This window comes from Pleurodeles waltl, chromosome 12, assembly GCF_031143425.1.
Source record: "Pleurodeles waltl isolate 20211129_DDA chromosome 12, aPleWal1.hap1.20221129, whole genome shotgun sequence".
Taxonomy (NCBI): Eukaryota; Metazoa; Chordata; class Amphibia; order Caudata; family Salamandridae; genus Pleurodeles; species Pleurodeles waltl.
In genome coordinates, this window is record NC_090451.1 from 63,551,370 (window position 1) to 63,695,548 (window position 144,179).

Below are 144,179 nucleotides of genomic sequence, written 5' to 3' on the forward strand. Positions count from 1 at the left end.
TGCAAGTACTTATCCCACCGCTGCACAACCAATGTAGGAGGCTGGCCTGGCTTGTAGTGGGCCCAAGGGGTACTTACACTCTGTACCAGGTCCAGTTATCCCTTATTAGTGTAGAAGAGGTGTTTCTAACAGCTTAGGCTGATTGAAGGTAGCTATAGCAGAGCAGCTTAGGCTGAACTAGGAGACATGCAAAGCTCCTACTATACCACTGGTGTCATATGCACAATATCATAAGAAAACACAATACACAGATATACTAAAAATAAAGGTACTTTATTTTTATGACAATATCCCAAAAGTATCTCAGTGAGTACCCTCAGTATGAGGATGCCAAATATACACAAGATATATGTACACAATACCAAAAATATGCAGTAATAGCAAAAGGAAGTAATGCAAGCAATGTAAAGTTACAGTAGATTGCAATAGGAGCACATAGGTATAGGGGCAACACAAACCATATACTCCAAAAGTGGAATGCGAACCACGAATGGACCCCAAACCTATGTGAGCTTGTAGAGGGTCACTGGGACTGTAAGAAAACAGTGAGGGTTAGAAAAATAGCCCACCCCAAGACCCTGAAAAGTAGGTGCAAAGTGCACCTATATTCCCCAGAGAGCACAGAAGTCGTGATAGGGGAATTCTGCAAGGAAGACCAACACCAGCAATGCAACCAAAGTGGATTTCTGGACGAGAGTACCTGTGGAACAAGGGGACCAAGTCCAAGAGTCGCGACAAAGTCGAGATTGGGCAGATGCCCAGGAAATGCCAGCTGAGGGTGCAAAGAAGCTGCCACCAGATGGTAGAAGCTGTGGATTCTGCAAGGACGAAGAGGGCTAGAAACTTCCCCTTTGGAGGATGGATGTCCCACGTCGTGAAGAAGCTTGCAGAGGTGTTCCCACGCAGAAAGACCGCAAACAAGCCTTGCTAGCTGCAAGGGTCGCGGTTAGGGTTTTTGGATGCTGCTGTGGCCCAGGAGGGACCAGGATGTCGCCACTTGGATGAGGAAATAGAGGGGGCGCCCATCAAGTCAGGGAGCCCTCACAGACGCAGGCAGCACCCGCAGAAGTACCGGAACAGGCACTTGGAAGAGGAGTGAACCGGAGCTCACCCGAAGACACAAAAGGGAGTCCCACGACGCCAGAGGACAACTCAGGAGGTTGTGCACTGCAGGTTAGAGTGTCGGGACCCAGGCTTGGCTGTGCACAAAGGAAATCCTGGAAGAGTACACAGGAGCCGGAGCAGCTACAAATCACACGGTACCCAGCAATGCAGTCTAGCGTGGGGAGGCAAGGACTTACCTCCACCAAACTTGGACTGAAGAGTCACTGGACTGTGGGAGTCACTTGAACAGAGTTGCTGTGTTCCAGGGACCACGCTCGTCGTGCTGAGAGGTGACCCAGAGGACCGGTGATGCAGTCTTTTGTTGCCTGCGGTTGCAGGGGGAAGATTCCATCGTCCCACGGGAGATTTCTTCAGAGCTCCTGGTGCAAGAAGGAGGCAGGCTACCCCCAGAGCATGAACCACCAGGAAACAGGCGAGAAAGCGGCAGGATCAGCGATACAAGGTTGCAGTAGTCGTCTTTGCTACTTTGTTGCGGTTTTGCAGGCGTCCTGAGCAGTCAGCGGTCGATCCTTTGGCAGAAGATGAAGAGAGAGATGCAGAGGAACTCTGATGAGCTCTTGCATTCGTTATCTAAAGAATTCCCCAAAGCAGAGACCCTAAATAGCTAGAAAAGGAGGTTTGGCTACCTAGGAAGGAGGATAGGCTAGCAACACAGGTAAGAGCCTATCAGAAGGAGTCTCTGACGTCACCTGCTGGCACTGGCCACTCAGAGCAGTCCAGTGTGCCAGCAGCACCTCTGTTTTCAAGATGGTAGAGGTCTGGAGCACACTGGAGGAGCTCTGGGCACCTCCGCTGAGAGGTGCAGGTCAGGGGAGTGGTCACTCCCCTTTCCTTTGTCCAGTTTCGCGCCAGAGCAGGGCTGGGGGATCCCTGAACCGGTGTAGACTGGCTTATGCAGAGATGGGCACCATCTGTGCCCATCAAAGCATTTCCAGAGGCTGGGGGAGGCTACTCCTCCCCAGCCCTGACACCTTTTTCCAAAGGGAGAGGGTGTAACACCCTCTCTCTGAGGAAGTCCTTTGTTCTGCCTTCCTGGGCCAAGCCTGGCTGGACCCCAGGAGGGCAGAAACCTGTCTGAGGGGTTGGCAGCAGCAGCAGCTGCAGTGAAACCCCAGGAAAGGTAGTTTGGCAGTACCTGGGTCTGTGCTAGAGACTCGGGGATCATGGAATTGTCTCCCCAATGCCATAATGGCATTGGGGTGACAATTCCATGATCTTAGACATGTTACATGGCCATGTTCGGAGTTACCATTGTGACGCTATACATAGGTAGTGACCTATGTATAGTGCATGCGTGTAATTGTGTCCCCGCACTCACAAAGTCCGGGGAATTTGCCCTGAACAATGTGGGGGCACCTTGGCTAGTGCCAGGGTGCCCACACACTAAGTAACTTAGCACCCAACCTTCACCAGGTGAAGGTTAGACATATAGGTAACTTATAAGTTACTTAAGTGCAGTGGTAAATGGCTGTGAAATAACGTGGACGTTATTTCACTCAGGCTGCAGTGGCAGGCCTGTGTAAGAATTGTCAGAGCTCCCTATGGGTGGCAAAAGAAATGCTGCAGCCCATAGGGATCTCCTGGAGCCTCTGTACCATATACTAGTGAATTATAAGGGTGTTCCAGTATGCCAATGTGAATTGGTGAAATTGGTCACTAGCCTGTTAGTGACAATTTGAAAAGCAGAGAGAGCATAACCACTGAGGTTCTGGTTAGCAGAGCCTCAGTGAGACAGTTAGTCATCACACAGGGAACACATACAGGGCACACTTATGAGCACTGGGGCCAGTGACACATACACTAAAACAACATATATACAGTGAAATATGGGGGTAACATGCCAGGCAAGATGGTACTTTCCTACATCCCCTTTTTAGTTTTTTTTTCCCTCTGGCACTCCATCTGAAGGACACAGACTGCCCTTGGCGTTCCCATCGCCTGCAGCACTGTGGCTACCAGAAAGAGTCGCCCCTATCTGGGCCAAGGCAGAACCAACAAGAACAAGAACCTCGTCACTCATTCAGCGGACTCCAGGCTCAAGCAAATGGATTAATCTGGACAAAAGCGTCTGAAGCAGCTTTTCAAAGTCTAAAAAAGGCCTTCACTCAAGCACCGATACTGAGACATCTGGACACCAACAAACAATTTGTTGTTGTTACTGACGCATCCGAAAGAGCCATCGGAGCAGTATTACTCCAACAACAAGATGACGATGGTTTAGAACATCCAGTTTTTTTATCTGTCCCACGTACTCTCTGGCCCTCATTCCAACCCAGGGCAGCGGAAGCACCGCCAACAGGCTGGCGGTGCTTCCTGGGCTATTCTGACCGCGGCGGTAAAGCCGCGGTCAGAAAAGGGGAACCGGCGGTTTCCCGCCGGTTTTCCCCTGGCCCAGGGAATCCTCCATGGCGGCGCTGCTTGCAGCGCCGGCATGGGGATTCCGACCCCCTTCCCGCCAGCCTGTTTCTGGCGGTTTTCACCGCCAGAACCAGGATGGCGGGAACGGGTGTCGTGGGGCCCCTGGGGGTCCCTGCACTGCCCATGCCACTGGCATGGGACGTGCAGGGGCCCCCTAACAGGGCCCCATACAGATTTTCATTGTCTGCTTTGCAGATAGTGAAAATCGCGACGGGTGCCACTGCACCCGTCGCACCCCTGCAACTCCGCCGGCTCCATTCGGAGCTGGCTTCCTCGTTGCAGGGGCTTTCCCGCTGGGCTGGCGGGCGGCCTTTTGGCGGTCGCCCGCCGGCCCAGCGGGAAAGTTGGAATGGCCGCCGCGGTCTTTTGACCGCGGGGCGGTCATTCGGCGATAACCGCATGGCGGGCGGCAACCGCCGCCCGCCGCGGTCAGAATGACCGCCTCTGTGTCTGAACAACATTATTCAGTATTGGAAAGGGAATTATTAGCCCTTAAAACTGCCTGCCAGGAGTAGAGACAACTCCTTATGGGTTCCAAAGAACCATTTGAAGTGAGAACAGACCATCGGAATCTGCAGTGTTTACGTAACTTTTAATGCCAGAACACTCGTCAGGCTCGTTGGGCCTTTTTCTTTAGTCAGTACGACTTCTATGTCACCTAAATTCCCAGATCTCAAAATATTCTGCCCGATGCCCTGTCTCACCGTTATCCTGATTGTACTCCTACCACATCACAGTATCTACTTGAGCCTAGCAAGATCATTGGTGTAGCTCAATCATTCCTGGATGAGGTACAGCTGGAATATGCAAACCTTTCTGAACAAGAACCTGAGGACCTATACCCCCAGATACACAAACAGAAGGGATATTATTATTATAGGGACCTTTTGTTCCTCCCCACAAAAAGAGCGCAAGAAAGGGCGCTGCAGATGTGCCATGATTCTCCGATTGCTGTTCATAGAGGTATCAAGGCCACGCAGGAATTACTCTTGCGATCCTTTTGGTGGCCTACTTTGAAACCGGATGTCGAAAGTTATGTACAGGCCTGTCCCATATGTGCCCACGTAAAGATACCCCATACCAGGCCAGCAGGATTACTGCAACCGTTACCTGTTCCACCAGCTCCCTGGCACACAATTTCGACCGATTTCATGTGTTCACTACCTCCATCAGCAGGAAATCGGGTTATCATGGTAACAGTAGATTCCTTTACAAAGATGGCTCACTTTACTGCCCTGAAGAAATGACTTACCTTACAAGAACTAAGTCAGATATTCATCCACCATATTTTTCGTCTCCATGGACTCCCACACAGCATTGTGTCAGACAGGGGACCTCAATACATCTCTCGGTTTTGGAAACATTTCTGTAGAACCTTGAACATCAATGTAGCATTGTCATCTGGATTCCATCCCCAAACCAATGGGCAGATTGAACGTATCAACCAAGGACTAGAGCAGTACCTTTGTTGCTTCTGTAATTCTACTCAGAGTAACTGGAACACTTACCTTCCTATCGCAGAATTCTCTTACAACAACACTGTCCATAGTGCCTTCAAGGTCACCCCCTTTTTCTGTTCCTACGGCTATCATCCTACCTCTTTTCCTACTACTCCTAAGTCTACCTCTTCTCTTCCTGCTATCACCTCTTTTTCTAAACGACTTCAGAAAATCCATAGACTGATTCGATCTAATCTGCTGGACACAAAGAGATACATGAAAAGAGTGGCAGATAAGAAATGCAGTGAGACTCCAGTGTATAACATCCAGGATAAAGTCTGGCTTTCTTCTAAATTTCTGCCCCTGCGGCTCTCTCAGAATAAGTTTACACCTCGTTATTATGGTCCTTTCCGTATTCTTTAGTTAATTAATCCTGTCACTGTCCGTCTCCACTTACCTCGAACCTGGAAGATCCATCCGGTCTTTCATGTTTCTCAATTGAAACCCTATACGCCTGATCCTTTCTTCCGGCAGTTCCCTTGTCCTCCTCCCTTGTTGGTGGATGATGAACCAGAATATGAGGTACAGGAAATTTGTGACTCTCGTGTCTTTCGAAACCGTCTTCAGTATCTGATTCATTGGAAGGGTTACCCTCTTAGCGAATGTTCTTGGGAAGATGCTTCTTCTGTGCACGCCCCTCTTCTGATTCGCCAATTTTACCGCTGGTTTCCACACAAACCTTGGGCTCGGGGGGACCTACTGTCGCACTGTGGCGCATGGCACGGCACGCACTGAACACTCGACTCGGGCCGAGGCACGTGCCGCGCCCCCAGCCTCTCCTGCATTACTCGAGGCCATGGGGCCTCGTTTCTTTTCTGGCACGCCGCGCCTCCATTAAAAGATAGCGTTTCCCCCCACTTACCTGCTATTGTGTCCATCTCTTGCTGTAGCCCTCATTTTTTCTCCCCTTTTATGTTTTCCCTTTTTCCCATCATTCCCCTCTCTTCCCAGCATACCTTGGTTTCCTACTCACTATGGTGCCTTGTCCATTGCCTTCTATGTATTGTTTCCTATCCAATATGGTGTCCTTTTTCTTCCTGCCGGTCGTTTCCTGTTCTATGGGTATTTAAGGGCTGTGATTATTTTCCTTCTTGCGCTGCAACACTTCCTGTTGGATGGTTTCTTTGCTCCTTCTCCCTTGCATCAGATACTGGTTCCGCTTTTTCTTCCAGTGTTTTCCTGTTCATTTTTGGTCTCGTGTTCTAAAAGTATTGCTCTTTTTGCTCTTATTCCAGGATATTCCTTTTTGAGTTTTTTTCCCCTTTTTAGGTTTTTTTTTCCCTCTGGCACTCCTTCTGAAGGACACAGACTGTCCTTGGCGTTCCCATTGCCTGCAGCACTGTGGCTACCAGAAAGAGTCGCCCCTATCTGGGCCAAGGCAGAACCTACAAGAATAAGAACCTCGTCACTCGTTCAGCAGACTCCAGGCTCAAGCAACGAGTACGTCGTGACATGTTTATTGTGTGTTGTTTTGCTAAAGTGATCATGTGATATAAAAGAAACAAAATATGGCAATTATCAGGTTGACAAAGGCAGAAATTAATTTTCTTTTATATTTTCCTCGCCTGTGGAGTGCCGTGCTTCCGATCGAAGGAAGAGAGTGTGGATCTTAAGACGCGGTGGTGCGTGTCATTTGTTCGGTGATTAGGTGCGGGAAGGTTACACCCAAATCAAGTGTCTGTATATATATATATATATATATATATACATATATATATATATATATATATATATTTTTTTTTTTTTCTTCCAAAAACAAAAACGCAGCATTCCAAAAGACTTCGTCTACTTCTTTAATGTGTTCCAAAACAACCCATCATCACCACCAACGCGTTTCGACTATCGCAGTCTTGATCTCGGTAAGTTGGTGGTAATGATGGGTTGTTTTGGAACACATTAAAGAAGTAGACAAAGGGGGTCATTCCGACCCCGGCGGGCGGCGGGCGGTGCCCGCCGGGCGGAAACCGCCAAAAGACCGCACCGCGGTCAAATGACCGCGGCGGTCATTCTAACTTTCCCGCTGGGCCGGCGGGCGATCTCCAAAAGATCGCCCGCCGGCCCAGCGGGAAAGCCCCTGCAAAGAGGAAGCCGGCTCCGAATGGAGCCGGCGGATTTGCAGGGGTGCGACGGGTGCAGTGGCACCCGTCGCGATTTTCAGTGTCTGCAAAGCAGACACTGAAAATCTTTGTGGGGCCCTGTTAGGGGGCCCCTGCACTGCCCTTGCCAGTGGCATGGGCAGTGCAGGGGCCCCACGACACCTGTTCCCGCCATCCTGTTCCTGGCGGTAAAAACCGCCAGGAACAGGATGGCGGGAAGGGGGTCGGAATCCCCATGGCGGCGCTGCAAGCAGCGCCGCCATGAAGGATTCCCTGGGCCAGGGGTAAACTGGTGGGAAACCGCTGGTTCCCCTTTTCTGACCGCGGCTTTACCGCTGCGGTCAGAATGGCCCAGGAAGCACCGCCAGCCTGTTGGCGGTGCTTCCGTGGTCGTTGGCCAGAATGACCCCCAAAGTCTTTTGGAGTGCTGTGTTTTTGTTTTTGGGAGAAAATTAAATGTGGAGAAATGGTCCATCCCTAACGCAAACACCAGCTGTGGAGCGCGCCGTGAGAGGACTGTTTTGTTTGAATATACACACACACACACACACACACACATATATATATATATATATATATGTATATATATATATATATATATATATATATATATACTGTATGTGTGACAGATCATTGAAACTCGCCAGGTATGGTTACCTAACACACAAAAACTGCATAAATCTTGCCGCCAGCAATATTCTACTTTCTATTTATGAGTTTTCCTTTGTTGCTGGTCTGTTTGCTAATTGGTGTTTTGAGCATGGTGGTCGGTGCAAGTTATGGCATGTATTGTGTGCTTTGAGAACCACCGTTTTTTTATGATGTAGTTAATTTCCAACTCTTTTGCTCACAGCCTTCGACGTGTGCAGCAAGGGTTGGCTGAAGGGTCTGCTGCAAACCCAAATGTGCAAAGCCCTCAATCGTGCACTGCAGGAACTGGCCACAATGCCTTCTGAGGGCTGTGCACGGTGGTGACAGTGCCTATGGGGGGGTTGAGGGTGCCCTAAGGTAACTATAACTTGCGCCCCTGCAATGCACAGTTTTTTCGTCAAACATTTTACTGCAAATATTACATTGATATTATCAATGATGTTATCAAAGAGGTCATCAGTGCTGTAATTTGTGGGGTAATTAGCAGTACATGGCAAGGGGGCGAGTTATAGTTACCTGAGGACACACGTTATAGTTACTTGAGATAAGTCTAACTATAAAAGGTGAATTTGTATGGTTTGCTACTTTTAAAATGTGTGCCTAACTATGACGTCCCTGTAACCTTTGTTTTTTTAAGTGAATTTCTATGTTTTTTTTTATTCTATCTCCTAACTATAAGATCCCTGTAACCTTTGTTTTTTTTCAGTGAATTTCTATGTTTTTTTAACGTAAAGTAATTTTCATTACTATATGTTAATCCAACCACCACCGCGCAACAGCGTTTGGCCGTGTGCGCTGGTGGTTGGCCGCAGGGCCTGGCTTCAGGCCAGGCCCTTTGGCCAACCCCCTCTAAACACCCAAACTTGTGCCACACAAGGTTTTGTGGTTAGCCAACCCCGAGAGAGAAAGAGAGTGAGAGATTGAGAGCGAGAGAGCAATTTAGGCTTTGATGAATTTTATACTTAAAATGAGATATTTCTGCACAGATTGAAAATAAAAATGTTTTTGTCATATAAAAAGGGTGAAATAACCTTTCAGTGTGAACTTTAAACTTTTGAAATTTAAAAGAAAGAAAATGACCACGGGCATACCTGTAATAGAACTGTCAACATTCAGTGCAAAGATCTGTGACCGTAACCTTTGGGCCATAGGTGACTCCTTACTGTGATGCTTTGAAACATACATGTGACAGTCAACCCTTACATGTGATTGGAAGAAAATGTGAATGTTCCATTACTAGGAAAGTTTTCCAGTCAAAACATCAGTAAATAAACAAACACACTGACAAGCAATAATAGGATTTGAACCCTCAGCCTACAAATGATAGCACAAGACTTAGACCATTAGCCCAGAAGTGACTCTGTTCCCTACTTCATACAAACATAACTATAACATTCGTACCAAATATGTTGCTAGTCTTACTCTTTGAAGTCATTGCATGGAGAGACCATTGCAATGACAATCTCTCTTGCTCTCTCTTCTATCCCACTATGGGATGGGAGAGAGAGTGACAGGACCGTGGGGGGAGCTTAAAGCCCCCCTCAGTCCTAGCTAGCTCCCCACGTTCTGTGGGAGCTGGCATTGCTCTCAGAAGCAGGGAGCTGCTTTAAATAGCAGCTCCCAGCTTGTGGGGGCAATGTTTTCATCTGTTTCCTTAGATGCATATTTGCGTGAAGGGAAACAAATTAAAGCTTTGCTTTCTGACAGCGGGAGCTGTTTGACAGCTCTCGCTGTCAGAAAGCGGAGTTTGTTTGCTTTTGCTTGGTGGGAGCTGTCTGCTTTTCATAACGGTAATGCCCTCCGGACTTGGCCCACCCAGGTCCTGCAGTTAAGCAAGCGCAGGAACCCACGCCCGTTTTTTTTTTTTTTTTTCACCTGCTCTAATGATCTGGCACGGCACGACTCGTTGGTAAAAAGTTGAAGAAAACACATTCTTTTTTGCTCTGAGGGGGTCCATCTGGGACCCCAGCACCAGAGCTAACGGGTCAGGGTGTCCCTACCTTGGCCCCTTTTATTTTTTTACACCTTTTTTTCTGGGACTCGGCTGAAGCTGAGTCCCCAAGATGGCGACCAACACTTCCTTGTTGAAGTGTTGGCAGCCAATCAGATCTCAGCACGAGAGGGTTAATGGAGCCTTTGAGTCCCTACATATTCAAATTTGAATTTTCTTTAATTTTTCTAAAACTACAAAACAGATTTACACCAAATAACATAAATGGTGCTTTCTGGACCAAGAGCTACCTCTCTGCCAAATTTGGTGTAATTCTGTCCAGTGGTTCAGGCGCTATTGCTGTTCAAAATCCCTATGGAAAAACGCATGAGGGAAAAAGCGTTTTCAGACTGCACCTTTTTTCCGGCCCCTGTTTAATGGATAACCCTGAAACTTTCCAGACAGTCGCTGAAGTGTGGGTCGTATTGTCTTGGAAAGCTTCGTAAAGATTTATCAAACAGCGCCAAAGTTAATAGCAAAACAAAAATGCTTTTTCTATAGAAACTAGGTCTAAACTATAACAACCTAGTGGCGATCGCCACTAGGATATATATATTATTTGCAGAAAGCTATCTCTTGGTCCAGAAAGGGTGCTTTTTGTGAGCTGATGTAAATCCCTTCAGGAGTTTGGTAGATATTAAAGGCAAAAAAATATAAATATCTAGGGACGCAGATCCTCCATGGCTCCAACCCCAACGGCCTCCCCCAAAGACCCAGGGACTGCCACCTTCCTGGGGCTAAATAAAAAGTTTGTGTGGGGGAACCTGCATGTCCAGTCTGTGCGGTCCCCCGCCCCAGGAACTGCTACCTCCCCAGGGATATTTATTTAAATTCAAGGGGGGTGCTGCGTAGCCTTGTGCAGCCCCGGGGACCGCCACCTCCCCAGGACTATTTACTTAAATTAGGGGGACACAAGGCACGACTGCAGCCCTGGGGACTACCACCTCCCCGGGGTTGCAATAAAAGAATGAAGGGGGTTGGTTGCTGACCCCCGGCCCTGGGGACCACCACCTCCCGGGACAAATTCAACATTGGAGGGGGGCCGCAGGGCCCCTTAGTGGAGCCAATGATGGCCTTGGGGACCGCCACCCCCTAGGGCCGGCTCCTACTATGCCCCAGGGTGCCAACCCCCAGACATAGCTGTTTGCTCTGACTTGGCAGGTCCTTTGACAGCTCCCACCAAGTCAGAGCAAACACTCCAGTTCCAGTAAGCTAGAGTTGTCAAACAGCTCTCACTTGCTGGAAGGGGATGTTTCCTCTGTTTCTGGCCCACAGAGATGCGGGCGGGAAACAGAGGAAACAATTGCTTTGCACACAGGGAGCGGCATCTTTAGGAGCTCCCTGTGTGCAAAAGCAATGCCCGCTCCTGTAGGAAGCTGGCTGTCTATATAGAGTACAAAAATATTGTGCACCGTACAGAGAGTCCAAGTAATCCCACCTTGGTTTACAGAGGTAAAAACTAGCCCACATATTTCTCTAGTTTTTGAGGTAGCTTGGTTGAGCAGTTAGGCCAATCTTGAACAAGTGCTAAGCATTTGCTGTACTCAGAGAATCAATAAATGTGGATACACACTCAAAAGAATAACTCAAGACCAATTTACAAAAAAAATTCAGATTTTTATAAAATGTTTAAGATCAAGATCTTCAAAATCAGGTAAGTTCTTTTTAAGTTATGATGTTTCAAAGTTTAGCAAAAATAGTCTCTGTGCATAATTATGCACCACAGGCATCGATGGGAGAAAACTTTAAAACTGCATATAAAATCAGGCAATGTGTTTACCAATGTCTACTTCTGTTTTAAGGTCCCGGTGTTCGAATGGTCCTGTGGGCCAGCCAGAGAAGTTTGGGTGGTTCCCGGTTCAAGCCAGCACAGCTGCTAAACGTCTTGGAGCTGGTGCAGGACAGGCGAGGGGGACCACTTGGAATTGCACTGCACAGGCGGATTTCAAGATGAGACTGGTGGGTCCAGTTGGACTGTAGAAGTCGCAAGGGGTGGGAACCCTTAGAGCACAGCAGGATCTCTGGCGCAGGGGCCAGTAAGGCCAGGTGCAGAGCAGAAAGGTCAGCCAAGAGCTGTGTGCAAAGGTGCCCTTGGAATGAGGAGGCAGGTCACTTGGAGGGTGGATTGCAGGTCAGCAGGGCCACTCTGGGGTGGGGGCTGTGGTTCTTGGGTGTCCTGAAGTCCCTCAAATGGTGCTTGCTTCTGGTCCTTGGAGAGTCCGGAGTGGACTTTTCTTCTAGGTCTGATGTTGGGGGTCCAGTTCCCCTGGCTATAGCACGGTTCAGCCGCTGGAGGTCGCAGTGCCACCAAACCTGGCACACTTGCAGGGTTTGTCCTCTGGGTCTGTTGGATGGTATTTGGTCCGGCTGCTGTGTCCAGTTCCTTGGTCAGCGGCTGGTCAATGAACTAGACTTCACTGGTTTCTGCTTCTTTCTTGCAGGGAGAGATGCCTTCACTCTGGAAGAAGGTCCTTGGCAATTTTTAGAAGGTTGGAGGTCCTCTGGGGTTTCTTAGAGTCCATCTGATGTCCATTCATTCCCTCAGCGGCGATTGTCGAGTCCTCGATGCAGCAAGAAGGGTTTGCCACCTGTTTCTCGGTGCAGCAGGACTTAAGTTCTTGAGCCTTGGGTCTTCTTTGTTGCTGGCCTTCTTGTGTCCGTCAAATCTGATCTGCATGTTTAGAGATGCCCAATAAATATTGCATTTACGGGGCGTTACGGGGAGTACCTAGTAGTGGCCTATAGCCCACCTAACTTAGTGTGGCTAAACCCAATATGTGACCACTTCCTGTGGGCAGAGGCCACATCCCTATCCCTGATTGGCTATTTTCCTACCATGCAAGATGAAGGAAAATGAAATGGAGAGGTCACCTCGCCTGCAACACCTTGGGGTGGTGCAGGTTGGGGGTGGCCACTCCTCCTGGTCTTTGTGCATTTTGCCACCATTGCTCCTGCCAAAAGTGGGGGTTTGCAATGGGGCGGCCATCTGCTGTTAGCCGCAGGACTGGGGGGTTTAGCTTCGAAACCGGCAAGCCCTTTGAAGCTTGCAGGCATGGGAGTGCACATTTCTGGAACAGGAGGTGTAACCCCTCTGCCCAGGAAGGGCTTTGTTTTCTGGTCCCAGAGAGCAAAGACCATCACCCCCGGGATACAGAATCTTGTCTAGTGGTGGCAGGCTGGTTACAACTGGCCAGCAACCATGCCAGGGTTAGCCAGCAACCATGCCAGGGTTAGCTAGCTTTTGCACGATTCACCTCTAAGGTGGCCCTTGGGTACATTTTGCAATAAATCCAATACTGGTACCAGTTTGGATTTATTGTTCTGAGTTGTTTGATACCAAACAACCCACAGTTCAGAGTGGCCATCATGTAGCTGTGAAACTCATACCGACCAGTTTCCAGCACATGTATTTAATGTGACTGCTGTGTACACTTACTACTATGTCCCAGGTTTGGCTCATGCACCTATTCCCACACATGCATTATAGTGCACCCCGTCTTAGGGCTGTAAGGTCTGCCAGAGGGGTGGCTTACCTATATTGCATGCACTGTGTAGCGGACAGGACACACAGGCTGTGTGCCATGTCATGTTTGCATTTTACGTTTGCATCACAACACTCAGCCTGCAATGGCAGTGCTGGGTGCACTTGGATGCATCATCCCTGAGAGTGGCACAATCTGTGCTGCCGCCCTTAGGGGCCTACCATTAGTACCCCATGGCCTGGGTACCTAAGAACCATTTACTAGGGACTTAATGTGGCAGCTATAGGGTGTTGCCAATTGAGTCAATGCACCACAACAGTTTTGGGAAAGGGATCAGGCCCAGGGATCCTGTTTAGCAGGGGCCATGGGCACTACAACTTTGAAACCACATCAAATACCAGGCAAAAAGTGGGGGGCTAACCATGTCAAAAGAGGCCCTTTCTCACAGCTCCTGCAGGAGGCGGGGAGCCGGCTGGGGCCACAGTCCCATTGCACACTGGGTGCCCTACGTAGCATCTGGGACAGATGGCCAGGCCCCAGGGAATGGGCCAAGATCGGGGGCGGAGAATACTGTCCTTCCTCTCCCTCCAAAAAATAAATATATTAAGCCTAGGACCCAGGGGATGGAGTCCTCGGGCCAGAATCGGCTGGTGGGGAAGGTCCACATGGCTGCCCTCCAAAACAAAAATAAATATATTAAGGCTAGGCCCGGGGGATGGGGTCCCCGGAGCCGAGGTCAGCCCGGGGAGGGGGACTACACGCCCCCCCATGGGATTGTAGTGGGCCCCAGGGGATGGGTTCCTGGGGCCAAAATAGGCTGGGGGAGGGGGCCACGTGACCCCCAACCACCCCCACACATGCCATTTACCCAATGAGGTAGCACTTATTAACTAGCCATTAGAAAGTGATCCAGTTGGATAGACATTTTGTGTAAACTTTGGACTCTTGTTGGAAAAACGAGCAGGTGAGCTTCCGTTCTGGCTATGATGCTCATTTCACAGAAATTAAACCTCAACAGAAAACACTTACAAATATAAATGTAGCAGGTGCCCCACCGCCACTTTTGGAAAAGACAAATGATCTGAACTCCTGAGCTTGGCGAAGACAAAGCAAGTGTGTTTACTCCGTGATTCAATATTAAAGAACAATCTGAAATCCTTTATGGCTGTGAATGCATCTTTCATCTGCTGGAGCACAATCAGACACTCTCACACCCACATAGACCCTCTCACACCCATTTGCATACCCAGATATTCTCACAGCCACTCACACCCAGACACCCTCTCATACCTATTCTCACACCCAGAGTGACAGGCCCTGCGGCCAAAGACTGTGCGCAGCATGGGGTTGGGTGATTAAAGGGGGTTGGCGGGGTGTGCACTGCTGGGTTTAGTAGTTATAGGGGGTTGGCCCCCTTGGTGCACGGCCAGAGGCCGTGTGTGTTGGTGGTTGGATTAAAGTATAGCAATGAAAATTTATTTACATTAAAAAAAAAAGAAATTCACTGAAAAAACAAAGGGTACAGGATGTTATAGTTAAGAAAAAGAATTTAAAAAACCTTAGAAATTCACTTAAAAAAACCAAAGTTTACAAGGACGTTATAGTTAGGTTCTGAATTTCCTCGCACAAAACCAGAGAAATTCAGCAGTTATGGTTAGATTTATTTCAAGTAACTGTAACTCGCGGCTTAAGGTAACTATAACTCGCGTGCTCGCCATGCACTGCTAATTACCCCAGATATTACAGCACTCATTACAACTTTTATAATGTCAATAAAAATTTAAATTTAATGATAGAAGTTAACTTATTGAAGAAAAAACTGCATGGTGGGGGCGTGAATTATAGTTACCTTAGGCAGCTGTTGTTATCCTTCATGGACATTTATTGTGTAACTCAAGGCACAACTCATGACTTTTCTGAGAGCATTCTTGTGTTTTCAAATAATTCAAGGAAAAATCACTGAAATGCCCATGTAGAAATAGACCTCCATATTTGGTTATCTCTAAAACCTCCGGCATCACACCACATAGGAGCCCCTCTCTAGTCACTCATGCGTGACACCAACATGCTTCCCACATATGATCACTACCAATACAATACTCTGCAAACCATTCACTTCCCCGCCGTGATGCTTGCCACCTGTTCAGAAATGTGTATAAAGTGTGTGAAACACTACATAAATGCTACAATACACCCTAAGAAATGATAACGAAGTATGCAGCACTTCACACAGCGAAAGTTCCCTCTATTTACAATCAAAGTCGGGGAGAAAAATAAACACACAGGGGAGTGACGATGGGACTGGTCTTGAAGAAAGGTGCACAAACATTTTCAAAGGAAGAAGCTTGAAGCCAAGACCTTTGGTAAAACTGGATGACAAAATTCGGGAATTAAGTAATCAATCCCGGTAACCTCGCCATACTTGTGCAGGATTTACTAATGAAGAATTGTACTCAGTAGTGGCGTATAGTTAGTTGTAAAATTATTTATGCTGAACAAGTAGTATTTTCAGCAAATGGAGTTATTTTCAGTTGTAAACACAGGTTTACAGCCATAACTGACTTTATGATTCACGCCCTTTATTTTTTGAGTGATTTCGTCCTATCACTGGTGAATCAAACAGTGTCCCCATTTGGTTTTGGCTCTGTGACATCAAGTAGTCCTTTTTATTTGCAGTCTAGATGTGACATGTAGCTTGTTGTAATTGAGACCCAGTATTCGTGTTAATTGCTGACACAATGACATTTTAAATGCTGTGGTAGCTTTTTAACTTAGGAAATGGACGTAGTTTGAATGTCTTAGCCTCTTATAAAGACACCTTGCTATTTATTATTTGTCCTTGCTCTAGTGTTGAGGGCCCTAGGCCCTAAAGCTACTAGTAGTAACGACATGGACACATAATCACAGTTATGCAAACTGACCCAGGGCACATGCACCCGGCCTCTTTTATTTGCAGGGTCACCGGACTGGTGACTTGTGATGGATGTGTGCGGGATCGGCGTGGAAGCCAGCCCTGAGCAGAGTGGCTGGTGAAAACACTAGAATGAGTCCAGCATATTAGTTTAATTCACAGTAGCACTGCACAGCCATGTTTCCCGGGTCCATGTGAGACTATCTGCTTCAGACCAAGTTCTGTCTGTGAATTCTGGTACTCGGATTTGTCTTATAATCAAACTACTACTACAAGTCCCAGAATGCAAACAAAAAACCTGGACTGAACCTGTCTGTGTATGGACCTGGGAATCTTGGCAGCTACGGACTGCATGCTGGATTTACTGATTTTTGGTTAACAATGTAAAGGCGAAGGTGAGCATAAATATGCTTTCTTAACGATGAGAAGCAAATGCTGGCCCTTTGAAAGTATCCAGTAAGCAATATTTTTGCGGTACATTTATTAAAGTTCACCACCCAAACCACAGACGTCATCTTCTGACTCCTTTTTTTCTTAAAACTTTTTTTGAGTATTTAGTTTAACTCTGATAGTGTAGCTGCACAGTAAAAGACCGTACTCTCCATCTTATTTTATTGTTTTTAACGCCAAAGGTTGGTTCAATACGGGATTTTCATTCTGTGACCCGTAGGGCAGTGAAATGTGGCTACTCTTACTAGACGCTTCCCCACACACTTTCAAACCTAACTATACCGCAAAGAATCAAAGCCAAATAATGAATTCGGCCTCGTGCAATGTAGATAGCTTTTATTTGAAGCGACCCAATAACTGCGGGTCAAGTTCGCGCTACATAAAAGTGCAAAAGTATAGAAAACAGGAGTGACTAATAATTGTGATAAAGACATAACGCTTAGTATGCAAACAGGCGTCCACTCCTGTAAACATTAAAATAATCCAGTTTATTCTCAATAAATAAAAAAAATATCTATCGCTTTGGTTAATCATATTCGCCAGCGTAGCATAAGTTATTTTTATTGTGCCCGAGAACGTCCCGGTAGTTCCCCGCAGCTTTCCCGCTCTGACAGAGCAGACGTCATTTTCACTTTGAGTGACGCCTCATCCACCCATACGGCTTCCGCCCCCGCCCCCGTGTGTCAGCGCGGCCGAGTCCTCTCTCTATGTCCATGCCGTCAGCGGCGCGCCTGCTTCCTGTTTTGAATGACCTCACTTCCGGTTGTCAGACGCCAGGTGCTTTGGGAAGGATTTGGAGTGTGCAGGTGTTTGGTTCGGTGTAAACGGTGCTCCCCTCCCGCCCCCTCTTAGGAGAAGCGAAAGGGGGAGCTTCCCGGTTTGTTTAGACCCGGCGGTAGGCCAGGGATCACCACATTGTGAAGAGGAAGGGAGGGGCCGGTAAAATTCCATAGCGTGAGACACTTCTCCTAGCAGAACTTGGGGCAGGTTATCAAGGCCAGGTGTCCTGTCTCATGGAGGAGAGATAACCAGCTGTGTTCAGTGGAGACTGCCCCTCTTAGAAGACCCCCCCCCCACCCCTGCAAGGAGGACAGATGCCTTCATGGTAACCCCCAACAGCCACAGATAGGCTGGAGCTTGCCTGCCTCCCCCCCCACCCTTTCAACACCACGTGAGAGACTCGTGAACCACCACTAAGATAAGCATGAACCCGCGAAGATAGGTGTGCCTCCCAGAGAAGGCTGCCCATATTTCAGTAATTGTAACCAGCAAGAAAGGTGTTGTCCCTCATCCCCTATCCCTGGCATAGAAAGTAATCTACCAACCATGAAGAAATTCATCCAGGGGATCAAGAGCGACATCAAGTTTAAATCAGCCGGACCTGGGCACAAGCTGACAGAAGATTCGAGGTAATTGACCGAAATACAGAAACACAGAGGTAACCTGGGGAGGGGGCGGGGGAGACCTTAACCACCCGAATGCCAATATATAGTGATCAAAAGGGAGCACAGAAGTAATATCTGTCGTAGAAGTTACACATGAGCAGAGATAGTATTGACGTGGAAGAGTACAGACTACACAGGATAGAAAGTACACATGCAGTGTGTTTGAGGGAACGGACAAGAGTTGTTGCAGAAGTAGTGAACCACAGGTACAGGACTGGATAAGGTGGGTCAAGGCATACCGAATGGGAGACCGTAACGAGGGCCCTTACCTCCTTTTAGAAACCCTAGTCAGGTATTCTGTATTCTTCCTAACAGCCTCTACAAGAAGTCAGAGACACGAGGACCCGGGGGTTGCAGTTTGTGTGTAAATCCTGTGGTCTGGTATCACTAGAGTGACCTGGTGTTATGGATAGGCGCTCTGTAAATCCTCTGACCAACTACCACAGTAAGACACTACCACGGAGACCTGTACGTGCCAGGGGCCTGCCTGTATGACATCATAGAAAGTGCAACATCATAATGGAATGGCATCGTTTTTTTTCCACTCGGGAATGTACAATCCCTTGAGGCCAAGTCCATCCAGGAAGTTGACTTGTGAATGTAAGTGACGCTGACGATTGTATTGGTTCCACTCCTACTACTGATTTGCCGAAGATAATGAGCTGAGAAAAGCTACAGTCTTCCTGTTATTGGTCCCATCTTTATGAATATATTGCTGATGTGTAGAATAGATGTGTAAGCGTTGAACTTGCTGGATTGATTCCGAAATGAATTTAAATTACATTTTTATTGGTATATTGAGTTGAAGCAGATTGAAGCTTTATTTCATGCTCCCTTCTTCCTAGGGTATCACTTTAACTTTATGTGACTGGTGTGCCAGTCCAAAGGGTGCAAGAGGTAGCAAGATTATTTTGAAAAATTGTTATGTGTTCGTTTGTCAAGAGTTTTGGTGAACGTTCGAGGTTTATGGCGCTGCTTGAGAACTCGGGGTGGAATATTGGCGTTTGTGTGGCGAGAGGGATTCTAGAGAGGGTGGTTGGAGTGATCCTGGGATGCCGGTCGATGAGGGACATGTACGCTTGTACAGGTGAAATAAAGGAAGCAATAGAACCTACCTTTGTGTGCAATGTTTCTTCTTCGTGTTTCCACATAACTTGGCGATGAGTTGGGGAAAGGAGAACACTGTTTCTACAAGTGTCCCTCATCTTCGCGACAGCGTTATCTGTATTGCAACGCTCATAGTGTGACTGTGCTAACTATGACCATGACTGCGCTAACAACTTAGTGCATATTTACTGCCTCCTGCTGTGTCCTGTTTGGAGTTTGTTTACACGCTTCGTGTCATCTTCAGAAGTTCGGCGTGGGCGTTTCGAAGAGGCGTGTGTCCTAGTGTCGTCGGAGGAATGTACTTTCTGGTGTGATGAGTCTTAAAGGGGCAGGCTCTTCACGTTGTTCTAATGTTAAGTGCTGTCTAGTGTCATGGGAGGAGTGTACTTCTTGGTTTTATGTGCTGATTCTTAAAGGAGCAGACTCGACTCATTTGTTCGTCGTTGCAGTTTCAAAAGTATTCAATGAAGGATCATCTATTCCTTTAAGAGACTTGCCGCCACATTTGCAAGAGGCAAAGCTGCAATGGGAACCGGTATTTGACTTAAGTGGATGCTGTTTGAAGATGTTGCACAATGACAAACACACCTGTTATGGATTTGTGTGTGTGGCACACCACTTTAACTGCTTTGTAGCATTTATATTTTAAGTTATAGTGTGCAGGGGTAGTGTCTGTGTAATTTAACAATGTTTTTAAGCTTTATCAAGGAATGTTATGCATTTTAGGTTATTTGTAATCAACCAATTGATTGCCTTGCTTAAGTAGTCATGTTTTAAAAGTGAAATTCTCTAGTTTGTCATCTGCAGCATTTGTTAAAGACCAAGGTAATAGATAGCAACCATGCAGATAGCAAATTTGCCTAGCGTGTTTTTGAGTGAGCCAGGGATGCCAAAAGCTAGATGGAGTCAATGGGTTAGGTCATTTAACAGCTATTTAATTGCCATTGATAGGATGGATTTTCCTGTGGCTAGAAAGAAAGCTATGGTTGTAATTGCTAGGGAATGGAAGGACAGAGAATTTTTTGATCATCTGCCTGAGGTTAGTACACTATCAACTACAGAATTGGATGAGTACACAGAAGCCATTATTAGGTTGGAGAAGCATTTTGAAAAAGAACCCAGTATAATTGTTGAGAGACATAAATCTTTCATGCGTAAACAATATGAACATGAAACAATTGATGAATTCATAGCTGAATTAAGAATTTTAGCTTCTTCATGTGAGTTTGTAGGCCCTATCAAGCAGTATCTAAGGGATCAGCTGGTAGGGAATTGTTTTGATCACAAGGTTCAAGAGAGATTGTTGTGCAGTAGGAACCCCACATTAGCAGAAAAATTAGAAATTGCTAGAGGGATCGAGAGGTCTCAGTCACTTTTGAAGGTGTTAAACAAAAAAATAAGATCTCATGTGAAAGTGTCAATGCGATTGCATGTAAAACAAGACCCACTTTACAAAACAAGGTTGAAGGGGAAAAAAAATGATAAAATTAATGTATGTTTTAGGTGTGGGTCAAAGAGTCATTTAGCCAATTATGTCAATTGCCCTGCGGTAGGCAAGTCATGTTCCAAGTGTAAAAAAAAAAAAAAAAAGGGGACATTTTGCACGTGTGTGCAGAAATTCCTCTAGAATAATGCTTGTGGATAAAACTGACGCACAGGAGATTTCCCCGGGTTTGAGTGGCGAGGGTGTCAGTAAAAAGATGGTGCTTTCGATTAAAATGGTTGACACCTATGTAGATATCAGTAGGAGGGTTGGAGATCCAATTTATGAGGTAAAAATGGGTGATATGTGTATTAAGGTCACTGTTGACTCTGGGTCACCTATTACTCTTATTTCAGATAAACTATTTGTAGAGAGGTGGCAGGGACTGAAGTTATATCCTCCAGATATCCACACAATTGCTTTTGTTGGCCAAGAAATTGATTTATGTGGATAGTTCATGGAGAATTTACTTTACAAGAATAGATCCAGGTCTACCAAGATCTATGTAGCGAAGCGAGGATATAACATCTTGGGATGGAAAGACCAGGGTAAATTGGAATGCTTCTCAAACCTGGAACTGCACATCCGATCTTACGTTAAATCATTGGAAGATGTTTTGTTTAAACACTGGTGAGTGAAGACAAGTTGGGAATGGTTAAAGGTTTTGAACACAAAATCATTCTGAAACTAAAGGCAGTTCCGGTTATCCATCAAGTTCGTAATGTCCCGTCGTGTATTAGGCAGAAACTTAAGGATCATTTATCACAGTTGTGTGTAGATGGGGTGATTGAGCCAGTTGAATCCTCACAATGGATTTCTCCAATAGTCATGGCTGTTAAGAAATCAGGGGATTTGAGACTTTGCATTGACCTCAGATCATTAAATAAGAACATCCAAGTCGATTGTTTCCCTTTACCTAAGATTCAGGACATGTTGGCCCAACTTAGTGGTACAAAGATTTTTTTCTATTGTATCTGAGGGCTGTGTATCATCAGGTCGAACTCAGTCCTGAATCTAGAGATTTAACTGCGTTTAACATGCCGTTTGGGTCCTTCTGTTTTTTGAGGCTGCTGTTTGGCCTGGCATCGGCGGCTTCAATGTTTCAAAAGTTGATGTATCAACTATTTGGTGAAGAGAAAGGAGTGTTTATGTACCAAGATGATATGCTCAGAGTCCATCCAGTCTAATCTAAGCAAACTAGATAGGATGCTAAGTATTCTTGAGGACCATGGGATGACAGTTTCCAAACAAAAATGCTAATTTTATGTTAGAAGAGGTGGAATATTTAGGTCAAAGGATAAGTAAGCATGGCATTAAACCCCCAAATGATCTTTTGGTGGCAATAGAAAAATGTGCACCACCGAGGGATAAGGATCAATTAAGGTCTTTCTTGGGTTTGTGTGACTATTATTCTAGATTTGTGCAGAATTTTGCTTTGCAGTGTGAACCTTTACGGAAACTGTTGCGGAAAAATGTGAAGTTTGAATGGGAACAAGAACAGTTGGAGGCATTCAATGTTTCGAAGAAACTCATTGTTGAAGCACCAGCTATACAACCATTTAATGAGAAGGCTTTGTCATTGGTAACTGTAGATGATAGTAATTATGGAATCAGTGCTGTGCTTACTCAACTGCATGAAGGACAAGAGTCTACTGTAGCTTTTGCTTTACGTAGACTGACATAATCTGAGGACAACTACACTACAATTGAGGAACAAGATTTGGCTTTCGTATGGGGTGTTCATCATTTTGCCACTTATTTGTGGGGTAGAGAATTTGTGGTGGTCACTGAACACAAACTTTTGATGTATATGTGGAATGAAAAAGGGATGGGCAAAGCAAGTCCCCGGTTGATTCGATTGTTATAAAAAAATTTATGTTTTGATTCTGGAATTGTTGGTGATGAGCATAAAGAGGTTGTGATTTGTATGGTGGATGGTCTGGTGGCTTCAGAGAGTGTTATTTTGAAGGAGTGCTGGGAGAATAAGGTAAAAAGTGATAAAATGTTAAAGATTCTTAAGAGCTACATAAAGAATGGTTGACCTAGAGAAAGGCAGGTGATGGAAGAAGTGAAATCATTCATCAAGTTAAGGAGGAGTTGAGTATGGAAGGTAATTTGGTAATCAGGGAAACCAAACTAATCCCACCAGTTGAGCTGAGGAATAGTTTGGTCAAGTTAGCTCGCAGGGGTCATGTAGGTATTACAGGTACTAGGAAGAAATCATGCTTATATTACTGGTGGCCTGGAATGGATGCGAGTGTGGCGGTATTGGTGGACAGTTGTGGTGTGTGTTCGCAAGCTGAGAAGTCCATAAGTGTATGGAACACACCTTTGTGTCCTGTGAGTTTCTCTGAGTGGCCGTGGAAGAAAATTGGTATGGATTTCATTGGGCCTATTGGTGGATTGAATGAGGGGAGGAGATTTGTGTTGGTGGTTGTGGATTACCAGTCAAAATGGGTGTCATATACATTTTTGAGGAAACTTTCAATCTGAAGGGGTTCCAGCTTTTGTGGTCACCGATAATGGTGTACAATTTGTGTCACACAGTATGGAAGAATTTCTGGACAACTTGGGGATTAAGCATTTAAAAACCGCGTGATATAGTTCCCAGGGCAATGGTATGGTGGAAAGAGTTAATAGTAGTTGAAAGAGACTATATAGATGGCCATGGAAGTTGAAGAGTCGATTCAGGATGCAATTGGGGAAAGAATTTGGTGCTATCATAACACTCCATATTCCACTCCTTTTGCGTTGTTGAAAGGCAGACGCTCATTTAATGAGTTATCTCCTAAGTGGGTGATTGAGAAGTCTGATCCAGATAAGAGTATTCCTAGTGTTGCGTTGATCAAAGCTAAGGTGTTGGAGTCGCAGACCAAGGCTAAGAGCAGATATGATGATCTTACGAAGGTGACGGATGTTGATTTCAAAATTGGGGATGGGTAAGAGTAAGAAGACCTTTTAAAGTGAAAGGTTCTAAGTACTTCCGGGAAACAAAAATTGTTCAAGTAACCAGACATTCTGTAAAAGTTGAGAGAGGTAAGTGGTGGAGTAAAAGAAAAGTAGCTAAGCTTGATGAAGAAGTTGATACTCATGGAGTCCATTTGGGGGATAAGGATTCTGGTGAGTTCTCAGGAGGACTGACAAGTGAGGTGTGCATAGGGGATAGAAGATCGGGATGTTGGTGCATGTGAAGTGGGTGGGGGAGAGACCTGGGTAGGAGCATGAGGAGAGACTGGATTTTTCTCAGGTTCATGATGACGATTGGGGGGAGGAGGGGGACTGGAGAGATGAATGACATCATGGCTAGTGAGAACTCTTGACCACGATCAGAAGGAGATGGGAGAGAAGTTTCACGGCAAGCTATAAAAATCTAAAAGGGTGATTAACAAACCTAGATATCTAGAGGATTTTGTTTTGGATTAGTTTGGGGGAGATTTTATGTTTTTGTTGGTGTAATTTTTTGGTGTTATTTAAGGGGGAAGATGTGTTATGTGTTCTTTTGTCAAGAGTTCTTGTGAGCGCTCGAGGTTTATGGCGCTGCTCGAGAACTCAGGGTGGAATGTTGGGGTTTGTGTTGGGAGCGGGATTCCAGGGAGGTCGGTTGGTGGTTGGAGTCGTCCTGGGATGCCGGTCGCTGAGGGACACGTACGCTTGTACAAGTTAAATAAAGGAAGCAATAGAACCTACCTTCGTGTGCAACGTTTCTGCTTCTTGTTTTCACATAAAAAAAGTTTTGATTTTTTTTTTTAACAGATCTATTCACATTAATTAGGAGTGATAAATAGTTGTAATAGCTTGTGTGTGTGAGTGACCTCTATAGCACAAACATGCCTATACGCAATTTAGTTCAATACAAGAACAAGGGTTGTAGAAGCTGAAGGCAATTAACAATAGGGGAATTAAAATAAGTGGTTGGAGTGGCAGTGCAAGGTTATATCAGTTATGAAAAAAGGATGGTTTATATAACTTGAGAGGGGGAAGGGCATGTGAGGTTTCAGGCGATAGGGAACCAGGAGGGGCAGCACGAGGTGTTGCTTTAAGAGATGAGTCTTTACCTTCTTATTGAAACTGAGAAGGGCCTGCTGATTCTAGATCAGGACCGACTTGCAGCCTCTCAGTTCGTTGCATCTCGTCTTCTCTTTCTTACATACCTACTCAAGTTAGGAGATTCTACTACTTCGGGTGTTGTGACTCTCATGGGATCTTGATAGTGAAGTAAGATACTTGGGTTGACAGCTTTACATTTGACACTGCAGGCCATTATTGGGCAGTGGGCAGAGAGTGAGGACGAATGGAGTTCTGTGGAGGTAGGTGTGATTCTGTTTCACTTTCATAGACCTTTAAAATGGCGGCTTCTATATGAAGGATGCTTTTTTTTAGGGAGGAGGTATAGAGTAGGAAGACATTGCATTAATCTTGCATGAGCCTTGAAGCTGCTGTGACTGTAAAAAAGTAGGGATATACTGATGTGTGCGGTTTGAGAGAAACCTCCTAGATTCTTTGTTGAGAGCCAACTTTGTACATGTTTATGGTTGGTGTTAAACTGAGAATGATCGAAAATGTCACTTGTGTGCTTGAGTTTGATATATGTATGCAATGTGAGGAAGCAGTCCCTATGTCAACTAACGCTATGCCAGGAGGACAGATTCAGGTAGAGGGAGGTGTTGTCTTTATACTGATACATTTTAATGTTAATAGTTCAGTAAAACCGAGTCTCCATTTACAGGTTGCTGACTGGACAGTGGTTGGGAACACATGATTAATGATATGGATCTGAGGGAGCTCATTGGAATGGAATGGACTTTGTTCTTCCCATAGGATAAGATCCTTTGGAGAAAACTATTCTGGAGGCAAGAGTAGAGTTAGGTAGGCCTTAGTGACTGGAAGTTCGAAGGATGCAAAGCAGTCGAGCAGAACAAAGCCCTAGATTTGCTGCTGTTGTTATTCTGAAGTTGACCATTTAAATGACTGTCATCTGTTTACTGGATTGGGTCTTGAACACCATCTGGTAATTATTAAGGAGTGCATTGCTTTTTATCTTCTCAAATAGCAGCCCTGCAATGTGTTCTCAATGAAAGACATGGCAAGTGAATGATTAGACAGCGATTTACAATATCATCAGGATCCAGGAAGTCCTTCTTTTGGAGAAAGGGGAGGCAGGATCAGTCAAACCTTGAATTGATCTAGGGAGGTGCCTTGGATGAGTAATGTTTTGATGTATAAGGTAGTGTGGTTAAGCTTTGCCAGCAATATGTTTTTTATTACCAACAATTCGACGATGTCTTCTTCCAGAGATCTTCCTCTCAATAGATGGAGGAGGCTTGTTAGGCTGTAAGTGGACAGGGTGTCGGTTGGGGTGAGGTGCGGGGTGGGATCATTTTGGTTATGTCTGACTCTCGGGTGTGCTGTCAGATGTCACTCATACATTTCAGATGTTGTTGATTCACTATACATTTACTTGAGGTGTTTGTGTTGTGGATTCACTATGGAATTTATGTAGTGCTTGATGGCCCTAAAGAGTGCCACTCTCCTGTTGTATATCAAGTATTCTTGGCTTTGTGATAAGCTTCCTGAAGGCAGCGTGATCCAGAGCACACATTGGGCCTGATTCCAACTTTGGAGGACGGTGTTAAACCGGCCCAAAAGTGGCGGATATACCACCTACCGTATTACGAGTCCATTATATCCTATGGAACTCGTAATACGGTAGGTGGTATATCCGTCACTTTTGGGACGGTTTAACACCGTCCTCCAAAGTTGGAATCAGGCCCATTTTCTTTAGTGTAGCTTAGATGAGAACCGAGGTCTCCAAGTTGCAAGGACCCCGAACTTTACTGCTAAACCACATTTCCTTCTTCATCAATAGAACTACCAGATTACCAAAACAATATTAAAATAGTCTTTGTTAACAGCTTCCTTGCAAGAGGTTGCCTTCAGTTGCCCTACATTGCACAAGGAAAGGGCTATACAAAAAGGAACAGAAAGGCAAGTGACAAATAGCATTTCATTGTAGCCAACAAATTTGTCTCCTTTCCCTTCTGCTTTCTAGTTATTCAGCTTTACATTCATGGCTTTTACCAGTTTTGTTAACTTAGTTGTTATTTGCTTATGCTCCTAGATTGCTTTTTGTTTCCTTTTATTCTCTGTAAATATGTATTCTCATGTTTACTGTCATTTTTTAGAATATTTTCTTTCCTAGTATGAAACAGTTTCTCATATTCATGGTTAGCCTTCTTTACATTGGTGTCTTCCTCCCACATTGCATCTTTTGCTCACTGTTGTTTCTTTAAAACATAATTTTGCCATCCCTTCTGCCCTTATTAACCATTTTTGCAGTCCATTTCCTGCTGTTTTTATTTTTGCCTCTTTTAGTTTTCTCCAAGTCTTTTTTTTTCTCTCTCTCCCCCTTTCGTGGTGTTTCTTCCATTTGATTGTTTCTCCTCTTATTATGTTTTTTTCCCTCACTTTTTTTCTAACTGACTCATTTCTTGCATTTTGCCATTCTGGTAATTTATTCTAGCTGCCCAAATAGAGTCTATTACTGATCAGTGTGCATGTGTTCTGCTCAAGATACGTACCCCCATATCAAACATTCACTGGATCAAGAGGTTTGAAAACATTGTAAAACTTGCATTCTCAAAGGCAGTAGGTCTGGTTGTCTGTCTTTTTAGGAGTGACTTTTAGTAATATTTGGGTGATGCTGTGTGTGTATTGCCTTAAGATGTCCTTCAGAGAAAATCCTATATTAAAGCCTCATCGTGGACTACAATAATATGGAAGCTGGGAGCAGGGGCCTTTTCCTCAACAGACTACGTGAGCAGAGTTAAGCTGTTCCCTCAACAAAGACTGTTATGAGAACTAATCATAAAATGAAGTTTGCATTGTATGTCCTGGACTTAAAAGGAATACACAACATAATATTGTATAATAGATATGTTTGACGCAAAGGGCCAGTATTTTCTACACATCTTCAAGAAACCCTATGTGCGTGAATGTCTGTGAACACAAAATGTAAATCCCACAACATTTTATAATGAATGCAGCAAATTAATGCCACAGTTAGGTTAGTGAAAGACACTGTGGATTTCTGATAGATTTAAGGCATGCAAACAGCAATCACATCCTAAAGAAGAAAAACATAAACCAACAAATAAAATGTTATAAATATATAAAAGAGCAAACACTGCTCTAGTCTGAACAACTGCGTACCGAAGCCTCTGCACCAAAACGTAACAGGAACACAACATGCAACAAAGTAACCATTTATGAAGTGCTACGTGTTTTATGGATAGCCCATCCAAGGAATGACAAACTAGGAAAAAACTGAAAACCAAAGGTTAACTCAAAACGTCTTACTCTCCCCTTCAACTTTATTTTTGGGACAATTAATGACACAAGGCCCTCTAGACAGCAGCCATATCTGAAAACAAGCATGCTCGTTCGCGGCGTGGTGGGCGCCCCATGCACTGTTCTTTGACAAGAGAGAAATCAGCTGATGCCACCAGTACCCATTGATACACGTGTGCAGAGTAATAACCGTTTCTAATTGGGTGGGTTGAAAGGGGTTGAATTTTGCACATCGCTGACACCAGGGGCGTAATTAACCCCACCACTTAAGCAGCTTGAGCAGAAGGTAGTGATTCTGGGTAATTCAATGTAGCATGAAACACTTAAGTACTGATTTTTGGCTTTTTTAACTTAGATCCGAGACTGCAGTCGAAGCAGGAAGGGTGAATAGGCGTAGAGGAGGATTAAGAGAGGGTGGATGGATGCAGAGATGGGCGGCTGGCTCAAGGGGTGAATGATGGCATGGATTCAGGGGGGTGAAGAGATGGGTGAATGCAGAGGTAGATGGAGAGGGGTGGAGCGAAAGGTGGCGAAAAGGAAGGATGATGGATGAATGGATAGAAGGAAGATAGGAGAGACGGATGGAGCTAAAGAAAAGTGACAGATGCAAAGAATGAAGGAAGGGCACATGGATGTATATAGACCGAGAGATGGATAATGAAGGAAGGAACACAACAGAAGGATGGAAATAAGGAAGGATAGCCGGCTGGATAGAAGGTGGTAAGATGAGTAGTTGGATGATGGGAAAAGGAAAGAAAGGATGGAAAATGAAAGGAAAGGTGGAACAGGCCAAAAAGAAGGATGAGGAAGAAGGGAAGTAAAACATCTAAAAGAAGGGTGGATAACAGGAAAGAAGGACATTTAAGAATTTCAAAATTCCCTTTGGGGGAGAATACTCATAAATGGCTGCCATATTTACTTATTTCACCCTTCTCTCAGAGGTTGGAAAATGGTTGTAAGCCGTGTTTAATTTGAGCCGGTGGTTTCCAGTACAGGGCACATGCACTTATTTTTCTGCCTCAAGCATTTGCTGCGAGCAAAAGACACACATGGGAAAGACGGACAAGGAGGAAAACGAAAAAGCGTCACAAAGGGAGAAAGCTGAAGGGGCAGGGGGTGGCTGTAAATGGATTAAAGAGGCCCGAGCTGGCATCAGGATTACTCTGCTTCAGTTTTCAGTGCTCGCACATTTAATTGCAGCAGCCGCATGTTTAAGAGGAGAGCTTTGGGCACTGGCACGTGATTTTTTTATTATACAAATTAAGCACTAATCGTAAGTGGGTGTATTGTATTTTACTAGCTACTCCCTTGGCTGACACTTCCTGTACTCAGAGCCCTGTATGACTATGGACCGTGTAAAGATTTTTTTTAAATGCATATGTTCAATCACATAATGGTTTTGGACAAAAATGAATTCCATGGTTAGGGAACATAGCGGTCCGCTGGATGCACAGACCGCGGTCTCTGCCCCCCACTTTGCCGCCGGCTCCCCCACTGCGGAGATGATGTCCCGCCTGCACCTGCCCACTACTCACCTGCAGACGCCCGCTTCAGATGGGTGCCCCAAGGCAAGGGGTCCCCCCCCCGAGCGGGCTGAGACTCCGACGAGCTGTTCCTCGCAATTTGCTGCTTCGTTGATTCCCCCCCCTGCGCTGGCTCCAGGCTGCCTGGTCGATCCGCTGGCACAGAGGGGCGGCAGCCAGGCTGTGTTTCCAGGACAGCCAAGGCAGAGTCAGTACGGGCTTGTTTCTGGCTCTGCCTTGGCTGAAACAGGATTTCCGAGGGGAGCTAGTTCCAGAGCTCTCCCACGCCCGTGATTCCAGCAAGGACGCTCAGCAGCTTTTTTCCACGCTTCAGGCTACTCAGCATCAAGTCTCCTGCATGTCCCCCAGGCGCCCTTGTGTGCCGGGGCCAGGACATGGCTGCAGAGGCGAAGTTATCTTCATCTAAGCCCGGTTTGGACTACCCCGGTCCCCTGCTAGCCTCAACATTATTACCACTGGATACAGGGTAAGGAATAAGCATGCTGCTAAAGGTAAACCCCCAAAATTATCATTGCTACCACCTCCACTTTGCGAGGGAGGGGTTTCTCTCCAAAATAGTCAAGCCCCACTGACTAAAAACACCTCAAGCCTCACTACTAGGAGAGTCAAAATCACCCCCTCTCTCAGGTCTTTTTTTAAAGGTATTAGACCATTCCAGCCTTCAACAGTGTGTGCCTACCTCCCCAGTAAATATGGTTACCAATATGGCAGGAGTATCATCTACCCCGTTGGTCTTATCACATAGCCCTGTCATGCAGGAAATAGGACAAGCACAGTGGGGGGGGGGGGGGGGGGGGGGAATTCTCAATATTACCAAAAGAGGTGGAGTTTGAACGAAGCAGCATAACCTACAAGGATTCACTGCTTCAGTCATTATTGCAAGAGATGAGAGACAAATTCACTGTATCTGAATCTAGTCAAGCTAATATTCAGGGGCTTTGCAATGGTCTTGATGCGAAAATTACTAATTTGACGGAGAGATTAGGGGCTATGGAATCCTCTATTGGTGTATTATAGGCAGAAGTGGAGTCAAACAGTCATGAGGTCCAAGCTTTAAAACGAAGCGAGAAAGACCTGAGAGAGAAACTAGAATCCTTGGAGAATCACTGTAGGTGGAATAATCTCAGATTCTTGAATATTCCAGAAGGTGTGGAAGGGGACAAAATTATAGGGCCCATAATATCCTTGATTAAAGAACATATCCCAACTGTAGCCTCCCTGGACTCGGAAATTCAGAGAGTCCACCGGGACGCTTTTAAGAGAAACCCCAACAAGGATAAACCCAGGAAGGTGCTGGTTAATTTTGCTTCATATCGAGTGAAAGAGCTGATCCTTACAGAAGCTTTCAAAGTTCAGGGCTTCAGGCATGAGGTTTGGACTTTCCTAATAAGATCTGATATTTCCAGGGCAGCGCAAGATCGACGATGGGAGCTGGGGAAGTTCATGCAGAAGTTTAAGACTTTGGAGGCTACTTCACAACTGAGGTTTCCCACCACCCTGAAGGTAATGTGGAAAAATAAATTGTACAATATGCAAGACCCCAAAGGAGCTACGGTTCTGATCGAACAGAGAAAAGGGGAGAGCTAGCGGGCTGCGGAGGGCCGGGCCTAAGGGTAGTATGAACCACCCAATATGATCTAGAGGAGGGTTCCCTAGGGAAGGTTTGGGGTGTCACATTGTATAATGACCTGGCCAAGGTCACACTGGGTGGGGAGTGGACGGGGAAAAAAAGAAAAAAATTGAGTCCTCACATGGTTATATAATTTTTGGGGCTAGACAAGAGATAGTTATCCGGACAAGAACAGGATGACCGGGCCCGTCGTCACTTTTAAACTTAAAATTCTTACCCGGAATGTAAATGGACTTAGAGTAAGCCGCAGAAGAAGGAGAATTCTTGAGTTCCTAAGATTATCTGATAGTCAGATCATCCTCCTGCAAGAGACCCATCTAAGAGATCAGGAGTGGATGAGTATCCTTAAGACGCAAAGGTGGATTACTCACTTTGCCTGTACTAACCAATCTTGCAACGTGAAAGGGGTAGCGATTGTTGTGAAGAATAAGGTTCGAGGTCATCTGACAGATGTTAGCGCTGACCCTTGGGGGAGATGGGTCCTGGCAAATATTAAGTTAGAGGGGGTCAAATACACCTAGGTGTCTTATTAGGGTCCTAACTTGAATGACCCTGTCCTACTTAGGGACCTCTAAGAGCAGCTGTCTGGAAGAGCTCAGAATTTGATAATAGTTGGAGGAGACTTTAATGTTTTGCTTAATCCTACCTTAGATAGGTCTACCCCAAGACCAACCGTCAGCACAACCAATATGAGAACTTGCCTGCATAATATCATGGAAAATGTTGGCCTGATTGACCCTTGGCGAAGCAGAATGGGGCAGACCAAGGAGTTCACTTTCTGGAATAAAAAAAACAGTCACGCTTCTAGAGCTGGCTTTTTCTTGATAGATGCAAGACTTCGAAATAACTTTGTGGAAATTTTTCACCAGCCAAGTAATCTCTCGGATCACTCAGCCGTGCGGCTGGTTATAACCCGTTCTGGTCCTCATGCATGTTCCAGATGGACACTGGATAGATCTCTCCTGGGGGAGGAAGAGATCGTTCTAAAGTTGAAAAAGGATTCTAAGGATTTTTTTTTTTTTTAGATCAATCTAGGCTCTGCATCGATAGCCACGGTTTGAGAAACGTATAAGGCCTTTATTCGTGGAAAAATGATCAGTTACGCTGCCTTCAGGGCTAAGAGAACTAAAGCCACAGTAGAGACTCTTGAGGGTAAACTTCGTATCTTGCAAGCCCGGAGGGTTATTTCCCATGATGCAACAACACACATAGACTTACAGTACCAAATTCAAGAAGTTAAAAATTCACTTGAGCTCTTCTTGGAATCAATTGTGAAGAGCAAATGGGAAGCTAGTAAATTGGCGTATTTTGAGTACGGTGAAGGTTGTGGCAGGTTACTAGCCTGGAAGACTAAGTCTGACAATGTTAGGAATATGATTAAAGGCATAATGATAAACGAGATGGGTAGAATGTCCTCAGGTGATCAAGACATTGCAGGAGAAATTACGTTTTTTTTCAGAACTATATAGAGATGACACTGTGGCTTCAACAGAGGCGATTGAAAATTGGCTGAAGGGAGATATTCTCCCTAGGTTAGAACCAGATAAGAACCAGACCCTCAATCAATGTTTTCACCCTAGCGAATTAGATAATGTTATTGCCGGCTTGAAAAACGGGAAGGCTCTGGGCCCAGACGGAATACCAGCTGAAGTATATAAACTCCTGAAAGAAGAACTCGTGCCAGTCTTGACTCAGTTGATGAATTCGATTCTTAATGAGTCTTCCCCGGTTCCAACCTCTTGGAACAAAGCTATTACAACCTTAATATTGAAGCTCCAGAAAGATGCTAGGAGATATGAGCCGTATAGACTAATTTCATTGCTTAATAATGATTATAAAATCTTCACACAAATACTTGCCGGGAGGTTGGATAAAGTGATCGGTGACTTAGTACACAACAACCAGAAAGGTTTTATGAGAAATCAACACTTTGGGGACCTGACTCAGGATCTAGTCTCTGCAATTGACATTGCCACTACCACGAACATGCCTCTTACCATATTAACAATTGATGCTGCAAAGGCCTTTGACAGAGTAAGCTGGCTCTTTCTGCAGACAGTAATGGAATATAACAACTTTGGAAATACTTTTCTTAAAGTAATCAAAGCTATTTATAAGGCACCTTCTGCTCTGGTCCTGGTTAATGGTATTCTATCCTCACATTTTAAAATTGAACGAGGGACACAACAGGGTTGCCCTCTTTCTACTCTACTCTTCAACCTATATATTGAACCCTTGGCCATGAGAATCAGATCAGACCAGAGAAATATACCATTTCAGTATCACAACTGGGTCTTGAAGGAAGCCCTGTATTCAGATGACATTCTGGTTTATACACAGAATCCCCAAAGTGCTTTTCCGGCACTTTTTGAAATTATAGCTGGCTTTGGGGAAATTTCAGGTTATTTAGTTAATAAGGATAAATCTGAAGCAATGACCTGGAATGGCCCACAGGACGGTCTATTGGAAAAAAATGAAATTCGTTACTTAGGAGTAAAAGTGGTTAAGAATTTGGCAGAGATGGCTTGGGTGAATTTCATGCACCTCTTTAGGGAAACAAAGAAGCTACTTCCACCAATGGTCACAATTGCATCTCTCCATTTTAGGTAGAACAAATTGAATAAAAATGGTGATATTGCCAAACTTTACTTTCATTTTTAACGCAGTCCCTTTACTCTTTAAAACTGACTGGTTAAGGAAACTGCAGGGGGAATTAGTTAGTTTCATTTGGTCTTACAAAAATCCCAGAATAGCATAGAAAAAATTGAGAAAGAAGCTGGATGGAGGAATCGCATTCACAGGTTTCCAGCTTTATTACTGGGCATTCCAAATGAAAAATATTAGATCAATCCTCTCCAAGGAATATGTACCCTCCCGGCTGCGGGGGTTGACAGGGAGCTTCTGGGACCAGGGCACACAGTTTCCCTATAAATGTGGCTACCCCAGGTACTACAAAAAAGTTAGACTAAAAGTTCTTAATAATGCCTGCAGGATTTGGTATGCAGTAAGAACGAGACTGGGTATATCGTATTACAGTGAGCTGGCCCCAATCTGGAATGCACCCGGTACACCGCTTTGTCTGCAAGATGCACTAGCTGCTCCATTAATAGAGGGAGGAATTGTGCGCTGGGGACAGATAGTCAGTGGGGGCTCAGTAAGCTCTTGGGAATCTCTATCCAAAGCAACCAATGCTAAGTTATCCAGGTTTGAATACAGGCAAATTAAAAGCTGGGTACAAGGAGAACCTGAGGCCGGGTGTCCCACAGGTTGGGAAAGGGAAATCACTGGTCCACAGAGATTAAAAAAATACATTTCAAAGTGGTATTGGGCCTTAATACAAGCCAAAGATGCCTCTTTTCCATTACCCGCAGAGGCGTGGAAAACTGTTTTTTCTCCACTAGACCTCCCTCATTCCTGGCAGGCCTCTATGAATATACTTTGGTCAGTGGTAAAACCTGTTCCCTTGCGGAGGAACCACTTGTTCACCGTACACCGGGCCTACTGGACCCCCGGAAGGCTTACTAGAATAGGATTCCATAGGAAGAGTAACTGCCCAAAGTGCGATCTATAGGGAGCAGACGATATACATTTCTGGTGGCAGTGTCTGGAGATTCAAACATTCTGGGAACAAGTGGGTAAGACGATCTTATCCATCATAAATAGACGCACTGAGATAACCCTACCAATGATTGTATTTGGGCTATATGAGGGTGCCGAGAGGAATACGTACGATAGATCGTAGAGACCTCTGGCGCACCTCTTCTTTTACTTGGTCCTGATAACACAACAGGAAATATGCATTAAGTGGATCTCTAGTTTCCCCCCTACCCATATGGATTGGCTACTGTCAGTCAAGATAATCTCTGACTTACATTGCAGTAACGGTTAAGTTAAGTTTCTTAGAATGTGGGAACCCTTCTTAGCCTCTTATAGAACCATTTCTTCCCGGCTACAGCCCAGTGAGAATTAACTTGATTTAACTCAATTTAATTTTTGATATTTGATTTTGGTAAGAGTCCAATGATTAAGCACTAAGGTGCAACAGCAAGGAGGATGGGGGTGGATCTGTTCTGCCATCACACACCCTCCCCCTCCCCCAGGCTGATTGAGGCTGCCTCCTTGGTGTCAGTCTGCGGGCCAGGGATCTGACCTAAGTCAGGACACGTTACGGCTTCTCCTGTCTGTCTTTTGTTAAAAATGAGGACTAAAAAAAAAAATGAATTCCGTCTTGAGTTCATTTCAGTCTTTAGCCCCTTTACTTTTCACTAAGTGCTCAAAATCATTGTTCTTATCTTTTGGTTTTACAGAAAATTACACCTATTTTGTTTTTACCCTATTAGCGGATTGATCACAATAGGAAGAGCCTTGCGTCATTTATTTAAAATTGTAACTTTTGGGATGTAGTAATTTTGCACAACTTCAACTAATGAAGCACCACAATCAAAGTATATTGTTTGTTTTGAAACCTGTAAATAATGCTTTGAGAATTTAGCAATATTAGCTGAAGTTGCATTGGGGTGTTGCACACTCATATTTCAAGCGTGCGAAAAAGTAAGCATTTTCTGTAACATTTTTGAATGTGTCAACCATAAGCTTCACAGTTGCCTTTAAATAGAAGTAGACAACATAAATACAGCATATTGTTTTTTTTTTAGTTGGAATTTCCCAGCTTCCTGTGCCCTCTGGCTCTTGCAAAATACACTAGAGACCCCTTGGAGAAGGATACAACTAATCTTTAGATAAGTTCTTTGTTGTTCCTTGACGTCCTTTGATGACCGTGAAAGCAGTCCACTGGCCCTGACATTGCTTTTATGTGTGGGTAGACTATTATAAGCATTCTTCACTGCTCCGTTTCATTGGCTGCATGACATTCCTTCATATTAGTGCTGCAGAGGGTCAGTAAACCTTACCCAGTACCCATCCAAACCACCTTTCAGTCTTTGGGACTTTGTTCTTGGAAAACTGACACACAGTTAACGATGTATATCACAGCTCAATGCATTATCTTAATCATGTCTACATTCTGAAACAAATAACGTAGTTGTTCATGCAGCCCTACAAAGATATGTAGATAAATTCCAGAATTGATTATTGCAATGTTATGTAGCAAAACAGTGTTTTCATAGATTGCACTTGATGCCGAATGAGGAACTCAAAATTCTTTGTAACCTCTAACTTTTGGATTATTCCTCCCCTAGGTTGTCATCTTTGCACTGGCTTCCAATAAAGTAAAGTTCAATTTCAATTATTGTGCCTTGTACTTAAGTAGTTTACGGTCACAAAGTATATCCTTTTTTGTAATTTTTTTTGTTGGCACAGTGACAGTCATCACCTTCCTTTTAGTTTCCAGCAATTACAAGGTTCAGTGGCGCAGGATAACCTGACTTGGATTAAGTGGCTTCTCTGTAGTTTCAGGAAGGCAGTGGAATACCTTACCAGTTCACTATTCGATGTGAGCACTTTACTTGAAGGAAACAGGACTACTTAGAAAAATATTTAAAAAATGTAAGTTCCGCTGCGAATTGACAGTGACCTCGTGGACCAATGCCAGCTCCCCCTGAAACACTTTAAGATTCACAAAGATGAAGGGTTCCAAAAGAAACACATTCCCCTTTGCAAATTAGAACCGCCCTTTTTGAGGTGTCCGTATCTGATCAATGTTTTGCAACTAGAATTGTGGTAACAAACAATTGATACGATCCTCTTTGACTCGTGAAAAGAACTGTGATGCCTTTTTTTCACCACCTCCTGTTTACATACATTTCGCAGAAGTGATTTTACGAATCAGAACGAATTTTCAGACTTTTATAAGGGCTTTTGCACATAAATAGGAGCACTTTTGTTGACTTGAACACTGGGATTTTGCGAATTATGCGATTTGCAATCCCAAAAAGGCTTTGTACATGATGCCTAATGTAGCACGAGGTACAAAAAAGGAAAACAAGGATGTATGTGTGTGGGGTAAAATATCATCTTTGGTAATATAATTCCAGAATTTTCTCTAGACTTCTGTGTGAACCACAGGCTCACATGAAGACTGCAGCTGATATTTTTCCTGCTGTCACACTATGCCTTAATTGTCATTCACTGAGAGTGAAAAAATTGAGTTTTCATATACTCCCTAAAATTAGTTAAAACCTTTGAGTAGAGTGGGTAACTACTAATGATCTGAAACTTGAACCTGTCTGGATGTGGACAACCAATATAATACATGGGCCAAGATGCATATTTTTCACAGACTCACCTTGTGATCCCATGGCTATATTCAAATATATTACATACGCCTTATAATTGTCCCATATGTAATCTTAAGACAATCATTGAGCTTTTTGTTTGTTAAAAGATTTGTTCACTGTCCTTGTATAAATTGTAATCTTAATTACAATGAAGCATTTGTACATCACTGTCGACCTGTCTTTGATGTACACTCACCAAACCACAGTTCTGTAAATTGTTTAACAGAGCTAATTTCAATAAAACAGTAACATTATCCTTATTGTCAAGTTATACTCAAATTAGTAAGATCTATTCATTACCTTTTTGGCTTCTGTTGTAGATGCCTGGCATAATACCTTGTAATTTATTAAAATATTTATTTTGGAACTCATGTATGTCTTTTGAATTAAATACACGTTTTTAATGAGATACAGGGCTACCTTGTATCGAAGCCGAAATACTCTATAAATGTCTAGCTAAACAATACAAAAAAAACATCTTTTGAGGTATTTAGAGGCATCAATCTTGCTTTATGGTTGTTCTACCCCTAAATACAAGATAGTTGTTAATGATTTTTGTAACTGGCCCAATAAACACTTTATCCTGCCAGTGATCCACTTCAACCATGCATTTATCAAGGCAGTGAGTCTTGAGGGTCTGTGGGGGAACTGAACGGTTTGTGTTATTAGCCAATTATTTTTATAAAGAATAAAACCATATTGAATCATAGTAGTCCTGGTGCTGTTAAAATATGCAGCATGATCTACAATGTAGCTAGCCTGCTATTGATTCTCTAGTTTTTCCTACTACTTCACATAGCCTTTCACACACACTTAAACTATTCACCAACTTTTACTTCCTGTGAAAATTTGTGTTTCATTAAAGGGAAAAGTTGCCCAATGAAAAGCTTGCCAAGGAGCCCTCCAAGTCAAGTCACACAGCCTCAGAGGGAGCTCAGATGGCTGCAACCGCAGCTCTGGCAAGGATTGAGACGAAGCAGGCAAAATCCAAGCTCCCGACATCCCAGGAAGTAATCAGAACAAAGGGTGAGTCTGTTCTTTGAAATTAATTACTATCAAGACTTTTGTTCAACTTGCAAAAACAACAGACGTTCTTGTGTTTTGCTCGTGTTGTGCTTAGTGTACATTTTCCTTTACAGTTAAAAAGGAGCTAGAAGCAGAAGCAGCAGCTGCAGTTAAGCCAAGGACTTCATCCTCCGAAGAGGTAATGATCATCGAGCATAGGCAGAAAGTCTTGAGTTGATGCTGCTTGGCAGAAGAGAGTGCAAAAGGATTCCAAAAAGTAATTTTGCCAGGGATGGAAATTTCAAGGACCACTATCTAGAGAGGGAGGGTAGCCACACATTATGTCAATCAAAACTGGTAGGATTAATAATTTTGCCATATAGCAAATTGTAATGAAAGCCTAGGGAGAGTAGGCGATAGACCTGTGTGCAGAGGAAATGTGAGTTTTTTTCAGCTGTACATGCAGATGGAGAATAAATGCTGTTTTTTCACTGGAATGGAGGGAGAACAACTTGTGAGTTCCCAGTGAGTGACTGTTTATCAGAGGCTCTCTGCTAGGAAGCATTCAATAGCCATATTTCTGGAGTCAACACACAAAGTGGGACTTTAAAAAAACAAAACAAAAAAAAACCTTGTGAGTGGGCAGGTGGGAGTCATCTGCACCAAGCATTGTAATGAAGGTGTAGACTCACTTTAGAAATTTGCTTCCGATATTTTTGATCCCACAGTGGAGTTTATTCTTGTTTGAAATAAAGGTTGATTTATATTAGCCCACCAGATCAGCTGCACGCTATTATGTTTCATTCCATTTATTGAGGTCAGTACTCCCACCAGAAAAAAACAGTAGGAGATACACATAAAGGCTATAAGTGTTTCCTCCCACACTGCCCTGGTAATACCAGAGGGTATGTGGCAGAAAACGTTGCACTACGAATACTGGTGCCTTACCTGAAGGAGGTCTTCAAAGTGTGAAACGCATCTTCTCATTTACGCAATTATCTGCAAGGTGACCACAAAAGTGCACATTTTAAAATGAACACATTCCAACCGACTTGACAAATCTTCCACCAGAAATGGCAACTCTGTTTTACTTCATAGTCATTTTGCCCCCAACCATGAGAATTGTAAAATGCTCCTGTTTCTAAACTTTGCCTAAAACTTTGTTTGAGATTGGAAATAAGTTCTCCTTAGTATGGTTTCTCTGGTCCCATGCCAGAGGTTACAAAACTGGATTCTGTACTTCAGCAATTCCCTCATCACCTATCTGGTTGATTGATTTCCATTTAATTCAGCAGTCAGAAGTCCGCAGTTATCCATCTCAAATCTCTTTTTGTGGAGTTTAAAGGACTTCCCATAATTTATATCTTGAGCACAGAACATTTGTACTCTGATTTAATCTGAGACACATTGTTAAGATGTGAACACATCTCCGCAAACCATGAGCTAAAATAGTCTTCCCAATGCTTTGGTTTGCAGCTCACATAACCACTTTCGTCCTTCAGTTCAGCTCCACAAACCCAAAGGCCACCATGTGGAAGCATATTATAAACCATGTATTGTCACATAACCCCCCTGCCACCCGAGGCACTGCTCACACTTACACCCCCACCCCGTCTAAGTCTGCCAAAAAACACTTCTTGACATAGCATGAAACTTTTTCCAGTGATGCAGCAACACGCCTCACTTTTTTTCACTGCTTTTCTAACCTTACCCTAGAAATAATTCTAATACCCCCTTTCTGACTGCGTCGTAAATGTTGATGCAGTAAATGTTTGTTGCAGACATCATCGTCCTACTTTTTAAGATTTTAGCAAAATACAATCTCAAAGAAGTAGCATCCAAGATAAGTTAAATATATATCCATTCTTCGCTTCCAAGTAGTCCGTAGATACTCTGACAGTAAAATAGTCTCTGCAAATCCAGCTAAACAGGCCATGGATAAGGGGCTACTTATGTGGGTGGCACAATCAGTGCTGCAGGCCCACTAGTAGCATTTAATTTACAGGCCCTGGGCACATGTAGTGCACTTTACTAGGGACTTATAAGTTAATCGAATATGCCCATTGGGGATGTACCAATGTTCCAGGTTTAAGGGAGAGAGCATATGCACTTTAGCACTGGTTAGCAGTAGTAAAATGCGCAAAGTCCTAAAACCAGCAAAAACGGTGTCACAAAAGTGGAGGAAGGCAGGCAAAAAGTTGGGGAATGACCACCCTAAGGCTGTCAGGTCTAACAACCCCCTTCCTGACTACATTGTAAATGTTGATGCAGTAAATGTTTGTTGCAGACATCAGTGTCCTTCTTTTTAAGATTTTCGCAAAATACAATCTCAAAGAAGTAGCATCCAAGATAAGTTAAATATATACCCGTTCTTCACTTCCAAGTCCAAGTGGTCCATAGATACACCAGGACAGTAAAATAGTCTCTGCAGGACCTACTAAACAGGCCATTTTAAAGATGGGGACCACAAAACGTCTAGGTGACTTTACTAAATGAAAATACATTTGACCAGAGAATTGGTGAGGAAAGGGCATTGAACCAAGGCTGAAATCGTAAATGCTGAGCTGTTACAGACCCTATGTGGCAGTACTTAGAGAAAACTAGTTATCAATAAAGTTATTATTTACTTCCATTGGGTGTTTCAGCCTCAGTGTTTTCTTTGCGGGACATTTAACCTCTACTCAATGTTCCAGAAGTTTTATGTGGTTCTTTCATTTATATGATACAGTCGACAGGAACGCTTTCAGCCATTCTTTCTTGCATTTACAAGGTTCTCCTTTACTAAACGTGCAATGTGTAACTACAGCAGTAGAGATTACCATCCAGGCCTTCAGTGATGTGTGGTTTTCTTTGTCCCACAAGTCATGAAAATACACGTCTTCGAGGACAGAAAAACACCCCATATTTCATGTGACTTTAATGACTTAATCTCTTTATTCCATAGCCAGTGTTGTTAGATTGGGTATTGCTCTGAACCAATTCACCTACCCCTTGTTCTGTGGCATGTTTTATAGCGTGGAACAAATCAGTTAAATAGTAAATGACATCAAGCCTTTTATTGTGTTCTGATCAGGGCATCAAGTATTGAATCTGCTACTATCAAAACCTAATCACTGAAAAATCCTCTTTGCAGAAATGACAATTGTTGGTCCAGGAGGGCCAGATACATACCAGATTGCTAGGACACCCAAAGCTATGCATCTTTTAAAGCTAATTTATATCGGAATCATTTATGTAGTCTTGGATCAAACTGCAAATTTGGCATTGCTGTGGCCAGATGTGTGCACCTCTGCTGTAGTGACTGCCAGTTTCGAAAATATGAATGCCTTCTACAATCTGAAAAAGTGTAATTTGCTAAAACGTTCTAATCTTATCTGCATGGGAGTGTTCCTAAATAATTGAGTAAAACAGAAGAGGTCCCTGAAAAGGATTGTTTGGAAAATTGGCTACTGAATTATGAACAAAGAAAATAACTTAATTCAGTTACCTGATGCCGAAATAACAAGTCTCTGTTTTTATATACTTTTCTGGTAAACAACATGGAATAGTTTGCTATAAATGTTCATCAGTGTCACATGAATATTTTTTTCCAGTAGTGTCCATTTTGTTACTTATTATAAATGTAAATAACTGAAAAACGTTTATGAAGCTCAAAATAACTTCTACTTGCAACAAAAGTGTAAGAAACCGCACAGCCAGTCCTTGATTCTCCTTTAAAACACGATCAAGACATCCCATGAAGCGGACTCTGCACTTCACTTTTCACAAGCCTCACATCCCAGCCGCAGTGACCACCCAAACCCCCACGACTTTCTCAGTTTGATCTGACTGCAACAAAAAATCTGAGGCCCTGAAACACAAAGGGCCTCTCTGCGCTCGTGGCGGAGGCGCCACAATTTGGTGGTCTCCGAGCTCTGGACGGTATCTCCGGAGTGAGAATTCTCATTGCGGAGATTCTGCCCAGATAGTAAATGGATAGTATTTTGATTTTGGCTTCCCTCACACATTCATCCACGATATTTATCTTTTAATGGTGCTTCCGCTGCATATATGCATGCATATATTTTAAAAACTTCAGTACTCGGTTTCCACTTACCAAAGTCCACAGAAGGCAACGTTAGCTTACTGTTGCTGGAGCAGATCACCGGTATTAAGACTTCTAAAGCTCATCAGGGATCCACTGGGGGAAATCGCTGTAGAAACATTGAGTATTTACAAGCATTGAACTAGCTTCTGTAGCTGGCTTTGGAAAAAGTAGTGAAAACTTTGCATTTCTATAGTGTCAAATGTTATTTGCATTTAGATGTTAAAATAGCTGGTTTACATGGTGGAGGGACAGAGGTCATTATTCATGTGTCCCTCTAAAGGAATGTTGTTTTTTTCCCATTACTAGGAGTCCACAGCACACAAAGACAATTGCGTCTTCTCTGTGTCCGGTGTTTACTTTACCTGCCCATTAACTGGAGCCACCTTACGGAAGAACCAGCGAGATGCTCACATCAGGGAGGCAATTCTTTTGGTAAGTGGCTTGCCGTTCTCTGCTGACCATTAAAACCCTCTTCTTAGTAGTTGTGAGAGACACACCTGAAGGTGGTGTAAATAATCTGATAAATCAACAAACAACTTAAAGTTCTCTTCCTCCAACAGCCTTTTTTCATTGACATATTAGCTAATTCAGCTTCCGAAGCAGAAGTGTAATTCAGTACTCTGCACAAGTTGTGAAATTTGCCTTTTTATGGTAGCTGCTAAATCAGATTTCTCCAGTTTGGCTGCCTGCATCATTTCTTTTTTGATTACCTTGGCATAGTTTTATGATGCATTGGGTACAGTCCTCTTTCTTTTTAAGTCTATACATTGAAACAGTTCATTTAATCCTTCAGTACTCCATCTCTAATTCCACTACTGTCAGTTGCATCCACAAAGCTAATTCCTGTGTGGCTCTGTGGTCACATGGCAGAGCCAAGTAAGTTGTCTTCATACTGGTTATTTCAATTACGTCACCCTCACCTTCACAAATAAGCTTAGAATGTCATTTATTCAAAGAAAACAAAATACATTGTAATGATGTGCTATGAATGGATTCGTTTTGCTTGAATGGTACACACACATCTAGTTTGAAATAGAAGGCAGACCAAATTTGAACAATCCTGTTTCTTGCAGAATGCCTAAATTCCTTGGGATTATTAAGATTGTGTGACACGTGACTCACGGAATTGCCTTTACTTTTAAAAACTCAAACAAAAGCTCAGATTCGTATATTACTTTGCCTCTTGGCCTATGAAGCAGAAAGAAGTTTAAAAGATTACACTTTTTGTTCACCGCCATCTTTGAATATAGATCTAAGTTGATGGGTCTCCCGGTTTCAAAAAGAAATTCCAGAATTTTGTACAAAATAAAAGGCCACGGTTCATTTAATCTGAATTTTCCCACTTTCTTGTCAAACAATAAACACTTGCTAAAGCTGATGTTTAGAGCATTTCGCCTTCGAAAGTGTTTGGAATATGCTAGCTTTGTTTTAAGTGATCAGAATTTTATTACATCATGGAGAGTGACTGTTAATAAATATAGGTTCGGTGGCATGTGTAGCTGCAGATACACATGCTGTGCATAGTCCGCCGTCTGGTGTTGGGTCGGAGTGTTACAAGTTGTTTTTCTTCGAAGAAGTCTTTTCGAGTCACGAGACCGAGGGACTCCTCCCACTTCGGTTCCATTGCGCATGGGCGTCGACTCCATCTTAGATTGTTTTTTTTCCGCCATCGGGTTCGGACGTGTTCCTTTTCGCTCCGTGTTTCGGGTCGGAAAGTTAGTCAGAATCAACGGAAAATTTGTCGGTATTGTTTCGTTCGGTATCGGGATAGTTAGGGCAAATCGACACCGAGCCTTAAAGAGCTCCGGTAACCCTTCGGGGTATTTTCGATCCCCCGTCGGGGCCTGGTCGGCCCGACCGCGTGCAACATCGAGACTGATGGAACGGACCCCGTTCCGATTCTGTCCTAAATGCCACAGTAAATATCCTTATACAGACCAACATTTGGTCTGTAACTTGTGCCTGTCCCCCGAGCACAAGGAAGAGTCGTGTGAGGCCTGTCGCGCGTTTCGGTCGAGAAAAACGCTCAGGGACCGAAGAGCCAGGAGGTTGCAGATGGCTTCCACGCCGACAGGACAACAAGGGTTCGAGGAGGAGGAAGAAGAAGAAACTTTCTCCATCCGCGAATCGGATTCCGAAGAATTCGACGTCGACGAGCAACCAACCGCGAGTAAGACGTCGAAAGAAAGATCACACGAAAAAACAGACAAAGCCCAGGGGACGCCACTGCCAACAGGCCATGGCATAACCCATAAAGTAGGTGACCGTCCATCGGCACCGAAAAAGGGCGAGCTGGTGACGAAGTCGTCCGACTCAGGTCGAGACACAGGCACGCAACACTCTCGGGACCGAGAGAGTGGTGCAGAAAAGGCTCGACACCGAGATAGCGGCACCGAAGCTACTCGACACAGAGACAGCGGCACCGAAGCTGCTCGGCACAGAGATAGCGGCACCGAAGATGGTCGGCACCGAGAGGCCAAGACACCGAAAAAGAGAAAGATCTCGTCGGAGCCGAAAACAACTAAAGACACGGTTTCGGTGCCAAAACACCCGGCAACCGAACCAAAAACCAGTTCCTACTCAGAGGAACAATCACTGTCCTCCCAACTAAAAAGACACAGATTTGAGGAGTAATTACAAACTACAGAGGTAGATCACACGCAAAAGCGGATCTTTATCCAAAGGGGTACAGGGAAAATCAGCACTCTTCCCCCAATCAGAAGGAAAAGGAAACTTGACTTCCAGCAACAAGACAAGCCACCACAAGCAAAGGTGGTAAAGAGGGTAACTCCACCACCCTCTCCACCACAGTCAACTCATGTATCACCGGCACAGACTCCACCACAATCACCAGCTCATACCACCATGAGCTAGGATGATCAGGAAGCATGGGACCTCTATGATGCTCCAGTATCGGACAATAGTCCAGAGTCGTACCCAACTAAAACCTCACCACCTGAGGACAGTACAGCATATGCACAGGTGGTAGCTAGGGCAGCCGAATTTCATAATGTATCTCTACATTCGGAGCCTATTGAGGATGACTTCCTCTTTAACACCCTGTCCTCCACCCACAGCCATTATCAAAGCCTTCCCATGCTCCCGGGAATGCTAAGGCACGCTAAACAGATTTTCAAGGAGCCTGTTAAAAGCAGAGCAATAACTCCAAGGGTGGAGAAAAAATACAAGGCACCGCCCACAGACCCTGCTTTTATTACATCACAACTGACACCAGATTCAGTAGTCGTAGGAGCAGCTTGTAAAAGAGCCAACTCGCATACATCAGGCGACGCACCACCTCTGGACAAGGAGAGCCGCAAGTTTGATGCAGCTGGGAAAAGGGTTGCAGCACAAGCTGCAAATCAGTGGCGCATCGCCAACTCGCAAGCACTCCTAGCGCGATACGACAGGGCCCATTGGGACGAGATGCAGCATCTCATCGAGCACCTCCCCAAAGAATTCCAGAAACGAGCGAAACAAGTGGTTGAAGAGGGGCAAAATATCTCCAACAACCAAATACGTTCTTCTATGGATGCAGCAGATACAGCTGCAAGAACAATAAATACTGCTGTGACAATAAGGAGGCACGCATGGCTGCGCACATCTGGCATCAAACCTGAGATACAACAGGCAGTGCTCAATATGCCGTTCAATGAACAGCAATTGTTTGGCCCAGAAGTGGACACTGCAATTGAAAAATTAAAGAAGGACACTGACACAGCCAAAGCCATGGGCGCACTCTATTCCCCGCAGGGCAGAGGCACATTTGGCACATTTCGCAAAACAACTTTCAGAGGAGGGTTTCGAGGTCAAGCCACAGAAGCCAGCACCTCACAAACAAGACCACCTACCTACCAGGGACAATATCAAAGGGGTGGCTTTCGAGGCCAATACAGAGGGGGCCAATTCCCAAGAAACCGGGGAAAGTTTCAAGGTCCCAAAACCCCTCAAAATAAACAGTGACTCACAGGTCACACAACCCCTTCACACAACACCAGTGGGGGGAAGACTAAGCCAGTTCCACAAATCATGGGAGGAAATAACAGCAGACACTTGGGTCTTAGCAATTATCCAACATGGTTATTGCATAGAATTTCTCCAACTCCCTCCAAACGTCCCACCGAAAACACACAATATGTCAAAACAGCATATAGACCTTCTAGGACTAGAAGTTCAAGCATTACTGCAAAAAGACGCAATAGAATTAGTACCAAAAACATAAAAGAACACAGGAGTTTACTCACTGTACTTTCTAATACCGAAAAAGGACAAAAGTCTGAGACCAATATTAGATCTCAGAACGCTAAACACCTACATCAAATCAGACCACTTTCACATGGTCACGTTACAAGACGTAATACCACTACTGAAACAGCAAGACTACATGACAACGTTAGATCTAAAAGACGCGTATTTCCATATACCGATACATCCCTCGCACAGGAAATACCTAAGGTTCGTATTCAAAGGAATACATTACCAATTCAAAGTGTTGCCATTCGGAATAACAACAGCACCAAGAGTCTTTACAAAATGTCTAGCAGTAGTAGCTGCACATATCAGGAGGCAGCAAATACACGTGTTCCCGTACCTAGACGATTGGTTAATCAAAACCAACTCGCTAACAAAGTGTTCACACCACACAGATTATGTTATACAAACCCTTTACAAACTGGGTTTCTCCATCAACTATGCAAAGTCACACCTTTTGCCGTGTCAAACACAGCAATACTTAGGAGCGACAATCAACACAACAAAAGGGATAGCCACTCCAAGTCCACAAAGGGTTCAAAATTTTCACAAGGTGATACAAGCTATGTATCCAACACAAAAGATACACGCAAAGATGGTATTAAAACTCCTAGGCATGATGTCCTCATGCATAGCCATTGTCCCAAACGCAAGATTGCACATGCGACCCTTACAACAGTGCCTAGCATCACAATGGTCACATGCACAGGGTCAACTTCTAGATCTGGTGTTGATAAACCGCCAAACATACATCTCGCTTCTATGGTGGAACAGTACAAATTTAAACAAAGGGCGGCCTTTCCAAGACCCAGTGCCACAATACGTGATAACAACAGATGCTTCCATGACAGGGTGGGGAGCACACCTCAATCAACACAGCATCCAAGGACAATGGGACCTACATCAAAGAAAGTTTCATATAAATCACCTAGAATTGTTAGCAGTATTTCTAGCGTTGAAAGCATTCCAACCAATGATAACCCACAAATACATTCTTGTCAAAACAGACAACATGACGACAATGTATTATTTAAACAAACAGGGGGGAACACACTCGACACAGTTGTGTCTCCTAACACAAAAAATATGGCATTGGGCAATTCACAACCACATTCGCCTAATAGCACAGTTTATTCCAGGGATCCAGAACCAGCTAGCAGACAATCTCTCTCAGGATCACCAACAGGTCCACGAATGGGAAATTCACCCACAAATCCTGAACACTTACTTCCAAATTTGGGGAACACCTCAAATAGATCTATTTGCAACAAAAGAAAACGCAAAATGCCAAAACTTCGCATCCAGGTACCCACACCGGCAATCTCAAGGCAATGCTCTATGGATGAATTGGTCAGGGATATTTGCGTACGCTTTTCCCCCTCTCCTTCCATATCTAGTAAACAGATTGAGTCAAAACAAACTCAAACTCATACTAATAGCACCAACATGGGCAAGACAACCTTGGTATACCACACTACTAGACCTGTCAGTAGTACCTCATGTCAAACTACCCAACAGGCCAGATCTGTTAACACAACACAAACAACAGATCAGGCATCCAAACCCAGCATCACTGAATCTAGCAATTTGGCTCCTGAAATCCTAGAATTTGGACACTTAAACCTCACACAAGAGTGTATGGAGGTCATAAAACAAGCTAGAAGACCATCCACTGGACACTGCTATGCAAGTAAATGGAAAAGATTTGTTTGTTACTGCCATAATAATCAAGTCCAACCATTGCATGCATCTCCAAAAGATGTAGTAGGATATTTACTACATTTACAAAAATCAAATCTAGCTTTCTCTTCCATAAAAATACATCTCGCAGCAATATCTGCTTACCTGCAGATTACTCATTCAACTTCCCTATTTAGAATACCGGTCATTAAAGCGTTTATGGAGGGCCTAAAGAGAATTATACCACCAAGGACACCACCTGTTCCTTCATGGAACCTCAACATTGTCTTAACAAGGCTCATGGGTCCACCTTTCGAACCCATGCATTCTTGTGAAATGCAATAATTAACGTGGAAAGTTGCATTTCTCATTGCCATCACATCTCTAAGAAGAGTAAGTGAAATACAGGCGTTTACCATACAAGAACCATTTATTCAAATACACAAAAATAAGGTCGTTCTAAGAACAAATCCAAAATTCTTACCAAAGGTTATCTCACCGTTCCACTTAAACCAAACAGTGGAATTACCAGTGTTCTTCCCACAGCCAGATTCAATAGCTGAAAGAGCACTACATACATTAGACATCAAGAGAGCGCTAATGTACTACATTGACAGGACAAAAGAAATTAGGAAGACAAAACAACTATTTATTGCCTTCCAAAAACCTCATACAGGAAATCCAATTTCAAAACAAGGTATCGCCAGATGGATAGTAAAGTGCATCCAAACCTGCTATCTTAAAGCAAAGAGAGAACTGCCTATTACACCAAAGGCACACTCAACCAGAAAGAAAGGTGCTACTATGGCCTTTCTAGGAAATATTCCAATGACCGAAATATGTAAGGCAGCAACATGGTCTACGCCTCATACATTTACTAAACACTACTGTGCAGATGTGTTATCTGCACAACAGGCCACAGTAGGTCAAGCCGTACTAAGAACTTTATTTCAAACTACTTCCACTCCTACAGGCTGAACCACCGCTTTTGGGGAGATAACTGCTTACTAGTCTATGCATAGCATGTGTATCTGCAGCTACACATGCCACCGAACGGAAAATGTCACTTACCCAGTGTACATCTGTTCGTGGCATTAGTCGCTGCAGATTCACATGCGCCCACCCTCCTCCCCGGGAGCCTGTAGCCGTTTAGAAGTAGATCTTGAACATTTGTACATTTGTAAATATATTACATTAAACCTTCATTTTGTACATACGTATTTATTCCATTGCATGGGCACTATTATTAGCATACACAACTCCTACCTCACCCTCTGCGGGGAAAACAATCTAAGATGGAGTCGACGCCCATGCGCAATGGAACCGAAGTGGGAGGAGTCCCTCGGTCTCGTGACTCGAAAAGACTTCTTCGAGAAAAACAACTTGTAACACTCCGACCCAACACCAGACGGCGGACTATGCACAGCATGTGAATCTGCAGCGACTAATGCCACGAACAGATGTACACTGGGTAAGTGACATTTTCCTTATCGAAGGCCTATTAAATGTTTTGTAAATGTCATAATTTAAATTTTATTTTTATAATATATGGTTTTAGCTAAATTGTGGGCCAAGCTAAAATATTTTACTTTCTTTATATTATAGGATTAGGAGTTCACATTTTTGTTTTATTTTTTCAATGTACTGATTTTAATTAATCAGGGAAAAATACATTTATTTGTATGCTTCTTAATGCAGTATTTCTCAGAAGACCCCATTTCTGCGTCAATCATGAAAATCCACACGTTTAACAGGGATAATGAAAAGGTGAAACTAGGAACAGAGACCATGGCAAAGTAAGTGTCTTGTGTAACATGTAAATGTGCAAACATGGTTCTTCAGCTATTGCAACAACTAGAGTCATCAAGTATGTGAGCTTGCCTAGCACATATAGAATCTGTTTTACCTTGAAATACTACTCACCTTGTTTTTGCTTTTAATTCTGCTTATGAGCACCTGTCATCCCTGATTACGACACTGGCCGATAGTTCAAGGCTACACACAGTTAATTCTTATTCGTTGGCGAGCGGAATATGGCGTTGGTGGATTTAGGCAGTTTTTGTCCTGGAACTTTGACATTGCCTAGTGATAAGCAGTGTGTGGAAGATATTGGGTTTGATAACACACCGATATTTTCAAGATTTTTTATAAAGTAAAAGGCAGTTGGTGTGTGCTGGAACCAACATGTTGTTGCACAATTTGGAGTATAAAACTCGCATTCCATCATTGTTTGGGCGATGGTGCAGAATGTACGACCTATCTGATGAACATGTACACCACGAGACAGAGGATGGGAGACACTGAGTTAATGAGTGAATAAATTGTGGCACATGGTGACACCGATGAAAGTTTAAGGAGGGACACAGAGACCAACAGTGAGGGAGAGAAGGAAAGGAGTAGGACTAAAAAAAAAAAGTGGACAGAACAGGCGAGAAGACCGGGGAGCAGGCAAAAGAAAGGATTCAGGCAGGGAGTAAGGAACGTTAGATCATGGAAGGGCGAGCGGCGCTGGCAGTGAAATGCTCAAGTAAGTGGTGGCAAGTGGACTTGAAGAAAGGAGCTGGTGTTTATTTAGTAGAGGCATGGGGTATAGGGTCATCCCCAGTGCAATCTCAATCAATAGAGGGCTGATACAGAGTAATGGCGCTCTATATCCCACAATTTAAATCCAAAATTTATTTATAACACTGCTGCTGAAAAAGAGCTGCACCCCTACTAAAGCCCTATGCGATAACCATGGTTATCACAAACAATAAATCAAATCAGCCTGCGTTGTAACAAATCAAATTGTCTATTACAATACTCAAAAATCCACATTAGAATTTTCAAACACACGTCTACAAATAAGTGTTGGAATACATATAATCATACTCTGTCAAATTAGTCCAAAATACATTTCATTTTAATACATTTAGACACAAAAACCAGGATCGTCACACTCTTATATAATGTTCCAATTTGTATCCAGAAGTCATCACAAAATCTTCAGCAAATTACGATTGAATCCACGATTAAATACTCAATCAGTTAAGCCGTCCATAAGCCAGGCCAACACGTGTTTCGTCTTGGGAGTTCCCTTTGACTTCCTCAGGACTTCCTTCAAAAGTGAATTACTGCCCTTTTGCTTGCCATACTCATCACGGTTTTCAAGTAGTTAAAAATCTCAGTTTTGTATTCGAAGTCGCAAGGTTAGTTATTCTACTTGAAGTGGTTCGCGCTCCCTCGCGAGTGCGCTCGGAGCTCAGGGAAACCTCAGTTTCGTATCCAAAGTCGCAAGGTTAATTACTCTATTTAAAGTGGTTCGCGCTCCATCGCGAGTGCACTCGGAGCTCAGGGCTAAATGTATTAAAATGAAATTTATTTTGGACTAATTTGACAGAGTATGATTCAGGGGTGTGGAATTTATTAAAATATCTACTTGTCCACGGGACAGGTTGCTTCTCAAATCTACTTGTCCTGTAAAAAGATCTACTTGTCCCTTTGGTGCCATGTAGTGTGGCGCCAAATTATAGCAGCAATCTCATTATGTAAGAGCTCTGATAATAGCCTCTCTGATTATGCCAGGGCTACTACCATAGTAGGGCTTGAATACTTGCAGTTTCAATCCCTACTGTAGCAATTTCCTTATTTTTCCACCTTTCTGCAGATCTGCATACTGGGGCTGGAGGAAGCAGTAAGCAATAGTTCCAGGGCTGGAATGCCTTTGAGTCTGCAAACCTACTAACCTGCATGTTTTAAAGATTTTCACCAGCTTCTCTCTAATATTTTCCCATAATAAGAAAGGGTGGACATTTACTCCTGACAATGGCAGGATTAGAACTTCTTCCAGGGTTGGGAAGAAAGTGGCTGGAGGGAAAATGAACTTGCAAATGCTCAATAGATTTTCACATGAGCAAATCTACACATGCGTATTTACCCATGCTAAAATACAGTTCACAAATATTTTATAGGGGTACGACATATACCATGGGTGCACTTCTGTGACTTTCTTTAAGAATTTGGGGCCACATGTAGGTAGGTTCAGATTTGTGACCCGCAAATTGCGAGTCGCAAATCCGAATGTAGGATGGTGTCCCTGACACCATCTGTGATTCGCAAGGGCTTCGCAAATGCACACCTCATGAATAATCATGAGGTGGGTCGCAATTTGCGACCCCCTTGCGAATGGCGGCCTCACAGGGATGGTGGCCTGCTGGAGACAGCAGACCACCATGTCTGTGACTGCTTTTCAATAAAGCAGTTTTTTGTAATGCAGCCCGTTTTCCTTAAAGGAAAACGAGATGCATTACAAAAACGAAAAATGAAACATTTTCGTTTCATTTTTTCAGAGCAGGCAGTGGTCCGCAGGACCACTGCCTGCTCTGAAAAAATGTTTACAGTGACATTCACAAAGGGGAAGGGGTCCCAGGGGGACCCCTTCCCTTTTGTGAAAGTGTTAGCACCCATTTGAAATGGGTGCAAACTGCGATTGGTTTGCGCCCGCATTCGCAAAACAATCCTACGTTGCACTGCGAGTCGCAATTAGGAAGGGAACACCCCTTCCTAATTGCGAGTCGCAAACCCGTTTTGCGATTCGGTAACCAGGTTACCGAATCGCAAAACTGGGTTTGTGCATCGCAATGTGCTTTTTGCACGTCGCAAACAGCGAAAGTCGCTGTTTGCGACATGCAAAAAGCTACCTACATGTGGGTCTTGGTCCCTAATTAGGTCTGGTGTTAACAAAGACATTTTGTTTTTATTAAACTTCTATTTCTCTCTCTTTCGGCTGGCTTTACTGTGAGTGATCGCATTCTTCTCTTTCACAAGGAGCATATTGGCACACAAAGTAGTTTTGTTCAGTGTCAGGAACTACAGTGGCAATCAGTGACGTAACGAAACTGGAGGGTGCCCCTTTGCAAAGAACATGGAGGAGCCCCCTCTCCAGACTCCCTCAGGGCAGGTGCTGTGCTGAAGGGGCCCCCTGGAGGGCGGCTGCGGGGCCTTTGTTATGCCCCTGGTGGCAACATGTGCTTTTAGAGTTCAAAAACTTTTTTTTTTTTTTTTGCCAGTGTTTGTTACAATGTTGAGGGCCTGGTAGCTCCCACAACAATAAAGTGTTACAAAAGCCATGTCAAAACAAGACACGCATTGATGAAACTAAAAGACTTATAAAAATATGTCAGATCAGTTGGCTTTGTCAGTGTTTGTTTATTTTTATGCTTCCCATAATCGTGTTGAAAATGGTTACACTGATTTTCCATTAGAAATATTTTTGGGAAATACTAGCATGCATCAAAACATTTTACTAAATGACACTTCATTTGCATATAATCGGAGAGCATTCTGAGAGCATTATACTTAGCCTCATAGCCTAAACTTTTCAAACATGTGTATACACGTTTTTTTTTTTTTTTGTACTGGAACCAACGTCAGTAGTGAAGTGTGACCTTAAAACATTTATTTACAGCACTCACCCTAATAATGAAGGTTTTCAAATAATGAACCATAAATACAAGTTCGAACAGCATTATCTTTTGGAAACACATTACCTCAACTGCAGAGAGTTCCACTCTCTGTAAACAGGCAGCCAAAGGGTTTGTGCTGCAGAGGGTTGGGCCTACTTGTCCCAAGGACAAAGTAAACATAAAATCTTGTTGCCCTTGACCCCAAACAAGATGTCCGTGTGTTTGAGAATTCTAATGTGGATTTTTGAGAATCATCCCCAGTGCATGTATGTATTATTATTCTCCTTGAAACCTAAAAGTGGAATCCAGTTACAACAAATAAAGCTAACAACAGCCTTTGAAGTACCTATAAACCCCCTGACATTGCCTCTGGGTGATATGGGTAATAATTTGGAATACTTGCTAACTACTCACAAAGGCAAAAGTCTCGCACATTTTTTGCTTGCTGTTCACCCTGCAAATAGTTCATGGGTGGAAACAACCCCCCCCCCTTAAAAACATGGTGGTGCAATTTGTGCCATATTTGCATAGGTTGGGGATTTGCTGTCCTAGACCGTGCCTATCAGTGAGGAGTGGGAAGACCCGGCGGACTTCATACAATAGGCTCAGCCTCAAGATGGGATTATAGTATTGAAGTCCAGAAGAGACTCAGCGACACTTTTTCTAATGAGAGATGAATGTTACTGTAAACTTACATCTAGCTATTTTGATGTGCCTCTGTTCAGTATGCATTGTTCCTTACCTGTACATGTGCTCTAAGATGCATTTCTGCCTTTCCTGTACCACATAAAAAATATAAATAAAGTTTGATTAAAACAAGTGGGATCCTCAGATGTCTCACTGGCAGGTGCAACATATTTGTGAAGACATTAATAAGGCTTGGAAATTAATTAAAAACCCATTGTCGCTATTTTGGTCTTGAACCTAACAGTCTCTCTGATAAATGCATGTAATCCAATGGTGTAATCCTAATGATCATGATCTGCATGTCTTCCCCTAGGTATCTGGAGAACATCCATAAGCACCCAGAGGAGGAGAAATACCGCAAGATTAGAATAACAAACAAAGTTTTTCAGGTACAACATAAAGGACCTTTACAGTCAGTTTATTTGACCTAGCCTCACTTCTCCAGTGTAGCTTTGCTAACTGATGCTTTCTCTTTAGGAACGAATTGCATGTCTGGAGGGATCCCAGGAGTTTTTTCAGGCTATTGGGTTTGAAAAGAAGATGCTGCCTCTAGAAGGACAAGGTCAGAAAAAGTATATACATGTAGGGGTGTGGTGAAAGAGAGGTACATCATGCTTGTCACCCATATAGATGATAGGAAATAATCATAGCAGAGCAAATAATATTGCTGAAGTAAAGTAGTCATGGATACAAGTGTGCCAGTGATATCATTTTCTGTAATCAGAGCTTACGTTGACTTTGTCAGAGACAAGTACTTGCCACGCCTGTGGGTAGTAAGCAACAACCAGTGATTTGTCGAGGGGAGCCTATTCTTGTCTAATGGAGAGTTTTTAGTTTTACTTAATCACAAACCATCCTTCGGAGGGATTTCTGGTCATGGCGAGTAACCGTACTTTGATGCATTTATTAAATGGGACCAAGGATCTGCATGCTACACAGAAGTAGCAGGATTCTGGTGCTTTGCTTCAGAACCTCCTTAATAGTTAATCCTTCATCACGAGGAGATACTTCTGTTGTTGGTTCTGCCCAAGTATTCGGCACTGGTGCGAGGACTTCATTTGGAACTGGGTATAACCATGAAGATACCCTGGCAGCTTTTTTAGCTTTGTTGTTCTCCACAGAAGTATTGGTTGCTTTGTCCGAGTACATAAAAGTTGTATAGGACAGAGTCAAAAACGAGCCATTGATGTTTGATTGATTTATTATGGTTAATGAAATGCATAGGTAATCATGAACAAGGAGTGTCTTGTACTGGCAACAGCTAATCAACACTGTGATAATCCTAGAACGTCTACAGAAGATCAAACTATAGTTGAGGAGGTTCTTGAAATCTGGATTGAGTTTGTTCAGGCTTCTTCCTCGCACCCTTTTTCTGCTTTTCATTCTGTTTTCCTTCCTGTGCAATTTATGTGCCGCAGTACAGCACTCACCTACCAAGTCTCCCATTCTCTGACCTGTTCCCCACTACCCAGTTCAGTGTTTGAGTTCACTCATATGCTCCCTCTGCCTCTTCTTCCATGCACCACCAGACTTGGTACATGTAAAACAAAGTACTGAGACCATTTGTTTCTCTGTTGATTTATTTTACTCTGCCACGATTTGAAGTATGTTTAAATATTTATTTGAATTAAATACATTTTGTTCTGAACCTTCCATTCTGCACTTGATCTGTCTAATTTTTTAGCTTAATTCCGTCATATTGGCCTTTACCTAAATTAACATGAAGTTCTCCAGTTTTAGTTCACTAGATTGTTTTTTTCCAAACTGTTTTTCTGTCAGTAGCACAAAATACAGGGACAAATCTGTGGAGGTCAGCCCACTGTGGCGTTTAAACTTAAAACTAGATTCTATACTGCAGTCAGCCACAGAAAGGTAGGAAAAGATAAACTACCATTGTTGTGCCAATCGGGTTTACAGTCCACTTCAGCAAATAAAAGGGATGGATTTAGAACAGGAGTGCCTGCTGCCGATTTCAGCTTTGGTGAAGAGGAAGGTGGTGGTGTGCCACAGTGGGAGTGGAGCTGTCCTTCCCCAGCACCTGCCCTTATGCTATGAGTGAGTTACAGGTGGGGCAAGGTTTTGGTCCAAGGGGGCTGCTCATGCCAGAGAGAGCAGGGGTGATCAGCCACAGGATGATCCCCGAAAAGGCCTATAATAGTATTTCAGAGGAAACCACCTGATTGGCCACTAGCTCCAATTGCTGTTTTTTGAATGCAAATAGAAGATGAATAATGTATAACTGTTTGTTATATATAGTCCTTGTAATGCTGATATATACCTGAAAGGTCAAGTGAATTGAAATGTCATTATTGAACCCCAAATTTTCCATGACATCAGAATAGGATTGTAATAGAAACTGACGCCACTGCTCACTTGTAATAACTTATTACACGCGAGTAGTGATGTGTACGCCAGTGCGACTCCTGTTCCCTTTGCTGCATCACCCGTAGGATACCCTGCAGAACAGAAGGGTCTCTCCGCCTATCAGGAAGGAGAGGCGTGCACTGCACTGTTTACGTGAAGTTCCACTAGCCCATTGGTCTTGTGCAATATATGGTCAGGGAGCTCCTGTGTGACTTGCAGCATCCTAATGTGTGAGAAGGTGGACCTTATTCCATATATTAAGAATACATAGGGTAAAACTATTTCTTCAAACTGGAAATTATTTATTGAAAGTAAAATTAATGATGTACTATACAAGTTTACTCTAGTAAATAAGAAAACAAGTTACTTACCTGTAACTAGTTATCCAGTATTGGTATCTTTCATAAATTCACATGCTTGAATCATCCCGGTCGAAGTCGAAGTGGGAGTCCCACGGTACATGAAAAGCAATAAGAACAAAGAAATTTTTTCCCATAGGGTATAATGCTAATCAAATGACTCATATAGCCTATCCTTGTCCTTTTGTGAAAAGGCCCAAACTTGGCTCCTGGCCAGTCAGGCACCAGCACCCCCTAGAATACTCTCCAGAGATGCTCTTTCCCTCAGATTTTCTAGCACAAGAGTGAAGACTATGTCCTGAGAAGGAAATGCGAGCGTCTAAGGGGAGGAGGGTGGGTCGCATGTGAATTTATGAAAGATACCAATACTGGATAACTGTAGTGACAGGTAAGTTACTTGTTTTCTTATCCAGTATTGGATCTTTCATAAATTCACATGCTTGAATCTGAATAGCCAGCAGTACTCCTAATAAACATTATGCCCGCAGTGGATGGTGGGTGCGAACATTGTAATCCTTTTAATTATAGTACTAAATAACATATCTATAAATCTTGCTCTACACGTATAGAACAAACATATCAAACACAATTGCATAGCAATTATAGACTATTGCATATAGATTAGGTATACACATTAAAGGAAAGATCTCACCTTAATGAGATAGATGACGTAGGACCGCCTGTCCAACAAGGGAATCAGTTCTTTGTGACAATTCCAAACAGTAGTGCTGCGCAAAAGAGTGTGTAGTCTTCCACGTTGCAGCCTGACTTATCTTATCCAAGGTAATCCCTTGAAACAAAGCAGCCGATGTGGAGACTGCTCTTGTAGAGTGCGCTCTTGGGCGCTTAGTCAGTGGTTTTCCTGCTTTTGTGTCGCAATATTGAATGGTGGATGCAATCCACCGAGCTATCATAGCCTTAGTGACTCCTATCCCTTGCCGTCCTTGAGCATATGAGACTAGCAGCTGGTCTGTTTTCCGGAGCTGCTTAGTACGCTGAAGGTACAATTTCAAGCATCTCTTGATGTCTAGTGAGTGAAGAGTCTTTTCTGCTATTGTTGACGGATTTGGGAAAATGGTTCTTAATATTACTGGCTCGTTCAAGTGAAAGGAGGACGGCACCTTAGGAATGTATCTCGGGTTCGTTCTAAGAAGAACAAAGTCGTCTGAAAACATAAGGTAGGATTCCTTAGTGGTAAAGGCCTGTATATCGCAGACTCTTCTCGTGGATGTAAGAGCAATTAGAGTTGCCACCTTCCATGTGATGTATTTAGCCCTGCTCTGTTGATAGGTTCGAACTGGGCTTTCATTAATTGAGACAGAACTATATTTAGATGCGCCTGTGGTGGGGGTTAACGCACCGGAGGAAAAGTACAAAACAGGCCCTTCATGAACTGTTTGATAAGTCTGGATGAGCCAAGTGAGGGCATATCCGCTGAGCGTCTATAAGAAGATATAGCAGCCAAATGGATCGTAACAGATGCATGACATAGCCCAGCCTTCGAAAGGGTAAGAAGGTATGAGAGAATTTGCTCTGGCCCAATCTTTAACGGATGGAAATTGTTCTGAAGGCACCAGACACAAAACCTCTTCCATTTGAGTCTGTAAGTCCTATTTGTACTGTCAGCTCGTGCCCTGGACAAAATCATTTTACATTCCCCATCAATGTTCATATCCTGGAACTCATGAGCCATGCATGCAATTGCAGAGATGCTGGATCTGGATGAAGAATCTGACCTTGACTCTTTGTGAGAAGGTCGTGCTTGCAGGGAAGACGTAAGGGACTGGTCACCGACAGCAGCATGAACTCCGTGTACCAATACTGTCTGGGCCACTTGGGCGCTAGGAGTATGATCTTGCAACCCTCTGACTTCATCTTCCTCAGAAGCCTGGGAATTAATGGGATAGGGGGAAAGCGTTTGCAAAGATCCCAAACCATCTCATTGAAAGAGCATTCCCCCACGACCCTGGGAGTGGGTATCGACTGGCGTAAAATTGGCATTTGGCATTCTGATTGGTGGCAAATAGATCCAGGGTCGGCCATCCCCAGCATAGAAAGACGCTGTCCAGTTCCTTCTGTTCGAGTTCCCATTCATGGCAGTTGTCGTCCGTCCTGCTGAGAGAGTCTGCTAGGACGTTGTGGACACTAGGAAGGTGCTCCACTCTCAGGCAAATCTTGTGCAGCGTGAGCCAGTCCCAGAGAGATTGAGCTTCTCTTGAGAGGGACAGACATCTTGTTCCTCCCTGCTTGTTGATAAAGAACATGCTTGTTGTGTCCAACACGGACGAACCTGCAATCCGTGGAAGGAACACCTTGAGCGTGCGAAAAAATGCTTTTAACTCCAACAGATTTATGTGCATTCTTCTCTGCACATCCGACCATCTCCCTTGAATGCGCATGTCCTGTAGATGACCTCCCCAACCCTCCAATGAAGCATCCGTTGTGATAATGTAGTCTGTCATTGGAGTGAGAAGGGTCAACCCTTGAGAAAGATGGTTCTCAAATGATGGGACCATCGCAAAGTCTCTACTATTCTTGGTGTAATATTTATTAAATCCTCGAAGGATCCCTGGGATTGGGTCCATTGCAACTGTAACTCCTCTTGCAATGGTATCATTTTCAACCTTGCCAGGTGGACTAGGACAATAGATGAGGAGATCATGCCTAGAAGCAACTTGAACACTCGTACTGAAACAGACTTTCTTCTTGAGATCCTGATAGCCATGTTTATTAGTTTCTGCTGCCGTGCCTTTGTGAGATACGCTTTGTTCTTGATGGTGTCAAGTTCTGCACCCAAAAATACTATCCTGCGCGTGGGAAGAGTGACTGATTTCTGGAAGTTTACTGTTAGACCTAGGTTGTGAAATAGTTCTAGGCAGACATTGGTAGCGTTGGACGCCAGCTGCGATGTAGGGGCTTTTATCAGCCAGTCGTCCAGGTATGGGAAGACCTGAAAACCCCTGTTGCGGAGAAAACTTGCTATTGGGGCAAGACATGTCGTGAAAATTTGTGGCGCTGACTTCAAGCCGAATGGGAGGACCTTGAATTGATAATGGGCACTGGCCACAGTGAAGCGGAGATATTTGCGATGCTTTACATGTATCGGTATGAGGAAATAAGCATCCCGGAGATCCATAGTTGTCATGTAATCTCCAGAGTTCAGAAGGTGCAGGATATCGGACAGTGTGATCATACGAAAGGATTGCTTCCTTAGAAACTTGTTCAACTTCCTGAGGTCTAGGATTGGCCTCCATTCCCCTGACCTCTTCCTTAATAGGAAGAACCAGGAAGAGAATCCGAGCCCTCTGTGTTGCACCTGAACTTCTTCTATCGCTCCCTTGGCGAGCATTAGGAAACCCTCCTGCTGGAGCAAGTGAAGATGAAGTGGTTTGGATTTTCCTGGCGGATGATGTGGTGTGTTTTGTATAAATTTCAGCGTATGACCTTGAGCCACTATATCCAGCACCCATTTGTCAGATGTTATGCTTTTCCAAATCTGAAGGTAATTGGAGATGTTCGCTCCCACCTGATGGCCCTGCGAATACTGTGGAAGCGTAGCCGGTGCCAGACAAGAATCATTGTTTGCAAGGTTGATCCTGGGCTGGGGAACTCTGTTTTCTCCTCCCGCCTTGTCTGACATAGGAAGCTGTGGATGGTTGCCTATAATGCTGCTGATAGGCCGATCTATATTGAGGCTGTTGATACTGTCTATGGTAGGAGCCTCGAAATGTTGAAAAACCCTTACCTCTTGCTCCCCGAAAGCGCTGCTTTCAGTACTGCAAAGTACCCAGGGCCTTGTTGGCCTGTAATGCGTCATCTACATGCTTGCCGAAGAGAGATACTCAGTTGTACGGCATGTTTAGAATTCTGGACTGTACCTCAGGTCTAAAAGATGCCCTGTCAAACATGCTGGAGAGTCCTGTGTCACCTTATACTTCTTGTCAAGCTTCTGTGGAACTGGTGGAACAGTCGCTGGGTTATGCATGATCTTGATACCCTCACTCCAAATGAAGTCTATAATAGGAATCACCCTCACAGACTTTCTTGCTTGTTCCTTGAAGTCATGGAGGAAGCATTCCAACTGTGAGACTGATGTTGGCAAGTGAAATCGTGTGGCCGCCCTATCCATCAAGTTGTGTAACCCACCTATATCCTCCGGTGGAGAAGCTGAAGGACGACGAGGTGGTGGTGGTGAAGGAACAGGGGCTAAATAATCGTCCCATTCATCACTAGGATGTTGCGGTGTTGAAATCTCTCCTCCTTCATCCCCAGATGTAGAAACATCTCTGGGGGGAGCGGATAATGTAGACTGCGTAGTCGGCCTAGGAGTTGCTGGAGGTGGAGGTATACACCTTGGTGTAACTGGAGAGGTTGGAAGAGGCGGTTGTTCCTCCGCTGCAGTTGGGAACCTCCTCTTGTAATCCTGCAACATAGACTGTAAGTCCTGAATCAAGGAGGCAGGTATCTGCACAGTGTCTCTTGGCTGATGCGGAGGTTCGTAATAGTCTTTGATGAGAATAATAAGGTTGGTATTGATCGTACTCATCCTCATCCTCCTGATACTTAACATTCAACTGGGATGGGCTGTGTGCATCACCAAATGGGCCCTCATCTGACTCTTCCCAGTCCAGAAGATGACTAGGCAGCAAGGTTGTTACCTTACTTGGTGAAGTATCCTGTGGATATATTGTAGACCTAGACATCGCTGTACTCTTAACTGTAGCGTGAAGATCAGGAGACCCAGAGGAAAAAGGATTAACATCCTTGCTTACCGCGACCATTGGCATTGTCGCTGGTCCAGTCGACGGAATTGATGTCGTGGATGATTTCTCCATCAACGACGGTCTCGTCGACGGTACTCTCGACGACTGTGTCCTCGGCGGTAATTTCATAGGCGATGGTCTCACCAATGGTACTTTAGTCTCGTCGACGGTATTCTCGTCGACGATGGTGTTGACGTTACCTTCAGAGACAAAGTATTTTCTGGATGAGCCTTAGTCGACGGTGGTCTAACTGAAGATATAGGAGCTTTTAGCACAGACGTCAACGTAGTCGACGAGGCGGTGGAGACGGTAGATGTTAAAACTGTCGTTGATAGTGGTGGTATTATCGACTTAAGTTTGAGAGATACCTTTTTAGAGGTGGAAGGCTCAGATGAAGGAGAACGGTGTGATGACTCAGATGAAATTGAGCCTTGTAAGCCCTTAGCACCTTCTTTATGGTGCATCTTGTGACGTTTCCTAGATGCCTCAGCCTGTCCCAGATCCTCAGATCTGGACCTATTATGCGGCCATTGACTCACTCTCCTCACCTGAAGTACAGGATTTTGCCTGTAACCATGTCAACAATCTACCCTCTCAGTCTCTGAGGGTCTTCGCAGAGAAAGTGCAGCATATCTTGCAGTCTTTCACCTGGTGTACTGGATATAAGCAGTCTTTATGTGGCTCATCCACATGCAGCCTCTTCTTGCCACAGGTCTTACAAGAGCGGAAAAGACCTTTCATGGAAGAATCTGACATTTTCAGAGTTTTCTGAGAAAAAAATCTTCATGTCAGAAGAAGAAAACTGAGCAGAGTTCAGGGAGACTCCCTTCACACGGCGTGCGGTAGAAAATCTGAGGGAAAGAGCATCTCTGGAGAGTATCCTAGAGGGTGCTGGTGCCTGATTGGCCAGGAGCCAAGTTTGGGTCTTTTCACAAAAGGGCAAGAATAAGCTATGAGTCATTTGATTAGCATTTTAGCCTATGGGAAAAATGTTTTTTGTGCTTATTGCTTTTGATGTACAGTGGGACTCCTACTTTGACGACGGGGATGATTCAAGCATGTGAATTTATGAAAGATCCAATACTGGATAAAAATCAATATGCTTTGTTGTTTGTTAATGTGTAGGTGGGAATTAGTGAATAGTGCTGACTGTAATAGATGCTTTTTTTGCCTGGAGAAGAAGGGGGAATCAGGTCGGACTCTTAGCAACGTTTAGCGGTGATCCCTGGCTTTCCATATTTTTTTTTTTTTTTACCTTCTATGGGGAGAATCCTGTTCGATTAAATAGCAGTGTTAATATTGCACAATGCGTTTTGGTAATTCAGACACATTATCATGCTTGGAATAGTGCAAAGGGAATTGGATGTGAAACTAATTTCCTAAGCTTTCGGTTATTTGGAGTATGTAATTGTTTGCAGACTGCAATGAGCTGTCTGGTTTGGGACCCCTATGGAATATGCAATCATTATACCCAAAGGTGTAGTATATCAGATAAGGAAGGACTATAGAACAACGTTGCACCATTTGTTTTTACTGCTTGCTTGCTAGACTTAGAGGTTGTGTCGTCAGTTAGAGGGCAACAACAGTTGACCCCATCCAAGCTGCAGTTCCACCTAAAAGGCAGAGCGATAAAATGTTGAAGACAGGCGTTTGGAAAGAGTTGCCTTGAGAAGTAAAGGTACCTTGTTCTTACAGAATCAGAGGAAGAATTCTTTGTGCTGAAAGAGGAGGCCTTAGAAAAATTAAGTGACCTGGAGCAGTATCGGGAGAACCTGCTGAGTGCAGAACCTGTGAGGGCCATGCTAGATAGAAACATGCAGATCTTTCAGCCCTCCACACAAGCTTCCCAGTTTGAGCTGCCAGAGGACTTCTACAATCTCAGCATAACAGAGATTGAACGTGAACAAAAGCTAAGGTGAGTAGTCTATGCCAAAGCATGTATGTAAAAATGTGACCCTTGCTTATCAGCACTAAGAATGTGAGAAGGTTGCTTTTGGAGGAAAGGGTTACAGTTGTTTTTTAGGTGACGTGCAATTGACTAATTGTTTTCTAAAACGTTTACTTGGCTGGAATTCTGTTTCACCAATCTGAATATCTTAATTAAATTCATAAGTACTAAATTTCTCAACCCAAGATAAGTGTATCAATTAAAAATAATGTTATCATCCTGTCTTTTTAAAATGGAACTATCATATAAAATAATGTGTGAAGTTGACATGATGACTACAGATAGGTCAGTTTCTCAGTTGTGGCTCTATTTTTCAACCAACCCTTCAGCACAAAGTACATCCATATTAGAGTTAATGTGGCAGAGCAGTGGCAGCTGCTACGTTCCTGGCTAGCTATGGTCTGATTCCCTGCATTGTCCGCAGGTACAGCACTGAGGAGAGGCCCCTCTCCTCCTTGCACACTGGGATCCAGTAAAGTGGCCACTCATGGATGGAAGCGGGCCTAGCCCTTCACAGATGAACAAGGGGTGAAAGTCCCAAGGTCCCAGTCTCTGCCATGGCCAGCGGAGAGAACGACACTGCAAAGGAGTGATACCAGGGCAACAGTAATAGAGTTCTGACTAGATAAAAATGTCTGCCAAGACGCACAATGTGGCGAGGGATATACAAAGCACAAACATTAAAAATTTAAACACCTGCCACCTCTGAGCTGAAAGATAACACCCCTCCCCCGATAAAAGACGCAGGATAGTGTTAGCCCTGGTGGTGTTTATGGTATGACATTGGCTTTTTTCCATGCAGGCGAAGGAATATGTTGACATTTCTTCACATGAAAAGCTGAGATTACTGGAGAGATACAAAAGTTTAAATTCACTTTCATTTTTCTGTGTTGAATGATCTCCCAATTCCTCTAGGCCTACCATCCCTCACCCCAGTTCTTCACCTTCTTAGGTGACGTGGGGTAGACGCTGTCAGTCACAGGCTCACATATAATGTTAAAAACAGGAAAAGAGCCAGAGGGGTGTAAAGCAGTATTACTTTGATGCACCTCAGCGAGGCGTGTTGCTGTTCCGTATTTATAGATGTCGCACATTTACCTATAAAAATATGAAAATTAAAAATAATGATAATAGAGCTACTGCATGCAAAAAAAATGATAGGGAATTTTTTCTGTGCAACCTCTTAATGAGATGCCATTATATCTTTTAAGAGAATGAGCTTCTTTGTGCTGCGTAGGCTTTCATTATTTTAATTAAACTACTGGATTTGGGCGGCAGTATCACTTGCACTGTGGGGGACTGAGTCTGAACCCATTACAGGTGACACCTGTTGGCCTAATCTGGTTTTTGCTCTGGCTAACTAGCAGTGCCTCATCTCCACCCAGAAGCAGGGATGTTTGGGCAGTTGAGTGCATGACAATTGATTCCTCAGGGAAATCGTGGTCACTCAGATCTCATCCGTTTCTCTGTTACATTAGTTTCACATATACAAGGACAATCAGAGGCAGAATAAAATTCAATAAGGTTTTATTGAAGCAACTGCATCTTAGATATAAAGCATGTACTGCAATAACTAGGACGATAAAGCATGGCAGGATTAAAATTGTGACAAGGATAGTAAAGCATAAAAATAACGCTACTATATTGTCACTAGAATCATAGCTTATACCCAGGCTATGTTAGAGCGCAGCATGTTAAGCTCTAGTTCTGCCCTTCAGGTTCCCCTGGAAAGACATCATCCCTCATACCTGAGCAAGAGGTCTGTAGTCTACATAAGTAGCTGTAACAAAGCAATCAGTATATAGTTGTGGTCATCTGGCTGGAATCTCCCTCTAACTTACATGGGTCAAAGTAGTGTTTTTATAATAAAACAGCTGATGTTCCAAGAAAGGATCCCTATGTAAGAATGTGTATGTTTCTATGAACACTAGAGACAAAGTGTTACCACGTTTGCCAGAAACCTATCTTACTGCAGCCTTGAGAAAAGCACAGAGTGAAAGAAATGTCTTGTTTAAAAACGCAGTGCTGGCCTAGGCAAAGTACAGCTAGATAGAGAAAATAAAACAAGACCGCAAATGTGGCTATTGTTAAATATAATAAACAAAGCTGAATAAAATATATCTAGGTTAAAGTGCACAGCTGCAGGCCTAGTTCGCTAAAATAACTTGTATGAAGCTATAACTAAAATGGCTACACAACACCTGTATTCTTTCTGAATGTATCCTTTGCAGGATGGCCACTTCAGATCTCCAAATGGAGAAAGGGTTTTCAGTTTTCTTCAATAGAACCAAAGGAACTAGGAAGTTCAAGATATTTGCAAGTGTCATAAGGTTATAATTACAGTTGTGATCTCATCTTTTCTTTCCTTAGCCTATAAATTGCCTTACTGCTATAAGGATGTCAACTGGTTTAGTCGTAAATTGGTTTTGTATCTTTTCACCAAGAGGTCAGAACACATTTGCTGTTCTCTTCAGAAAAGTTTTGGTTATGGTACATTGCCTAAAGTTGATCAGTTTTCTCAACATCAAGAAATACTGGATTGGTATTCCAGTTCAGAGATATATGGTTCAGGCCACTCTGCAAAACGTACTTGACCAAAATGTGTGCTGATATGCACCATTACATCATCAGATGCTCCTTATTGATATTCATCACAGTCCTTTTATGGAAAGGACAAGTATACTGGAATCCTGTTTCTCTATCTGGGGTAATTTCATTAAATTCATAAACAGTCCCTACATATCCTTGAAACCTTCTGCCATACTCCCTTGGCCATTGATAATGAATCTACTCTCTGGCTGCATTCTGGGATGATTCTCCAGACTACTGCTTTCAAAAGGAGTTTTCCTGCATTTTCTATTACAAAGGCAAGATTATGGAAGGGTTATTAATACAGTTACGGCTTATAATTCTTTTTAATTTTACTGCAACTTTAGAAAAATGCAGGAAGTTTATACTTAATTATCTAAAACAACAAACTATCAGCTAAGTTATGTGACATAGGCCCTCATTCTGACCCTGGCGGTCGGCGGAGAGACGGCGGTCGGACCGCGAACAGACCGGCGGTATTAAAAATGGCATTCTGACCGCGGCGGTCCCCGCCGCGACCGACCGCTACTTCTCCGCTCCGACCGCCGCGGCGGTCATGACCGCGGGGCTGGAGTTTGCGCACTCCGGCCCCGCGGTCGTCCCAAGACCGCCAAGGGTATTATGACCCTGCCTACCGCCGCGGTTTCTTGCGGGCGGGAACCGCCGTGCGAACCATGGCGGTAAGCACTATCGGGGCCAGGGAATTCCTTCCCTGGCACTGATAGGGGTCTCCCCCACCCCCCACTACCCACCCGAGTCCTCCCCCCACACCCTCCACCCCCCTGCCACCCCCCAGAGTTGGTACGAACCCCCCCCCCACCCCCACCCCGACATGCACATACATGTACCCCGACATGCACACACCCCCAACATGCACATATACACACCCCCTACACACACATACACAACGGGGACACATACCCGCACACATACATGCCGACATGCGCACCTGCCGAACAGCACACATTACCCATAGACACAACAGCACCCCTCTACACACTCACACGCACACCCCCATGCACGCACACATCACACAACACCCCCCTACCCCCTCCCCTCACGGACGATCAACTTACCTTGTGCGTTGGTCCTCCGGGAGGCGACGGGAGCCATAGGGACGTGACCGCCAACAGAAGACCGCCAACAGAAGACCGCCACACAGAAATGTGGGTCGTAATTCTGGGGGCGGTGTTCTGCTGGCGTGGCGGTGGAGGTTGACCAGTCTCCACTTTTCCGCCGACCGCCAGTGTGGCTGCTGGCGGTTTTCCGGCGGAACGCTCCCAGCGGTCAGAATGCGCACAGCGGCACACCGCCGCGGTCGGCGGTCTTCACCGCGGCGGTAACTCGGCGGTCTTGCGAAAAGACCGCCAAGGTCAGAATGAGGGCCATAGTCTGCTAGAATATCCTCTACAGTGTTGGCTTTCTAGTAATGCAGAGGTATTTCCTTATTTGGTTATGTGGCTGTAAATGTGGATTGTTTTGGTATGTGTAGGCTTTAAGCCTCCTGGCCACAATGAAACTGGAGCGTGGTTATGAGTGCAAAATCTTTTTTTTTTTTTTAAAGTTTACTTTTTCAATAAGTAGTTATGGATCTCGCTAATTGGTGGAGCTGTTCATTATTTATGAATTAAAGTTCCTTGATGAAAAGTGAAGTTTGCAGTTCATAGAAGCATGAGTACTTGCTTTCAAATGGTAAATGACATCTACATGTGGGAATAGAAACTACCAGCATATTTGTCTGGTTTCACATTCTGAATATTCGTGATGGCTGGTGTTGAGTGTCTCGGTGTGGGCTGGGAATATCAAAGCCAGAAAAATCACCAGTCCCAATATCATGACCAGAATATTAAAGGACAAAATATTGAAAGGTAAGTTTGTATAGATTTCCTATACCTACCTCCACACATACGTACCTTGGTGATATATTTTCGAGGTATGTAAATGTGGCGTTAAGAATAGTAAATCAGTACCCTCCCTCTGTGCACTTACCTCTTTGATTATTTTGTCCCTCAAAATTCAGGTCACGATATTGTGACCAGTCGATATTTTGGCTTCAATCTTGCCTCCCCATTTGACTCAATGGTGTTGGTAGTAGACCATGTTATTAAAGGGAGGACAGTGTAAGGAAATAGAATTTTAATGTAATGTCGGCATGTCCAATATGTTCTCATGTCTGTATTAAAGATGGAAAAAGGAAGGCAGATGTAGCTGGATATTACACTGGTTGATGCAAACATCCTTGTCTTGTTAACTAACAATATGTTTTCTGTGAAGGGCTGAAGCAACTGAGAGAAACTCCATGCTGAGAACAAAAGCCATGCGAGAGAAAGAGGAGAAGAGGGAGATGCGGAAGTATAATTACACGTTGCTCCGAGTCCGGTTACCTGATGGACTCATCATGCAAGGTGAAGAAGCAAGTAGTCCTTACAGAGAAACAAGCTTCGCTAACATCAGGGCGCAGAGTGGACTTACAGTGCAATCTACCATCACTTAGTTTTATTAGAGCCCTAGGTGGTGGTGTAATTAATTGAATAATCATTCCCAGAATAAGTCAAAGGATTCCTCATGGTGTTATGTTGTGTGTGTTCTTTCAGGAACTTTCTATGCTCGTGAGCGGGTTTCTGCTCTCATGGAATTTGTGAGGGCAGCGCTGGAGAATGATTGGATGCCTTTTGAGCTACTTGGCCCAGGGGGGCAGAAACTGGAGGATGAGAACACCCCTTTCAACGAATGTGGGCTAGTAAGTGATGTGCTGATTGGTAAACCAAAGAACAGAACATGTCAGTGGATAATGCCTAAGCCAGAGGAGAACAATTCCAACAGTCCACCTTTAACCCGTGGATGCTAGTAATATTTTGTTCGATGGCATATGTTGCTGCAGATACACATGTTTGGCACAGTCCGCTGCCTGGTGTTGGGCTCGGAGTATTACAAGTTGTTTTTCTTCGAAGAAGTCTTTTTTGGTCACGGGACCGAAGGACTCCTCCTTCTTCGGCTCCATTGCGCATGGGCGTCGACTCCATCTTAGATTGTTTTTTTCCGCTGTCGGGTTAGGACGTATTCCTTTTCGCTCCGTGTTTCGGTTCGGAAAGTTAGTCAGAATCTCGGAAGAAAGCGTCGGTATTGTTCCGTTCGGTATCGGGATAGTTAGGTACATCGACACCGATCATCGGAAGACTTTGGGGTAGCTTCGATTCCCCCATCGGGGCCTGGTCGGCCCGACCGCGTGCGACATCGAAGCCGATGGAACGGACCCCGTTCCGTTTCTGCCCAAAATGTCACAGTAAGTATCCTTATACAGATCAGCACTTGGTCTGTAACTTGTGCTTGTCCCCCGAGCACAAGGAGGATACCTGTGAGGCCTGTCGAGCCTTCCGGTCCAGAAAAACACTCCGGGACCGAAGAGCCAGGTGTCTACAAATGGCGTCCACGCCGACAAAACAACGTTTCGACGACGAAGAGGAAACATTCTCGGTTCCGGACTCAGAATCCGGAGACTCCGACGTCGAACAACAGCAACAAACTGTGAGTAAGACGTCGAAAAGTAAAACCATCGAGAAAACGAAAGCCCAGGGGACGCCACTGCCAACAGGCCATGGCTCGACCCATAAAACAGGCGACCCGTCGAAGGCGCCGAAAAAGGGCACGCCCATAGCGAAGACACCCGACTCCGGTCGAGGGACCGCCATGGAGCAACCTCGGAGCCGAGATAGCGGCTCCGAGAGACAAAAACAAGATACCGGCACCGAAAAACATCGGCACCGAGACTCCATGCCGAAAGGAACAAAAATTCTGTCGGTGCCGAAGCCGAAAAAAGATTCTCTCTCGGCGCCGAAAATTTCCACACCTTCATCCTACACAGAGGAACAAGGAATAAGTGGCCAGATGCACAGATTTGGACAAGAGCTCCAAAGTGTAGAATCAGACTACACACAAAAGAGACTGTACATCCAGCAAGACACAGGGAAGATATCAACCCTTCCCCCAATAATGAGGAAAAGAAGGATCGGTCTCCTCAAGGATGACGCACAACCACAAGCCAAAGTGGTTAAAAAAGTCACGCCTCCGCCCTCTCCACCACAACAGGCATCGCCGGCACAAACACCGCCACAAATGCACTCACCAGCGCAAACTACCATAAGTCAAGATAATCCGGATCAAGACGCTTGGGACCTATACGACACCCCAGTGCCGGACAATGATCCAGATTCATACCCCACAAAGCCGTCACCGCCAGAGGACAGTACCTCATACTCGCAACTGGTGGCTAGGGCTGCAGAATTCCACAATGTCCAACTGCATTCCGATCCTATAGAGGATGATTTTTTATTTAACACCCTCTCGGCTACACATAGCCAATATCAATGTCTCCCAATGCTACCAGGGATGTTACGGCACGCAAAACAAATTTTTGAAGAGCCCGTAAAATCAAGAGCCATCACCCCAAGGGTGGATAAAAAATACAAACCACCACCCACAGACCCAGTGTTTATTACTTCGCAGTTACCACCTGACTCCGTAGTAGTAGGGGCAGCTCGCAAAAGAGCAAATTCCCATACATCTGGCGACGCCCCACCTCCGGACAAAGAAAGCAGAAAATTTGATGCGGCAGGAAAAAGAGTAGCATCACAGGCAGCCAACCAGTGGCGCATCGCAAATTCTCAAGCGCTACTGGCCAGATATGACCGCGCACACTGGGATGAGATGCAACTTCTCGTAGACCATCTTCCCCAAGAATACCAAAAAAGGGCGCAGCAAATAGTTGAAGAGGGACAAACGATCTCAAACAATCAAATCCGCTCTTCACTGGAAGCAGCCGATACTGCAGCGAGAACAGTCAACACTGCTGTCACCATAAGGAGACACGCTTGGCTCCGCACTTCAGGCTTCAAACCTGAAATCCAGCAGGCTGTCCTTAATATGCCCTTCAACGAAAAACAACTTTTTGGCCCTGAAGTGGACACAGCCATTGAAAAACTTAAAAAGGACACAGACACGGCCAAAGCCATGGGCGCACTCTACTCCCCGCAGAGCAGAGGCTCTTTTAGAAAAACTCCATTTAGAGGGGGGTTTCGTGGCCAACCCACAGACACCACCAGCCAACAAACAAGAACCACACCATATCAGGGTTCATTCCAAAGGGGAGGTTTCAGGGGATATAGAGGGGGTCAATTCCCAAGGAGTAGGGGAAGATTCCAGACTCCAAAAACACCTCCACCTAAACAGTGACTTTCAAGTCACGCAACCCCTTCACTCAACACCAGTGGGGGGAAGACTAAGCCAATTCTACCAATCTTGGCAACAGATTACAACAGACAATTGGGTATTAGCAATAATCCAACATGGCTATTGCATAGAATTCCACAAATTCCCACCAAACATCCCTCCCAAAACACGCAAAATGTCACCACAACATTTAGAACTTTTAGGACTAGAAGTTCAAGCACTACTGCAAAAGGATGCAATAGAGTTAGTACCAGTACAACAAAAAAACACAGGAGTTTACTCCCTGTACTTTCTAATTCCAAAAAAAGACAAAACATTAAGACCAATATTAGATCTCAGGACACTAAATACCTACATCATATCGGACCATTTTCACATGGTCACACTACAAGACATCATTCCACTGCTCAAACAGCAAGATTACATGACCACATTAGACCTAAAGGATGCGTACTTTCATATACCAATACACCCTTCTCACAGAAAGTACCTAAGGTTCGTATTCAAAGGAATACATTACCAATTCAAAGTGTTGCCATTCGGAATAACAACTGCACCAAGAGTGTTCACAAAATGTCTAGCAGTAGTAGCAGCACACATCAGGAGACAACAGATACATGTGTTCCCTTACCTAGACGATTGGCTAATCAAGACCAACACAGTAAAAAAATGCGCAAACGACACCACATATGTCATACAAACCCTTCACAAACTGGGGTTTTCCATCAACTATACAAAATCACACCTAGAACCGTGTCAGACACAACAATATCTAGGAGCAACCATCAACACATCAAAGGGAATTGCCACTCCAAGTCCACAAAGAGTGCAGGCATTCCACAAGGTAATAAGTGCTATGTTTCCAAACCAAAAGATACAAGCAAAATTTGTGCTAAAACTTCTAGGCATGATGTCATCATGCATAGCCATTGTCCCAAACGCAAGACTACACATGCGACCCTTACAACAGTGCCTAGCATCACAATGGTCACAGGCACAGGGTCAACTTCAAGATCTGGTGTTGGTACACCGCCAAACATACCTCTCGCTTCTATGGTGGAACAGCAAAAATTTAAACAAAGGGCGGACATTTCAGGACCCAGTGCCTCAATACGTTATAACAACAGATGCTTCCATGACAGGGTGGGGAGCACACCTCAATCACCACAGCATTCAAGGACAATGGGATATACACCAAACAAAATTTCATATCAATTACCTAGAACTGTTAGCAGTATTTCTAGCGTTAAAAGCCTTTCAACCCATAATAACACACAAATACATTCTTGTCAAAACAGACAACATGACAACAATGTATTATTTAAACAAACAAGGAGGAACACACTCAACACAATTGTGCCTCCTAACACAAAAAATATGGCAGTGGGCGATTCACAACAACATTCGCCTAATAGCACAATTTATTCCAGGAATACAAAACCAACTAGCAGACAACCTTTCGCGAGACCACCAACAAGTCCACGAATGGGAAATTCACCCCCAAGTTCTGAACAAGTACTTTCAAATTTGGGGAACACCCCAGATAGATTTGTTCGCAACAAAAGAAAACTCAAAATGCCAAAACTTCGCATCCAGGTACCCAAACCGCGAATCACAAGGCAATGCTCTATGGATGAGTTGGTCAGGGATATTTGCATACGCTTTTCCCCCTCTCCCTCTCCTTCCATATCTAGTAAACAAGTTGAGTCAAAACCAACTCAAACTCATACTGATAGCACCCACATGGGCAAGACAACCTTGGTATACAACTCTACTAGACCTTTCACTAGTACCGCATGTCAAACTACCCAACAGACCAGATCTGTTAACACAACACAAACAACAGATCAGGCATCCAAACCCAGCATCATTGAATCTGGCAATTTGGCTCCTGAAATCCTAGAATTCGGACACTTAGACCTCACACAAGAATGCATGGAGGTCATAAAACAAGCTAGAAAATCTTCCACTCGACACTGCTATGCATCTAAGTGGAAAAGATTTGTTTACTACTGCCATACCAATCAAATACAACCATTACATGCCTCTACAAAAGATATAGTAGGATACTTACTACATTTGCAAAAAGCGAATCTCGCTTTTTCATCTATAAAAATACACCTCGCAGCAATATCTGCTTACCTACAAACTACTCATTCATCGTCTCTATTTAGAATACCAGTTATTAAAGCATTCATGGAAGGGCTAAAAAGAATTATACCACCAAGAACACCACCAGTTCCTTCATGGAACCTTAACATCGTCTTAACAAGACTCATGGGTCCACCTTTCGAACCCATGCATTCCTGTGAAATGCAATATCTAACCTGGAAAGTCGCATTTCTCATTGCAATCACATCCCTCAGAAGAGTAAGTGAAATACAGGCATTTACCATACAAGAACCATTTATTCAAATACACAAAAATAAAATAGTTCTAAGAACAAATCCAAAATTTCTGCCAAAAGTAATCTCACCATTCCATTTAAATCAAACAGTTGAATTGCCAGTGTTCTTCCCACAACCAAATTCCGTGGCTGAAAGGGCACTACATACATTAGACATCAAAAGAGCACTAATGTACTACATTGACAGAACAAAGCTAATCAGGAAAACAAAACAACTGTTCATAGCTTTTCAAAAACCACACATAGGAAATCCAATCTCTAAACAAGGCATTGCTAGATGGATACTCAGATGTATTCAAACATGCTATCTTAAAGCCTAAAGAGAATTGCCTATTACACCAAAGGCACACTCAACCAGAAAGAAAGGTGCTACAATGGCCTTTCTAGGAAACATTCCTATGAGCGAAATATGTAAGGCTGCAACCTGGTCTACGCCTCATACGTTTACTAAACACTACTGTGTAGACGTACTAAATGCACAACAAGCTACAGTAGGCCAAGCTGTACTAAGAACATTATTCCAAACTACTTCAACTCCTACAGGCTAAACCACCGCTTTTAGGGGAGGTAACTGCTTTATAGTCTATGCCAAACATGTGTATCTGCAGCAACATATGCCATCGAACTGAAAATGTCACTTACCCAGTGTACATCTGTTCGTGGCATTAGTCGCTGCAGATTCACATGTACCCTCCCGCCTCCCCGGGAAGCCTGTAGCCGTTTAGAAGTAGATCTTAAATCTTAAACATTTGTACATTTGTAAATAATTATTATAAACTCTTAACGTACATACATATTCACTCCATTGCATGGGCACTATTTATAGCAAACAACTCCATCCTCACCCTCTGCGGGGAAAACAATCTAAGATGGAGTCGACGCCCATGCGCAATGGAGCCGAAGAAGGAGGAGTCCTTCGGTCCCGTGACCAAAAAAGACTTCTTCGAAGAAAAACAACTTGTAATACTCCGAGCCCAACACCAGGCAGCGGACTGTGCCAAACATGTGAATCTGCAGCGACTAATGCCACGAACAGATGTACACTGGGTAAGTGACATTTTCATTCTAACCTTTGAAGGAAATTTCAGATTTCTGCGTACGCAATCCAGATTAGTTTAAATTCTCAAATTCTTGTGCCATCCGAAATTGACAATAGACTTACAATGGAATATAAATGCATGCTTTATTAGTTTCATATGAATGCTTGGTTTTGTGTACTTTCACAGGTACGGCTTTCACGTTTTCCTGCATCATTGTTCGTGATGTCTTCCCACAGAGGGCCTTTCACAGAAATTTGCCAGTCTTTCTTACACCCCCTGTTGTGATATTTTCAACAGTCTTCTTGTTGGAAACTACAACAGTTTTTTTGCCACACATCCTCCTCTAGTGCATCTTTATAGGATCAAACATTTTCAAGGCTCTTAAATTGTGTCTCTGTCATGAGAGTTCTTTTAATATATCTTTCCTGATTTTGTTGCAGGTTCCAGCTGCCTTGCTCACATTTCAGTGGGACACCGCAGTGATGAAAGATGTGGAAGCTGCTGGAGCAACAAGCAGTATGAATGTGTTGAAGACGGAACTACTTGCTGATGTCCAGACACTTTCGTGAAAGAAAGTGGACCTAGATCTAAGGCTGGTTCTCCCCCTTGAGATTCTCCCATCTTTTTTGTAATTACAAAAGACATAATGCCTCCAAGGGACGTCTCGCATAACTTGTAGAAATGAATAAATGCTGAGGGCAGCCTGTGTTTATCTTTTAATGTGAGATGTCATCTCTTGCCTACAGGTTATTGAATGCCCACTGCACTGATTTACAGGAAGTGTTCCTCCGAGGCTTCCCTTTACATTGTAATTAAAATCATTATGCGCAGTCCCCTAGAGGGAGAGTATTGAAGCTTATTCAAGCCTCGGATTAAGGTGCCCCTTGTCTTTGCTTGTAAAACGAGTTTAAACCAAGAATGTTTAAACACTACAAATATTTTTATGTACTTATTGCAGCTTTATTTATTTTAACTAAAATAACAATATGTAACACTTTGTGTCCACTGTTGTCATTGCTCTCTCATTTTGCTCAATAGCGGTTAGAGCATCACACTGTGTAGTGAAATATGTGGCGTAGATGACTCATTTCCTGAAATTTTGATTCGGACAGGCTAGATGTACCCCATAGCAGGAGCTTGCCTCCATGAAGATATCATGTTTATAGACCTCTTTCTAGGAAATGGTTCAACATCGGTGCAGACACAATCAGGACTCTACCAAGTCGCTATGTACCCTACATGCTTGATAGTCCATTTGGAGTCAATGAGATACACTGCAAAAGAAACATCAACTGCTGTCAATCTAGTTTACAAGTGGAAATCCACAATGAGATTTTGAAGAAACAAAGCTTCCTGTGGGGGAAATAGCCTAAGTGGTGCAATGCACATGGGCTTTGCTGCATTCACGCAGTCCAGAGCGACACCACAGATGCATTTGATGCTCTGCTTGAATTTGCCTGCTATAGCAAGGGTTTCAGAAGCAGCAAATTAGCTTGTGGTGCTACTATTTACACAGTCGTGTTAAAAACGTTCCAAGACTGCTTTAAAAATTAGTGCTGGATCAGCCAGTTAGGCGATTTTTAATAGGTCTGCAAGACCTATTGTTAATTCTGTACAATATACATAGTATGCGCTTTGACTCCGACAAAAGAGTATTCCAGTCACCCCCTCATGCTACTGACTGGTCCACCTTCCATGGCATACCTTCTTTGCATGATAAACTATTTTGCACCTCTCAAATTGGCTGAATCATCATGCATTAAAATATTTATTTCATAGATGCATTGCATACAGAACGATTTTTTTTCAGTACATCATGCTTTTTAAATGTTATTTGGGACTCCTAATGTAAGCCAGACCTGATGGCTTTTGCCAGTGCTTTCTTTTTGTGTGGCGGAGGAGTTCCTGAACTAACCACTGATTACCACAATGCTGATCCTAGGACATATCTTTGGGAGGGTGAGAGAGTGCTGTTTTTGTTTGTAATAAAAAAAAGCCTACAGCTATCGTTTGGTGTTGGGAAATAAATAAGTTACTTACCTGTGGGTGTAGTTCTCCAGTATTGGAAACTTTCATTGATTCACATGCTTGAATCCTTCCCCTTTGTTGAGATGGGAGTCCGCGGTGTTATACAAAAGCAGTGCTCTAATGTACATATACATTACGGGGCACTAGGCCTTTAGATTAGTAACATATCACAGTCATTTTTGTAAAAATTGACCAAATTCCAGAATCCACAAATCTGGTTACACTATCCTCTAGAACCCTCCTGTGAGGAGCTATATTCCCTCATATTTTCTGAGCATTAGTGCTACTGGAAAGACCATACTGAGAAAATGAAGGTGAGCTCCTGAGGGGAGGTGTTTGGGTCGTGTGTGAATCTATGAGAGTTTCCAGTACGGGAGAACTACAGTTACAGGTAACTTATTTCTTACTCCAGTATTGCAACTTTCATAGATTCATAGGCTTGAATCATAATAGCAAGAAGTAACTAGCACATTTTCGGTAGACATATTAACATTCTAGCATTATAAGAAAGATTGAGCACTTTTTACAGTTATGTTGGACTCTAAATATGATAACATAAGACTTGTAAGATTATTGAAAATGTGCATTTGTACAGTTAAAAAAAAGCAGGTGGTGGGAAATACCAAATGGCTCACCTTCATTGGAACAGATGTTAGATGTCTACGTACTGCCTGCCCAACTGCTGCATCCCTGAGTGTTTCAGTATCCAGGCAGTAGTGTCTTGTGAAGGTATGTGCTGCTTTCCACGTTGCAGCTTGGCAGATGTCCGGTAACAACACTCCTGAAAATACATCACAGGATGTGGAAACAGCTCTAGTTGAATGTGCATGCACCTTAGAATCCAAAGTTAGACCAGCTTTCTGATGGCAATGAACACTTGCACTTGTAATCCATCGAGAAATAGTCAGCTTAGTTACTGGGAACCCTTTTCTAGAGTTACTGGAAGCTATGAAAAGTTAGTTTGTCTTTCTAAAAGCTTTTGTCCTGTCCAAATAAAACTTTAGACATCTCTTCAGGTCTAGCGAGTGGAGGGGTCTTCCTGCCGCCATTTGAGGCCTAGGGACGAATGTCCTCAATACCACAAGTTCGTTAAGATGAAAGTCTGAGGGGACCTTGGGTATGAATTTAGGATTGGTGCGTAAGATAACTCTGTCCTCTTTGAATTGTAAAAAAGGTTCCTGTATCATGAATGATTGTATTTCACTAACCCTACGCACAGACGTAAGCGCAAGGAGGAGTGCTACCTTCCATGTAAGATATCTGATGTTTGCCCTATGAATGGGCTCAAATGGTTTCTTCATTAGCTGGCCAAGAACCATATTCAATTGCCTTGTCGGAAGAGGGGCCCTGACTGGAGGATAGGACCTAAAAAGACCCTTTAAGAATTGCTTTATGAGCCTCTGAGACCAAAGAGATGGTTTCCCGGACATTCTTCTAATCCGAGAAATGGCTGCTAGATGAACTTTAATGGATACATGTTGCAATCCTGAGTGCGCTAGATTCAACAGGTAACATCTTGTCCAGAGATGAAGACGGAGTATGTACATTAGCAGACCTGCAACACAAACAATCGTTTCCACTTTAGGCGGTATGTCATGTTTGTGCTATCCCCCCAGGCTTTGGCTAGTATTTCTTTGCAATTGTTAAAGATGTTTAAATGGCTGAATTAATTGAACTCAGGAGCCATGCCAATAAGCTCAGACATTTGGGATCCGAATGTCTCACTTTGCCCTGGATCATGGTCAGCAATGACGGAATTAGCTTTATCTTTATGGGTGGACATAGAGACATTAGTAGTAGCTCTGTGTACTAATGTTGACGTGGCCACGCAGGGGGCTATTGTATTATCTGGCAGGGCTCTGACTTGATCTTGCTGATCACTCTCGTGACGAGAGGGATTGGCGGAAAGGCAAAAGCATAGATTTCTGACCATGCAATCGAAAAGGCATCCCCCATGACCCTGTTTTGGTGATGCCAGCTTGCGTAAAACCAGCATTTGGTGTTCTGGGAGGTCGCAAAGAGATTCAGGTTCAGTTTGCCCCACTGAAGGATTATTCCATCCAGTGTTCGCTGGTTTAATTCTCATTCGTGGGTAGATGTTGTCAGTCTGCTCAGAAAATCTGCAATGGCATTTTGATGGCCTGGGACGTGTTCTGCCTTTATGTGCACCGAATGTTGAATGCACCAATTACAAATGGTTTGTGCTTCCTGGGATAGGAGATGGGAGTGAGTTCCTCCTTGCTTGTTGATGTAGTGCATTGTCGTGGTATTGTCTGCTCTGACAAGCACTGCCGACCCGCAAATTCTTGGAAGAAAAGCTTGTAATGCCAAATATACTGCCCTCAGTTTGAGGAGGTTGATATGGAGAGTGCGGTGAGAGGTGCGCTACTTGCCGCTTATTTGAAGTTCTTGCAGGTATGCGCCCCATCCCTCCATTGATGCATCTGTTGTTATTGTTAAAGGGGGAATTTGAGGTAAGAAGTGTAGTCCTCCCGAGACATTTGCACAAACTGTCCAACATTTGAGAGATGTTATCATGAGTGGAGTTACCTGTATTATGTCTTTGAAAAATCCTTGCGCCTGTTTCCATTGCTTGTGCAGCTCCTCTTACAGTGGGCGCATATGAAGTTGACAGTATGGGATCAGATAGATACAAGATGACTTCATTCCTATCAAAGATTTGTATCGTCGAACTGAAGAGACTTGTTTGTCTTTATTAGTTTCGCTAGTGCAATCAACTTTTCTCGCCTGTCCGATGTTGGAAATGCTTTGACCTGATGTGTGTCTAGTGTAGCCCCCACAAATGCTATCTTTTTTTATGGCTGGAGCACTGATTTCTCTAAATTGAGAGTGAGGCCTAAGTGTTTGAAGGGATGCAAGGTTGCCCTGATGGATTTGTGTGCTGACTGGATATTTGGTGCTTTTACTAGCCTGTCATCCAAGTATGGGAAAATTTGGTGTTGGTTGTGTCTGAGGTAAGCTGCGACTGGAGATAGGCATTTGGTAAAAATCCAGGGTGTGGATTTGAGGCCAAAGGGATGGACCTTGAATTGAAAGTGCTTGCCGGCTACCGTGAATCTGAGGAATCTTCTGTAACTTGGGTGAATGTATTCCGCTCTGTTGAGAAGTTGCAAGATGTCTTGCAATGTGACCATGTGGAATGTTTGCTTTAGGTACTTATTTAGCTCTCTTAAGTCCAGGATTGGTCTCCATAAGTGAGACTTATAGATTCAAGAAGAAGCAGGAGTAAAAGCCTTTCCCCTTTTGGGAATAGGGCACAATTTCTATTGCACCTTTTTAAAAAAAATATAATCTCTGCTTCTAAGCTGAGCAAACGCAGGTGCTTTTGTTGCACCCGAGAAGGTGGCGTTAATGGAGGTATTTGTATAAACTCTAGGACGTGGCCGAACTGTATTATATCCAGTACACATTGGTCCTTGGTTATTTGATGCCAACAGTGGAGGTGATCTCTCAGAGTTCCCTGAGGTTTTGATGGAGAAGAGCGAGAGGTAGCTGGCGCTCGAACAGTATCATTGCCTATGGGAGGCTTCTTTGCCCTGCCTCTCAGGCTTTCCTCTTTGAGGAGGTTTGCTGTAATGCCACCAAAGGTGGTTACCTTTGTTGTTATTGTGGCCTGGTGGTGTGGCTGGAGGCAGAATATGTTGGATGCCTATACTGCTGGTATCCTCCACGAAATGAAGGCTGGCCTCTCCCCCTGGCTCCACAAAAAGGAGTTTTTCTAAACTGCAGAGTGCCTAGCGACCTGGCGGTATTGGTGTCGGATTTTAGAGCCTAAAGCGCATCATCAATGTGCTTCCAAATCATAAGGGAGATCCAAAATGTTTGTCTGCGCCCTAAGCCATCCATGTCTCCTTAATACTGCTTGCCCAGCCAATCGCCTAAAACCCATGCCCGCGATGTCGAGTGCACAGTCAATTATTTCTGCAGAAGAACGTTGTCCCTCTAATAGTACATTTTTGACTTCACCCCTGATGGTTTCTGTGACTTCTTCTAAATATTGGGCAATGTCATATCTTCCAAGGAGTGCCAGAGTTTGCTTGCACTACAATGGCGGGCATTGAGGAAAAACGTTTACTGATGTTATTGAGGTGCCTTCCTTTCTTATCTGGTGGTGTAGTTAAAAGTGTGGCAGGGTTTCTAGAGCGTCGTTGCGCTGCTTGTGAAATAAGAGTCTGGTTTTGGATGACCTGTAAAACATGCAGGAGCGTCATCTGTGGCCTTATATTTTTTTTATCTAGCTTTAAGACTGCCGGGACTATTGCAGGATTACGCATGATCTTCAACCCTTGGCTCCAAACTTGATCAATGATTGGGATAGCCTGGACCGTTTTCCTGTAGGGCTCTTTAAAACCATACAGGAAACAATCCTTCTGCGCTGACGGCATTGGCAAGGCAAAATGTGTGGCTGCTCTTTCCAATAAATTGTAAAAACTCCGGAGGAGATTCCACTATGTTCATCCCATTCATCTTAATGGGTGCGAATCCCACCCTCTTCTTCATCCGAATAAGTTGTGACTTGTGAAGGTACCACCTGAGGGGAATTGCTTGGGTGAGGCGGAGGACACATCTGAGGCTGTTGGGGTTGTTGTGGTGTTGCTGGAATTGTGGCAGTTTGTGGTTGCTGTACAGATGTTGGTACTGGTGGGAAGCGTTCCCTGTAGTCTGTCAACATCGCTTGTAGATATGACAGCAAGCTGGGAGGCAGACATACCAATTCCTGCTGTGGCTGGGATGGTTGGTGATAATACTGTTGGTCATATTAAGAGTTATCGTCTGAATACTCCTGACGCTTGACATGTAACTGGGAAGGGATTCTAGCCACTCCATATAAGCCATCTTCGTCTGAATCATCCTCATCCAAAAGGTGGGACGGTAATAGCCATGAGACTTTACTAGGAGATATGGGGGATAGTGTCAAACTATGTTTTTTAAGTGGTGTATGTGTAGTTGACGAGAAAAGTGGCAGTGTTGATGGTCTCTGTCTCTTTGCCGGTGTTTCAATGATCATCGATGATAGGTAAACCGTTGTTGTCGAGGGTGGTGATGGTGGTGTCAGCGTCATGAAGATGATCGTCAACAGGGGCGTCGACGACAATGAGATGACCACCGACGCTGCTGTCAGCATAGAAATAGTGATGACGGTAGATGTTATCACCGACGGCTGCTGTCAGCATAGAAATAGTGATGACGGTAGATGTTATCATCGACGCTTGAGCGGTCGGTATTAGTCGACCGTACAGAAGATGTTTTTTTTGGATTTGTGCTTAACCTGCAGAGGCAGAGTTGGGGGCTCAGAATGACATTCCTTTTTAGGTTTTGACAAGGAATCTGACTTTGTTTTCACCATCTTTGAAGAGCATTTCTTTGAAGGGCTGCGAGACTTAGAGTCCTCTGATTAATTTTTAAGTGACTTTTTTGGAGGTTCGTTGGTGGTATCCTCCCCGTGTCTCTTCACAGGTGTTTTACTGACTGACACAGAAGAGGAGGCACTGTAATCATCAGAAACAGGGTTGCTCCTAGTCTTCTTTCTGTAGCCATAGGAGAAGACAACCCTCTCTATCTTTTAAGGTTTTGATAGACCATTTTCGACATACCTTGCAGTCTTCTGTCGTATGGTTCGGGTAGAGGCAGTATATGTAGTCGTCATGTGAGTCTTCTTCATGCAGGTAGCATAAGGTTTGAATAGCACTTTTTTAGGGGTCAGATGTAATGGCCAGTTTGAAGCACCTACTTGAAGAAAATTCAAGTTTTGTGAAGAAGATGAATAGTTAAAATCCAAAGAACACCTCAAAACAGGATTTCTGAGAAAGAACTGAGCAGAGCTCAGAGGAGACTCCTTAGCACGAAGTGCGGTGGAAAATCTGAGTGAATACAGCTCCTCACAGAAGGGTTCTGGAGGGTGGTGTGACCTGATTGGTGGATTCTGGAGTTTGGACCATTTTTACAAAATTACTGTGATATGTTACTAATCTAAAGGCCTCATGCCTGTAATGTATAGGTACATTACAGCATTACTTTTGTATAACACCGGGGACTCCCATGTTGACGACGGGGAAGGATTCAAGCATGTGAATCTATGAAAGTTCCAATACTGGAGTAAAACAATATGTATCCAAGAAACAACAAACGTGACTGCACACCGAGAGCTGTGATCTTTAATTCCAGTGAAAACTAGGCATTTGACTGTCATAACATGGTGTCCTAGTTTGACAGCTTTCTGTTCCACTTCTTTGTGCCTTGAGTCACATGTTCACTGATGTGAATGCCTCCCATGAAGCGCAAAAGGCTAAATGTTAATGGGTCAGCTATTCCCAGGCATCTCTGTTTGCAAAGCTGAGTAAGAAAAAGAAAAACACACTTGCAATCGTAATATGCTATTTATCATTAATGTTGAGAATGGGAGGAGCCATTTCTCAACACTGGTAATAAATCACGTAGTCTCCTCTCTGGATTTGCATGTACACTTTGTGCAATGTTGTCTTTTCGTGTACAAGTTATAAACAAATGTATTTAACAAGACCTGGAGCACATGATTAGGTTTGACTTCTTCAGAAAATGGCCTTGTGGCACCTTCTGTTCGTTAGATGGCCTTAACGTATACCGTAGTGATAATATTCAGTTTGGCCTCACTCTTTAGTTTTAAATGTGAACACAGTTTTTCAGTGTGCTTGTTTCCAACAACCTGTGAAGTTAGATTGTATGTCCATTTTTAATGTGTTCCTAGGGTAACAAGGTATCATGGCTGACTACATATGAATTACAAGGATATCACACTTAACTAGATAATATAGAAAAGCGAGAGAATTGGCAATATAAGAGAAGTAATGATTCATAAACCAGTTAACCTTTGTTAGACTTTAGTTTAAGTACCAGCCCCCCAAAAAAGTGGTATATATATATATATATATATATATATATATATATATATATATATATATATATATATATATATATATATATATATATATATATATATATATATATATATATATAATGCTATTTACCATGTAGGCATCTGTTCTTAGCGTGTAGTGCTGTAGATTCCCATATTTAGCATACTCCTGCCATATAGTGTTGTGCTTTAATATTTGCAAGATGTTTTTAATAAAAGAGGTAGTGCGACTCCTCTTGTCGAGGTACATCGAGCATGGGCAGACGCCATGTTACATAGTTTTCCACACAGTTGGTGAAAGGATGTATCAAGTATGAGCGAAAGATATTGTGCATTAGTGCAATGTATATTTAAAGGAACATAATATTTTAGGATCTGAATCATTGCATAAATATCCAGGGAGGAGGGTGGGTGCATTTGAATCTACAGTGCTACACACTATGAACAGACGCTAAAAGAGTAAGCCGTATGTTCCTTCTGTAGTAGGTGTGGTTGTAGCTACATATGCTTAGCATAGACTAAAAAGCTACATCTTCCCCTTAGCAGTGACTAACCTGTGGATGCTGCACATGTCTGAAATACTGTCCCTAATTACTGCCTGAGCAACTAGTGCCTATGGTTGGGCTAGTATGTCCCCCCCACAATAGTACTTGGTAAACATGTGGTGTTGACCATATAGCTGCTTTGCAGATGTCAACAATGGAAATATTGCGCAAGGTGACAATGGTAGATAACCCCCACCCACATGTAGCTCCGTAATATGCTTAAAGAAAGTGATGGCAACTAGGCAGGCTACTTTCCAAAAGAGTCACTGAAAGGCACAAGAGTGTAAGTGTTTGAATAGTGCCCTCATAAGTCTTGTGAGGAGTATATACAGAGTCCAAACTGGACTCAGAGGGGCACAAGGGGGTGTTGCCATTTTGAGGCCCTCCATGAAGGCTTTAACAAATGGTATTCTTAACAGAGGTGGGCTGTCTTTTTTTTTTTTTGCATGTGTGCAGCACTACTGTGAGGCTTTTGCAAGTGGAGAAGGTAGGTAACTATATCGTACTAAAGGAGGGAATTGGGGGACGTGGTGGTCACATGTATTACTAATGGACACATTGTTTCCACTTTGTTGTATAACAGGCCCGAGTTGTATGGCATCTAGAGTTAAGGGTAGACATACATTCTTGTGGTAGCTTGAGCTAACGTAACTCTAGAACCTGAGGTGCCTAATTGTAAGATTCGGTTGTGGTGGGTCTGGGTGCATGATCTGGCTCTGTCTGAGGGAATAGGCCTGGTCCACAGGGGAGCCTCGAGTAGGGGCTGATGGATAGCTCCAGTAGGGTGGAGAACCAGGTCTGTCTAGCCCAGGTTGGACCATCTAGGATAAGGGACATCTGCCTGAGTTTCCCTGATTACAAACAGAAGCAGTGGAAAAGCGTAGGCAAATATCCCTGCCTATTATTCCCAAAGTGCGTTCCTTATAGAATGTGAGCATCTAGCGGCATAGCCGGGGAATTCTGCATTGTCGGTTGTTGCTAATAAGACTGTTTGAGGAGTGCCCAACCGTTGGAAGGATGTGTGAAGAACTTGGGGGTGGAGTACTCACTTGCAGATTTGTTGATGGGTCCTGCTGAGTAGGTCCTCAAAGTTGTGTATTGTTTGAAGGTAGTCTGCCATGAGGTGGATCTTGGGTTAAACTGCCCAGTGCAAGATGGTCTTTTCCTAGGTGTGATAGCTGTGGCTAGTGTGTGCCTTCCTGGTTTTGTAATACATTGCTGTCGTGTCTGTTTTGACTAGGACAACCTTGCTTTGAATGAGCTGAAGAAAGACGTTGAGAGCAAGTTGTATGGGCAGAGGCTCCAGGACGTTGATGTGTTTCCTTTGATATTGAATGGTGTGGTGATGTAAATGAGCACCCCACCAGAGGAGACAGATGGTTCTGGTAATAGTTAAATGGCAAACTAGCTTTCCAAAAAGTCTGCCTTGCACCATGTTGGTGGGTGTCCACCACTACAGAGAGCGGTGTGCTGCTTTGGCTTGAACCAACACTAGATCTTCCTATTGACTCTTAGCCGTTGACCATTGGAGTGGCTGACACTCTTGCAAGGGCCTCGTGTGCAATATTGTATATGTTGCCTATGACAATGCACGATACCATCATGCCACGAAGCCACATGAACTGGCACACTGAAATTGGACGACTTGATTATTAAACAGGCTGCAGATGGCTTACCCTCTGGGGGTCAGTTTCAGCAGTGTGGAGGCTAGAAAAGGTTGCACTTGGGAGGGTAGAAGATGGGATTTTGTGGCTATCATGGTGAATCATAATGCATGAAGGAGATATATTGTGACCTGTGTGTGATCAACACATTGTTTTTTTGCTGCTGCTTTTGATCAACTAATCTCAGGCGTACGAGAATACATGAATTTCTTGCCATTACATATGTGCTGTGATGACTGCCTGGCATTTAGTAAACACACTTCGGTTTGCAGTGATCCCAAAAGGCGGGATTTTGAACTGGTACACTGCAGGTACTTGCGATGCACTGAGTAGATGGGAATAGAAAAATCTTAGTCTTTGAGATCAAGCACCATCTTAAAGTCTCCCTGCCTTAGGAAGGAAATTACCCCTTGCAGGAAGGTCCTTCTGATATGTTCTGACAGGATAAATCATTTGAGTGGCAATAAGCTGTCCAGGTGGAAGTGGATACCACTGATAACTCTCCCCAAAACTGTTAATTCACCTACTTTGTCAGGAGGTAACCATGCATGTAATAAACTTTTTAAGGTGAACAGTTTCTCTAGTGGAGACTTGCAGATCACCTGGATGCATTAAAAAAACACATACAATGGCAATGCCTATAGGGCTTGCTTTAAAGAAATGTTTTATAGTAATGTGAAGCATGAAAGAATTGTAGAATAATATTGGTGTAGGTTAAAAGGTCAAGTGACAGTTTTACTTTCAAGCCAGACCTAATAATCAGTGTACGTTAATGACTCTCTCCTCCCATCTGTGCTTCTGCCAGAGGCAAAACGAAAAATTATCTGGTTAAGTAAAACAATTTAATTTAATTGCAGTGTCCTGTGTGCCCCTGGAAGTTCATGCCTAGACTGCCAGATAAATAAACGAAATGATCACAGATGTGTGGAAGGCAAACATTTCTTTGCAGAAGCACACAACTTCTTCCCAATCAAAACATGTAGGTGCTGCCAAACCCCCTCTTTTATGATGCTCACATAAACTGTCTGGCACCATCTGTGCTGTCAAGCCATACCATAAAAGGTGTGGAGGGGGGGAGAAAGAGTGCAGCTTACAATCAACATCTCTGTAGCAGAAGCAAGTCACCCCATTCTCATCCACAATAAGTCACTGTGTTGTTGTGCATCTCTGCTTCTCCCAATGCTTTATGTTCTGTAGGTGAGAGGCTGCAATGCAGCCTATCTGAAAGACATTGTGGTGGCAGATGAGAGCTTCAGTTCATGAGGGAATACAACTTGTAGGATTGTGCAACTGATGGTCATCCTGATGATCATGACCTGCATCATCCTTCTCTTTCTGAAACTACATTGGGCTGGACAGTAAGCCTGGTCTATTAGGGCCTTCACACCGGCTCTTCCTCAATTTCAATAATCCTGGCTGGAAATTCATACTGGGCAAGGTATGGTCTGGAATGGGTACAAAGGTAGTGCCCTCCTCTGCGAGTGTAATGCAGGCTCTTGGCAGGCTACTTTTGCACAGGATGTCCAGTTAGTGGGGGCCATCAACTGCACCTTTGTCAACTCCGACATGGTCAGCGAAGTCAACGGCAACAAGGAAACAAATGCTGCGGGGGAAGGGACTAGACAAAGACAAACGTGATATCAATGGGCATGGAGTAGTCCAAGATGTGGAGGCAGACTGCAGTGGATCTTGTGCCACAAAGGTCCTCTCAATTCTGCTAATAGCAAACTGTCTACAATCCCTGTGGGAGACACAAGTCTAGCTGGTGTCGAAAGCAATTGTCATCTGTAATGATTTTAACCTCTTTCAGAGTAACGTCTGAGCGTGCTATGGAGTGATTGACTTTCGCCAGATGTTCTGGAAGCCTTTGAATAGGCTCTAGTAAAATCGTTCTCAGAGGTAGCAGTTTTGATGTTGCCTCAATCTTTTTTGAAGATTTGGTAAGGTCATGCAGGACAGATTCCTCTACAGAGGAGGTGTCTATAGGCTTCACCTCTTGGTTGTAGTATGAGGCACACCATGATGTTTTTTGGTTTTGGCAGATTTTACAGCCATTTGCCTTGTGCTTGTAAATATGCACTTTTTATATGGGGCATTGGAGTTGAACTTATTTTTCCAACCAGTGTCGTAGGGGTAAGAAAGTGTTTTCCTCAGGAGATTAAGCCATAACATAGTCTATTCAAAATCGTTCTTTGTGCCAGCCTTTTGGCAATCCTCTTCGACAGAAGAGACCTAGATGCACGTTTTAGCATCCTCCCCAGCCCAGGAGCATAGAATGACCATGCCACACAAGGAGCTCTGCATCAGACATCTTTATTCTTCGGCATATGATAATACACCCCCCTCAGATCACGTCATAACCGTTAATAACCACACCCTAACACCTCACCGCCCCAACATGTTAAACAATTTCTCTATTGAGTCTGCCAAGAACTGCAAGGGTCCTAGCGCAGTCTCACAACACTACATCTCCCCCTTGTTAAATAAAAAAGAATAAATAACATTCACATATTTCTTCAATAGGTCATTGAGGCGCTCCCTTTAGTCGGCCAGATCAAGTGGTATGGGGTAGTTGAGATGCACTCTGGTTGGGCATCGGTTCTGACGTTTGATCTGAACTGTTAGGCGAGATCGCCTCGATGTTTGCAGGAGCTGACGAATGCAGAGTTAGGTGCTTAAAATGTGACAAGTCACACATGATGGTCTGTCCGGCACTATGTGCCGTCACCATGTGTCCTTTGCACATCACCACCCTCAGAGGATCAACAGCAAACAGGGTGTCTGTTTTGCACTTTCTTTTCTGTTTGAAACAGGACCAAGTCACCTTCGTCAAAGAGTGTTTCCTGAGCTTGTCAACGCCGGTCAGCATGTTTTTTTTCTTGCACTTTTGAGAAGTGTCTGACACAAACTGTAACAGCATTCAAAGTTCAGTCCACTGTTTCAGTTCAGTTCGATGGCTCTCCCAAATAGCAAGGTGGCAGGGCTCTTGTCTGTTGAGGAGTTGAACAATAAGTGCAGAGGGCTTGACACAAGGCATAGTTTTAACTGGATTCACTCCATCAGAGCTCACTGAATTACCCTTCTGAGGATACCCATGAATTGTTCGACAACACTACTGGCTTGTGGCCACAGAGGTGTACTCTTGATGCTTGACATTTCGTGTGATTAGAAACTCCTTGAATTCTTTGCTATGGAATGGCAAACCGTTGTCAGATTTGAGAATGGCAGGGATACCCCCATGCTGCAAAGATGTCATCCAGCCGCTCGTCTACCTTGTCTTGGGTCATTAATGGTAGCTCCTCTGCTAAAGGAAAGCATGAATACTCATCATGACTACCATGAGATGATGCCCGTTCCCTAAGGCAGTGGTTCCCAAACTGTACACCACGGCACCATGGTGCACCACCAAAACTAGCCAGGAGTGCCGCAGTTGCAATTCTGAGACTAATCCACCATGAATGACACTAGCCGTTGGAGTTCAAGCTGGGTGTGCTGAGTCTGGCACCCACCGGGTGGTGCACGTGTTCCATCATCATAACGTTAATTGTCAATAGTCCAGGTAATGCAGGTGTTACCTGTACTTTTCCATTCCCCTAAAGAGCAGAAACTGGGGAGACAGAGCCAAGTAAAAATTGACACCAGAAGCAAACACGCTTTGGAAAAGTCAATAGGTCTGGCTTTAATGTGCTATCAAAGGCAAACAATATTTATACCAGAATTTGTCTGCATGCTGTCCTTGCATACATTAGCACAGCATTTAACCTTCTGACGTGTGGACCCCCAGTAAATCATTATTGGAAGCCGGGGACCCTCATCGAGTGATCATTGGAAGCCAGGGTCGCCCGGCCAGGGCAATTTCTGTGATTTGAACCTCAAAACATAAAAATGCGAAAACAAGTATATTCCATACAGATGCTCAAATATTGAAATGTCTTACTTAATTCAAAAGCAAATATAGAAAAAGTTTCCAATTTTGCCCTTTTATTTATATATACTTTATTAATCATAATCGATTAATTTAAAATATTTAATTTTGTAAAGCAGTTGCAGACACCTTGAGTAGGCCTGATGGACCCCCAGGGGTCCTCGCACCACAGATTAACAACTAATGCATTAGCACGTTAAAGCCAGACCTGTTGGCTTTGCCAACGCCTGCTGTCTAATGCTGTCCATTATAAGAGATCCCTCCTGAATCGGGCACAGGGCCTTAAATATTCTTTAAAAAAGAAACAGTATTGCAAGCCATTAACAGAAGTTACCAAAAAAAAGTAATGCAATAGGGAGCCAAAGCCACCGGCCAATTGGTCAAGGGAGCTGTAGGTCAAAAAAGTTTGGGAACCACTGCCCTAATGGCCCAAAGAAGTGAGCGGCAGCTCTTTCCCAAACCTGTGCAGGAAGGTCCGACATGGTCACTGGATGCTGCATCACTTTTGAGGAAAGGCAGTTGCAAAGATGCCACTCTTAGGGCCATATGTACGAACACATTTCCCATTGACACAGAATGGGAAAAACCCTTTGCTAAATCTGGCCCTTAGTTCCTTCTCAACTTGCTCATCTAGGCACAAGAACCACACACTGTCCTAGGGCTCTTTTGGTGGCTACAATGCCACCATGTCCTTCATGAGCTAGTTCAGTGACTTGCTGTCTGATGCTCTATGGTATGACAATTCTCAAGCCCCTCAATACAACACCTTCCTTGGTTACAAACAGTTCACCATGTACATTTTTGAAATTCAAGATAGCAAGCAGTCCAGTGCTGTTCTTCCACAACTGCGTTGAAATGATGCCTTTGAGGATTAGCATGTATGTAATCAGCATTAGGAGTAGCAATAATTCTTTCAATGGATTGGGCTGCCAGCGTACAGGACCTCACATTGCAGTTAATGTACTTCCCAGCCATTTTGGATGTCGTAGTGACGCTGTATTGGTACTTGTGAAAAGTAATCAGCAGGGTTCTGATCTTTACTCGGCCTGTATACAATTGCAGTCATACTCTTGCAGCTGCAATCCCCACCTCTCAATGCAAGGGGGCAACTTGGATTTCAGATTTCCAAAATAGTGAGCAGCACTTGGTGGTCTCTAATGTACTGAAACGTTTTCCCTAGAGAAATACATGAAAATGTTTGCAGGCCCACACTACTGCCAGACACCCTCCCTACGGCTGAGAATGTGCACATTCTGTATCAGATAGGCTCTGACTGGCATAGGCCACAATGTGTGTGACCATTCAGCTGATCGTTATGTTGAGCAAGGATTGCTTCCCCCTGCCCCCTAAACCCACCAGGTTCACATAAACAGTGATCTCACTATGCAGCTTGGGGTCAAAATAGGCCATGTCGGTTGCATTCTCAATCGCATGGTTCATGCTTTTGAAGATTTGATCACATTAAGTAGATCACTAAAAATGGACATTTAGTTTTGTTAATTCTCTCTCAATTGGCACTCACTGTAGCAAAGTCACAAATGTACCTTGAGCAATAACTGTCCATGCAAAGAATTTGTTTATTGCAATCTTGGGGCAGTGTCCAAAATAATTCAGCTGTTTCGTTTGATGATTTACCTTTGTTTTTTTGTTCTTCCTTGCATGCATTCCAACCAACATGCACTAGTTGTTCCTTGGTCGAAATCATCATGGCACATCCATCTTCTTCACTGGCACTTGATACTGAAGAGCCTGTGTAGGAGGAGCATGACAATGATTGACTGTCAGGTTTCGGCTTGTCAGAGCTGGTGGTGCTTTTCCCCCATGTAGGTGTGGCTAGAATGCTTCTGTAACTTTATGGGATTCATTTTCTCTTTTTTTCTTTGTCGTATTTGTTTTTTCTTTTGCTGTGCAAACAGTTATGAAATGGTTTTCTTCCCCGCAACTCTTGCGCATCTCTCCTCGAGTCAGCCTTAGCGCTCCTCCGTGACGCCTCTCCGGCTCTGCACTCGTCCGACTGAGGTCAGAGCACCGCTGGGAGACCTGCGTCAGCTGGGTGTCTGGCAATCCACTGGAAAAGTCTGGGGATTGCCGTTCTTCAGGAGATTTTGGTCAGCTGGGAGCGGAGCTGCAGATTATGCTGCAGCTCCAGTCGTCATCTTGGCCACGGCTCCCTAAATGAATATTCATTTATATGAAGTGATGTTGGTAGCTTTGAAATAAATTTAAGGTTAGTGTCTAATGTCACTGCTTTTAATCAAACTTCAAAAATGGTGGTTTAACAGAGAAAGCCTGAATTTCTCCTACCCATGAAAGTGATATCAGTTAGGAAGGCAATTTTACACAATAGCATTTGATGGGATGAATTTTGTATAGGTTTGAAAGGTTCTTGCCCGAGTCACCTTAGTGCACTATCTAATTTCCTTGCAGGTGTATCGTTAATTAACAGAATACATTGAAAATAATCCAGGCATGAATTGTTATACAACTCTTATTGACCAAAAAAAGTGCCTTTGGGGTTTGATATAGCTGCCAGGTGAAGTCTAATGGATGCATACCCAAGTCCCAAGAATGGTTTAGTAGAACAGGTAGTATTTCATAAAGATTCATTGAAAATGGATTCATGTTGTTTCTTGCAACCCAAATGAAAAATTGTTGCCTCTTCAGAGTCAGGAAAGTGAGCCTCGCTTTTTAAGGCTTTCAAAACTTTGATTTTAGGAAACCTTGTACGATTCACGTATTTGCACAAACAATGATGGAAATAAGTTACTTACCTGTAACTATAGTTCTCCAGTATTGGATCTTTCATAGATTCACATGCTTGAATCATTCCGTCGTCAAGATGGGACTCCAGTACCTCAGATTTTTTAAGCACTAGTGCATATCCTAAAAGTTGATTGAGAAAGTAACAAAGGTGACCTTCCCCCAGGAGGTGGGTGGGTTGCGTGTGAATCTAAGAAAGATTCCAATACTGGAGAACTATAGTTATAAGTAACTTATTTCCTTACTCCAGTATTGGAACTTTCATAGATTCAAATGCTTGAATCAGACTATAAAGCAGTATTTACAGCATATTGCATTGACAATACATCGTTTGAAATAGTGATAAATGGCTATCTTAACGGTAAAGACATGATAGCATTCTAACCTGTAAAGATGCTGTTACTTATGAGCATACGTATTTATGTCCAACAATAACTATATCTACATACAAAGAAAAACCATTAAACCATGCAATGTGCATACCAGAAAAGAAGGGTGGGAGGTAAAATTAGCTCACTGTTACTGGAACAGATGTCGCAGGACCGCCTGCCCAACCGCTACATCTCCTTGAGGCATGGCATCTAGACAGTAGTGGCTTGAAAACGTGTGGGTACTTCTCCAGGTGGCCGCTCTGCAAATGTGCCATTGACGCTGAGAGATCTTGTGTTGTGTGCCCTTACCGAAGAATATGAGGGCTTACCAGCTGCTTGGTGACAAAACTTTATAGCAGCTACTATCCACCTTGCTATACTCTGCTTGGAAAGGGCCTGGCCCCTCCGCAGGGCGCTATAAGCGACAAATAACTAATCTTGTGAAAATGTTTGCTTCTCTCCAAATAAAATTCAAGATTCTTTTTGATGTCCAACGAATGAAGAGCCCTTTCCGCCGGAGATGACGGATTTGGAATAGAAAGACTTCAAGATCAAAGGCTTGTTAATATCAAAGTCAGAGAGCACTTTTGGATCAAATTTTGGGTTTGTACGAAGTATCACTATCATGCCTAAATTGAAGGAAAGGTTCTTGAATGGTTAAAGCCTGGATTTCGCTGATACGTCTAGAAGTAGTAAGCGCCAGCAGAAGAGCTACTTTCCACGATAAGTGCTTTAAATCCGCTTTGTGAATGGGTTCAAATGGATGTCTCATAAGCTGTGAAAGAACCGTGTTGAGCTGCCAGGAGGATGGAGGAGGTCTTACTGGTGGAAAAACTCAAAAGAGCCCTTTTAGAAACTGTTGTACCAATCTAGATGACCAAAGAGATGGCAATATCGGCCAACGTCTGAAACTAGATATGGCCGCCAAGTGCACTCTGATGGATGCATGAGCCAAGCCCGTTGATGCCAGATGGAGGAGATAGGGCAATATGTGCTCTGGTGGCGACAATAGTGGATCAATCTGCTTTCTGACACCACAAACAAAACCTTTTCCACTTCAGAGAGTATGATTTGTTTGTGCTATCCTCTCTGGCCTTTGAAAGTATCTTCCGACATTCGGGATGAATGTTTAAATGGGCAAACTCATTGTGTTCAGGAGCCAAGCTGATAACTTTAGTGATTTGGGGTCCGGATGCAAAACTTGACCATCGTTCCTTGTCAGGAGCTGGGGTGAGACAGTTAGTGGAATGCAGTCTGTCTCAGAGAGCAGGAGGAGCTCAGAAAACCAATGTTGGCGAGGCCAATATGGAGCTATCAGAATCAGTCTGCAATGTTCTCTCAATTTTTGTGAGCACTCTTGAAATCAGGGTGTAAGGAAATGCCTCCTTGGCATGGTTGCCCCCTGACTTTTTGCCTTTGCTGATGCTATGTTTACAATTGAAAGTGTGCTGAGGCCTGCTAACCAGGCCCCAGCACCAGTGTTCTTTCCCTAACCTGTACTTTTGTATCCACAATTGGCAGACCCTGGCATCCAGATAAGTCCCTTGTAACTGGTACTTCTAGTACCAAGGGCCCTGATGCCAAGGAAGGTCTCTAAGGGCTGCAGCATGTCTTATGCCACCCTGGAGACCTCTCACTCAGCACAGACACCCTGCTTGCCAGCTTGTGTGTGCTGGTGAGGACAAAACGAGTAAGTCGACATGGCACTCCCCTCAGGGTGCCATGCCAGCCTCTCACTGCCTATGCAGTATAGGTAAGACACCCCTCTAGCAGGCCTTACAGCCCTAAGGCAGGGTGCACTATACCATAGGTGAGGGTACCAGTGCATGAGCATGGTACCCCTACAGTGTCTAAACAAAACCTTAGACATTGTAAGTGCAGGGTAGCCATAAGAGTATATGGTCTGGGAGTCTGTCAAACACGAACTCCACAGCACCATAATGGCTACACTGAAAACTGGGAAGTTTGGTATCAAACTTCTCAGCACAATAAATGCACACTGATGCCAGTGTACATTTTATTGTAAAATACACCCCAGAGGGCACCTTAGAGGTGCCCCCTGAAACTTAACCGACTGTCTGTGTAGGCTGACTAGTTCCAGCAGCCTGCCACACCAGAGACATGTTGCTGGCCCCATGGGGAGAGTGCCTTTGTCACTCTGAGGCCAGTAACAAAGCCTGCACTGGGTGGAGATGCTAACACCTCCCCCAGGCAGGAGCTGTGACACCTGGCGGTGAGCCTCAAAGGCTCACCCCTTTGTCACAGCCCAGCAGGGCACTCCAGCTTAGTGGAGTTGCCCGCCCCCTCCGGCCACGGCCCCCACTTTTGGCGGCAAGGCTGGAGGGAACAAAGAAAGCAACAAGGAGGAGTCACTGGCCAGTCAGGACAGCCCCTAAGGTGTCCTGAGCTGAAGTGACTCTAACTTTTAGAAATCCTCCATCTTGCAGATGGAGGATTCCCCCAATAGGGTTAGGATCGTGACCCCCTCCCCTTGGGAGGAGGCACAAAGAGGGTGTACCCACCCTCAGGGCTAGTAGCCATTAGCTACTAACCCCCCAGACCTAAACACGCCCTTAAATTTAGTATTTAAGGGCTACCCTGAACCCTAGAAAATTAGATTCCTGCAACTACAAGAAGAAGGACTGCCTAGCTGAAAACCCCTGCAGAGGAAGACCAGAAGACGACAACTGCCTTGGCTCCAGAAACTCACCGGCCTGTCTCCTGCCTTCCAAAGATCCTGCTCCAGCGACGCCTTCCAAAGGGACCAGCGACCTCGACATCCTCTGAGGACTGCCCCTGCTTCGAAAAGACAAGAAACTCCCGAGGACAGCGGACCTGCTCCAAGAAAAGCTGCAACTTTGTTTCCAGCAGCTTTAAAGAACCCTGCAAGCTCCCCGCAAGAAGCGTGAGACTTGCAACACTGCACCCGGCGACCCCGACTCGGCTGGTGGCGATCCAATACCTCAGGAGGGACCCCAGGACTACTCTAAGACTGTGAGTACAAAAACCTGTCCCCCCTGAGCCCCCACAGCGCCGCCTGCAGAGGGAATCCCGAGGCTTCCCCTGACCGCGACTCTTTGAATCCTAAGTCCCGACACCTGGGAGAGACCCTGCACCCGCAGCCCCCAGGACCTGAAGGACCGGACTTTCACTGGAGGAGTGACCCCCAGGAGTCCCTCTCCCTTGACCAAGTGGAGGTTTCCCCGAAGAACCCCCCCCTTGCCTGCCTGCAGCGCTGAAGAGATCCCTAGATCTCCCATTGACTTCCATTACAAAACCGACGCCTGTTCCTACACTGCACCCGGCCGCCCCCGCGCTGCTGAGGGTGAAATTTCTGTGTGGGCTTGTGTCCCCCCCGGTGCCCTACAAAACCCCCCTGGTCTGCCCTCCGAAGACGCGGGTACTTACCTGCAAGCAGACCGGAACCGGGGCACCCCCTTCTCTCCATTCTAGCCTATGTGTTTTGGGCACCACTTTGAACTCTGCACCTGACCGGCCCTGAGCTGCTGGTGTGGTGACTTTGGGGTTGCTCTGAACCCCCAACGGTGGGCTACCTTGGACCAAGAACTGAACCCTGTAAGTGTCTTACTTACCTGGTAAAACTAACAAAAACTTACCTCCCCCAGGAACTGTGAAAATTGCACTAAGTGTCCACTTTTAAAATAGCTATTTGTCAATAACTTGAAAAGTATACATGCAATTGAAATGATTCAAAGTTCCTAATGTACTTACCTGCAATACCTTTCAAACAAGATATTACATGTTTAATTTGAACCTGTGGTTCTTAAAATAAACTAAGAAAAGATATTTTTCTATACAAAACCTATTGGCTGGATTTGTCTCTGAGTGTGTGTACCTCATTTATTGTCTATGTGTATGTACAACAAATGCTTAACACTACTCCTTGGATAAGCCTACTGCTCGACCACACTACCACAAAATAGAGCATTAGTATTATCTATTTTTACCACTATTTTACCTCTAAGGGGAACCCTTGGACTCTGTGCATGCTATTCCTTACTTTGAAATAGCACATACAGAGCCAACTTCCTACATTGGTGGATCAGCGGTGGGGTACAAGACTTTGCATTTGCTGGACTACTCAGCCAATACCTGATCACACGACAAATTCCAAAATTGTCATTAGAAATTCATTTTTGCAATTTGAAATTGTTCTAAATTCTTAAAAATCCTGCTAGGGCCTTGTGTGTTAAGTCCCTGTTTAGCATTGTCTTTTAGAGTTAAAAGTTTGTTAAAAGTTTGAAATTAGATTCTAGAAACAGTTTTAGATTCTTTAAAAAGTATTCCAACTCTTAGCAGAATAATGTCTGATACAGAGATGCAGGTGGTGGAACTCGACACCACACCTTACCTCCATCTTAAGATGAGGGAGCTAAGGTCTCTCTGTAATATAAAGAAAATAACCATTGGCTCCAGACCTACCAAAATTCAGCTCCAGGAGCTGTTGGCAGAGTTTGAAAAAGCCAACCCCTCTGATGATGACATCACAGAGGAAGAAATTAGTGACTTGGAGGCCAATGTCCCTCCTCCAGTCCTAAATAGGGAGAACAGGACCCCTCAAGTCCTGCCTCCAACTGTGTTAGTCAGAAATAGTGAGTCCCTCACAGGAGGGTCCCACATTTCTGAAATCACTGAGGATGCTCTCAGTGAAGATGACCTCCTGTTAGCCAGGATGGCCAAAAGATTGGCTTTAGAGAGACAGCTCCTAGCCATAGAAAGGGAAAGACAAGAGATGGGCCTAGGACCCATCAATGGTGGCAGCAATATAAATAGGGTCAGAGATTCTCCTGACATGTTAAAAATCCCCAAAGGGATTGTGACAAAATTTGAAGATGGTGATGACATCACCAAGTGGTTCACAGCTTTTGAGAGGGCTTGTGTAACCAGAAAAGTGAACAGATCTCACTGGGGTGCTCTCCTTTGGGAAATGTTCACTGGAAAGTGTAGGGATAGACTCCTCACACTCTCTGGAAAAGATGCAGAATCTTATGACCTCATGAAGGGTACCCTGATTGAGGGCTTTGGATTCTCCACTGAGGAGTACAGGATTAGGTTCAGGGGGGCTCAAAAATCCTCGAGCCAGACCTGGGTTGACTTTGTTGACTACTCAGTGAAAACACTAGATGGTTGGATTCAAGGCAGTGGTGTAAGTAATTATGATGGGCTGTACAATTTATTTGTGAAAGAACACCTGTTAAGTAATTGTTTCAATGATAAACTGCATCAGCATCTGGTAGACCTAGGACCAATTTCTCCCCAAGAATTGGGAAAGAAGGCGGACCATTGGGTCAAGACAAGGGTGTCCAAGACTTCAACAGGGGGTGACCAAAAGAAAGGGGTCACAAAGACTCCCCAGGGGAAGAGTGATGAGACAACCAAAACTAAAAATAGTAAAGAGTCTTCTACAGGCCCCCAAAAACCTGCACAGGAGGGTGGGCCCAGAGCCTCTTCACAAAACAATGGGTACAAGGGTAAAAACTTTGATCCCAAAAAGGCCTGGTGTCATAGCTGTAAACAGCATGGACACCAAACTGGAGACAAGGCCTGTCCCAAGAAAGGTTCCACTCCAAACTCCCATCCAGGTAACACTGGTATGGCTAGTCTCCAAGTGGGATCAACAGTGTGCCCAGAGCAAATCAGGGTCCACACTGAAGCTACCCTAGTTTCTGAGGGTGGGGTGGATTTAGCCACACTAGCTGTCTGGCCGCCTAACATGCAAAAATACAGACAGCAACTCTTAATTAATGGGACTAGAATAGAGGGCCTGAGGGATACAGGTGCCAGTGTCACCATGGTGACAGAGAAACTGGTTTCCCCTGGCCAATACCTGACTGGAAAAACTTACACAGTCACCAACGCTGACAATCAGAGAAAAGTACATCCCATGGCAATGGTTACTTTAGAATGGGGAGGGGTCAATGGCCTGAAACAGGTGGTGGTCTCCTCAAACATCCCAGTAGACTGTCTGCTTGGAAATGACCTGGAGTCCTCAGCATGGGCTGAGGTAGAACTAAAAACCCATGCAGCAATGCTGGGTATCCCTGAACTGGTGTGTGTGAAAACCAGAGCACAGTGCAAGGCACAGGGTGAACAAGTAGAGCTGGAGTCTGGAAGAATGGCCCAGCCTACCAAGAGGAAAGGAAAGTCAGTTGGGAAACCAACTGCAACACAGCAAAAGAAAGGGAACCTCTCTTCTCAGGAAGAAGTTCTGCCCTCTGAGGGAACTGAGCCTTTGGAGCTTGAACCTTATCAGGTTGAGCTCTTGGGCCCAGGGGGACCCTCAAGGGAGGAGCTGTGTAAGGGACAAGAAACCTGTCCCTCTCTTGAAGGCCTTAGGCAGCAAGCTGCTGAAGAGTCCAAAGGCAAGAAAAATGGAACGCATAGGGTCTATTGGGAAGATGGACTCCTGTACACTGAGGCCAGAGACCCCAAACCTGGTGCCACTAGGAGAGTGGTAGTGCCTCAGCTGTTCAGGAAGTTCATCCTAACATTGGCCCATGACATTCCCCTTGCTGGACATTTGGGACAAACCAAGACGTGGGAGAGGTTAGTCAACCACTTCTACTGGCCCAATATGTCCAACATGGTTAAGGAGTTTTGCCTCTCCTGCCCCACCTGTCAAGCCAGTGGTAAGACAGGTGGGCATCCAAAGGCCCCCCTCATTCCACTTCCAGTGGTGGGGGTTCCCTTTGAAAGAGTGGGTGTGGACATAGTTGGTCCACTAGAACCTCCCACAGCCTCAGGAAATATGTATATCCTGGTAGTAGTGGATCATGCTACCCGGTATCCTGAAGCTATTCCCCTTAGGTCGACTACTGCCCCTGCAGTAGCCAAGGCCCTCATTGGTATCTTTACCAGAGTGGGTTTCCCTAAGGAGGTGGTGTCTGACAGAGGTACCAACTTAATGTCAGCATACCTAAAGCACATGTGGAATGAGTGTGGAGTGACTTATAAATTCACTACACCATACCATCCCCAAACTAATGGCTTGGTTGAGAGATTCAACAAGACATTAAAAGGCATGATCATGGGGCTCCCAGAAAAACTCAAAAGGAGATGGGATGTCCTCTTGCCATGTCTGCTTTTCGCTTACAGAGAGGTGCCACAGAAGGGAGTAGGATTCTCACCCTTTGAACTTCTGTTTGGTCATCCTGTAAGGGGACCACTTGCCCTTGTTAAAGAAGGCTGGGAGAGACCTCTCCATGAGCCTAAACAGGACATAGTGGACTATGTACTTGGCCTTCGCTCTAGAATGGCAGAGTACATGGAAAAGGCAACCAAAAACCTTGAGGCCAGCCAACAGCTCCAGAAGTTTTGGTATGACCAAAAGGCTGCACTGGTTGAGTTCCAACCAGGGCAGAAAGTCTGGGTTCTGGAGCCTGTGGCTCCCAGGGCACTCCAGGACAAATGGAGTGGCCCTTACCCAGTACTAGAAAGGAAGAGTCAGGTCACCTACCTGGTGGACCTGGGCACAAGCAGGAGCCCCAAGAGGGTGATCCATGTGAACCGCCTTAAGCTCTTCCATGACAGGGCTGATGTGAATCTGTTGATGGTAACAGATGAGGATCAGGAGGCAGAGAGTGAACCTCTCCCTGATCTTCTGTCATCAGACCCAAAAGATGGCACAGTAGATGGAGTGATCTACTCAGACACCCTCTCTGGCCAACAGCAAGCTGATTGTAGGAGAGTCCTACAACAGTTTCCGGAACTCTTCTCCTTAACCCCTGGTCAGACACACCTGTGTACCCATGATGTGGACACAGGAGACAGCATGCCTGTCAAGAACAAAATCTTTAGACAATCTGACCATGTTAAAGACAGCATCAAGGTGGAAGTCCACAAGATGCTGGAATTGGGAGTAATTGAGCGCTCTGACAGCCCCTGGGCTAGCCCAGTGGTCTTAGTCCCCAAACCTCACACCAAAGATGGAAAGAAAGAGATGAGGTTTTGTGTGGACTACAGAGGGCTCAATTCTGTCACCAAGACAGATGCCCATCCAATTCCAAGGGCTGATGAGCTCATTGATAAATTAGGTGCTGCCAAATTTCTAAGTACCTTTGACTTGACAGCAGGGTACTGGCAAATAAAAATGGCACCTGGAGCAAAAGAAAAGACAGCATTCTCCACACCTGATGGGCATTATCAGTTTACTGTTATGCCCTTTGGTTTAAAGAATGCCCCTGCCACCTTCCAAAGGTTGGTGAATCAAGTCCTTGCTGGCTTGGAGTCCTTTAGCACAGCTTATCTTGATGATATTGCTGTCTTTAGCTCCACCTGGCAGGATCACCTGGTCCACCTGAAGAAGGTTTTGAAGGCTCTGCAATCTGCAGGCCTCTCTATCAAGGCATCCAAATGCCAGATAGTGCAGGGAACTGTGGTTTACTTGGGCCACCTTGTAGGTGGAGGCCAAGTTCAGCCACTCCAACCCAAGATCCAGACTATTCTGGACTGGGTAGCTCCAAAAACCCAGACTCAAGTCAGGGCATTCCTTGGCTTGACTGGGTATTACAGGAGGTTTGTGAAGGGATATGGATCCATTGTGACAGCCCTCACTGAACTCACCTCCAAGAAAATGCCCAAGAAAGTGAACTGGACTGTGGAATGCCAACAGGCCTTTGACACCCTGAAACAAGCCATGTGCTCAGCACCAGTTCTAAAAGCTCCAGATTATTCTAAGCAGTTCATTGTGCAGACTGATGCCTCTGAACATGGGATAGGGGCAGTTTTGTCCCAAACAAATGATGATGGCCTTGACCAGCCTGTTGCTTTCATTAGCAGGAGGTTACTCCCCAGGGAGCAGCGTTGGAGTGCCATTGAGAGGGAGGCCTTTGCTGTGGTTTGGTCCCTGAAGAAGCTGAGACCATACCTCTTTGGGACTCACTTCCTAGTTCAAACTGACCACAGACCTCTCAAATGGCTGATGCAAATGAAAGGTGAAAATCCTAAACTGTTGAGGTGGTCCATCTCCCTACAGGGAATGGACTTTATAGTGGAACACAGACCTGGGACTGCCCATGCCAATGCAGATGGCCTTTCCAGGTTCTTCCACTTAGAAAATGAAGACTCTCTTGGGAAAGGTTAGTCTCATCCTCTTTCGTTTGGGGGGGGGGGGGGGTTGTGTAAGGAAATGCCTCCTTGGCATGGTTGCCCCCTGACTTTTTGCCTTTGCTGATGCTATGTTTACAATTGAAAGTGTGCTGAGGCCTGCTAACCAGGCCCCAGCACCAGTGTTCTTTCCCTAACCTGTACTTTTGTATCCACAATTGGCAGACCCTGGCATCCAGATAAGTCCCTTGTAACTGGTACTTCTAGTACCAAGGGCCCTGATGCCAAGGAAGGTCTCTAAGGGCTGCAGCATGTCTTATGCCACCCTGGAGACCTCTCACTCAGCACAGACACCCTGCTTGCCAGCTTGTGTGTGCTGGTGAGGACAAAACGAGTAAGTCGACATGGCACTCCCCTCAGGGTGCCATGCCAGCCTCTCACTGCCTATGCAGTATAGGTAAGACACCCCTCTAGCAGGCCTTACAGCCCTAAGGCAGGGTGCACTATACCATAGGTGAGGGTACCAGTGCATGAGCATGGTACCCCTACAGTGTCTAAACAAAACCTTAGACATTGTAAGTGCAGGGTAGCCATAAGAGTATATGGTCTGGGAGTCTGTCAAACACGAACTCCACAGCACCATAATGGCTACACTGAAAACTGGGAAGTTTGGTATCAAACTTCTCAGCACAATAAATGCACACTGATGCCAGTGTACATTTTATTGTAAAATACACCCCAGAGGGCACCTTAGAGGTGCCCCCTGAAACTTAACCGACTGTCTGTGTAGGCTGACTAGTTCCAGCAGCCTGCCACACCAGAGACATGTTGCTGGCCCCATGGGGAGAGTGCCTTTGTCACTCTGAGGCCAGTAACAAAGCCTGCACTGGGTGGAGATGCTAACACCTCCCCCAGGCAGGAGCTGTGACACCTGGCGGTGAGCCTCAAAGGCTCACCCCTTTGTCACAGCCCAGCAGGGCACTCCAGCTTAGTGGAGTTGCCCGCCCCCTCCGGCCACGGCCCCCACTTTTGGCGGCAAGGCTGGAGGGAACAAAGAAAGCAACAAGGAGGAGTCACTGGCCAGTCAGGACAGCCCCTAAGGTGTCCTGAGCTGAAGTGACTAACTTTTAGAAATCCTCCATCTTGCAGATGGAGGATTCCCCCAATAGGGTTAGGATCGTGACCCCCTCCCCTTGGGAGGAGGCACAAAGAGGGTGTACCCACCCTCAGGGCTAGTAGCCATTAGCTACTAACCCCCCAGACCTAAACACGCCCTTAAATTTAGTATTTAAGGGCTACCCTGAACCCTAGAAAATTAGATTCCTGCAACTACAAGAAGAAGGACTGCCTAGCTGAAAACCCCTGCAGAGGAAGACCAGAAGACGACAACTGCCTTGGCTCCAGAAACTCACCGGCCTGTCTCCTGCCTTCCAAAGATCCTGCTCCAGCGACGCCTTCCAAAGGGACCAGCGACCTCGACATCCTCTGAGGACTGCCCCTGCTTCGAAAAGACAAGAAACTCCCGAGGACAGCGGACCTGCTCCAAGAAAAGCTGCAACTTTGTTTCCAGCAGCTTTAAAGAACCCTGCAAGCTCCCCGCAAGAAGCGTGAGACTTGCAACACTGCACCCGGCGACCCCGACTCGGCTGGTGGCGATCCAATACCTCAGGAGGGACCCCAGGACTACTCTAAGACTGTGAGTACAAAAACCTGTCCCCCCTGAGCCCCCACAGCGCCGCCTGCAGAGGGAATCCCGAGGCTTCCCCTGACCCCGACTCTTTGAATCCTAAGTCCCGACACCTGGGAGAGACCCTGCACCCGCAGCCCCCAGGACCTGAAGGACCGGACTTTCACTGGAGGAGTGACCCCCAGGAGTCCCTCTCCCTTGACCAAGTGGAGGTTTCCCCGAAGAACCCCCCCCTTGCCTGCCTGCAGCGCTGAAGAGATCCCTAGATCTCCCATTGACTTCCATTACAAAACCGACGCCTGTTCCTACACTGCACCCGGCCGCCCCCGCGCTGCTGAGGGTGAAATTTCTGTGTGGGCTTGTGTCCCCCCCGGTGCCCTACAAAACCCCCCTGGTCTGCCCTCCGAAGACGCGGGTACTTACCTGCAAGCAGACCGGAACCGGGGCACCCCCTTCTCTCCATTCTAGCCTATGTGTTTTGGGCACCACTTTGAACTCTGCACCTGACCGGCCCTGAGCTGCTGGTGTGGTGACTTTGGGGTTGCTCTGAACCCCCAACGGTGGGCTACCTTGGACCAAGAACTGAACCCTGTAAGTGTCTTACTTACCTGGTAAAACTAACAAAAACTTACCTCCCCCAGGAACTGTGAAAATTGCACTAAGTGTCCACTTTTAAAATAGCTATTTGTCAATAACTTGAAAAGTATACATGCAATTGAAATGATTCAAAGTTCCTAATGTACTTACCTGCAATACCTTTCAAACAAGATATTACATGTTTAATTTGAACCTGTGGTTCTTAAAATAAACTAAGAAAAGATATTTTTCTATACAAAACCTATTGGCTGGATTTGTCTCTGAGTGTGTGTACCTCATTTATTGTCTATGTGTATGTACAACAAATGCTTAACACTACTCCTTGGATAAGCCTACTGCTCGACCACACTACCACAAAATAGAGCATTAGTATTATCTATTTTTACCACTATTTTACCTCTAAGGGGAACCCTTGGACTCTGTGCATGCTATTCCTTACTTTGAAATAGCACATACAGAGCCAACTTCCTACACAGGGGAATGGGTGGAAAAGCGTAGGCAAATATTCCGTTCCTTGCCATCGAAAAGGCATTCCCCACGAGCCCAGATGGTGAACCTAACTTGCATAAAAGCGACATTTGGTGTTCTGTGGAGTTGCGAAGATATCTAAGTTGGGCTTCCCCCAACTCCTGAAAACTTGGTCGAGCACCTCCTGGTTCAGCTCCCATTCGTGACAGGAGGATGTTATTCTGCTGAGGGTGTCTGCAGTCTCGTTCTGCCTTCCTTGGCAGGTGTTCCACCCATACACTGATTTCGTTTTGAGTAGCCCAATTCCAAATAGTTTGAGATTCTCGAGATAGGACAGGAGATTTCGTCCCCTCCTGCTTGTTCAAGTAATGCATTGTTGTCGTATTGTCTGTTCTATTGTTTGTAACTGCGTACTGGAAGACTTTCTTCTTTTAACTCGGTTTGTTAGAGATAGAAGCTTTATTTATCTCACCACCAAAGGGAAAGCCTTGTCCCTCATTGTGTCTATTGTTACCCCTAAAAAGGTGGTTACTCTTGTTGGCAATATCTTTGACTTGTTCCAATTCAGAGTGAGACCCAGTTCGTCAAATAATTCCATGCAAGCCTTCGTTGAGTCGTGAGCCTCTTGATACGACCGCGCTTTTATTAGCCAATTGTCTAAATAGGGAAAAATTTGAAATGTTTTCTTTCTTAGCCAAGCCGCAACCAGAGTTACACACTTTGTAAAGATTCTGGGGGCAGACTTCAGGCCAAATAGAAGAACTCTGAACTGGAAATGGCTGCCAGCTACTGTGAAACGCAGAAATCTTCTGTGAGCAGGTGGAATCGGGATATGAAAGTAAGCATCCTGTAGATCCAGGGTCGCCATAAAGTCTCAGTTATTCATGCGGAGGAGAATGTCCTGCAGCGTGACCAAGCGAAAGGTTTGACGTTTGATGTATTTATTTAAGTCCCTGAGATCGAGAGTGGGACACCATGCTTCCCAGTTTTTACGTATCCGAAAGAAACAGGAGTAAAAACCTCTGCCCTTTTCCAAAGGAGGAACTCTCCCTTCTTTAGTAGGTCACGACTTGCAGCCGGAGTTGTTTTGGATGCTTTTGAAAGAAGGTGTGTGGAGGGCGTGAAGGTGGGATTTGGAACAACTCTAAAGTGTGGCAAGATTGAACTCTCTTTAATAACAACTGGTCAGGCGAAAATCTCTTTGCTGCTCTTTCAAGCAGATTATGGAAACCCCCAATGTCTCCTGGGGTTGAATCCACCGGAGTAGGCAATGGAGATGAAGGGGTTGGCAATATATGGTTGTCCCAATCCAAATGCCCATCCTGAAGCTCTCCTTCCCGCTCCTCATCCGCCGAGTCAGTAACCTGCATTAAGGTCCTCTGCGGGGTACTCCTCTCTGATCTAGGCGACAACATAGGCTGTGGTACTTGAGCGACAGGTACCGAGGGAAGAGGTCCGTTTGTATGTTCTTCAGCTGCAGTGTCGACAGAAACCTCTTCTTGCAGTCTGATAACATAAGGTGCAGATCAGAGATAAGGGAACTTGGGATACAGATCAGATCCTCTGGTACACCTAGTTGGTCCCTTTGAGAAGAAAAATACTGTTGGTAAAATTCCTCTTTATCTTCCTCACACTTGATATGGAGCTGGGAAGGACTATGGGCAGCCCCAAATGGCCCATCATCAGAATCCTCCTGCAAAAGATGAGTCCGAATTAAAGGTGTGACCTTATTTGGGGGTGGGGCTCGTGGAGTTATAGCCCCTCTCCCAGTCAAGGCCTGTAGTTTTCTCCTCGTCGACAACAGTGCTGTCAACAAAGTTGTCTCCCACTGCATAGGTCCCCGTTGACAGTGCCGCCAACAATGGCGTCATCAGAATCCTAGTCGTTGACTGTCGTCGGAATCATCGCCAATGATATCTTAATCTTCAATGTCGACGTCCTAGATTTAGTTACCGTCGACAGACGTCGTTGACGAACAGGAAGCCACCATCGAGAGGCTGGTAACCGTTGACGTTGTCATCGCCGACGCACCCCGTATATGTTCTCGTCGACGATGATGACCGCCGACGGTAGTCGATCTGTCTTCAGGAGCTGAAGGCGGATTTCTGAAAGTCGTGAGAACCTTTGGTGGCGGTGTCAATCAGCAGCAGAATGTTCAGGATAGTGGCAATATATACAGTCTTTATGTGGATCCTAAGAATGGAGCCTTTTCTTTCCACAAGTACTGCAGGCTCTGAAGAGGCTTTGCCTCTGTCAGACATTGTGCTGACAGACAAAATCCAGAAATTCTGAGTGTAAATAAACACTGCAAAAATAAAGAAGAAATTCAGATGTAGTGGCAAAATCTTCTCCATCAGGAACAAAATGAGCAGAGCTCAGAGGAGACTCCCTAGCACGACGTGCGGTAGAAAATTCGGGGGTACTGTAGCTTCTCTCATGAGGGTTCTAGAGTGTGGGGTAATCTGATTGGTTATGGCGCAACTTTGGTCCGTAACATAAGGACTTGGACAGACTACTGAAAAGTAGAGTTCTAAGTTATTGCTATTATGCCTATGGGGACATTGTCTTTTCTAAGGTACCGGGGACTCCCATCTCGATGACGCGGAATGATTCAAGAATGTGAATCTATGAAAGTTCCAGTACTGGAGTATTTTACTATTCATTAAGCGGGAGGATAGGTGGGAGGGTCAGGCGAGGTATATGTATAAAATTTAGTTGGAGGGTGTAAGGAAATGCCTCCTTGGCATGGCTACCCCCTGACTTTTTGCCTTTTGCTGATGCCAAGTTAGGATTGAAAGTGTACTGGGACCCTGCTAACCAGGCCCCAGCACCAGTGTTCTTTCCCTAAACTGTACCTTTGCTTCCACAATTGGCACGGCCCTGGCACTCAGATAAGTCCCTTGTAAATGGTACCCTGGTACCAAGGGCCCTGATGCCAGGGAATGTGTCTAAGGGCTGAAGCATGTCTTATGCCACCCTGGAAACCCCTCACTCAGCCCTTGCACACTGCATCACAGCTTGTGTGTGCTGGTGGGGAGAAAATGACTACGTCAACATGGCACTCCCCTCAGAGTGCCATGCAAACCTCACACTGCCTGTGGCATAGGTAAGTCACCCCTCTACCAGTCCTTATAGCCCTAAGGCAGGGTGCACTATACCACAGGTGAGGGCATATGTGCATGAGCTATATGCCCCTACAGTGTCTAAGCAAAACCTTAGACATTGTAAGTGCAGGGTAGCCATAAAGAGTATATGGTCTGGGAGTCTGTCAAACACGAACTCGACAGTTAAATAACATCTACACTGAAATCTGGGAAGCTTGGTATCAACCAGTCCGATTCCTAGTGCTAGGCTTACCAGGTTCTGCCAGCCTGCCACAACCAGACGAGTTGCTGGCCACATGGGGAGAGTGCCTTTGTCACTCTGCAGCCAGGAACAAAGCCTGTACTGGGTGAGGTGTAACACCTGGCGGTGAGCCTCAAAGACTCATGCCTTTTTTTTACAGCACCCCAGGGCATCTCAGCTAGTGGAGATGCCCGCCCCCCCAGCCACTGCCCCCACTTTTGGCAGCAAGGTAGGAAGAGATAATGAGAAAAACAAGGAGTCGCCGCCCACCAGTCAGGACAGCCCCTAAGATGTCCTGAACTGAAGTGACCCCTGCCTTTAGAAATCCTCCATCTTGAGATTGGAGGATTCCCCCAATAGGATTAGGGATGTGACCCCCCCCCCTCCCCTCAGGGAGGAGGCACAAAGAGGGTGTAGCCACCCTACAAGACAGTAGCCATTGGCTACTGCCCCCGCACCTAAACACACCTCTACATTTAGTATTTAGGGGCACCCCAGAACCCAGGAAATCAGATTCCTGAAACTAAAAGGACTGCTGACCTGAAAGTCCTGCAGAGACGACGGAGACGAGAACTGCTATGGCCCCAGCCCTACCGGCCTATCTCCTGACTCGAAGAAAACTGCAACAGCGATGCATCAGACAGGGACCAGCAACCTCTGAAGCCTCAGAGGACTAACCTGAAACAAAGGACCAAGAAACACCCGTGAACAGCAGCTCTGTTCAAATCCAACAAGAACTTTGCAACTTTCAAAGACTTCACTCTTCCCGCCGGAAGCATGAGACTTCACCCGACGCCCCCGGCTCAAGCACCAGAGAATCAACACTACAGGGAGGACTCCCAGGCGACTGCGACCTCGTGAGTAGCCGGAGACGACCCCCCCAGACCCCCAGTGACGCATACGGAGAAAATCCATAGGCTCCCCCTGACTGCGACTGCCTGTAACAAGGAACCCGATGCCTGGACCAAGCACTGCACCCGCAGCCCCCAGGAGCAGAAGGAACCAAACCTCAGTGCAGGAGTGACATCAGGCGACCCTCTGTCTAGCCCAGTCGGTGGCTGGGCCGGGAAGTCCCCCCCGTGCCCTGCCTCCACAGCTAGAGTGACTCCTGGGTCCCTCCGTTGATTTCTATTCAAAATCCGATGCCTGCTCTGCACACTGCACCCAGCCACCCGTGCCTACTTGTGTGTCTCCCAGTGCTGTACAAAACCCCCCTGGTATGCCCTCCAAGGACGGGGGTTCTTACCTGCTGGCAGACTGGGACCGGAGCACCCCTGTTCTTCATAGGCACCTATGTGTTTTGGGCTCCTCTTTCACCTCTGCACCTGACCGGCCCTGTGCTGCTGGTGTGGTAACTTTGGGGTTGCCTTGAACCCGCAACGGTTGGCTGCCTATGCCCAGGAACTTAGACTTGTTACTTACCTGACAAACTAACCAATACTTACCTCCCCCAGGAACTGTTGATTTTTGCACTAAGTGTCCACTTTCAAAATAGCTTATTGCCATTTTTACTAAAACTGTATGCTATTGCTCTAATTCAAAGTTCCTAACTTACCTGTGTGGAGTACATTGTATTTTATGTATTTACTTCAAATCTTGAACTTGTGGCTCTAAAAATAAAGAAAATATATTTTTCAATATAAAAACTATTGGCCTGGAGTTAAGTCTGAGTGTGTGTTCCTCATTTATTGCCTGTGTGTGTACAACAAATGCTTAACACTACCCTCTGAGAAGCCCACTGCTCGACCACACTACCACAAAATAGAGCATTGGAATTCTCATTTTGCCACTATCTTACCTCAAGGGGAACTCTTGGACTCTGCACACTATCTCTTACTTTGAGATAGTACATACAGAGTCAACTTCCTACATGGTGAACGTGCGATTTTCGATAATTGATGGTAAGCCTGAGATCCTCGAACTGGAGGCAAGTGGTTGTGTGGTGTACCACCTGAGCTCTTGAGGATGCCTTGATGAGCCAGTCGTGAAGATAGAGAAAAACCTGCATGCCCAACTGGTGTAGGTGCGCTGCTACTGGAGCTAACATCTTTGTAAAAATACTGGGGGCCGATTTCAATCCAAAGGAAAGGACACAAAACTGTAGATTCATACCAGCTACCCTGAACCTGAGGAATTTGCGATGGTTTCGATGTATTGGGATGAATAAGTTACTTACCTGTAAATCCTAGTTCTCTTCCAGGGGTATCCTCATCAAAGTCATAAACATTGAATATTCCCACCCTTGTGCGGGGACCCCGGAGCATATATAAGATACACATATATAAAGTATGAAATATGCACAGAAAAGGTATATAGCATTTTTAGCAGACAAAATTTTCATACTAAACTCATATATACATGTGTAAAACAGCAATGCAGACTATAATCATAAACAGACTAAAATGCTTTATTTCTATGGAGTTTTTTAAAAAAATATATTTTTAAATTCTTCTCAAAATTACAATAAGAGAAAAATATCTACTGAAACCCCACCACTGGGCCTAGGGAAGATCAGCAGTAGTAATCATCAGAGAAAAAAGATAAAAACTACATTGAAAAACACTAGAGCATTCTTAGCCAATAGGCTGCATGCAGGTTAACACAGGAGAACCATAAAAACTTTGGCACCGTGCCTTTAGGACCCTGAGCACCTCCAGTATCCCACCATGCCTCAGGGGTGAAGGAGAGGTGACAGTTGGTTCACAGTTAGGTCAGTACTTTTTTACAGTGACAAGCTGTGTAGCCGATTCGAAAGATAGTGTGTCCTGCACTTCTAGGAGACGTGCGTCCGGGGAGGAGGGTGGGTTGTTTATGACTTTGATGAGGATACCCCTGGAAGAGAACTAGGATTTACAGGTAAGTAACTTATCCTTCTCTTCCAGGGGATCCTCAACAATAGTCATAAACATTGAATAGATTAGCAAGCCCATCCCTTGACTCTGCAGACTGTCCAATAGAAGTGCAGGGATAGATATGCATCATGCAAACAAATTTCTCAGAGAAGCTTGCCCAACTTGGGCGTCTGCTCTTGCATCTGAGTCCAAACAGTAATGTCTAGTAAATGTATGTACAGACTTTCATGTAGCAGCCTTATAAATTTCAGAGATTGGAACATTATTAAGGAGGGCAGCAGTAGCCGCCTTTCCTCTTGTGGAATGCGCTTTAGGTCTAGCAAGTAGTTTGTTAGCCAACTGGTATGCGTTAACAATACAAGAAACTATCCATCTTGATATGGTTCGTTTTGATACTGCCTCTCCTGTTCTCAAATGACCATAATTTACAAACAAGTAATTTTTGCACTCTTCAGATCTAGGGAGTGCAACGCTTTCTCCGCAGGAGTCTCCGGATTGGGGAAAAAAGTTGGTAGAGAAATAGTCTGATTGATGTGGAATTCTGACACCACCTTCGGTAGGAATGATGGGTGAGTTCGCAGAACCACTCTATTGTCGTGAAAGACTGTGTACGGTTCTTTGGAGGACAAAGCCTGAATTTCACTGACCCTCCTTGCGGAAGTAATGGCTACCAAAAAAGCCATCTTCCACATAAGGTGTTGCAAAGAGGCTTTGTGTATAGGTTCGAAAGGAGGGCCCATAAGTTTTGATAGTACTATGTTCAGCTCCCATGGAGGGGAGGGTTTCCGAATGGGCGGAAAAACTTTTTTCAAACCTTCTAAGAAATCCTTGACTACTGGTTTCGTAAAGAAGGATTCCTGAGAAGGTGACTTACGATAGGCTGTAATGGCAGATAAATGTACCTTAATAGATGATACCTGTAGACCGGATTTTGCCAAATGGAGTAAGTACGACAGTATGACATCCTCCTGAGCCCTTATGGGATTCTGACCTTGCTGACAGCACCATATGTAGAACCTCTTCCACTTGAACACGTAAGAACGCCGCGTGGAAGGTCGTCTGGACTCCTTCAAGATGTTCATGCACTCCTGCGAGAGCCCTAGGTGCCCATACTGCAGGAATTCAGGAGCCATGCTGTCAAGCTCAGAGGGTAGGTTGGGGTGAAGTACCCTGCCCTCCATCCTGCGCAGAAGATCCGGTCTGCACAGCAGCCTCCTGTGAGGTTGTTCCGATAGGTTGAGGAGATCTGTGTACCAGAACTGACGGGGCCATTACGGAGCTATGAGAATCATTCTGGTGCTGGATCTGTAAAGTTTGTTGATCACTGCCGGTATGAAGGGGATCGGTGGAAAAGCGTAGAGAAATATCCCTGACCAGTCGATCAACAGGGCATTCCCTCGAGATCCCGGACGGTAGAACCTGGACGCGAAGTCTGGGCATTTCCTGTTTACCTCGTCTGCAAAGAGATCCAATTGAGGACGACCCCATTGAGCGAAGATGTCTTCGACGACTTTGTCGTGCAGGACCCAATCGTGGGCGTCCTCTAGGTGTCTGCTCAGGAAATCTGCTTCCACGTTTTGTTGACCTGGTAGGTGAACCGCTGTAAGCGACATTCCTCTCGCCAGGAGCCAATGCCAGATTGTTTGAGACTCCCGAGATAGGGGTAGGGATCTCGTTCCCCCCTGTTTGTTCAAATAATACATTGTGGTCGTATTGTCCGTTTGTATTAGGAGAGATTTCCCCTGAATCGATGGAGCAAAAGACTTGAGAGCCAGATGGACCGCTCTGAGCTCCAGCAGATTGATGTGGTACTTCCTTTCGTTGTCGGACCACAGGCCCTGAGCTTGAAGGGGACCTAGATGAGCCCCCCATCCCTGAAGAGACGCATCCGTTACCAGAGTGTCGGATGGAATTACCTGGTGAAACGGAGCTCCTACTGACAGGTGAGGTCTGTGCATCCACCATTGTAATGACTGTCGTGCTGCTATCAGCAGCCGCACTCTGTTCTCCCAGCGGCCTGTCCTTTGGTTCCAGTTGTTTTCCAACGCCTCTTGGAGGGGCCTCATATGTAGCCTGGCATTCGGGACAATGAAAATGCATGATATCATGGAGCCCAGTAGAGATGTCACCTGACGGGCTGTAGGTGCGTCGGATTTCAACAGGTCTTGACACTTTTTCTTTATTGATAGTAGTCGTTCTTCCGAAGGATACACTCTTTCGAGCTCTGTGTCTAGTATTGCTCCCAGGTAGTGGAGGTTCTGCGTTGGAATCAAGGTGGACTTTTGGTAGTTGACTTGAAGACCTAGAGACCCGAAAACCTTGAGCACAATGTCCCAATGGCTTCTCGCCTGTTCCGGAGAGGAGGCTTTCAGTAGCCAGTCGTATAGGTATGGGTAAATGAAGATTTTTTTGCTTTCGTAGATGTGCCGCTACCACTGCTACGCATTTCGAGAAAACGCGGGGGCAGATTTCAGGCCGAATGGTAGCACCTTGAACTGATAGTGCTGTGAGGCTATCCCGAAGCGCAGGAATGTCCGATGCTTGGGAACGATCGGGATGGGAAAGTACGCATCCTGCAGGTCGATGGAGCACATCCAGTCCCCCTGATGTAGCTGAGGGAAAATCTGGTGAAGAGCCAGCATCCTGAACTTTTGCTTTTTTACGTACTTGTTCAGTAGTCGTAAGTCCAGAATCGGTCTGAAAACAGCCTCTCTTTTTTTTTTCCTACCAGAAAATAACGGGAGTAAACCCCCTTCCCTCTGTGCGCAAGTGGAACTTTTTCTATTGCTTTCTTTAGTAAAAGGGCGTGAGCCTCTTTGCGCAATAGGCTGACGTGAGATGGATTGCATTTGGTTGGTGGCAAGTGCAGTGGAGGTTGCCGGAAAAGAAGAGAGTACCCATTCGACAATGTTGAGCACCCATTTGTCTTTTGTTATACCACGCCACTCGTGAATAAAGTCTGTAATACTTCCCTCCACCAGAGTGGTGCACAGTGTTAAGGGAAGAGAGTTCTCATTGTTTGGCTGGCGCTTTGGGTGTGGACTGCTGTGGTCAACTTGATCCTCGTTCCCTCATGGCCTTACGAGACTGAAAAAACGGGCGTCCTTGCCTCTGCTGTGGCCTCTGGGACCAATGAGGGGTTTGAACCCTCTGCTGGAAAGGGCGCCTGTCATAAGGCCTATACCTTCACCTGAAGTCCTTTTTTCTCTCCAGGCCTACTGCCCTCATGGTGTCCACTTCCGTCTTCATGCGCCCCATTTCTTCGTCCGTATGGGTACCAAACAGCGAGTTCCCGTTGAACGGAAGATTTAGGATACGCTGTTGTGCTTCCTGTTTTAATCCAGTCAGTCTCAACCAGGAAGACCTTCTTGCACAAATCCCATGTGCGTATCCATGTGCAGCTAAGTCTGCCCCATCTGCCGCTGCGCTGATGACCTGGTTGGAGACCAGACATCCCTCTTGAAGGATCTCCTGGAAGTCCTGCCTGTCCTCCCTAGGTAATTTGTCTGCGAACCTGTTCAGAGAGTCCCACAGTGAACGGTCATATTTGCCTAGGAGTGCAGAAGCGCTGGAGACCATCAGATGCCGCCGTGCCGCACATTTTTCTCCCCAGAGAGTCTAGATGTCTGCTCTTCTTGTCCGGTGGAACCGTGGAGGATGATGCTACTGAGTGAGTTTTTCGGGCTGCGGCCAATATGACTGAGTCCGGCGGCGGATCCGTCCTGAGAAATAAAGGAGACGGTTCAGGCGCTTTATATTTTTTCAAGATCCTAGCAGGAGCTGATTTGAGGGTGGCTGGTGCTAAAAAGGTGTCCATGGTTGGTTGCAACAGACCAGGCACTAGCGGCAGCAGCTTTCTCGAAACCGCTCTATGCTGCAGTCTCTCAAAAATGACGGATGAGGAGGTTGACGGTTCTGGAACCTCTATGTTTATAGCTTCTGTGTTCCCCTGATAAGCACCTCATTAAAGGTAGTGATGTCGTCCACCGGTGAAACCCTAGCTGGTGGAGAATCCGTTAAGGTGGGGGAGTATCGTCTGACAGATGACCCTGACGATGACCAAGAGGGCGACCTTCTGTGTCTTGATCGTGACCTAGATCGTCGCTGGGAGTGTGACCTGCGGCGAGATGCTGTAGCAGAGCACCCAGGCCTTGTGGTCGGCTGGTGAGAAGCAGAACGAGCCCGTCCTGCCCGCGCTGTCGGTGATGGTGTTCTCGGGAGAGAGGCAGTAGGAGAGTACATCCTTGAATACTGCGAGTCCGGGGAGGCCGTTGGTCTATTAAGGCTCTCCAACCACCTCGGTGACAAATTGATGGGCGAGACATGCCCAGACGATGCAGCTCTCGACCGAGATGAACCACTTCTTATGGAGACCACCGGAGATGGAGTGGTCTTATCTGCTGGCGGAAGCCGATGCTCTGCTCCCTGCAAGACAGGTAAAACCTGCGTCGACGTTGACTGCTGTGTAATGACGAAGGGAGCGCCGCCGGTTGCTCCTGTCTCGACGTTGAGTGCCTAGACGTCGACCGACGGTCTCTGGACCACGACCTGCTCACCGTTGTGTGCCTCGCCGTCGAGCCGCTGACGGTGGGTGTCCTCGTTCTCGCTGCTGAGCCGATTTCGACGTCGCCTTTCTTGACGTCGAGGGGTGCGAGGCCTTCGGCGGCAAATGGGCACGCCGGTGATGGCTAGACGTCGATCGGTGGGTTGCCGTCGACGGAGATCTGCCCCTGTGGTGGCCCTCTTCTCTCGACGTCGTATCCTTCGACGCATGTCGGGTCGCCGGTGATCTGTGACGGTGAGATGGTGGCAGCGACGACATCGATGGGGAACAAACAGGTATCTTTCTACCTGCTGACGTCGATCTAGCCTGTCTCTCCTGAGAATGGCTTGTTGGCTGCCTGGGAAGCGAAGAGGATGATGTTTTCTGCCTCTCGTGAAGCCCATGAAGCCTGATCTTATCCCTGTCCTTCAGTCCTCTTTGACATGTTCTTGCAGTGTTTGCAAGTGTCAGGGCAGTGACTCCGAGGCAAGCACACAATGCAGAGAGTGTGTGGATCTGACTGGGCCTTCTTCCCACAGGAAGGGCATTTCACAAAAAGTGAAGGCATTTTTCAGTCAGGAAAAAACTTCCAGACTCAGACAATGATGTTAGATGTCGAGTAAAGGTGGAAAAAACGCTGTTCTGAAGTATTTTTTTGGAGCTCAATGCTCCAGGATCCTCTCAGAAGAAGCCAGAAAAAAGAACTGACCTAACTGTGAACCAACTGTCGCCTCTCCTTCACCCCTGAGGCCTGGTGGGATACTGGAGGTGCTCAGGGTCTTAAAGGCACGGTGCCAAAGTTTTTATGGTTCTCCTGTGTTAACCTGCATGCAGCCTATCGGCTAAGAATGCTCTAGTGTTTTTCAACGTAGTTTTTATCTTTTTTTCTCTGATGATTACTACTGCTGATCTTCCCTAGGCCCAGTGGTGGGGTTTCGGAAGATATTTTTCTCTTATTGTAATTTTGAAAAGAACTATTTAAAAAAAAAAACTCCATAGAAATAAAGCATTTTAGCCTGTTTATGATTATAGTCTGCATTGCTGTTTTACACATGTATATATGAGTTTAGTATGAAAATTGTCTACTAAAAATGCTATATATATTTTTCGTGCATATTTCATACTTTATATGTGTGTATCGGATATATGCTCCGGGGTCCCCGCACAAGGGCGGGAATATTCAATGTTTATGACTATTGATGAGGATCCCCTGGCAGAGAAGTGAAATTACGCATCCTGGAGGTCTAGGGATGGGATGTGATCTCTGGGATTCAAGAGGCGCAAGATGTCCTGCAGCGTTACCATCCTGAACAACTGCTTCTTCAGGAACTTGAAGGATCTTAAGTCCAGAATGGGGTGGCAATCTCCTGAAGGCTTCTTTACAAGAAAGAAGCATGAATAGAATCCCGGGTTCCTGGGAAGAGTTGGGACAAGTTCTATTGCCACTTTGCGCAACATCACATACACTTCCTTGAGGAGTTCCATTAATCGTTGAGGCGGCGGACTTGACGGAGGGATATTTGGTGGTTTCTGAATGAACTCTAGAGTAAATATATCCAGCACCCACCTGTCGGATATTATGCTGGACCATCGAAGGAAGTGACGAGTGATGCAACCCTCAATTCTCGACCTCTGGGTAGCGTTGGTAGCTGGTATGACTGTCCGGTCATTGCTTTCTGCCCGCATCCCTTCCACAGGCAACGGATCTTCCCCTTGCGGGGTGTCTATTAGCAGCGGTGGTGGCAACAGATAATACTGCTGGTGCGGACTGAATTGTTGTCAGGGTCCTGCTTGAGAGGACTGGTACTGTGGCCTATACTGTTGGAAAACCATCCCGAACAGAGTAGCTTCCTCTACCCCTCGCACCTCGAAAAGACTGTTTCCTGAACTGTAATGTACCAAGGGATTTTGCTGTGTCTATCAGTCTTGATGGCTTGCAGCATGTCATCCACATGCTCCCCAAAGAGGCTTTCCCCATCAAACGCCATGTCCAGAATTCTACTCTGAAACTCTGGGCGTAAGTAAGTAGACTTCAGCCACACCTGTCCGTGAAATGTCAATTGCGCAATCGATCTTGGCTGCAATCCGCTCACCCTTCTGTAATACTTTCTTTGCCTCCACCTTGGCATCCTCAGGCAAGAGGTCTATATAAGCAGACATGTCTGCCCACATTTGGCAATCATACCTGCCCAGGATGGCTAACGAGTTAGCCGCCTTCACTGTAATCACAGCCACTGAGGAAAATTTCTTCCCAATATTGTCCAAACACCGTCCATCCCTGTCTGGAGGTGATGCGATTGGTGCTGAAGGATTCTTTGAGCGACGCTGCGCTGCCTGAGATGACAGAGTCCGGTTTCAGGGCTTTATACTTTTCCAGCCGCGGCAACTGGGAAGGTATTGTTGCTAGATTTTTCATTGTCTTCAACCCCTCCTGCCACAAAAAATCCACTATAGGAATAGTCCTGACTTCTTTGAGGGCTCTTTAAAGTCGTATAAGAAACAATCAGTTTCTTGGGAGATAACGGGTAAGTCAAATCTTTTGGCCGCTCGTTCCATCAAATTATGGAAGCCCCCTATGTCCTCCGGGGGTGAATCAACTGGCCCTGCTGGTGGTGGTGACGGTGTAGGAATGAGGTATTCATCCCACTCATTAGGAGCTGTCTCCAGTGTAAGGAAATGCCTCCTTGGCATGGTTACCCCCTAACCTTTTGCCTTTGCTGATACTAAGTTTTGATTGAAAGTGTGCTGGGACCCTGCTAACCAGGCCCCATCACCAGTGTTCTTTCCCTAAACTGTACCTTTGCTTCCACAATTGGCGCAGACCTGGCACTCTGATATGTCCCTTGTATATGGTACTCCTGGTACCAAGGGACCGGATGTAAGGGCAGGTCTCTAAGGGCTGCAGCATGTCTTATGCCACCCTGGTGACCTCTCACTCAGCACATGCACACTACCTCACAGCTTGTGTGCGCTGGTGGGGAGAAAAAGACTTAGACAATATGGCACTCCCCTCAGAGTGCCATGCCCTTAACCCACTGCCTGTGGCATAGGTAAGTCACCCCTCTAGCAGGCCTTACAGCCCTAAGGAAGGGTGCACTATACCCCTGGGCCCAAGAGCTCAACCTGGTAAGGTCCCAGCTCCATGGATTCAGTTCCCTCAGGGGATAGACCATCTTCCTGGGAAGAAAGGTTCTGTTTCTTGTACTGTGATGAAGCTGGTTCCCCAGTCTTCTTTCCTTTTCTCTTGGAAGGTTGAGCCATTATTCCAGACTCCAACACTTCTTTTTCACCCTGAGCCCTGCACTGTGCCCTTGTCTTGGCACACACCAGTTCAGGGATACCCAGCATGGCTTTTGAGTTCTACCTCAGCCCATGCTGAGGACTACAGGTCATTTCCAAGCAGACATTCTACTGGTATTGCAGACGAGACTACCACCTGTTTCAGGCCAATGACTCTTCCCCATTTTAAAGTTACCATTGCCATGGGATGGACTTTAGGCTGATTGTCAGCATTGGTGACTGAATATGCCTGTCCAGCACTGTACTGTCCTGGGGAAACCAGTTTGTCTGTCACCACAGTGACACTGGCACCCGTATCCCTCAGGGCTTCTACTCTAGTCCCATTAATTAAGAGCTGCTGCCTGTATTTTTGCATGTTAGGCTGCCAGGCAGCATGTGTGGCTAGGTCCACCCCACCCCACCCTCAGACTAATGTAGCTTCAGTGTGAACCCTGATTGGCTCTGGGCATACTGTTGATTCCACCTGGAGACTGGCTATTCCAGTGCTAACTGGAGTAGTAGTTGTGGGACTTTTCTTGGGACAGGCCTTATCTCTAGTTTGGTGTCCATGCGGAGTACAGATGCAAAACCTGGCCTTTTTGGGATCAACGTTTTTACCCTTATACCCAAATGAGGATTGTGACAAGGCTTTGGACCCACCCTCCTGAGCAGGTTTTTAGGGCCCTGTAGAAGACTCTTTACTTTTGCCCTTGGATGTCTCAACACTTCCCCGGGGGAGGCTTTGTGACCCCTTTGTTTTGGTCACCCCCTGTGGAAGTCTTGGTCACCCTAGTCTTGACCCAATGGTCTACCAGATGCTGATGCAGTTTATCATTGAAACAATTACTTAAAATATGTTCTTTCATAAGCAGATTGTACAGCCCATCATAATCATTTACACCACTGCCATTAATCCAACCATCCAGTGTTCTGACTGAGAAGTCAACAAAATCAACCCAGGTCTGGCTCGAGGATTTTTTAGCCCCCCCGACCCTAATCCTGTACTCAGTTGAGAATCCAAAGCCCTCACTCAGGGTAGCCTTCATGAGGTCATAGGATTCTGCATCCTTACCTGAGAGTGTGAGGAGTCTACACTTTCCATTGAACATTTCCCAAAGGACAGCACTCCAGTGAGATCCGTTTACTTTTCTGGTTGCACAAGCCCTCTCAAAAGCTGTGAACCATTTGGTGATATCATCACCATCTTCATATTTTGTTACAATCCCTTTGGGGATTTTTAGCATGTCAGTATTCTCTCTGACCCCATTTATGTTGCTGCCACCATTGATGGGTGCGAAACCCATCTCTTGTATTTCCCTCTCTATGGCTAAGAGCTGTCTCTCCAAAGCCAATCTTTTGGCCATCCTGGCTAACAGGAAGTCATCTTCATTGAGGCTGCCGTCAATGCTTCCAGAGTTACTGGTCTCCCCTGTGGAAGAACCAGTATCTCTGACTAAGACTTGTGGAGTCCGGGTTTGAGGGACCCTGGTCTCCCTAATTAGGACAGGAGGGAGGGAATCATCCTCCTGTTCACAAATATCTTCCTCTGTAGGGTTATCCTCAGAGGGGTGGTCCTTTGCAAACTCTGCCAAAAGCTCCTGGAGCTTAACTTTGGTAGGGTTGGACCCAGTTTTTATATTTTTTTAGCTTACAAAGAGTCCTTAGCTCGGACATCCCCAGATGCAGGTAAGGGGTGAGGTTGAGTTCTACCACCATCTCATCTGTGCTAGACATTATTTCTCTAAAAGTTGGGATAACTTTTTAAGAATCTAAAAACTACTTTTAGAACTTAAATCCAAACTTTTACAAACTTTAAAACTCTAAACGAAATGCTAACAGGGACTTACACAAGGCCCTAGCAGGACTTTTAAATTTAGAAAAATCGCTAAAATTTCAAAAATCAGATTCTAATGACAGTTTTTGGAATTTAGTTGTGTGCTCCGGTATTGGCAGAGTAGTCCAGCAAGTGCAAAGTCTTAGACCCCACCGCTCATCCACCAATGTAGGAAGTTGGCTCTGCCTATACTATCTCAAAGTAAGAGATATTGTGCACCGAGTCCAAGGGTTCCCCTTAGAGGTAAGATAGTGGCAAAATTAGATAATACTAATGCTCTATTTTGTGGTAGTGTGGTCGAGCAGTAGGCTTAACAGAGGGTAGTGTTAAGCATTTGTTGTACACACACAGGCAATAAATGAGGAACACACTCAAAGACAGCTCCAGGCCAATAGTTTTTATATGGAAAAATATATTTTCTTTATTTTTATAACCACAAGATCCAAGATTTGAAGTAAATACATGAAATGCAAGGTACCCCACACAGGTAAGTTAGGAACTTTGAATTAGAGCAATAACATATACAGTTTTTGTTAAAATGGCAATAAGCTATTAAGTAGACACTTAGTGCAAAAATCAACAGCTCCTGGGGAAGGTAAGTATTGGTTAGATTGTGAGGTAAGTAAAGACACTTACAAGCCTCAGTTCCTGGGCATAGGCAGCCCACCGTTGGGGGTTCAAGGCAACCCCAAAGTTACCACACCAGCAGCTCAGGGCCGGTCAGGTGCAGAGGTCAAAGAGGTGCCCAAAACACAGACACCTATGGAGAACAGGGGTGCTCCGGTTCCAGTCTGCCAGCAGGTAAGTACCTGCATCCTCTGGGGCAGACCAGGGGGGTTTTGTAGAGCACTGGGTGTGGGGGGGGGGGGGTGGGGGCACAAGTTGGCACACAACACACCCGCAGCGGCACAGGGGCAGCTGGGTGCAGGGTGCAAAGCGGGCATCAGGTTTTGTATAGGAAAAATGGAGGGACCCCGGGGGTCACGCTAGTGGTGCAGGCAGGGCACAGGGGGGCTTCTCGGGCCAGCCACCTTCTGGGCTAGGTAGAGGTCACCTGGGGTCACTCCTGCACTGAGGTTCGGTTCCTTCTGGTCCTGGGGGCTGCGGGTGCAGTGCTTGGTCCTGGCGTAAGGTCCCTTGTTACAGGCAGTCGACGTCAGGAGGAGCCTCTGGATTCTCTCTGCATGCGTCGCTGTGGGGGACGTCTCGGGCTACTCACGGGGTCGCAGTCACCGGGGAGTCCTCCCTGTGGTGTTGGTTCTCGGGCCGGGGGCGTCAGGGTGCAGAGTGTGAAGATTCACGCTTCCGGTGGGAAGAGTGAGGTCTTTGAAAGTTGTAGAAAAGTTGCAAGAATGTTGCTGTTTGTTTAGCAGAGCCGCTGCTCACAGGAGTTTCTTGGTCCTGGGGTTCAAGGCAGTCCTCTGAGGCTTCAGAGGTCGCTGGTCTCTGTTGGATGCGTCGCTGGTTGCAGGTTTTCGAGTCAGGAGACAGGCCGGTAGGGCTGGGGCCAAATCAGTTGTCTTCTGTCTTTTCTGCAGGCTTGTAGGTCAGCAGTCCTTAGTTCAGGTTGCAGAAATCTGATTTCCTGGGTTCTGGGGTGCCCCTAAATACTACATTTAGGGGTGTGTTTACGTCTTGGGGGCAGTAGCCAATGGCTACTGTCCTGGAGAATGGCTACACCCCCTCTGTGCCTCCTCCCTGTGGGGAGGGTAGCACATCCCTAATCCTATTGGGGGAATCCTCCAAAACTAAGATAGAGGATTTCTAAAGGCAGGGGTCACCTCAGCTCAGGGTACCTTAGGGGCTGTCCTGACTGGTGGGTGACTCCTCGTTTTTCTCATTATCTCCTCCAGCCTTGCTGCCAAAAGTGGGGGCAGTGGCCGGAGGGGCAGGCATCTCCACTACCTGGGGTGCCCTATGGCGCTGTAACAAAACAGGTGAGGCTTTGTCTCACCGCCAGGTGTTACAGTTCCTGCAGGGGGAGGTGAGAAGCACCTCCACCCAGTACAGGCTTTGTTCCTGGCCACATAGTGACAAAGGCACTCTCCCCATGTGGCCAGAAACATGTCTGGTTGTGGCAGGCTGGCAGAAACTGGTCAGCCCCACACTAGAACTCGGATTGGTGTTCAGGGGCATCTCTAAGATGCCCTCTGGGTGCATTTTACAATAAATTCCAAACTGGCACCAGTGTGCATTTACTGTGCTGAGAATTTTGATACCAAACTTCCAAGATTTCAGTGTAGCCATTATGGAACTGTGGAGCTCGTGTTTGACAAACTCCCAGACCATATACTGCTATGGCTACCCTGCACTTACAATGTCTAAGGTTTTGCTTAGACACTGTAGGGGCATAGTGCTCATGCACATATGCCCTCAGCTGTGGTATAGTGCACCCTGCCTTAGGTCTGTAAGGCCTGCTAGAGGGGTGACTTACCTATGCCACAGGCAGTGTGAGGTTGGCATGGCACTCTGAGGGGAGTGCCATGTCGACTTAGTCATTTTCTCCCTACCAGCACACACAAGATGTGAGGCAGTGTGCATGTGCTGAGTGAGGGGTCCCCAGGGTGGAATAAGACATGCTGCAGCCCTTAGAGACCTTCCCTGGCATCAGGGCCCTTGGTACCAGGGGTACCATTTACAAGGGACTTATCTGAGTGCCAGGGCTGTGCAATTGTGGAAGCAAAGGTATAGTTTAGGGAAAGAACACTGGTGCTGGGGTCTGGTTAGCAGGGTCCCAGCACACTTTCAATCATAACTTGGCATCAGCAAAAGGTCAGGTGGTACACATGCCAAGGAGGCATTTCCTTACACTCGGTCCTCATTATTAGTGACAGATTTAAGATTTTGTATTCCCAGCCAGTAATAGCCTCATCTCAGAACATGAGTTTTTGAGGAAAAGGTTAGACCTATTTATGTAGTTATTTTACCTTGTTTACTGCTACTCCGACATATTAGTGCCAGGGTAAGAGAAAGAATCAGGAAATATAATCTCTGATGATCCAAAAAGAAGTAAAAGCTGAACTCAGTAGAGCTCAGAGACTCCCTTCACACGACGTGCAGTAGAAAATCTGAGGGACTCCGCCTCTGTTGGGAGTGTTCTAGAGTGTGCTGTTGCCTGATTGGTTATAGTTTTAAGTTTGGTCCTTTTTTGAATAAGGACATGGATAGGCTATTGAACTGACCTTTTCATTGCCATTATAGCCTATGATCGTGATATATATATATATATATATATATATATATGGAAAATGTCACTTACCCAGTGTACATCTGTTCGTGGCATTAGTCGCAGCAGATTCACATGCTGTGTACATCCCGCCATCTGGTGTTGGGCTCGGAGTGTTACAAGTTGTTTTTCTTCGAAGAAGTCTTTGAGTCACGAGATCGAGGAACTCCTCCCATTTCAGCTCCATTGCGCATGGGCCTCGACTCCATCTTAGATTGTTTTCCCCGCAGAGGGTGAGGTAGGAGTTGTGTATACTAGTAATAGTGCCCATGCAATGGAGTGAATAGGTATGTACCTAATGTAGTTTAAAGTTATGTATTTACAAATTTACAAGTGTTCAAGATCAACTTCTAAACAGTTACAGGCTCCCGGGGAGGCGGGTGGGCGCATGTGAATCTGCAGCGACTAATGCCACGAACAGATGTACACTTGGTAAGTGACATTTTCCGTTCGATGGCACGTGTAGCTGCAGATACACATGCTGTGCATAGACTAGTAAGCAGTTATCTCCCCAAAAGCGGTGGTTCAGTCTGTAGGAGTTGAAGTTGTTTGAAACAATGTTCGTAGTACTGCTTGACCTACTGTGGCTTGTTGTGCCGTTAACACATCTACACAGTAGTGTTTGGTAAATGTATGAGGCGTAGACCATGTAGCTGCCTTACATATTTCGGTCATTGGAATATTTCCTAGAAAGGCCATGGTAGCACCTTTCTTTCTGGTCGAGTGTGCCTTTGGTGTAATAGGCAGTTCTCTTTTTGCTTTAAGATAACAGATTTGAATGCACTTAACTATCCATCTAGCAATGCCTTGTTTAGAAATTGGATTTCCTGTATGAGGTTTTTGAAAAGCAATAAATAATTGTTTTGTTTTGCGAATTAGTTTTGTTCTGTCAATGTAGTACATTAACGCTCTTTTGATGTCCAATGTATGTAGTGCTCTTTCAGCTACAGAATCTGGCTGTGGAAAGAACACTGGTAATTCTACGGTTTGATTCAAGTGGAATGGTGATATGACCTTTGGTAGAAATTTAGGATTTGTCCGTAGAACTACTTTATGCTTGTGTATTTGAATAAATGGTTCCTGTATGGTAAAAGCTTGAATCTCACTTACTCTTCTTAGAGATGTAATGGCAATTAAAAATGCAACTTTCCATGTTAAGTATTGTATTTCACAAGAGTGCATGGGCTCAAAAGGTGGACCCATGAGTCGTGTTAAGACAATGTTGAGGTTCCATGAAGGAACTGGTGGTGTTCTTGGTGGTATAATTCTCTTTAGGCCCTCCATAAACGCTTTTAAGACTGGTATCCTAAATAGTGAAATTGAGTGCTTAATTTGCAGGTAAGCTGAAATTGCGGTAAGATGTATTTTAATGGAAGAAAAAGCTAGCTTTGACTTTTGCAAATGCAGTAAGTATTTTACAATATCTTTGGCAGATGCGTGTAAGGGTTGGATTTGATTATTATGGCAGTAATAAACAAATCTTTTCCACTTATTTGCATAGCAATGTCTAGTGGTAGGTTTCCTAGCTTGTTTTATGACCTCCATACATTCCTGTGTGAGGTCTAAGTGTCCGAACTCTAGGACTTCAGGAGCCAAATTGCTAGATTCCGCGATGCTGGATTTGGGTGTCTGATCTGCTGTTTGTGTTGCGTTAACAGATCTGGTCTGTTTGGTAGTTTGACATGAGGCACTACTGAGAGATCTAGTAGTGTTGTGTACCAGGGTTGTCTTGCCTATGTTGGCGCTATTAGTATGAGTTTGTTTTGACTCAACTTGTTTACCAGATATGGAAGGAGTGGGAGAGGGGGAAAAGCGTAAGCAAATATCCCTGACCAACTCATCCATAACGCATTGCCCTGAGACTGATCTTGTGGGTACCTGGATGCGAAGTTCTGGCATTTTGCGTTTTCCTTTGTTGCAAATAGATCTATTTGTGGTGTTCCCCAACTCTGGAAGTAAATGTTCAGTATTTGGGGGTGAATCTCCCATTCGTGGATCTGTTGGTGATCCCGAGAGAGATTGTCTGCTAACTGATTCTGAATTCCTGGAATAAATTGTGCTATTAGGCGAATGTGGTTGTGAATCGCCCAATGCCATATTTTCTGTGTCAGGAGACACAACTGTGTTGAGTGTGTCCCTCCCAGTTTGTTTAGGTAATACATCGTTGTCATGTTGTCTGTTTTGACAAGAATGTGTTTGTGGCTTATTATGGGTTGAAAAGCTTTTAGCGCTAGAAATACTGCCAATAGTTCTAAGTGATTTATGTGAAACTGTTTTTGCTGAGTGTTCCATTGTCCTTGGATGCTGTGTTGATTGAGGTGTGCTCCCCACCCTATCATGGAGGCATCTGTGGTTATTACATATTGTGGCACTGGGTCTTGGAAAGGCGGCCCTTGGTTTAAATTTATACTGTTCCACCATTGAAGCGAGATGTATGTTTGGCGGTCTACCAACACCAGGTTTAGAAGTTGACCCTGTGCCTGTGACCATTGTGATGCTAGGCATTGCTGTAAAGGCCGCATGTGTAACCTTGCGTTTGGGACAATGGCTATGCATGAGGACATCATGCCTAAGAGTTTCATCACCGTCTTGACTTGTATTTTTTGTTTTGGATAGATGGTTTGTATTAAATGGTGAAATGCCTGAACCCTTTGTGGGCTTGGCAATCCCTTTTGCTGTGTTGATTGTCGCCCCTAAGTATTGCTGTGTTTGATACGGCAGAAGGTGTGACTTTGTGTAGTTGATTGAGAAACCTAGTTTGTTGCGGGTTTCTAGGACATACTTTGTGTGTTGTGAACACCGTTCTAGCGTGTTTGTTTTGATTAACCAGTCGTCTAGGTACGGGAACACATGTATTTGCTGCCTTCTGATATGTGCAGCTACGACTGCTAGGCATTTTGTAAAAACTCTTGGCGCAGTTGTTATTCCGAATGGCAACACCTTGAATTGGTAGTGTACCCCTTGGAATACAAACCTTAGGTACTTTGTGTGAAGGATGTATCAGTATATGGAAATATGCATCCTTTAGGTCTAGTGTTGTCATGTAGTCTTGTTGTTTGAGCAGTGGGATTACGTCCTGTAATGTCACCATGTGAAAGTGATCTGATTTGATGTAGGTATTTAATGTTCTGAGATATAATATAGGTCTCAGACTTTTGTCTTTTTTGGGTATGAGAAAGTACAGAGAGTAAACTCCTGTTCCTTTCTGTTGGTTTGGTACTAATTCTATTGCCTCTTTCTGTAGCAACGTCTGAACTTCTAGTCCTACAAGATCTATATGTTGTTTTGACATATTGTGTGTTTTCGGTGGGACGTTTGGAGGGAATTTGAGAAATTCTATGCAATAACCATGCTGGATAATTGCCAGTACCCAAGTATCTGTTATTTCCTCCCAATGTTTGTAAAAATTGATTAGTCTCCCCCCCACAGGTGTTGTGTTGGGGATGTGTGACTTGTAAGTCACTGCTTATTTTGAGGAGTTTTGGGACTTTGGAGCTTTCCTCAATTTTTTTTTTTTTTTTTTTAACTGTCCCCCTCTATATTGTCCCCGGAAACTTCCACGCAGATATTGGCTCTGATAAGTGGGCTTTGTTTGTGAGGTCGTGGGTTCTGTGCTTTGCCCTCGAAACCCCCCTCGAAACTGTGTTTTTCGGAATGTGCCTCTGCTCTGCGGGGAGTAGAGTGCGCCCATGGCTTTGGCCGTGTCAGTGTCTAAGTTTTTCGATAGCAGTGTCCACCTCCGGCCCAAACAACTGCTGTCCGTTAAATGGCATATTGAGCACAGCTTGCTGTATTTCTGGTTTAAATCCTGATGTACGCAGCCATGCAGGTCTCCTTATTGTTACTGCTGTGTTGACAGTTCTAGCAGCTGTGTCTGTAGCATCCATAGCTGACCGTATCTGATTGTTGGAGATACTCTGTCCTTCTTCTACTACTTGCTGTGCTCTTTTCTGGAACTCCTTGGGCAAATGTTCTATAAAATGTTGCATTTTGTCCCAGTGAGCCCTATCATATCTGGCCAACAAAGCCTGTGAATTTGCAATACGCCACTGGTTTGCTGCCTGTGCCGCCACCCTTTTGCCTGCTGCGTCGAATTTGCGACTTTCCTTATCTGGAGGTGGTGCATCTCCTGAAGTATGTGAGTTTGCTCTTTTACGAGCTGCCCCTACTACAACTGAGTCCGGTGTTAGCTGTTGTGTGATGTACACGGGGTCTGTTGGTGGCGGTTTATATTTTTTCTCCACTCTTGGAGTAATGGCCCTTCCTTTTACAGGCTCCTCAAACACTTGTTTGGAGTGTTTTAGCATCCCGGGTAGCATGGGACGACTCTGGTACTGGCTGTGTGTGGATGACAGTGTATTAAATAGAAAGTCGTCTTCAATGGGCTCTGCATGTAGGCTGACATTATGAAATGCCGCTGCCCTCAACACCACTTGTGCGTAGGCTGTACTATCTTCTGGTGGCGACGGTCTAGCTGGATAACAGTCAGGACTATTATCTGACACTGGTGCATCATAAAGGTCCCATGCGTCAGGGTCATCTTGACTCATCCCTGTGTGGGTCGGTGACTGCATCATAGGTGGAGTGGCTACCGGTGATGGTTGCGGAGAGCGTTGTGGAGATGGTGGCGGGGTTACTTGTTTAGCCACCTTTGCCTGTGGCTGCTTGTCTTTCTCCTGGAAGGCAAGTTTGCGTTTCATCCCAATAGGAGGGAGAGTGCTGATCTTTCCTGTATCTTTTCGGATGTGGAGCCGTCTTTGGGTGTAGTCTGGCTCCATTGCCTCTAATTCCTGTCCAAATCTATGTATTTTAATTTGTGAGGACAGTCCTTGTTCCTCTGTGTAGGAACTTGATTTCGGTTCCGAAGCCGGATGTTTCGGTATCGAAACCTTTTCGGCTACCTTTTTCGGTTCCGACGAAACCTTTTTTGTTTTCGGCGTCGTCGTCTCTCGGTGCCGACTCATTTCGGTGCCGCTGTCTCGATGCCGAACTTGCTCGGAGCCGCTATCTCGGGCCCGAGATTACTGTGTGGCGGTATCTCGACCGGAGTCGGATGACTTCGACACCAGCGTGCCCTTTTTCGGTGCCGATGTTCGGTCACCTATTTTCCGGGTTAAGCCATGGTCTGGTGGCGGTGGCGTCCCCTGGGCTTTTGTGCTCTTTTCGTGAGTTTTATGTTTCAAAGTCTTACTCACGGTTTTCGGCGTTTCCTCGGGATCGATCTCATCCGAGTCAGATTCCTGGATGGAGAAGGTTTCTTCCTCCTCCTCCTCGAAACGCCCTTGTCCTGTCGGCGCCAACGCCATTTGCAGTCTTCTTGCTCTTCGGTCTCTTAGTGTCTTCCTGGACTGAAACGCTCGACGGGCTTCACAAGTATCTTCCTTGTGTTCCGGCGACAAACACAAGTTACAGACCAGATGCTGATCTGTATATGGATACTTGTTATGGCATTTTGTGCAGAAGCGGAATGGGGTCCATTCCATCAGCCTTGAAGAGACACGTGGCCGGGCCGACCAGTCCCCGACGGGGGAATAGAAAAAAACCCAAAGGGCCACCGGAGCTCTTCAAAAGTCGGTGTCGATCTGTTGTAACTAACCCGATGCCGAACACAAACAATACCGATGATTTTTCCAAGATTCTAACTAACTTTCCAACCCGAAACACGGAGCGAAAAGGAACACGTCCAAACCCGATGGCGGAAAAAAAACAATCTAAGATGGAGTCGACACCTATGGGCAATGGAGCCGAAATGGGAGGAGTCCCTCGATCTCGTGACTCGAAAAGACTTCTTCGAAGAAAAACAACTTGTAACACTCCGAGCCCAACACCAGATGGCGGGATGTGCACAGCATGTGTATCTGCAGCTACACATGCCATCGAACACACACATATATATATATATATATATATATATATATATAAAAATAAATGAGAGAAAGAGGTCACATTCTCATTTCAAGAACCACCAAAAATATCTGCGAAAAAGGGGCACAGATACAGGATCTTTTAGATGGATTTATGCCGCGTTTTGGCAGCTGGCCTCTTGAATGAGTTTCCACAAGCTATAAACTGGTTAGTCTTTCCAGTAGTTGATGGCTGTGCATTGGGGTGGGCGGGGTAGTAAATGAATATTTTCATTTAGATGAAATGAAGTTGGTAGCTTTGAAATAAATTTAGGGTTAGTGTCCAATATCACTGCTTTTATCACTTCAAAAATAGTGGCTTAACAGAGAAAGCCTGAATTTCTCCTATCCATGCAAGTTCTATCAGTTAGGAAGGTAATTTTCCCCAATAGCATTTGAAGGAATGCTTTATGAAAAGGTTTGAAAGTTTCTTGCATGAGTCACCTTAGTGCAGTATCTAATTTCTACGCTGCTGGATTGTTCAACAGAGAATACTTTCAAAATAATCCAGGCATGAATTCTTGTTGAACAGAAAAAAGTAGCATTGGGGTTTGATATAACGGTCAGGTGAACTCTAATGGATGCATGATTAAGTCCCAAGAATTTTTTAGCAGAAAAATTATTTCATAAAGATTAACTGAAAATGGAGTAATATTGCACCTCGCAACCCAAATGAAAAATGGTTGCCTGTTCAGAGACAGTGAGTTGCGCATTTCAGGACTTTGAAAACTTTGAATTTATGAAACCTTGTACACTTTGCATATTTCCACATAAACTGATTTTACTGCGCAATAAGCAGGAGAACGGGTGGGAGGGTCAGGCAAGGTATATGTATATGTATAAAATGTAGTTGACTGAGGGGCTTTCAGAGTCAGTCTGAACAGAGGATCTTTTTAAGTACGTTTACACCAATAGCACACACACTATGTGGTGCTCGGGGCATTTGCTGGAGATAGGCTCTCCTTGGCCGTGTTGAGAGCCAGTCCCCAACAGCACACGAGTGGACACCATTTTGGTTGGCAGTCCAGCTTTGCTGTGACCAGCTACTCTAATGAGGCTCTGTGGGCGCCTGCTGAGCAGATGCACACAGAGCCTCATTAGAGTAGCTGGTCACAGCAAAGCTGGACTGCTAACCAAAATGGTGTCCACTCGTGTGCTGGTGCCTCTGGCGCCCCGATGGCAAGCTCGTCTGCACACATCCGTGGCCGACCAGGGCCAGAACACCTGCCCCTTCTGATCCACGTTGTATTCAATAAACCTCAGGTGTCCTGAAAAGCCTTAAACAACCACTTAGCAAAGCTCATCACTACTCCCATGGATGCGGTTATCATGCCTACCACAGGTCAAACTTGCAACTCTAGGTTTAGACGCTGTAATAAATCCATTTATGCGCCCCTTCACCACAGAAAGCGTACAAGCCTCAGCAGCATCAAGGTTTCTGGTAGCCCTGAAACGGCCAAACTCCTGCTGCCAGATGTTTCTTCTGAACTGTAGGTCATTACCTAAGCATTGTCTGCAACTGTTTACCCTCTCAGAAGACAGGCAACCCGTAGCTCTATTTCTAACAAACATAGCAGAATGAAGATAGCTGGCCAGATATTACAGTAGCCCTCCCACCGGGATATGTGATCGTAAGAAATGATCGGGTCTGAAAGAAAAGAGGTGTAGCTACAATCTTGAATGTAGATCCTATCCTGTGGGCATTGCAGGATGTGAAAATCTGTTTTCCATCAAACTTTCACATTCTCAGGCCTGCTTGTTTATTGACCGCCAGGGACTTCCACAATTTGTGCAGGCCATACCAGAGATCATAGCACTCCACATCCTTCAATCTGCCAATTTCACGCTGTTGGGGGTTTTCAATATACATCTGGACGATAACACTTGTATACAAAGCCACAAATCTCAGGCAAGATTTAAATTCAATTCAACTTCCCCAACTGGTCAAGCTTCCCACACATTAAGGGTCACATTGTATCATATTTTTACTAATGTCTAATGTGACAGTAAACAACCCACTACCCGACCTATGGTCAGACCACTAGTTGATTGAGTTGGATTACCATAATACTCACCTAAATCCAATGTCTTTTACAAAACCAGAGAGGTCTCAACTTGATATCACATGGACCCTGCAGGACTCTGCTCTGAGTTCAGACGGGAATGCCACCATTTCCTACCTGGCTTTTGAGGAATGGATTGAGTCAACAAGGTGGTCATCCCAAGAAAACTCAGAAAGTCTCCTTGAATCAGAGCTAGTGCCAAATGGTTCTCAGCAGACATAAGGGAGTTAAAGAATCCAAAAGGTTGGAAAGAAAATGGAGACCCACAAATCGATGACAGAAAGGCAATCTATAAAAAAGCAATGTAAAAATTACCATCACGCAATCTAAAGAGCTAGATTAGAGGATTTTGCTGATAGGATCAACCAGTCCACGCAACCCTCCAAAGAGATCTATGCGATTGTGAACTCTTTAAAACCTAAAGACGCATGAGCTGGTCCTCTTCCCTCGAAGGAAAGCTGTGAGCAGTAGGCCAACATCTTCCTTAGAAAGGTCAGTCTTGTATATGACGCTCTGAAAGGGGTCCTAGATTTACATTCTATAATTAGAGAGGACATGAGACAATGGTCTGTAAACAAGGGTATATCAATTGAAGTTGTTTGGACATTGACGGAGCGGCAGTCTTTGAACTGGATTTTTTTTTCTATGATGAGGCATTTGTCATAGTCAACAAGTGTTCAGCTGATGGTGACTAGAGGACAGCGGCTTAGACAACTGTCTTAAGATGACATTACAGGCTGTGAAGGTTGCAATTTTGAATCCTTCTTAGAACTCTTCTTCAACAGAGAACCCCCAGAAGTAGAAGTTGTAGCCTCACCTTACAAGTGGTCTGTTCCTTCTGAGCAAGGCTTTGGTAGGCATTCAAGGACTCTGAAGATGCTTGGATGGAGAAATGTTTAATCTGCGTTTATTCTCGGACGATTCCCCTGGGGACTTTACCTTCAAGAAGCACAGTAGTCTACCCTCTTGATCTTTAAGGTTCTTACTGCTAAAGATTGCACAGATGTCACAGAATCTAGGATTATGGCCTGAATTGCACAGACAAAAAATTCATTTAGTATGAGGTTAATCCCTGACCCCATTGCCCCCACATGGTTTGAAAAGAGCTCGTTTGTGAATATTCAGCTAGCATCCAGCATGATGCTATCACAAAAACTGTACCTCAGTTCTAAGTACTTAGAAAGAGTAACAGTCTATGGTAATTTTAAGTGTAGACTTCTGTCAAACGTTCAGTAGGATAGCAGCTGAGCGATTTGGTGTTGCCTGATACCATGCAGTAGAAATTCGACTGCTGTAGTCTGAGCAGATTTAGTACCTTGAACCGCTCTACCTGATTGGCTGGATTTTGGCTCATCTGAGGGGGACGGGGTGCTTAAGGCATATTCAAATAATTTCTCATTTCTTTTAATTGCCAAATGCTATATTAAAAACTCTGCTATGGTAACCCTGACTAACAAGGGTTCTGGATTGGCGACCGGGGAATAATTCCAGGATGGCAATCTATGAAAGATAAGATAGTGCAGACAAAGCCGTTTAGTTCAGAGATGTATCTAGCTGGCCAGGAAGTATTCTTTAAAATGTAAACATGGTATGAATCCAGTCATATCATTTGATGAATTTGCATGTCAATCAGGTCTCTAATGGAAATGGTGACCATTGCTTTTTCAGCTCAGATACTACTCCTGCAGCAAAACATTTATGATTTCACACCCTCTTCCCCTATTGCAGGTTGAAGAACGGCCAATCGAGCTAACCAGAATCCTGATAATACGATTACACTCAGAAAGGAGACAACTACACTTGTGAATTTAAGTAATGCTTTATTCAATACAGATTAATAGGCTTCCTTTTTTACAATTTCAGTATGAAAATATGAATGCAGTCAGGAGAACATGCTTCAGAGAACATTTCTTCTCCCTAAAGGTAACTTGCATCACAGAACAAAGTGCCATCTTCTCTTTGCAAAGTAAATTTGAATATTTTCAAGTATCTCGTATGAAATATTACAAAGAGGAGTTTAAAATTACCCTAAAACAATTTCTACATACATACATTGGGTGGGAAGTGTTAGTGCGGATTGGAGGGTCAAGCTTGGTTAGGAATGCTGATCAAAGCACTTGTGGCAGGAATGGATTCCATTGCACTGGTGATATCTACAATACCACCTGCACTGGAGGTTTTCGGTATAGTATTTTCTAAGCAGACACCATCAGTTTCTGTTTTGCTCTCGCAATGGAGTGGTGTCTTCACTGTATGTACAGCATTCGTAGCTGAAGCAGTCTTCCCACTCCCATCGCAGATCGTAGAATCATTACTGGGAATAGTGTCCATTGCATTGTCTATACAGAGCATGTCATTACCATGTGGTACAGTTTTTACTTCATGGTTATTGCTCACCATACCATCTCCCGTAATGCCAGATTCCATCGCTCTATTCATGTTTGTTGCAGGAGCTTCACTTGGAACAACCTCCATTGCACATTCAGGTTCCAGTACGTTTAAAGTGGTAGGGTTAGAAAGGCATGGAACAGAAGCACTACTTGGTGATGTTTTTACGGACAACGTGGTTGTTTTAGCAGCTGCAGTTATCCCATCTGTGGACAAAACGCACAAGTTTGGTTTTGCCTGTAGCTAAAAAACACCTTCAAGTCACTATAGCATGCATAACTATTGAAACTAATTACGCAACATATAGGTACAATGTAACCTATAAAGCATTTAAGTATGTTGTAATTTAATGTTATTACATTCATCTTATTTGCATTGTTCCTATGATATTCACAATGTCACAATTTATTTAGCCAGGCATATTAGGGTAAGCAGGCGCCAACCCTTTTACCAAAGTGTGAAAAAGTATCTAATGTAAAGTTCCAAGCACTTATTCTCATTCTCGTCAAAACATCCAAAAATGAAGCATCACTCATGACGCCTGCCAGAAAGGAGCACCACAACAGCTTATAACCATTATATTTTACCCACAAGAATTCGACCAACAAATGTACTTCTTACAATTAAAAGAAAGGATTTGTCTTTCAAGTTATAGGAACTCCTCAGCCAATATGCCTCAGATGCAAAACCGTGTAGAATAATGCCTAGTAATTCACTATGAATGTAGGAAAGTCACTCTTTTTGGCATGGTTACCCCCACTTTTTGCATATTTATCAGTGTTTAGACTGTTCTCACTGGGATCCTGCTAATGAGGATCCCAGTGATTGTGCTCTCTCCCCTAAATTTGGTTCGACTGGTGCCCTTTACACCCCACAATTGGCATGCTAGTATATGGTACCTAGGGCACTGGTACACCAGTGGTATCCCATGCAAACTGCCTGCGAGCATGCCATTGCAGCCTGCACTAAAAAGTGCATGCGTTCTCACTGCACCAGGTCAGTAGGTCACCCATGGTAGGCCATCCTAGCTCCGAGACTAGGGTGCAGGTTCCTGTGTGTGAGGACACCCCTGCATGAGTAGAGGTTCCTCTACGAACTCAGCTCCAATTCCCTGGACTTTCTAAGTGCGGGGAAGCCATTTTAGCTATGTACTGCTCATAGGTCACTACCTATGGTCCAGATGCATAATAGTAACTCCGAACCTAGGCATGTTTGGTATCAAACATGACTGATGCAATATTGGTGGCATGATTCCATGCAATCTGGGGGCTCCTTAGAGGACTCCTCCAGCCTTGCGCCCAACAGTATTCCAGGGTCTGCGAGCAGCCCATGCTGCTGCAGCTCCTCAGACAGGATTCTACTCTCCTGCTGCTTGACCAGCTCAAGCAGGGGAAAACAGAACAAAGGATTTCCTGTGGGAGAGGGGTGCTGCCTCCTCTCCCTTGGAAATAGGTGTTACAAGGCTGGGGAGGGGTAGCCTCCCCACGCCGTCAGTGTTTTTTGAAGGGCACATTTGGTGCCCTCCTTGCATAATCCGGTTTGCATCAGTCCAGGGACTCCCAGTCAAAACACAAAGGAAAGGGGAGTGACCACTCCCCTGTCCATCACCACCCCAGGGGTGGTGCCCTAAGCTCCTCCAGAAGGCCACTTGTTTCTGCCATCTTGCAAACAAGTTGTGCAGAGGTCCCTGAGAGCATCTGGTTGGTCAGGACAGGCGACTGACCAAGCCCCCTGTAATGGCTATTTAGGGAATCCCTTGCGGATGGGTCCCTAGATTCAGCAAGATAGACTCCACAAAGACACTTACGCATCGACCTCTTCTGCTCCTAGCCACCGGAAACACTGCTGGACTCTCCACGAACCAAACAAAAAACTCCTGAGATTACCTCACCTTGCAACATTGTTTCTTCGGCTCCTTCCAGCATTTGCAACATTTCCCTGGGTCAGCAAGACTTCAGCTGCACCAAAGAACCAAGAAGGAATCTCCCTTGGAGTGAAGGAGTTACTCCCCTGCATCCGCAGGCACTTACGGCAACGGCATCCAGCTGCTGGGATCTGCTCTCCCCTAAACTGCGTGGATCCTGCAGTAGTACTCTTGGTCCTCTCTGCACACCATCCAACTTGGAAGACAGCGAGCCCTTGCCTTCCTTGCAGACAAATCCTCTTCTGCCTAGATGTGCATTTGCCAAGGCTTGTTGGTAGTCTTCCTGACCACTGACCATCTGCGACTAGGCGACCGACGTGGGACATCATCTGCACAACTCCAAGGACCTCTCTTCAGCTCCTGGGATCCACAGCACATCACCTTTCCCCATTGACCTGGATCTTTTTCCACAGAAGGGTGGTTAGTGGCTCCTGCCCCGCCTGGACACTATGTGGTCTGGACTCTGTCCACTTCTTTTACAGGTTCTCTTCTTTCAGAATCCACTGTTGGGTTTCACTGGACTGGTCCTGGTCTTGCAATCTTCCTTTCCCAAGTCCCCTTGTTAGTCTTTGGCAAGACCAGGTAAGAAAATTAGTTACTTACCTGTAACTTTAGTTCTCCAGTATTGGAATCTTTCACAGATTTGCATGCTTGAATTATTCCCAGTCGAGATGGGAGCCCCCGATATATTTAAGTAGTATTAACATAAGTTTAAACCTAAAAGCCCTCAGGCCTCTCAGTTTAGCACTCTATCAGTCATTTTAAGAAGAAAGGATCAAACTTCAGGGCCCACCAATCAGGCGACACCACCCTTTAGAACCTTCATGAGAAGCTCCAGTTCCTCAGATTTTCTAAGCACAAGTGCATATAGGAGAAAAAAAAAAAAAAAAAAAAAAAAAAAAGAGGTGAAGGTGAGTTTCTCCAGGGAGGCGGGCGGGTCGCATGTGAATCTATGAAAGATTCCAATACTGGAGAGCTAAAGTTACAGGTAAGTAACTAATTTTCTTACTCCAGTGTAGGAACTTTCATAGATTCACATGCTTGAATCAGAGTAGTAAGCACTATTGATGCACACTATTACACATCTCTCTTGTTCAATACATACATTAATTGCATGTTTCAATAAACATACATAAGAAAATAAGTTACTTACCTGTAACTGTGGTTCTCCAGTATTGGTATCTTTCATAGATTCACATGCTTGAATCATTCCCCTTCGTCGAAGTGGGAGTCCCACGGTACATAGAAAGCAATAAACAGAGAATGTTTTTTTTTTTTCCCCATTGAAGTCAATAGGAAAAAACATTCAATTGTACAACTATCAGCCTCATTAGTAAAAGCCCAAACTTCAGCCAATCAGGCGAGACCACCCCTTTAGAATCCTCAGCACAGAGGCTCAGTCTCTCAGATTTCTCCGCACTAGTGATTACAGGAATGCAAAAGAGGTGAGCCCCTCTGGGGAGGAGGGTGGGTCGCATGTGAATCTATGAAAGATACCAATACTGGAGAACCACAGTTACAGGTAAGTAACTTATTTTCTTCTCCAGTATTGGGGTATCTTTCATAGATTCACATGCTTGAATCAGAGTAGTCAGCAGTAGGAAAGATGGCTGAGTTCTGAAACACCAGAAGCATGCCTGTGCATAATTCATCCTAAATGGACTCATATAGGTAATTAACATTTGCAAATCAACCTTCTAAAAGATTATATACATGAATATATACATCTACACTGATATATTTACATGAAAATATTCTGGCAATACGTAGAGGATGGAGGGTAAAAGGTTATTGGCTCACCTTATGCAAATAAATTACGCAACACTGCTTGTCCTACCGCGGCATCCATTCTGTCTGTAGCTTCCAGGCAGTAGTGCTGGGTAAAGGTGTGAGCACGTTGCCGCTCTGCAGATCTGGCTCAGAGGGACTCCTGCGAATAGAGCTGCCGAAGTGGGTACCGCTCTAGTGGAGTGAGCTCTGACACTGGATGAGAACGGTTTCCCTACCAACTGGTGGCATTGCTGTATGGCAGAAGAGATCCAGCGCGCTATGGTCTGCTTAGTAACGGCTTTGCCTTTATTGATCCGTCCATAACTGATAAACAGTTGCTCAGATTTATGGAAATTGCTAGTCCTTTGTATATAAAATTTTAAACATCGTTTAATGTCCAGAGAATGTAATGCGCGCTCCGCTGCAGTTTGCGGATTTGGAAAAAAAATTCTCAGAACCACCGGCTCATTTAGATGAAGACTATGGAACCTTAGGTATAAATTTTGGATTAGTTCTCAGAATGACCACCTCTGGTTTGAATTGGAGGAAAGGTGGAGAGACTGAAGGCTTGGATATCGCTAACCCTCTTCGCTGACGTCAAGGCCAGAAGGAGGGCTGTTTTAAAAGAAATGAATTTGAGGTCTACCTTATGAATGGGTTCAAACGGATGCTTCATTAACTGGGAGAGCACAATATTCAAATGCCACTGAGGTGAAGGACGGTGAATCGGCGGAAACATCCTGAACAAACCCTTAAGAAATTGTTTTATTATTCTGGATGACCATAAAGAAGGTGACTGAGACGTTCGTCGGAAACGGGATATGGCAGCCAGGTGCACTCTAATAGACGAATGCGAAAGGCCGGATTTAGCTAAATGCAATAGATATGGCAGAATCTGTTCAGGAGAGGACTTTAGAGGATTAATGTTGGAAGTTGAGCACCATATGCAAAATCTCTTCCACTTGAACTTATAAGTCCTGTTTGTAGACTGAGCCCTGGCACAGGCAAGTACCTCCCTGCAATCTGGAGGAATATCTAGGCCGTCGAATTCATAGAATTCAGGAGCCAGGCTGATAAACGAAGAGACGTCGGGTTGGGATGACGGACCTGACCCAGATTCGTTGTTAACAAATCCGGTAGTGTCTTCAGTCGAATGCGAGGCTGCTCCGAGAGTAATAGAAGTTCTGTGAACCAAAACTGGCGTGGCCATTTGGGAGCAATTAATAGAAGTCTGCATGGTTCCCTCTTCATTTTCTGCAGAAGTCTCGGGATGAGTGGAAGCGGGGGAAAAGCGTATGCACAAATCCCTGACCATCTGATCAAAAACGCATTCCCCTTTGATCCTTTCTGCGGTCGCTAGCTTGCAAAGTGTTGGCATTTCTTGTTGTCTCTGGTCACGAACAGATCCAGACTGGGTTTGCCCCAACGACGAAAGAGACGGTCGAGAACTGAGTGATTGAGTTCCCACTCGTGGCAGCTGGTTCGAGTCCTGCTTAAGGCATCTGCCCAGGTGTTGGTGATCCCCGGGAGATGTTCTGCTCTGATGGATATCCGATGTTGAATTACCCAATGCCACAGCTTCTGCGTCTCCAGCGATAATGCTTGCGATCTTGTGCCCCCGTTTGTTGAGGTAATGCATGACTGTGGTATTGTCTGTTCTTATCAAGACTGAAGAACCCTTGATGTTCGTGAGGAAGGATTTGAGTGCCAAGGAAACCGCCCTTAACTCCAATACGTTTATGTGAAGAGTCGACTCTTGAGTGGACCATTTCCCTCTCACTGAAAGATCCTGTAAATGAGCACCCCATCCCTCTAGGGATGCATCTGTTATAATGTGCACTGGCTTGTCCTTCAGAAATGAAAGACCTTCTGAGATGAGGGGCATATCCTTCCATCATTTGAGAGCTTGTTTTGCTGATGGGGTTATCCGAATTACATCGTCGAAAGAACCTTCTATTTGTTTCCATTGATTGTCTAACTGCTGTTGAAGCGTTCTCATGTGCAGACGACAGTTTTCTATCAATGGAATGCAAGACGAAAGCATCCCCAGAAAAGACTTGCAAGTCCGCAGAGAAGCGGACCTTCTTTTGCTGAGACGTGCTGCTAAATCTCGAAGTTTCTTTCGTCTGTCGTGTGAAGCAAAGGCTTTTGCTTGGACTGTGTCCAAGACGGCCCCTAGAAAGGTGATGTTCTGGGAAGGATCTAGATGAGACTTGGGGTAATTGACTGTCAAGCCTAGTGTTCCGAAAAGAGATAGACATGTCTTCGTGTCTCTGGCAGCCTTTGACGTTGTTCGTGCCTTTATTAGCCAGTCGTCTAAATACGGGAACACTTGTATCCCTAGTTGCCTGAGGTGGGCTGCAACCGGTGCCAAAACTTTGGTGAATACTCTTGGGGCCGACCTGAGGCCAAAGGGCAACACTCTGAACTGGTAGTGAGTGTCTGCAACTCTGAATCGTAAGAATTTCCGATAATTGGGGTGAATGGGAATGTGGAAATATGCATCCTGGAGATCTAAGGATGTCATAAAGTCCCCTCGGTTGAGTAGGCGCAGAACGTCTTGAAGGGAGATCATGCGAAAAGATTGCTTCTTGAGGTATTTGTTGAGAGAACTAAGATCTAAAATAGGTCTCCAGTCTCCTGTCTTTTTCCGTATAAGGAAGAAGCGGGAGTAAAAACCTGTTCCCCTCTGGCTCCTTGGTACGATCTCTATTGCTCCCTTCTTCATTAAGATAGTAATCTGTTCCAGAAGTTCGTTGAGATGGGCTGGCGGGGGACCTCTTGGTGGTACATGAGGGGGAGGCTGGTTGAATTCTAGTGTATGTCCTCGGTTGACAATATTGAGTACCCATTTGTCTGAAGTAATTTTGGACCACTGGTGGAGGAACTTGGAAATTCTGCCCCCTATTAGAGTGTTGATATAGGGGCTGGGTGCAGGCATCCCATGAAGGTCAGTGCTTTCTTGCCGTCTCCTTGGTCTTGTAAGCCGACTTTCCTCTCGCTTGTTGCCTGAAATGCGTGGATGACTGTTGTCGAAAGGAATGTGGTTGTTGCTGGCCAAAGGTGGAACAAAACTGTCCCTGGTAAGAGGAGTATTGGCGATACTGATGTGCGCCTCCTCTATAAGAAAAGGTTCCTCTCCCTCCCCGAAAGGGCTGTCTCTTGTATTGCAATGATGCCAGAGTTCTGGCTATCTCAGTGTCTGCTTTAATGGATTGTAACGCATCATCCACATGCTTCCCAAACAAGAGCGCGCCATCATACAGCATGTCCAGGATCTTTAATTGTACTTCCGGCCTAAAAGAAGTAGCTTTCAGCCACCCTTGGCGCCTGAGTACGGCCGCTCCGGCTAACTGGCGAAAACCTGCAGACGAGACGTCTATGGCGCAGTCTATGATTTCAGCCGAGATCTTTTCACCCTCCTGTAGAATCTTGCGCGCTTCTGCTCTACTGTCTTCAGGTAACATGTCTATAAACTGCAACATATCAGACCACATCTGGCGGTCGTACCTTCCTAGGATTGCTAGGGAATTTGCTGCTCTAACTGTAGTGGCCGCCATTATTGAGAACTTTTTCCCAATTGAATCCAATCGACGTCCTTCCTTGTCTGGGGGGGCAGTCAGAGATGCCGATGGATTTCTGGACCTTCTCTGAGCTGCCTGCGATATGACTGAGTCTGGTTTAGGGTGACTAACCAGACATGCTGGAGAATTGTCCGGTGCTTTATATTTCTTCTCAAGTCTCGGTAAGACTGTGGGAATGGAGGATGGAGTCTGCATGACCTTAAGGCCCTCCTCCCAAATGAAGTCAACAATGGGTATAGCCCTTACAGACTTCCTAGTATCTTCTTTGAAGTTATAAATAAAACAGTCCGACTGCTTTGATGTAATTGGCAGTTGGAATCTTTTTGCAGCTCTTTCCATCACACTATGAAAGCCACCAATATCCTGCGGTGGAGAGTCCACTGGCGGTGGCGTAGAAGGAGATGGTGTTTGAATTTGATATTCATCCCATTCTGGAATGAGTGAGTCAGTGTCCTGAATTTCACCTTCTTCCTGCTCGTCCTCAGATGAAGGTGGAGCAATATCTTGTCCAGATGAAGGAGCTGTGGTAGGATCAGGAAATTCAGATGGTCTAGCAGGGGTGGACACTGGTGTATGCGGAGGTTGCACCGGGGTAGAAGAGCCAGGTGGAGGAAATCTAGAATAATAGTCCTGCATCATCTGCTGAAGGTTAGCTATCAACGAGACAGGCATCTGAACTGTCTGCTCCTGCTGCTCTTGAAGTTGCAGGTGACTGATTCTGCTGGTCCGAATAAGGCTGGTCATCTTCTTCCTCCTGACACTTAATCCGTAGTTCAGATGGGCTACGTGCCACCGGGAAGAAACCATCATCAGAATATACATCATCGTCATCCTCCTCGTCAGCAAAGAGATGTTGCGGAGGTACTGGTGTGACTTTACTGGGTGATGTATGTGATGGAAGTAGGAGAGAAGACTTGCTCTTTATTGGTAGAATTCTCTGTGGCAGGTAAGGAGATGCTCCAAAATGTTTGGGTATCGGATCAGGGTATTGAGCCGTCGACGACGGAGCCGTCAGTGGAGCCGTTAACGGTGCTGTGAGCGTCGACGAAGTTGCCATCGACTGTGCCAACGTCGACAAGGTTTCCGTCGAAGGGGCTGCCGCCGACGGGGTTGTCGTCGACGAATGTGTCGCCGTCGCTGCTTTCGTCTGTGAGATCGACGAAGAACTTCTGAATTTACTCGTCGATGAGTGCGTCGACGGTAGAGATTTCATCTTCTTACCCGTCAACGGTTTCTTTGTAATCTTCAAGGTGTGAGCAGACGATGGACTGTATTTCAAGCTCACCGACGTTATAGTCGTAGATGACAGTGGAGACGAGGTAACTATCATTGGCGACGATGGAGCCGTAAACGTGGCCGTCGCTGTTGTCGATGAAGGAAGGCCTGCCGTCGATGATGCGCTCGTCAACGGTGTGGATCTCCTGGACGTCGACGGTGGCAGGGAACTTGAAGGCCTTTTGAGCTTCTTTGATGAGGAAGCAGGTGTAGATGGCTCTGAGCGAACCTTACCACCCATTTCTTTGGATGTTGAAGCTTGTTCCTCCGGCCTGTCCTTAAATGCATGCAGCTTCTTGGCTGACTTACTGCTCTTGGGGGAGAAGCTCTCCACAGACCTCTTCCTCTTCTTCGAGGCCACTGATGTGTCGCTGTCCTCCTCAGAAAGAGCTTCTCTGGCCTTTCTTTTCTGAAGCCAAAGTAAGAGCCTGGCTTCTCTGTCTCTCAGAGTCTTGTTGGGAAAGGTCCTGCAGATCTTACAGTCTTTGACCTTATGCTCTGGATGGAGACAGTATATGCATTCCTTGTGAGGGTCCTCACAGTGAAGTCTTAACTTTCCACAGGTCCCACAAGGTCTAAACAAACCTTTTCTTGCTGTAGACATGATGGAATAATACTACAGTAAGAACAAAAGTGAAAATTGAAGATTATCTCTTGAAGAGAAAGAAAACTGAGCAGAGCTCAGGGAGACCCCCTTACACACGACGGGCGGTAGAAAATCTGAGAGACTGAGCCTCTGTGCAGAGGATTCTAAAGGGGTGGTCTCACCTGAATGGCTGAAGTTTGGGCTTTTTCTAATGAGGCTGATAGTTGTACAATTGAATATGTTTTTTCCTATTGACTTCAATAAAAAATAAAAAATAAATCTCTCTATTTATTGCTTTCTATGTACCGTGGGACTCCCA

At 45.0% G+C, this 144,179-nt stretch overlaps 2 protein-coding genes across 6 annotated transcripts in view; one reads left to right on the forward strand and one right to left on the reverse strand.

Moving 5' to 3' along the window:
• Nucleotides 1-17,349: 17,349 nt before the first annotated feature.
• On the forward strand, nucleotides 17,350-76,258 carry UBXN6 (UBX domain protein 6). Of its 3 annotated transcripts, XM_069216579.1 has the most exons (12): nucleotides 17,893-18,031; nucleotides 30,955-31,051; nucleotides 38,280-38,440; nucleotides 38,554-38,618; nucleotides 42,813-42,938; nucleotides 50,136-50,233; nucleotides 54,882-54,957; nucleotides 55,046-55,130; nucleotides 63,750-63,969; nucleotides 68,866-68,996; nucleotides 69,186-69,331; nucleotides 75,705-76,258. In XM_069216579.1, the coding sequence occupies exons 3-12, from the start codon at nucleotides 38,353-38,355 to the stop codon at nucleotides 75,831-75,833; spliced, it is 1,164 nt and encodes a 387-aa protein (XP_069072680.1). In that variant the 5' UTR covers nucleotides 17,893-18,031; nucleotides 30,955-31,051; nucleotides 38,280-38,352; the 3' UTR covers nucleotides 75,834-76,258. The 3 variants fall into 3 exon arrangements, with proteins under 3 accessions (XP_069072679.1, XP_069072678.1, XP_069072680.1); XM_069216578.1 differs by lacking the exon at nucleotides 30,955-31,051 and having other exon boundaries at nucleotides 17,350-18,667; XM_069216577.1 differs by lacking the exon at nucleotides 30,955-31,051 and having other exon boundaries at nucleotides 17,368-18,031.
• Nucleotides 76,259-134,133: 57,875 nt separating this feature from the next.
• CHAF1A (chromatin assembly factor 1 subunit A) overlaps nucleotides 134,134-144,179 on the reverse strand; it is a 270,727-nt gene continuing 260,681 nt past the window's right edge. For all 3 annotated transcript variants that reach the window (XM_069216496.1, XM_069216495.1, XM_069216494.1), the window contains one exon: nucleotides 134,134-134,927. In XM_069216496.1, coding sequence (XP_069072597.1) covers nucleotides 134,419-134,927 — 509 coding nt within the window. In that variant the 3' untranslated portion in view covers nucleotides 134,134-134,418. The remainder of the gene's footprint in view (nucleotides 134,928-144,179) is intronic.

Excerpts from the sequence above, each read along its gene's own strand:
- UBXN6 (XM_069216577.1), top strand. The coding sequence starts at position 17,949 with ATGAAGAAATTCATCCAGGGGATCAAGAGCGACATCAAGTTTAAATCA. Across the intron at positions 38,619-42,812 it reads GGACTTCATCCTCCGAAGAG|GAGTCCACAGCACACAAAGA; the intron begins GTAATGATCATC and ends TCCCATTACTAG. Across the intron at positions 55,131-63,749 it reads GCTGCCTCTAGAAGGACAAG|AATCAGAGGAAGAATTCTTT; the intron begins GTCAGAAAAAGT and ends TTGTTCTTACAG.